Source organism: Vespula vulgaris, chromosome 22 (genome assembly GCF_905475345.1).
Source record: "Vespula vulgaris chromosome 22, iyVesVulg1.1, whole genome shotgun sequence".
NCBI classification, from domain to species: Eukaryota; Metazoa; Arthropoda; class Insecta; order Hymenoptera; family Vespidae; genus Vespula; species Vespula vulgaris.
Window position 1 is genome coordinate 902,823 of NC_066607.1, and position 110,710 is coordinate 1,013,532.

The 110,710-nt window shown below is 34.4% G+C and overlaps 13 protein-coding genes across 32 annotated transcripts; 6 read left to right on the forward strand and 7 right to left on the reverse strand.

The window, feature by feature from the left end:
- The first annotated feature begins 1,072 nt into the window (after window positions 1-1,072).
- Window positions 1,073-5,316, forward strand: LOC127071620 (integrator complex subunit 15). Of its 2 annotated transcripts, XM_051011124.1 has the most exons (5): window positions 1,073-3,791; window positions 3,878-3,961; window positions 4,088-4,499; window positions 4,570-4,868; window positions 4,955-5,316. In XM_051011124.1, exons 1-5 carry the CDS (start codon window positions 3,713-3,715, stop codon window positions 5,041-5,043), a joined length of 963 nt encoding a protein of 320 aa, XP_050867081.1. In that variant the 5' UTR covers window positions 1,073-3,712; the 3' UTR covers window positions 5,044-5,316. The 2 variants fall into 2 exon arrangements, with proteins under 2 accessions (XP_050867081.1, XP_050867080.1); XM_051011123.1 differs by having other exon boundaries at window positions 3,878-4,499.
- On the reverse strand, window positions 5,239-6,861 carry LOC127071624 (ribosomal RNA-processing protein 7 homolog A). Of its 2 annotated transcripts, none has more exons than XM_051011129.1 (4): window positions 6,273-6,861; window positions 5,845-6,177; window positions 5,451-5,750; window positions 5,239-5,386 (listed from the first exon to the last, which is right to left on the reverse strand). In XM_051011129.1, exons 1-4 carry the CDS (start codon window positions 6,334-6,336, stop codon window positions 5,301-5,303), a joined length of 783 nt encoding a protein of 260 aa, XP_050867086.1. In that variant the 5' UTR covers window positions 6,337-6,861; the 3' UTR covers window positions 5,239-5,300. The 2 variants fall into 2 exon arrangements, with proteins under 2 accessions (XP_050867086.1, XP_050867088.1); XM_051011131.1 differs by having other exon boundaries at window positions 5,451-5,664; window positions 5,831-6,177.
- A 5-nt stretch (window positions 6,862-6,866) lies between these two features.
- LOC127071623 (syntaxin-12) lies at window positions 6,867-9,620 on the forward strand. 2 transcript variants are annotated; one of them, XM_051011127.1, is made up of 6 exons: window positions 6,867-7,011; window positions 7,733-7,850; window positions 7,924-7,993; window positions 8,077-8,242; window positions 8,340-8,552; window positions 8,672-9,620. In XM_051011127.1, exons 2-6 carry the CDS (start codon window positions 7,742-7,744, stop codon window positions 8,918-8,920), a joined length of 807 nt encoding a protein of 268 aa, XP_050867084.1. In that variant the 5' UTR covers window positions 6,867-7,011; window positions 7,733-7,741; the 3' UTR covers window positions 8,921-9,620. The 2 variants fall into 2 exon arrangements, with proteins under 2 accessions (XP_050867084.1, XP_050867085.1); XM_051011128.1 differs by lacking the exon at window positions 6,867-7,011 and adding an exon at window positions 7,313-7,544.
- A 467-nt stretch (window positions 9,621-10,087) lies between these two features.
- On the forward strand, window positions 10,088-11,649 carry LOC127071627 (uncharacterized protein CG1161). The gene is made up of 5 exons (XM_051011137.1): window positions 10,088-10,311; window positions 10,510-10,628; window positions 10,815-10,929; window positions 11,062-11,202; window positions 11,317-11,649. Exons 1-5 carry the CDS (start codon window positions 10,252-10,254, stop codon window positions 11,464-11,466), a joined length of 585 nt encoding a protein of 194 aa, XP_050867094.1. The 5' UTR covers window positions 10,088-10,251; the 3' UTR covers window positions 11,467-11,649.
- Window positions 11,650-11,890: 241 nt separating this feature from the next.
- Window positions 11,891-13,408, reverse strand: LOC127071622 (ADP/ATP translocase 3-like). The gene is made up of 4 exons (XM_051011126.1): window positions 13,033-13,408; window positions 12,673-12,931; window positions 12,368-12,599; window positions 11,891-12,247 (listed from the first exon to the last, which is right to left on the reverse strand). The coding sequence occupies exons 1-4, from the start codon at window positions 13,184-13,186 to the stop codon at window positions 11,978-11,980; spliced, it is 915 nt and encodes a 304-aa protein (XP_050867083.1). The 5' UTR covers window positions 13,187-13,408; the 3' UTR covers window positions 11,891-11,977.
- Window positions 13,409-13,508: 100 nt separating this feature from the next.
- LOC127071617 (flotillin-1) lies at window positions 13,509-17,607 on the reverse strand. The gene is made up of 10 exons (XM_051011119.1): window positions 17,416-17,607; window positions 17,022-17,097; window positions 16,747-16,837; window positions 16,370-16,513; window positions 16,150-16,269; window positions 15,362-15,577; window positions 15,078-15,265; window positions 14,795-15,005; window positions 14,557-14,721; window positions 13,509-14,468 (listed from the first exon to the last, which is right to left on the reverse strand). Exons 1-10 carry the CDS (start codon window positions 17,465-17,467, stop codon window positions 14,451-14,453), a joined length of 1,281 nt encoding a protein of 426 aa, XP_050867076.1. The 5' UTR covers window positions 17,468-17,607; the 3' UTR covers window positions 13,509-14,450.
- Window positions 17,608-17,871: 264 nt separating this feature from the next.
- LOC127071628 (protein singles bar) lies at window positions 17,872-25,440 on the forward strand. 3 transcript variants are annotated; one of them, XM_051011140.1, is made up of 6 exons: window positions 17,872-18,433; window positions 19,010-19,045; window positions 22,635-23,390; window positions 23,774-23,956; window positions 24,245-24,385; window positions 24,469-25,440. In XM_051011140.1, exons 3-6 carry the CDS (start codon window positions 23,238-23,240, stop codon window positions 24,544-24,546), a joined length of 555 nt encoding a protein of 184 aa, XP_050867097.1. In that variant the 5' UTR covers window positions 17,872-18,433; window positions 19,010-19,045; window positions 22,635-23,237; the 3' UTR covers window positions 24,547-25,440. The 3 variants fall into 3 exon arrangements, 2 of the variants coding, with proteins under 2 accessions (XP_050867097.1, XP_050867095.1); XM_051011138.1 differs by lacking the exons at window positions 17,872-18,433; window positions 19,010-19,045 and adding an exon at window positions 20,563-21,560; XR_007785156.1 differs by lacking the exons at window positions 22,635-23,390; window positions 23,774-23,956; window positions 24,245-24,385; window positions 24,469-25,440 and having other exon boundaries at window positions 17,872-18,913; window positions 19,010-20,284.
- Window positions 25,441-26,372: 932 nt separating this feature from the next.
- Window positions 26,373-32,062, forward strand: LOC127071630 (uncharacterized). The gene is made up of 3 exons (XM_051011142.1): window positions 26,373-26,697; window positions 30,754-30,895; window positions 30,974-32,062. The coding sequence occupies exons 1-3, from the start codon at window positions 26,643-26,645 to the stop codon at window positions 31,131-31,133; spliced, it is 357 nt and encodes a 118-aa protein (XP_050867099.1). The 5' UTR covers window positions 26,373-26,642; the 3' UTR covers window positions 31,134-32,062.
- A 254-nt stretch (window positions 32,063-32,316) lies between these two features.
- LOC127071604 (CAD protein) lies at window positions 32,317-53,601 on the reverse strand. Its single transcript, XM_051011077.1, has 25 exons — window positions 53,376-53,601; window positions 52,402-52,540; window positions 51,841-52,126; window positions 51,412-51,728; window positions 50,712-51,279; window positions 50,401-50,634; window positions 49,670-50,314; window positions 48,997-49,549; window positions 48,123-48,925; window positions 47,849-48,047; window positions 47,613-47,764; window positions 47,427-47,531; window positions 40,793-41,041; window positions 39,977-40,228; window positions 39,018-39,182; window positions 38,426-38,587; window positions 38,152-38,323; window positions 37,955-38,070; window positions 36,143-36,539; window positions 35,720-36,042; window positions 35,498-35,639; window positions 35,355-35,425; window positions 35,096-35,274; window positions 34,579-34,783; window positions 32,317-34,018 (listed from the first exon to the last, which is right to left on the reverse strand). The coding sequence occupies exons 1-25, from the start codon at window positions 53,491-53,493 to the stop codon at window positions 33,821-33,823; spliced, it is 6,750 nt and encodes a 2,249-aa protein (XP_050867034.1). The 5' UTR covers window positions 53,494-53,601; the 3' UTR covers window positions 32,317-33,820.
- On the forward strand, window positions 42,044-47,075 carry LOC127071608 (uncharacterized). Its single transcript, XM_051011095.1, has 4 exons — window positions 42,044-42,582; window positions 43,544-43,839; window positions 43,917-45,784; window positions 45,874-47,075. Exons 1-4 carry the CDS (start codon window positions 42,371-42,373, stop codon window positions 46,678-46,680), a joined length of 3,183 nt encoding a protein of 1,060 aa, XP_050867052.1. The 5' UTR covers window positions 42,044-42,370; the 3' UTR covers window positions 46,681-47,075.
- A 3,353-nt stretch (window positions 53,602-56,954) lies between the features above and the next one.
- On the reverse strand, window positions 56,955-59,176 carry LOC127071625 (pyridoxine/pyridoxamine 5'-phosphate oxidase-like). 2 transcript variants are annotated; one of them, XM_051011133.1, is made up of 6 exons: window positions 59,034-59,176; window positions 57,888-58,036; window positions 57,723-57,822; window positions 57,560-57,634; window positions 57,250-57,452; window positions 56,955-57,178 (listed from the first exon to the last, which is right to left on the reverse strand). In XM_051011133.1, exons 1-6 carry the CDS (start codon window positions 59,034-59,036, stop codon window positions 57,049-57,051), a joined length of 660 nt encoding a protein of 219 aa, XP_050867090.1. In that variant the 5' UTR covers window positions 59,037-59,176; the 3' UTR covers window positions 56,955-57,048. The 2 variants fall into 2 exon arrangements, with proteins under 2 accessions (XP_050867090.1, XP_050867089.1); XM_051011132.1 differs by having other exon boundaries at window positions 57,888-58,120.
- Window positions 59,177-59,308: 132 nt separating this feature from the next.
- On the reverse strand, window positions 59,309-85,350 carry LOC127071612 (atrial natriuretic peptide-converting enzyme-like). 5 transcript variants are annotated; one of them, XM_051011113.1, is made up of 15 exons: window positions 84,361-85,350; window positions 82,481-82,839; window positions 82,201-82,416; window positions 78,788-79,187; window positions 70,589-70,772; window positions 64,299-64,512; window positions 62,541-62,912; window positions 62,236-62,468; window positions 61,930-62,136; window positions 61,636-61,849; window positions 61,417-61,562; window positions 61,170-61,338; window positions 60,838-61,088; window positions 60,249-60,367; window positions 59,309-60,189 (listed from the first exon to the last, which is right to left on the reverse strand). In XM_051011113.1, the coding sequence occupies exons 4-15, from the start codon at window positions 78,833-78,835 to the stop codon at window positions 60,016-60,018; spliced, it is 2,331 nt and encodes a 776-aa protein (XP_050867070.1). In that variant the 5' UTR covers window positions 78,836-79,187; window positions 82,201-82,416; window positions 82,481-82,839; window positions 84,361-85,350; the 3' UTR covers window positions 59,309-60,015. The 5 variants fall into 5 exon arrangements, with proteins under 5 accessions (XP_050867070.1, XP_050867065.1, XP_050867067.1 ...); XM_051011108.1 differs by having other exon boundaries at window positions 70,589-70,805; XM_051011110.1 differs by lacking the exons at window positions 82,201-82,416; window positions 82,481-82,839; window positions 84,361-85,350 and adding an exon at window positions 80,214-80,772 and having other exon boundaries at window positions 70,589-70,805.
- Window positions 85,351-85,501: 151 nt separating this feature from the next.
- On the reverse strand, window positions 85,502-94,818 carry LOC127071611 (armadillo segment polarity protein). Of its 10 annotated transcripts, none has more exons than XR_007785155.1 (11): window positions 94,562-94,818; window positions 92,971-93,031; window positions 92,610-92,840; window positions 91,746-92,540; window positions 91,397-91,665; window positions 90,940-91,281; window positions 90,684-90,857; window positions 90,314-90,616; window positions 88,972-89,068; window positions 88,450-88,508; window positions 87,100-87,248 (listed from the first exon to the last, which is right to left on the reverse strand). XR_007785155.1 is itself a non-coding variant. In XM_051011106.1 (10 exons), the coding sequence occupies exons 2-10, from the start codon at window positions 93,005-93,007 to the stop codon at window positions 87,064-87,066; spliced, it is 2,397 nt and encodes a 798-aa protein (XP_050867063.1). In that variant the 5' UTR covers window positions 93,008-93,031; window positions 94,562-94,818; the 3' UTR covers window positions 85,502-87,063. The 10 variants fall into 10 exon arrangements, 8 of the variants coding, with proteins under 8 accessions (XP_050867063.1, XP_050867056.1, XP_050867062.1 ...); XR_007785154.1 differs by having other exon boundaries at window positions 88,450-88,511; XM_051011106.1 differs by lacking the exon at window positions 88,450-88,508 and having other exon boundaries at window positions 85,502-87,248; window positions 90,684-90,821.
- Between the last annotated feature and the right edge of the window lie 15,892 nt (window positions 94,819-110,710).

Here is a 110,710-nt window from a genome sequence, read left to right on the forward strand (position 1 = left end):
GGAAACTTCTCGTGATACGACGTAAAGATTAATGTCTGAAATTGTGTAGGAAATGGTAACGATTACTCGTCTTAATGGAGAACTTAATCAAAGTAGTATTCTTTGTATTACTGTAGTTGCAGATCATAAGACGGATCATGAGTAGGATCATGAATCAAAAGATTATACAAATGTATAATTTGTTAACGAACGTCGCCACAATCGGTCTATTTTGTGATCAAAAGAATTTTATATATTGGAGTATACAATAAATGTTATTTTTTTTATGATCGACTAAACATTTGTGATCGTACACAACAACCTTGCGATCATTAATGTTTACAAATTCTTCAAAAATTTTAATGGATCGACGACTCGAATAAAATCAAACGCAATAATAAAATTTTCATTGTAACGTTGAAATGCATGGTTTAAAAATATATTAAATTGATCAGGGATGAACATAGAAGCATACATCGGAAGTTCATAAATGCATTGCTTACACTTCACAATTTCTAATTTCAAAAATAGATATATTTTTGTGACTAAATCTAATACATTTGTGAATTACTTTTACTTTTAGCAATTAAATATTATAACGAGTAGAAAGATCAATCTCTCTATTGCAGTGTGAAAGAATTGTTAAAAGATATTCCTAATGAATTGTACTGTTTTTCGTCATCTTGCAAAATGTGAAGATAGCAGGTATTATTATAATGATAAAGTAAAACTTGATGAGACGAGACGCGTATCATCAATATTTTTCACGATATTGAATTAGAGATACATCGTAATACTATACCAATTTGATATTGAATATAAAGAATAATGTAATCTTATTATATATGTAGTAAAATTTATCTATGGCAAAAGAGTTAATTTTGCCTTGCATGACAAAATTATCAAACTCGACACAAAAATGCGGCATGATTAAATTAATGAAAAATTGTCTAGTAAAAGTATGAGCAACTTTACTTTACAATACATAAATAAATAAAATTGAGTTCGTGATTCATGAAAAGAACAAATCTTCAACGCCCCGTGAATAAATTTCAATATAATATTCGTACTATTGATGGTGATTATGGACCAAATACAGCTTATCTTTAGGCATTCGAATTATTCTAAGAATCTAATGTATGTTAAAGAACAATTTTTAGATTTGTTGAAAAATGAAGAGTGCTTGAAAATCGAGCCTGAAATTCATAGACAAATTACGTCGTTTGAATAAATCGAGGGACGTCGAAAACAACTATATATAATTGCTTTAATGTTGAAATAATATGTAAAAAACAGATAGAGTGCATAAAAATTAGTAGAATTAATTTGGTACCTTTAAGAAAGATAATACCAAATGAAGAATTGAAAAAAAAAGAACATTTGCAATTAGAAAACTTTCTACCAACTACTCGATATAGAAGATAATAATTGCTAAAAAACAATCGTTCTTTGCTGTTTTTTTTTGCGATATTAATTGAAGTCGATACTCTCATCAAAGTTTGTCCAGCTTCAATGAAGAATAACACATCAATGGAGTTTTATTAATGTAAAGAGATTAGTTTTATGTGTCTCCAAAATTAAAAACGTAGTATTTTATAAATTGATCAAAAGTAGTAGTACAGGATGTTATTTTATTAGGATACCAAAAGGAAAGGTTGTCGATAAAATCGAAAGAAAACTTTTGATCAACAAAAAATTGAAAAAGCTTATACTTTCTTTTTATTACAAGAGCTTTCTGCTCAAAATTATTGATTCTCAAGAGCCGTAATATTCTGATTCAAATATCGACGTATATTTTTAAAAGCATGATATACTTATAATTTACTCTACGTTTTCAAAAAGTGATGTCGCTATTAATTGTACTGTTATAGTTTAAAATGTACATAATGTATATAATATTTAAATATGTTTTTATAGTTGTTATTATTATTAATAGTAGCAGTAATAATAGTAGTAGTGACATTAGTAGAGTGGACTAGTTCTACAGAGGTAGTTTAAAACATACATAATGTACATAATATTTAAGTATGTTTTTATTATTGTTATTATTATTAATAGAAGCAGTAATAATGATAATAGTGACACTAGTAGAGTGGAGTAGTTCTACAGGGGAAACCACTTAAAAAAAAAAGCACTGGGAGTTCTACCTCGTAGGTAGTGTGGAAACGAACTCGTATTTTAATTTTTATTAAAATAATATATGATTTATTAATAATCATTAATTATTATTTTTTTATAAAATAATCAATAAAATTTTCTTTTTCTTTTTTGTGAATCTGTATATTAGTTATATGTATCAATTATATTAGTTATTATTTATATGCGTTTGTCGTCAACCAAAATTTTACCGGCACTGTGTTTAGCATGGATCACTGCGAGATGCATGTTAACAATAAACAATATAAATATGTGAAACTAAACAAATGTGATGTTTACTAGACTAAGCTAAGACTAACTTATACTATACGATTGTTACGTTACACGTCAAATGAATATAGGTTGATACAGGATATGTCCCATTTAAAATTTTTATATATCCATAAGTGATTTATTTTGTTTTATTGAAAATATATATACTGTTAATTATCAACGCAGTGAAATCGATTGCCTATTTGGAAATAAATATTTAAAAGAAAAGTTATCTCTATATTTAAATGAAAATTCAATTAATTTTTATTACGCAGAAGATTATGAACCATGATATCAATTATTCTCAATTTCATTGTTAGAAATTCGCCAGAAAAAAAAAAAACGTTACGTATCCAAATGTTTTTATTACGATACGATGTAAAACAATGATATATCATGTTTTTTTAAAAATTTATTAAAGTTGTAGAAGTATATGTTGAATAAAGATAAATTTTGCCATTAAAGTATAAATTCGTGAATTATTAAATATTTTTAATAAGTAATATTATAAGCAGGGTTTCAATATTTATGAAATTCTTGGTCTTTTTACGAATATACCACAGAATTGAATTTCACAATTATTTAACAATGTTTTATTAAAATACAACAAAATATCTATATAGAACACACAGAACAAATGAAACACATTTGATACGTGTGATAAAATAATAACGAAGTTCATTGATATAAACGTTATTCTACTATGAAGTCTAAACAATTCATAATTTTGTCAACTCGGCTTGTACCTTGAAAATCGACTCAATATTTCTTCAACAAATCCTAAACAAACGATTATAAAAACTACGTAAACACAATGTTTCTTCTTCCCGGTATTTTATAATGTTTTCTCATATTTATACTGATATTATTTTACTTGCATATATTCGTTGAAAGCGACGAAATTTTCAAATTTTACTACCAGGTGGTGCTTCGATCATCACGGATTTCGATTGGAAATCTTGTTTCTTCTTAACCAATCATCGTTCAATTTTTGTTACTAAAATATTAAACAGGACTTATGAACGTTTAACGTAAAAATAATGTGAATTCATTTGCGAATGAAAAAAAAGTAAAAGTAAATTAAGAATAAATAAAAAAAATTCAGTTAAAGAATTCATATTTTGATATTTATTAACGCATAGTTGGTATACACATTCATTCTTCTCAAGAGTATCATCTGTGTTGCTTGTATAATACTATTTGTATTGTCGAGTAGTTAAAAATAATTGAAAAGTAAATCTTCATAAATCGATCGATTTCATAAATGCATATGTGCATATATATATGTATATATATGTTCGGATAAAAAATATTTTTCTTATTAATGGCTGCGAATGACATTAAACAAACTCTTAGAAAATTAGATTTTCCTTATTGTGCTAAAGAGGCATTAGCCAGAATCGGTAAGACAAATGTTTTTAGGTTACCGGTCAATGCAATAAACAATCAATTTCAAATTTATTTTTTCTGTTATCTGCGCACATTTTAGAAATATTATGCAGCAGACCCGGAAAACAAATGGATCTTCAAGGGGATCTAATGACAGAATTTATTTTTGGAGAGATAGAAAGACGTAAGAAACGTAATATGACCGTTGCTATGCAGGAGTTGCAACTTATCGAAGTTTTAAGTGACTTTTTTCAAAGTCCGGGTGGTAGTCCCGCAGTACGAAATGCTGTTTTTCTGTCATTGTTTCCAGCGGAAAGTCCAAGATATAAAATTTTAGGCAATTTGGTATCTCTAGCAATTGCTACTCAAAATAAAGCAATTCTTAATGCAACTGGAATCTGGATGCAGCAATTGGGTTCCACTTCATCTCAAAGCGTAGGACTGGCAAGGCATGTACTCAATGACTATTTTGTCCTTACACCAAAATCTATTGACAAGCTAAAGCAGCTTCCTGTCCTTGCCTCCCATTTCACCGCAAACTTACTGACGGCAATAGGTGAAGTTTATGAAGATAAAGATCCACCTACGGAATTGCTCAAATTAGTAGGAGAATGGATAGATGAAAATCCAAGTTTGCTATTAACACCTTTGATGGACAACCCTGCATTGCCAAGCGGTGGTATACCTATGACACCAATAACACCTATAGCTGGTCTTTTCAGGTAAGCGATGTTATATGCTTGGAATAACTAAAAATTTATATAAAATTAATACTATTTTCTTGCTTTTCAGATGGTGCATTTTAAGTCCTTTACGCTTTGATATTACAGTCAATGGGGAACAGGAAGATCGGAAAAAGAGTTATTCCAAAATTCAACAGTTACTTATGGACTCTGTACTGAGGTTAAAGAGCAGTGGGACTAACAAACATGCTATATCTGCACAACATTTAGCAGCTACTGTCCGGGTATTAACCACTACTTTACAGACTTGTACAAATATAAATTCTGCATTACGTGATTTAGCAATGGAGAGATTAGCTCAAGCCGTGAGCGCAGCAATGTCCGCAAATTGTATTTATGGTAATAAACGTAAGTATATTGCTAATACTTAAATTAAATTAATATAAACTTAAAAGGACAAGCTAAATGTAATCATAAATATTTTAATTTTATAGAAGAATTACTAGCATTGTTACAACCACTGTCATATCAACATTTTTTAATTGAATGGACTCTACAGACGTATACTTCCAAAACTGCTTAATAAGTATTCCTTATAATTAATTTTAATAAAAGTATATTATTTAAGTTGATCAGGATGATGGATAATGGCTAATTTAGTGCCTAAATAAATTACGATTATTGTATTTCTATATAAATATTATTATTTGTCAATTATAAGTAATTATTATCTTTAATTGATATATTGACATGAATTAATATAAAAATTAAATTTTCATACCAGATATTATTTAATATTTATGTGTAACTTAACTGTAAGCAGATTGTATATATATTAATTCAAAATGGTTTAAAAGTTCGTTTCTTTTTAAGTTCCTGCAATCTTTTCTTATCTAATTCAAACTTCTTTCGTAATTCTGCCAAATCTGGAATAAAATTTTAATAAAAGTATAATACATGTAACAACATAAAACCCAAAAAGATACATACGTTGTTTTTTCGATTCACGAATTTGGAATGTATAAAAATTAAGTAATTGTTTCTTCTGGTTCTTTTGTTCTTCTTTATTTTGTATCTTGCTTATAGTAGATTCCTTTCTACTGGGTGCAAATTGACCTCTTTTCTTCCTGCTTGTAATTGTCACCCATCCATCTTGTTCCATGTCTTTCGCAGCTTTCTCTTTTGCAATACGATCTGCAATTTGCTGATCATACGTAGACATATATTTATTTATTTCTTTTTTTATATCGTTTTCAGATTGTATAGAATCATTGTATTCACTACACCATTCTATAAAAACAAATATTTGATTGAAATAAATATCTACGTATAGATATAAATTTAATATAATAGAGTAAATATATACGAACATAATTAAACATACTTGCTAAACCTGTTAAATATGTTTCTTGTTCTGTGCTTAAACATATCACATAGTCATTTGGTAATTTCAGTGCTTTTTCTAAACTGGATTCATTATTAAATACTATATAAGCTGTTTTAAATCCTACTAGTGTTGTAAATACGATGGATGTTACTTCACCACAAAGTCTTGAAAATGCATTCTTTAATGAGTCTGTTGTAGCATACGGTGGTATATTTAAAACAAATAATGTTTTGCCTCTTGGATAATCAGATTCTTGCTTTTTTACCCAATGCTTTTTGAAAAATAATTGATGTCTATCTAAGTTCTCATGATTGAAATGAACCCATAGAGCTAAGAAAATAGTAAATTTATATATATTTATATATTTATTTAAATATATATGTATCACACATATTTGTCTTATATATTTTAATAATTGTACTTACATTTGAAACCCTTGAGATTATTTTTGTCAGTTTCAGTCATCATATATGTGGTATACTTTTTCATAATATTTTAAAAATATAACCTATTACTCAGTCACGTTTCAACTTGCTTTCATGTTACACACGTAAACACTTTGTCACTCGATAAATTTACACGCATGCGCGAAGTAATAATATTTATATATATATATTTTTATTTTGTATAGTTAAAAATCAAATAATATTAAAACTATTTTTATAAAATTTAATCTTATTGTTCTTCACTAGAAAACTTTTTATATTAAATTCAATTCATGCTTAAAAAATAGCACATGATTCTAAACCTAATTTAAAGACAAACGTACGAACAGCATATATATATATACATATATTTTAGATTAATATAACACTATATTAAATAATGTTAAATATATAACTATATTTATATATAAAAATAAATTTAATTAACCATAAATAATTAATTTGACGATAGTAATATGTATTATTATGATTGAAACTCGGTGTTAATTTTGCATAGAGAGCGCTGAAGTATCTCAATCCAAATTTTTCACTATCGATAATTCAGTTTCGTGATTACATTTCGTCGGTAAAATCAATCTTAAAACGAAAAATATAAGATCTGCCAAAATTGTTATATTCGCCTATAGAAAATTTTGTTTGTCTTTCAAATTCTAATAAAACTATTGAAAACAAAGGAAGCGAGTAACAGTAAACTTTCATACAACGGTGATTACTAGTGGTATGACAATAAATTAATGATAATTTATATTTTTTAATAAATTCTATTGTTTTACTTTGAGATATTTAGTCTTGATGTATATTGAGAAAGAAATTAACTTTGAATTCGTTTATTTATATGTTGTGGAGAACATGAGTTAATATTTGTTCAAGATTTGTGATAGGCTTTTATCGATTCGCTAGAAGTTGTAGAGCTTCCTACAGTGAACTTGGGGAAATGACATAAAGGTCCGTGAAAACAGCACATTTGATTCGATTAACATCCTTTCAACTTATGAGATGGATACTTATGAGTCACTGCATATGGCATACAGTGTCGACCTACTAATTTGTTGACAGGAGAAGTATGATTAACGGACAGCGGTACCTTTTGTCATTTTTGTAGTCCGACTACCAGCTTATTGTTGATTTTCACAATTTTTAATCAAATTTATAAATCTTGATTTTGTTTGCACGAACTATTGTCATTCGTTTTTAATCATTCTAAAATAAAACGGAATAGAATAAAACATATATAACAGTAATTTATTTCACGTAAGTTAAATTTTATATAGACAAATTCCCTTGACAATTTTTATAGTATTCATAGAAAATTATAAAAAACATAATATATTACATATAATTATTTAATATAAAAGTTGAATACATAATCATTGTTGAAGTAAGATATATTTGACATATTATACAAGTATATATAATTTTATCTTGATTTTATTATAAAGCAAGTCAAAATGGATATTGGATTTTCTTCTTATCATAACGGTGGTCCTGCAAGAGAACAAGACTTCAGCAGATTGTCTCAAACTATAGGTACTTCTATATTGAAGATATCACAAAATGGTGAGTTATTAAAATATTTTAATAAAAATACCTTCTAAATACAATAATATAATATATATATCTTTGATTTTAGTATCTTCAATGCAAAAAATGGTTAATCAATTGGGTAGTTCTACAGATTCGCAAGAACTTAGAAATAAATTGTACGTTAAAAATTTATATGAAATTAGTCTTTAATTTAGTCTTTAATTTTATGTAGTTTTATTATATCACATATTTTTTCTAGGCACCAGATACAACATTATACACAACAACTTGCGAAAGATACTAGTGGTCATCTACGTGATTTAGCTAATAATTCTGGCTCTAGTAGCCCGGGAGAACAGAGACAACGTAAAATGCAACGTGAGCGACTTCAAGATGAATTTACCACAGCATTAAACTCTTTCCAAGTAATAATCTAAATGTATATGTGTTTGCGTGTGCGAGTGTATAAATATATAATTTTTTTAATGATGTATATTTTATATTAACAAATATACTTTTCAGGCTGTGCAAAGACTTGCTGCCACGAAAGAAAAAGAAATGGTCAGGAAAGCTAAAGCTAATGCAGGTATTGCTCCATTTGGAGAAAAAAAACAGGAAACTTTAATCGAATTGCAAGATAGTAGAACACAAAAGCAAATACAACAACAACAATTAAAAGAAGAACAAAATTTACGAATGTTAGAAGAGCAAGAAGCAAGTATAAGACAATTAGAGGTAAGATATTTGAATACACGTTATAGAATCATTAAATATATATAAAGATTATCACAATCATTATGACTAAATGAATGATATAATTAAAATAAACGATACAAGATAGTTGTTTTTTACAGAGTAATATCAGCGATATTAATCAAATTTTTAAAGATCTTGGTGCTCTAGTATATGATCAAGGAGAAGTTATTGATTCTATAGAAGCTTCAGTAGAAAGAACAGAAGTATCAGTCAATGAAGCAACTTCGCATGTAAGACAAGCAAGTGTTTATCAAACTAAGTTGCGTAAGAAAAAATGTATTCTTGTTTTAATCGGAGTAATTGTATTGTCTATTTTGATTGGGATTATAGTTTGGCGAAGTTCTTAAACTTGTTAATTAATGAACTTTAATTTAATATTAGTAACACGATGATGAATAGGCGTCCTGTAATTACAAATTACGACATTAAAAATGTTGTTAGAATATCTTACAGAAGTTACACTTTAACATTACTAAACAAAGTGAAGTGCTCTTCTGAAGAAAAAATATATAAGTAAATTATATTTTACTTTTATTTGTAATAATAATTGGTATCACATATAATTTATGTATAAGACTAATGACGTGTCTATGACTGTCCAATACATTTGTATCTTTCATTACTTAATATATTGTATTATTATAGATACATTATACATACATATGTGTGTATATAAAATAATATATATTAAGTATATATTCATAATAATCATTTATATAATTTTAATGATATATACTTAAAAATATATGAGCTTGTTACAAAATAATCACACAAAGCATTATTAAATATGTTTATATGTAATAATCAAATGAATTTGTATAGATTGCTTATTATTATATTGCACTATGTACATGAATTCAGAATCTATTCATTCCTGAAAAGGCACGAAAGTAAGTTCTAGAGTATCATATGGTGTATGATGTTAATATAAGTTAATGTATTATATTATTATAAGAATGTTGATCTATTTTAATCAAAATGTAATAAACATTATAATGATCTTAGTCATTTCCATAATATAAAAATATACGCACATCCTTTTATAAATTTATGTTTTTTTTATTTATGTATTTATTGAAATTATTCTCAAAAAAGTAGTTTAATAAATACTAGAAGTTGACAAGAATCTAAGAATACTTTCTATAAAGTTATATTTCATGTTTAAATTTATAGTTAATTTTCAATAGATATTCACAAAATTTTCTTTAGGATCAAACGCGTATTACGTTGCATATGTGTGTAAATTGTACATAACTTTTTTACTTAATTTGTATGAATAAAAAAAATTAAAGTAAAAAAAAAATAAATAAATAAAATAAAAAGAAAAAAGCATAAAAATAAAGACTATTTAATGAAAATATTAATTTCATTTAAAATTCAAATAGTTGTTAAACTTTAATTCGTTGAACACATATCCGAGTTAATCAATAAATTTATATAAATATTGCTATTGAAGACATATATATTCAAAAGTTTGTATGTTGGCAAAGGAATTTGCGTTTCTTTATTTGACAGCACTGAACAACGTTTGACAGTAAGAGGTTGGTTTAAGAACGATTTACTATTGATTGTTCGTTCATTTTATTTAAAAGTAAAAATAATATATTATTCTTAAAAACAAATATTTATAAATAGTTGTGTGTGTGTGTGTGTGCTCGATGAGCGTCCATACTGTATAATGTGGAAATACACTTTAATTCCAGCGACGATTATTTTAGTGTGTCTGTCAAAATGTGAGGTTAGAATTATATATAAGCAGAAATAATATATGAAAAATTCATAGTTCTTACAAAAAAACAAGAAAGTTTAAATATTTTTTAACGGCTGTTGTCTAATTTTATAGCATTTAAATCTGAATTATGAATTTATAATCCATATTTATGAATGTATAATCCATATTTATAGAACGTTTGATTAATTAAATGTATAATTACAGGCACAATATGATGATAAAAGATGCAAATGTATTTGTCCAAGTCTTTCTTCTGTGATAAATACCACACAACCTTCATTAGACCGATTAATTTTTATCATTAATGTCCCACCATCACAATGGTAATATTATTTTTATGATAAATTATAGATTGTAATACAATATTAATATACTTCACAATAATTTATTTATACATAATCTATATACAGTAATTAGAATTATAAATCTATAGATATTGATTTTCATGTTCATTAAAATAGTAATTATAATTTTATCAATGATTTATATACATACTTTATAATTTCCAGTAAATGTGAAGATGTTGTTTTACCAAAACTAGGGGATCAAATAAAGACTAAAGAAGAAATTTTTTGTCCTAGATGTGATTGCAAATATGAAAATAGAAACACAACTATTATTAAAGTATGATTTTTTAATATATATTTTAAAAAGTTATTTTTTACTTTAAATACATCATTATAAAAGTTATTTATATATTTTATATTTAAGATTCACTCAGAACTTTCTTAAAAAGAAATATACTTTACGTTACAGATTGTCGTTATAATTGTTATTTGGGTTATATCATTGTTAGTAATTTATATGTTATTCTTAATTTGCTTGGATCCATTATTGAATAAAAGAATACATAAAAACACAACTAACATTGGTTATCATGAACATAATAATGAAGAGGTAAAATCTTTCTATTGTATTTTAAATCATTTATTTCACACTTGATGTAATTAAGTTATAGATACATAAAATATATGGGTGAAAACGTTTCTATAATTTTATTGTTTTTAATAGGATGATGCATCAGTAGCACCTGGGTCTTCTCATCCGATGGGAGAAAGGGGAAATGTTCTAAATCGTGTAGGGCATCAACAAGATAAATGGAAGAGACAAGTTCGAGAACAGAGACGTAATATTTATGACCGACATACTATGCTTAATTGAAATGTACAGTTGATTATGACAAAATACTAAATATCATCAATAGTGTATTACACATCTCTAAATATAAATATGATAAATAAGAAAATCTTTACAATCTACATATTTTTAATGCAGCAAATATATAAAAAACTGCTTAATGCTGCTATTATGTTAAATATATTATAAAAATTATTATGAACATGATACTCTTTTAGTATTCTGATTTGTTTATCTTTATTCTAATTGAACAAAGATACTACAATATGTAATATAATACATATGATTCATTATTAAATCAAGATTTAAGTCATTATAAAAACATAACAAGTTTACAAAAATTTCATTTCATTTTTATTTTTAAAATAAAAGAAGATATAGAGAATTATCTATAAATATCTTAAGAAATAAACCAAAATAAATCATAAGATATGTATTAATGATTTAAATGGTTTAGATGTTAAAATATATCTCATGTAAAAACAATATAACACATAATATTTTTATTGAATTTATAAGTATACAAAATAAATTGCTATGTTGAATCTTTAAATATTATATTTGAAATTTTATTTTTAATAGGAGCATACATTGTTAAAACAAGAGCAGCACCTGTTCCTCGAAGAATATTTGAAAATGCTCCCTTGAAAAAAGCTGCTGGTCCTTCATTAATTAATATTTTCTTCCAACAATCTAAAGTATTCTTGTACATTACTTCTTCTTTTTTGAGTCCTGATTGCATCATCATTCTTCTTCTGACCGTATCTAAAGGATATGATAGAAGTCCTGATAGTGCTGTTACAGTCTGAAAAATAAATAAGAGTTATATGTTTTATATATACACACACATACACATACATACTTTTAATTTTTTAATACGACTTATAAAAGAAATTATTTTTTTTAAGACAATATAAAAACTTACTTCAGCAATTATGAAGTTAACATATATTGGAGTAGCTTTTGGATCTTTAAAAAAAGCTTGAGCTGTATCATAAAATCCAAAATATGCTGCACGATACATTATAATTCCTTGGACACTCACACTGAATCCTCGATATAAACCAAACAAGCCATCCGACTTAAAAATTTTTAATATACAATCTTTCATTCCAGAAAATTCTCTGTGAGCACCTTTTCCAACATCTGCAGCTAATCTGTTACATAATTGTAAATAATGATACTCATTTCTATTAACTTCCTTATATGGTTATATTTTATTTATGATACCTAGTACGAGCAAAATCAAGTGGATATACAAATAACAATGATGTTGCACCGGCAGCACCACCAGAAGCTAAATTTCCTACAAAATTTCTCCAAAATTTTTCTTTTGGAACACCTCCGAGAAATATAGTTTTATATTTGTCTTTAAAGGCAAAATTTAAAGCTTGAGTTGGAAAATATCGTATAACGTTTGCTAGATTACCTCTCCACAAACTAAGAATACCAGTTTCTTGTGGTACACGTATAAACACATCTAGAATTCCTAAAATAATTATGAAATTCGTTGTAGTAATAAATTAATCTGCCAAAGTATTTCGTACTTGTGGAATTATATATAATTGAAATTTAATAAAATATTAACACCTTTATATCTTTTATCAGCTGCTATTTGTTTTGATGAATGTTGCACTTGAAGTATTAATTTCACACGTTCTATAGGTGCTACTGCAGTTTTTGCAACTGCTGCAGATATACCACCTGCCAAAAAATCTAGTAAAAAAGATTTATATGCTTCCATGTGGTATATTCTAAAAGAGAATAAACCTTATTAAGAATATAGTATAATTATCAAAGAATGATATTTGTAAGATACTGCGAAATTGTTGTAGATATAATACTATTCTGATATACTGATTATAATGAGATACTTTAATTGGAACATACTTGAAATTTATATGAAATCTCTCAAATAATCATTACTACGCGTAAGCGTAATATATTAATATATTTAAATAAATTGTATAAACTGCAATGTTCATCAAGCTACAGTCTTTTGTTTATAAGATCAATAAGATGTAAAATAAATAAAAACAATATTAGATAATAAGTAAAGTTTCAGATTATTTCGTTTTCATTGAATTTATTTAATAATTTACAATTTTTTTTACGATTATACAAATTTAACGGTTAAGTGTTGATCGTACAATATAAACTATGACTACTTTTTTTATGATGTGGTCGTATATATTAATTATATATTTATGTGTATATTAATAATACGGAAAAATATATTAATTTATAGAATTATATAATTGAACTTACATATTTAGGAGACTAGACTGGTTAAGTAACATCAACCATTCTACAAGATGTAAACGCATTGTAAAATTATGTTTATTTTAGAGTAAAGACATAAAACGTGTACTGGATGTATGCAATGTAAGAGCATGGTGCTTTACACTCTTATAGCAAGAATAATATTCGGCACATAGTGGTATAAAATTATCTATACGTAAATAAGTATTATAATTAATAGAGATTCCAAAGATATTTTTTCTTCCAATTATTATTCAACTGAAACTAACATCTATAAAATCGATAGTAAATTTAAAAATTAATCAATACATGAAAACAGAACACAAATATACAAAATAGCATATATTAAAATAATAATTTTCTACGATAACTTATTGCATGAGTTTTCAATAAATTGAAATATTGTGCGCTAATTATTATGGAATATACGTACATTAAATATTTGGTATATTAATTTCATTACATGGAATGAAAATTGTAATTAAAATTCGATATGTCAATTTTTTTTTTTGTTACTTTACATATTAAAATGTAAAAAATTGACAAAATTGGAAGTGTTAGTAATAATCATTGGTAACGAATATTTAAATCTTTAAATAATAAAAGTTTAAAGATTCAAACGTGCATAACTTCTCTTGTACAAGAGGTAAATATATAAACGAAGTAATTATATATACTTCTTATAATTATATAAGAAAGTAATTCTTGGCACATTACTTTCAAATGCTGTCAATTATTTCATCTTTTTATGCTGCATGTACTGACTGAAAAATAAAATTTATAAATTTTTAATATATAGATATATAAAATATCATTTAATATAAAAATTAAATATTGTATTTAGGATAATACCTTTGTAATATCAACACCTGTTAAATTCTTGACAAGATCGGGAACACGTGTAACGATGTTAAAAACTTCCTCTGTTAATTTTTCTGCACCAATTGTTCCATTACCACTAGATACCATCGTTATCTTTTTTGCTTGTGAAAGAGGAGCAGCTACCTCAGCAGCAACCTAATAAACGTACAAGTATATTAATATATATTCTTTAACAAATAATAGCTTATAGAAAGGAAGAAACAAATACTTTTGGAAGTGTGTCCAACATCATGTCTATCATAGCTGCACTCTTATATTCGTTCCACGCTGCTGCCTTCTTTGCCATTTGTTCTGCCTCCGCTTTAGCCTTTGCCTCAATAGCAAAAGCTTCTGCTTCTCCACGAATTTTAATAGCTTCCGCTTCTGCTTCAGCTTCCATCATAAGTCGTAATTTGTTTGCTTCTGCCATTTTTTCCAATCTGCAAAAATATTTTTAATAATAGTACATACAAGCCCATGTAGTATATACTTTTTAATTTACATAAATTTACCTGTATTTTTCAGCATCAGCTGGACGTCTTACAGTAGCATCTAACTCTCTTTCGCGTCTCAGCATTTCCTGTTCCTGTACTGCTATTTCTTGTCCACGTTCTACTACTTTCACTTGCATTTGCTCTTCCATAATTCTTTGTTTTGTTTTAGCTGCTTGCAATTCAAATGCCATTTCAGCTTCAGCTTTCTAAACAACCATCAGTAATTTAATTATCAATAATAATGGCTGATACGAATTAGGATTTATTAGATGTTTAAGATATTTTAACATATATAATCATACCTTTGTTTGTACTTCAACGTCATATGCAGCTTTTTTTAATTCAAAATCTCGTTGTGCTTTAGCAATTTCAGTGTCATTCAAAAAACGAGCAGCCATACGCTGTTCCTCAGCAATTGCTTCTCTGATTTGCGCATCTCTGCGAGCTTCTGCTTCACCAATTCTCGCATCTCGTTTTACTTCAGCTGTTCTTGCCATACCAAGAGCTTTTAAGTATCCCTACAAATAATTAGATCGCTTTTAGTAATATATTAAAAGATGTTCTACATTTACAATAAAAGGCAGAGATAACGATATTAGCTTGGCTCTGATTAAGCCCCAATAATGTAAATGCATACATTAATTACAAGAGTTTAATCACAAAATAAGTTTGAGCATATGTGCACAGACAATTTGTGCATAATTAAAGCAAGCATTCTAAATACACCATAGATTGCATTTGTCTGATGTCTTAATATTTTGTGCTATTATCAGATGATATAGCCAAGTGCTTGTATTACAGATAGCAGATAAAACAAAATTGAACATACCTTTGCCCCCTGCAAGTAGCAAAACAAAAATTTATTCAATATTTGCAACATATAACGAAGTACTACATTAACTCTTATTTATAGCAATCACTAATAGATCATATAATATTTTTAAGGGGGACTTTGTTTTGTTCTTTTAGCATTGCGAAAAGTTTGAATGTATATTGTTGTTATGATTAAAATCTTTAATTTTATTAATTTCATAATTGTTTGTTAAATTTTTATACCTATTCAATATATTACAATTACAAACAAACTTACTTCTTCATCTCGAATATCCTTTAATGTATATGATACGACTGTAATGCCCATATTAACTAGATCACTGCTTGCGACTTCAAATACTTCTTTGCTAAATTTTTTTCTATCCTTATAAATTTCCTAAAAATAATTTAATATATATGTATATATATTTAAACGTGTAAATGTTTTATATTTATTTCTATAAAATAGTATTTAAAATTTAATTAATTTTACATACTTCTACGGTCATACTCCCCATTATTGCACGTTGATGACCTTCTAAAGTAACTAATGCTATATTATGAATTTCTTCTTCAGTTTTACCAAGAAATTGTTCACATGCAGTAGATAACATTTCTTCATTTTGTCCTTGTATTTTCACCTATTACATTATAAACATTTTATAAATTTCACTAATACATAAATGAAAAAATAATATTAATTAACAATAATGCAATTGTTGTCCTAAATAATTTTTAAATAAATTATTTAATACAGAATAAAATAAAGAATGTTCAAAATTGAATATAACTATAAAATTTTGAAATAATTATTCATGATTATTATAAACAAATTTATCTATAAACTTTTATTAAATTATTTATAGATGAATACCTGTGCAATTCCTGTAACAGATATTGGTACACCTTGTGATGTATAAACAGTAGGACTTTCAACTTGTAAAGTCATTGTATTTAAAGATATTCTGTAAAAATAATATTATAAAAATATCATAACTATGTATATCTTTAGTTGTAGTTTGAAATGAAGGAACAATATTTAACTTATTCATAAGTAGCATGTCTTTTAATTTATATTCAATTATTTAAACGTAAAGGAAATGATGCATAACATTTGAAGTCTTAAATAATATAAAGTTAAATACATACTTTTGAACTTGCTGCACAAGAGGCCATACAAATACCCTGCCACCAGGAACTAGAAGTGGTTTGCTGTAGCAGCATCCTAAAGACGAATAAATTAAATTATATATTTATCTGCATTTATATAACTTAATAATTAAAGAACGTATATTTACACAAACATTGTCATATCATATCTCAATAAATTAAAAAATATAATTTAAAAGTATCTTAAGATAAACATTTATTAAATATAATTCAATTTTTTGGATCAAATATAATTCAATTCTATTTATTTAATTTGATCAATCGTTTCATAACGACAAATACGCTTTCAATTCTTCTTAAAGCAAATTATTGATGAAACTCATAATAATGAAAACTTATTTAAATGACATAAATTTAATTTTCGTATTATTACCTGAAACAACTAAAGCTTCGTTTGGTCCACAAGTAACAAATCCATAACTCATGTTTGACACTGTGATTATGAGTTACTGTAACTTTAAAAAGAAGTAACTGAAAGTAATGGATATTATATATTGACGACTATACGCTCCTTTAGCTAATATACAGAATGGATGACGTCATACATGAAAATTGAAGTTTTACAGGACTTAGCCGAACAGTGATCAAAGAACGCTATCTAGTAGTAGATTTCAAAAGTTTTCTTATTTACAATGTATTTATTATATTTTATAATAAAACAGGGATATGACAATTTTTGATCAGAGGAGAAATGATTTTCTTATTATTTATATGATTGCTCATATTTGATTATGTTTATTTCTATAGCGCTTTTCTATATATATACATATATATATATATATATATATATATATATATATATATATATATACACACTGGAGATTGTTGGTATAATGGGAGCGAGAAATTGAAGGGTGTGGCGGGCAATTTTGAAGTGCTGTCACTACACAAGCAATATAAATTAATACATAAATCAATATAAATCAAAATGCTCTATAATTTAATAACAAGAGGTTATATCTAAATTAGCATTATGGATGTATTTTATTTCATATTGGGCGAAGATAATAATACATTAGAATCAATTTCGTTAACGAGAGGATAAAAAAACTTGTATGTACGTATGTGTGCTTAATAGCATTCACACATTGATATTTTTCTTTATACGATAGAAATGAAGGTTATACGAAACGAGGAGAGGAGAAAGGGAACATGGCAAAGTATATAATGATACTCCGATCGTACACTATACTCCGAATGTATATACGTACGCATAAATATATCGGTGTGTAGTAAACAAGGGCTTCTTCTGACGTCACGAAAAGCAATTGGAGCACGAGGAGAGTAAACGTGTTCACGTGGCTCTGGCGGACGATAAATACGTTTATATAAGCAGAAATGATCTGGCAGATGAACATTGTGACGGAAATTCTCCGACCGCCTAATAAGACGTAATTTAAATTAAACCGATATCTATCTTTGAAAGGAGTTCACAATTTCTATTTTGTTGATTGAACGTTTCTGAGCTTAATATAGGCCCTACTATAAATATATAGGTCATGTATTTTGTCCCTCGGTCATATAACTTATTCATAAATACATTATTCTATTAATTGCCTAACAATATGTTTAATTGAAGTGAAGATCTATACATATGTAAGAATTTGCCGAATACTCTTTTAACTTGTATGTCACGCTGGAAGTGATTATGAAATTTTAAAATTAATCTGTTATAAAGTTCGTACGTCATCATCTGAGATAGCAATAAATATTTATCATTTACTATTGTGGAATAGTACTCGGAGTTATTTTTATTTGTTAGTTTAGTATTATTATATCAATACAACAAATAATTATTTGTTCGTTTCTCTTTCATACACCTAACCTAGATGTAACAACATTGGGAATAAAATTGAGTTCAAAGCATATATGTAATATTTCAGATTATTATTTCATCTTATGATATTTAAGTTTCGTCGTTTCGCTTATCGGTACTTTTCGGAATTATAGTCTCTGTTTTCTTTCAGATCTACGTTCTTTCTTCCCTTTCTTGGAAATAGAAGGTACAGTGTAATAGCTGATTCTTTTTTAAATGAACATTTTATTTTCATCATTAATTTTTTTTAATCAATTTCTGACTACCGACCAACCATTATTTCTTGGTAGATATAATAAGTCATTTGTTTTTTATTGAAACAAAGAATTAAATATATCTTGTTCCTAATTTTTGTCAGTTTAGTTCAGCATTTAAGATAAATATACATTTTATCTTAGATGTCCGTATTTGGCAATATCATTAAATATATATTTAAATATATGACTATAATTAGATATTTATTTCATTCTCTCTTCCTCTTTTATCTATCTTACGTTATTTCTGAAGCTTATATTCATGTACCAAATGTTCTACATACTTTGTAACATATAGTAAGTAGATGATTATTTCGACTATTGAGAGAAACATGGTTTTCAATTTGTTATCATTATAGTAATACTATTATTATCATTATAGTAATATATTATTATTGTGTAGTAACAATAACATGTAAAACAAAAGCAATGCGAGTATTTGTGTGGGTTGAAAACTACATCATATGTGAAACAGAAATTATACTTGAATTATTTTTGTTTAGATATAATTTTTGTAAATAGAATAATATTCGATATACATTGTATTTTATAATTGTTTATTATGTTTTTATACTTACATTATATCGCATTTAGATTGTCATAATAAAAATTAATATATATCTTACATATATGGAGAATGTTTACTTTTTAATGAATAACAATTTTTTGAAATTATTGTATAAAATACAAATATATTTTATATTTATCAAAAACAGATAGTACTGGCACTGAGCACTTTTGTTATATGAACCAAAACTTATTAGATTAATATAAAAATAATCTATAATCCACTAATAATATTACGTAAATTTAAATTATATATATATATATATATATGTTTATTGTCCATTAAATATTTAGAATATGATGTTACTTTACATTTTAAGAAAAAGAAAATTCTAAAATTTTTCATTTCTTTTCAATTCGATTACAATTTTTTACAAAACATATTATTGTTTGAAATAATAATATAAAATGAAACAATAATTAAAGTTTTTTCTATATAAATTAACGTTATTTGAACATAAAGTAACCTTAATACAGAAATAAAGAATTACAATGTAAGAACAAGTGAATATGAAAACAAATGCAGATCAAAAGTATGCTAAATATTATGAACAATCTGTATCAAATAATTAATAAATATAGAAAAAAAGACTGATAAATATAAAGGAAAATGGAAAGTATAAAGAAAATATATATGGAAAATGTTAAGTACAGAGAATGATAATATTTAATGTAATGGTAAAAAATATAATTATATAAACGTAGAAGTATAGGAATGGAAAGAATTAAAAAAATTAGACGCAATACAAGGGTGACTAAAATGGAAAGTATAAGTATAGAAACACTATAATAATACTTAAATTTTAAGAAAAGATGAAAAGTATGATGAACAAAACTAAAAGTGTAGAAAAAATATTTAGAAAAAAGAATAAAATTAAATAAGATAAAATAAGAATGAAAAAAACAATGATCGAAACTGGTAGTAATTATAAAAAATAGAAGGTATAGGAAAAACCAAAATATTTAATACGGAAAAGGAAAAAAAAAATGGAAAAATTTTAATGCTGGAATAAGTAGAATGCAAGTACGGAGAAGAGAAGAAAAATGAAAAGGTCAGATTATGCAAGAAAAAAAAAAGGATCATAGTAATATAAAAGAGAAATATGAAGAAAACAAAGAAAGCAGTAGATCAGAGATAGAATTAATAAATGAAATCAGAAAATTGAGTTGAATGCAAAAGATAATGAAAAAAAGAGAAAGATAATAATAAAGATTAGAAGTAAATACAAAGCAATTAGAAATTAGGAAGAGAAGATTATAACTAAATAAAAAATAAAATGTAAATAATGTTAATATTGGATTCATCATCCTAAGAAGGAAACGATTATTTAAAAAAATAATTAAAAAAATATGATACAAACTGGTATATTGAAGATATCAAATATATAAGTAGTTTTAAAACGTGATATATACGCGCATTTATGCTTCCAAAATCATGTTGTGGGGTTATACACGGCGACGAAATAATAAATATTCGGAATAACGTAAAATTCACAAACATATGGTATGAATATATGGTATAAACATATGGTAATAACACAAAAATATGTTATTTACAATAATACATTAAGTATTCTTCTTTATTATGTACACTGTGTATAAGAAAAAACTAAACTATACGATCCAAAATCCGAAATGGAAGTAAAAAAAGTCGATTCTTTTCTTCCTCGATCATGAGCGTCTTTGTAGGATCACGTGAGTAAATTGAGCAACAGGATTGGTAGAGAGCACGTTGCATCTGATTAATTCAGTGTTGCCAACAGCGGGATATTAAAACGCTTACACAATTTCATTTGCTGAAGTTCGACAAAAAGTGAAACTTACTTGAAAATGTATTAAAGAAAATTTACGAAAAAATTAGGAGCGTAGCTTTTACCGACTGTGAGTATAGTCGAATATGCTATTATCGGACAAACTGTACTAAATATATATATGTATTATATGATGCATTTATTGTATGTATACATCATACATACATCATGCATACATCATACATACATGCATCATACATCATATATCATATACGTCATATACTATATACATCATACATCACATATATCATACATCACATACACACACACACACCAAATACTCAAATAAAAGTCACAAAAAGAAATATTTGATTGTAATTTAAGCTAAATGATTTATTTTACGAATTACAAATCTTCAATGAAAAGATTTCGTAATAGATATACACGACGGTAGGTCCAGTAAATTTCTACCTTATCCCAAGATGTACATTTTAAATACAATCGATGAAAAAGATTGAAGTTCTTTTTTGATTTTATATGACACTTATTCTGATATGACTATATCTGAAAAATACATTAATATAAAGAATAATTAATATAAGAATAATATTTCTTATTTATCCAAATATTTCAAAATAATAATAAGATCTTTATATATATATATATATATATATATATATATATATATATATATATATGTATATATATACTGAATTACCTAGAGTATTAATATAATTAAATTAAGCAAGAAACAGAACTCCACAGTAGTAGCATTTCTCTCACGAAAATTAAACTTCTTCCTGGTGCCATTAGCAGGATGTACATCTGCACGTAGTCTTCATGTGAGAGTAGTTTTAATAAAGTTAGACAAAGAGAGAATGAGATACAACAATGCGAATGCATATGGTATTTCGCAAATGCATTGTGTATGCGCATATATCGTAAATCTCGAGCCATATTTGCATATACTTTGTCGGTAACAATTATTAATATTACACATTATCATAGCAATCATAGATATCGTTCATTATAGTACCTATAAAATCAATTCCTTTAAAAATAATTCAATCGTGTACAATCATTGAAAATCGTTAATTCCAGAATTAAAAAAAAAAAAAAACAAAAAAAGATATTAACAAAATATGCGTTTTCTAAGATTATCGATGATTTTTTATAAATTTCTTTTATGTTTCCTTTTTGAAAGCTGCATAGTCAGTCGATTCTACATCCTGGCATCGTGGCACGTGCCAGAAATAGACGACGGTTTCCCGTGTTAAATACGACGCAGGGGGTGCAACGACATTCGAAGATTGTGAACGAACTCGTGAAACATCCTCAGTTCGTCCAAAGTATCTCGTAGTCACGGTTCTGCTCCCTTTTCGCAGGAAACTTTTATCCTTTAACTTGTATTATTCAAATAAAATTATCAAATTACAAAACAATCGCGATTCTCTTTGATACCAATGAAACCCGTGAAGATTGACAGAGATTGCTCGGGTAGTTTCGATCAAGAGGATCAATGAACTACGCTTATAATCTACCCTTTGATTACGTGAATTAATCGCTATTTAACCAATTAGAGGAGAATCAAATTCGCGAGGGTTATCGAATGAAAGCTGTAAGAGATTTTAAACGATTCCAATGTCCGCCGAGCAACACGTAAATAAATCGATCAATTAAATCGTTGGGAAGTAATTAAATCAGACAGCAATTCTTCCGGAAGTTATAAACAGAATCGATCGATCGAAAGAGAGGAAAGAAGAAGTTTTTAGAGTACGTAATTTTACTTCAATTTCCAAGAAGGATCATGGGTAAAAACGCTACTGGACCGATAATCAGGATGTCATCTTCCGGAACTCACGGAGCCGGAGGTATCGAATGTTGCTGTTGTAGATGTTGCACCTGCATACATATCGAGTTTCTTAAAACTTCTCCGGGAATCGTAAAAGTCTGTGAAACGGTAAGCTACCATCGGAAACTTTATACGATTTGATTAATGACAAGAGGGTAAATCGATTTTTTCGACGTTCCTACGGTTAATTAAGGAAATCGTTCTTTTTCTTTTTTATCTTATTTACATATATACGAAGTACTAAACAAGATATTGTGTCAATTTTAAGAATGATTAAGGAAATCTTTTTTAAAGGAAGACAACCGCTGCGACTGTTATCGTAAACTCGTTAACTCGTGTATAAATGGAAATCGGTTATCGTCAGTTAGTCTAGTCCAAGAGTCGACTTAACATACTTTGAAAAGGTTTTGAAAAAAATCGTTTGAAATCGTATCGACGATTAATTCAACGTTTAATTATTATTATTCGCTATGTATTTTCATTATTCGCAGATAATTAGCGGAATCATTCAGAGTTTATTAGTCAATTATGGTCTAAGGTATAGCACGTCCATTGGATCTGCCTTTGAGGGATCTTTGACGACGTCTTCGGCCTGCTTTTTGATATCCACCGTTTTATTGGTCTGCTATGTAGTCTCAGAAAAATCTTACAGACTTATCCGTTCATCGCTTTTCGTATGTATTACATTATTTTTAATCGATTATTTTTAATCGACAAAAAATCGTACGAGTACTCTTGTTAATATGTTTTTATAAAGAGATACTTTGTTTCTAAATAATAGAATGACACTGGAGGAATGTTCTTTTATATTTTTCCTTGGCTAAAAATAAAATATCATGAAGAGCTCGAGTTCGGATCTTCTCGAATTTTATTTCAACGTACTCGTATATATTTCAAACTGCATATCTATGTATTTAGCATTTTTCAAATTTATACGAAACGATTGTACTTGCTTGTTGCAGGAAATGATGTTTAACGCATTGGCAAGCTTTTTATATCTGAGTTCTGCCTCCTACCTCGCCTTTTCCACAAAGATATTTCTCTTACCTGAATATTATCTAAAGCCAGGATTTGATGTTTATCCGGCTATGACAGCAGCTTATGTGAGTGAACATCTTCTTCCTTTGTTCTTCTCATTTAATTCATATTTAATTGCAAGAGAAAATAATTCGTCTTTTATTTACAGATTCTAAGCGCAGTCGTTGGAATATTACACGGATTTGATTCATATTTTTCCTTTATTTATTATAAAACAGGCAGATAGATTTAAATGTCAATAGGCTTGAATTTGATAATACCACAGATCAGAACATTTCAATGCTGCACCTAAACGTATTGATTCGAACTCGTCCATAGACATTCTAGTTATAAATAACATCAAAACATTTAGGCGTTATTATTAAAATATTTCACTAGGTATAAGTAGAGTATACGAAACGGGTCCCTTCGCCAGAGACGACTATTGAAAATGGTGATCGCTTAAAGAATCAGGAAAAATTTCACAATTCCGACGAATTTTCGTATCGTCTCGTCGGTGGAAGAGGGCCGGTTTCGTTGTCGCAGGAAATTGATCGTAAAGTGGTACGAACAGTTTATTTCAGAGCTATTGAAAGTGAAATAAATTGTTTAAGTGCTCGGCTCGGTGTCTCGAAGCGAGAGAAGGCAGGCGCGAACGTGCTGGCCTGTCTAGCTAGCCATCTAGACGTTCTCTTTGCTTATTCATTGCTCACGGCTCACGAAAACGGTGAAATTTCGCGCGCACGTGAAAGGAAAAGAGGGAATGAGGGAGACAGGTAGAGACAGAGAGGGAGAGAGAGAGAGAGAGAGAGAGAGAGAGAGAGAGAGAGTGTTAATTGTTCGTGAAAAAGAGACGGAGGACAACTCGAGTGATCTTATTCTATTTCTCGAGTCAAACGTAAGATAAGCAGTTAATTAATTATCGCACAGATGGTACATAAAAATGCCTTTCCAATGAAGTTTCATCCCGATAAGATAAATTCCTAATGCGGAACAATAAAATAAGAATAATCTCAATGAAAGCTACTTACACAATTTGTTTCGCGCATGTTTATTCTAATAGTATTGGTACTAATAGTGTACCACTAATAGTGTACCATATGCCCGAACTTGATACAATAAAAGAGTATTACTTTGAATGAATTTTGTTAAATAATTTTCTCCCATCTTCTGGAAAGATCTTCTCGAAATATTCAAAATGATCTTATTAAATATATATTTTTATATTTTGTAGTTCATTACTATTACTTTACTGTTATCGAATATTTGCTTTTTATATAAAGACGACTTCACGTACGCAGTGATTGACGTCAATGTCTCCGACGTTATCATCAAGATCGGTTTATTTTGCCGATTTCATAGGAAGCAATTTGGGAATGTTTTAATGAATTTCGTTTGAAATTGTAAAGAAAAGGAAGTAGCAGCGACCACAATAATATTTTTCTTGAGACGCAGAAAAAAGAATATACTTCCGTGTACTTCGTGTAGATACGAGTACGATAAAAATATATTGACTCATATTCAAGTTTCAAGGAATTCAATCAAATGAATACGTGTTCCATCAATCACAAACGTGAAAAGGTAACTACGTAAATACTTCATTTCGTTCATTATTTTCGACGAGGACTGTACGAAAAGCGTGGCTGCAGGTCATTTCAATGCGTACCAGGTTATACCTGTGTCCTGGATGGTGAATGGGAGTTATACACGTCGATCCTCACGGACCTCACCGTGAGGTTTCTCCTTTCCTCTCTCTCTCTCTCTCTCTCTCTCTTTCTCATTTTCTCTTTTCTTCCTCTTTCTCTTCGTATCTTTCTCTCCCACTCTTAAGTCCTATTCTCTCTCTCTCTCTCTCTCTTTCTCTCTTTCTCTCTTTCTCTCTTTCTCTCTTTCTCTCTTTCATTTTCTCTTTTCTTCCTCTTGCTCTTCGTATCTTTCTCTCCCACTCTTGAGTCCTATTCTCTTTCTCTCTCTCTCTCTTCCTCTTTCTCCTTCACTATTTCCCTCTCTCTCAATCTCCGTCTCCATCCTTCTTTTCTCTGGCTACCGTCTCCGTCCTTCCAGAGTAAGCTTCGACGAGAGGCATATCGTGTGCTAGTCGAGGCATGTGCTCGCCAGTTTACCTCAGGATCTCGAACCGGTCGCGACGCTACGTTCGGAAGATTCCAAATATTCGAGTTATACGAGTCGTACGAGGTCAAAGCTTGAGAAGCTAATCCTTAGCCAATAGATTCGAAAATTTCTATTATTTTTCTTATTCCTCCCTCTTATCCTTTTCACTTTTCTTATTAAATTTTTCTCGAAAAAAGTGAAGATTCCTTTGGAGGATTTGATTTTCAAAAAATGGGAACGCAAATGCGAAGCGTCGTCACCGGTGAACTTGCCACGTCCACCAAAGGTAAAGGTTCTTTTGTAATTGGAAAAGTTGATTTTCCAGATCAAACTTGTTGATTTCTCGGAAAGGAAATTACGAGGAATAGTTATGGAATTTCTTCTCACTACACGTGCATTATCGTGTCCAGTGATCGATGAGTCTTTCTTTCTTTTCAAATGTTTTTGTTTTCTTTTATAAAAGTCCAGCGTTATAATTCCCATCGGAATTATTTCGTTATATCGTGATTGTAAAATTTTACTACGCTGTTATTAGCGTCTTTCGATTCTTACGTTATTTCTCTTTTCAATTGTTTCACATTCTCGAAGATTTTATAAAAAGTAGGCGTAAATCATTCCAAGGCATTGATTTATTGGTTTTTTATATTATCTCGATTGAAACGCGCGATAATGAACGCGACTTTGAAACTGATCGACGTATATTAGATCTGCTCGTGAATTTTTAATGTGAGGAATTTCGTGATGAAAGGTCAATAGAGTATTTGGATGTTACGTTTAAATTATTAAACAATGTGCCGTGAAAAACTTCGACGAACAAAATCCGTACTTCTCCGCTGATTTCGGAGTTCCATTACGGAGAATGTTCTCTTGAAAATATAAAATCCTTCGATCTTGTGCCAAGATTGAAACATTTTTTCTTTCTTTCTTCTTTTTTTTTTTTTTTAATCTAGAAACGGGAGCAACGTACTCGAAGGCCTCAATTCAATAAAATATTTATTGTAAAGTATTTGTTTGATCTTTGAAAGCGCTTAGTTTGCGATGGTCTTGTTACGTCGATGATTTCGAAGGTGCTTGCCAAATTAAATTGTCGAACGAGTAGAAGTATTTTCTTATTTACTTCGGTGAGAGCATATCGACAAAATATCGATCTTTATCGTATATAAGATTCACGAGAAATAATGCAGTCTTACGAAACGATGTACAACTGGATGCTTTCTCGAATATCGAATACAACTTCATTGCCACTTTCAGGAGAAACTGGAACGTGCGATTTTTCATAGAAAACTCGTTTTAGTTGTCCTTCATCGTATATCGTGAAATACATAGTTAAGTCCCGTTTTCATCGGACTTTTTGTCACGAAGCTGCACGGAAAGAATCAACAGGTGCCGAAGTTTTGAGTTCCGACCCAAGCGAATCTCCGATCATTTTTCGATATAGAATACTAAATTCTCACGGAAAGTCTTGTTGAAACGACAAAACAACAATACAATTCTGAATAATAATCGCTCCAATAATAATGAGAAGATAATGTCTATTTATTGTTTTTATTTTATTTCCTTGTGTACAAAATAATACTCTGTTATTTGCAATTTTCGGGCTGTTAAATATTCATTATTAAATCTTGATTTATCGTTTATCCAGGTAAATAAATTTAGACCACTTCAATAATAAAATTCTTACAAAATTCAAGATAGTTTCAGACATCGTTAATTACTTTGCAAATTTCAATTTGAAATGGTTACGTTCGAAAGTGAAAAACGGTCCAAGGCATTGATCGCTAAACGATCTAACTCTTCTGGAAAAATATGCTCGAAGAGTTTAATTGAAAACGTCCAACCAACCTAACTTATAATGTGTGCTTTTCAGAAAAAAATGTTAGCATTTAAGCGACGATCCTTAAAAGCTTGTCGAAGGAATAAACGTTTCTTATCAAACTTTACCAGACTTACTTTATAGACTCGTTCTTTTTTTTCTATTTTGCGTTTGGAAGAACGAGAATATAAATGGTTGCTATCATAAAAATACGAATGACGCGAAGTTATTTTCATTGAATAATAAAAAGAGCTCGATGATGCGATAAATCTGTCACGGAGGGTCCTAAAACTCTTTCGTTTCGTTTCTAAACATCATTATTGGAAAAAAATATCTACGAAATAAATATATAAAGAAAAAACAGCAACAATGCATTTATAAAAGTTGTTAGAAGCTAATAAGTGTAAATAATTAATGAAAAAAAAAAAAAAAAAGAAAAAAGAAAGGTCATTGATTAAAATTTCAAAAGAAAAAAAATTGTCCCGTTGTTTTACGACGATTATTTAATTTATTCATATTAGAAAGTAAATTATTGAATGCGAGATTCCAGTAACCTTTTGCTATGAGCGTGAGTGGAAAACGCCTGTCGTGTCGAATTGCGATTATCTTGGCCTATCAGAATGAGGGGGAACATTTCTCTAGGGGATAGGCTCCTTTCGGACCTCATAAACATTACTATAGAGATAGAGTCGTATATTATCCTCTGCTTTCCTTCTTTCTCTTTCTCTTTTTTTTTTTGGATTTTCGTTAAGACCGTTGACGTACGCTACGACCGTAGATATTCGTATTTCACGAGTGAAAACTTGTCGAAATCATTCTCCGTAAGATTTCAGTAAATGTATAAAAACCACATTTGTACATACATAAATTAAAAAGAATATCGATTCACAAAGTTCGTACATTAAAGAAACTCGTTATCTTCGACAAATGGCCATTATTGGCGATTAGAATGTTTGGTTTATCGTAAACTATAATATTTAGCTTTTAGATAAACTTAATAAAAATTGGTAAGAACGATGTAAGAAATATCATTTTTCCAAGTCCATTCATCTAGTTTAATGCACGCGGTCTTACGATCCTTGAAAGTTCGTGCCGGTCGTTCGATTCTGCTATTGTATGAGCATTTTATTGATAATGGTATATGTTACATAGTTATACACGAACAAGCAACTCGCTGTCTCGTTATTCGAAAAATGCAGAACGGCCTTAGCCGTCAGGAATAACTTTCACACTAGCAGGTACCGACTGGTATCGCGGTGTACGCTCGTTTTCCTTTTCCTTGCATGAATGTGAATGTGCGTCTACACGTGCGTGTATCTACGTAAATACTTATGTACGTTACACAGATACGTACATACATGTATGCGAAGATGCGGACGAGTAGGTATAGCGAACTCTGGCAAGTAACGTAATCGCAGGTGTATGGTTGTACAATGTGAAGGAGAAAGAGACGTTAGATCGTTAACGCTCCTAGAATTACGTTCGTCCATTATTTTTCTTTTACTTTTTCTCCCATGATGACAAAGATAAAAATCTAGAAATTAAAAGGAGAGAAATTTATAACATATGTATCGAGAACCTGCTATGTAAATTCTACTACGGTGTGCCTGACCCGCCCAACTAGAAATAGTTCTTGTGAAATTTTAGATGGCACTTTCCGCTTTTCACTTTGGCACCTATACGTCATCCTGATGGTCTACGTGCGGTTCGGCACAACGAGCCATCTAAAAGCTCAAACTTCGACGTCGTTGCTGTTTATCTTAAAAGGGCCTCTGACGTTCAAAGTGACGTCAATCGGAACGTCAAAGTCTAATTCTTTTGTCTGCATTTTTAGTATGAATGCTCAGGTTACTTACCTTTGCTTTTGCGAAAGTGACGTAACGCGATCTCCATGCGCGAATATTAGAATGCCGATCGTTGATGATCTGCTTCTAAGATTTCTTCGACATGCTCGTGAAAGAATGTTTATTTAGTATTTATTGACCGTCAACATTCCATTAAACTAAATACAGATCTAATTCGACTAAACAATGACGCATCCTAAAATAATCTTATCATCGAGTTCCATTTCCATCGTTGCGTTAGAAACCAGAGGTTATCTTTGAGCACGTAGTAGACAAATTATATGTATACTTCAGCGAAGTTTCAAATTCTAGCTTGTTTATACCATGTAATGTATTAATTACATAGGTACCTACGTAACGATGAAATGTCATACGGATATGACTTTTCCTTGTTGGAAATTTGATTTGGAAAACCAATCAGCATTCCCGCGGGATTAGAATGCAATTCTAAATTAAAAAAAAATAGTTTTTTTTTTATTTATTGGATCATACGTTTTTTAGGCTGGCAATAAAACTGTTGTATAATCAAACGTTCTTAATGTACATTTTCTATCTCGCAGCTCGAATGTTTGATTTTATTTAATTTTATTTAATGATTTTGCTATTTTAATTAGTGATATATATACACATGTACATATATGTTCATATATATATATATAAATAATTGTATTATATACGTTTTCAGATATATCTTGGTCGACCACGGAAACACCTCTCACACCGGAAGAGGAGGATGCGATCGTAACTTTGGTTGTCGTAGTAATTGGTGTAATCGTCACTATTGTTATTTTATTTTCAATGGGAATTTTTATCGATTGTAAACATCAGTAAGTAACTCTTCCTTTTCTTCCATTTTTTCTGAAAATCGTTGTAATTTTATATAAAAATAAACGACGTTATTACAGGAAAAAGGAAACATTCAAGAAGAGAAAACCGAGACTAAAAATGCCACAGATTGCGCGTGTTCGAAGAACACAACCTGATGACGTTAAGTCCTTTGCCTCTGATATGTGTCCGAACGATATAACCGATTCAGCGTTTTCAACGAGAGATGCCATAGTTTGATTTTTTGCGATTAAACGATTCTCTTTTCGTGTTGACTAATATAAGTGCACGAGTTTCGTTCGAAACAGTCGAACGTACTGAAACAATTAATGAGTTTCTTCTACGAACTTACGAGAAAATTTCACAAACAACGTTTATAGGATATTGTATATCTACTACTACTACTACTACTACTACTACTACTACTACTACGAAGTCGAACGACATAGTGTTTTATCGCTGTGATTTATGCAATCTTCTCTTACGTAACTCTTCTTTATCGTGCTTTTTTTCCATTGAAAAGCAAGAAAAAGTAGGTACCGATTTGTTAAAACTAACGAACTATCGATCATTGATCGATGGATGTCTTTCGTCAGTTGTTCTATACGGTTCTATACGCTGGGTTACGTCTCGATTATCGATTTTCAGATATAAATCGAATAGAGAATACACATTCAACAAGTTTAGAACTATCGTAACCAACGACCGGCTTACCGAAAAGGTTAAACAAATAGAGAAAGTATATTGTTGAAAATATTTGATACATGTCTCTCAACAAGCTATCATTAATATTTCTCTAGAAATGTTCTAACTTTTATATATATATTTATATTTATATTTATATTTATATATATAAAAGAAAACAAATTATTACCAATGAAAATCTTTTCTCTTACGATCTTTGATAAATGACCATGACTTCGTAAGAAGGGGTCTTGGCCTTGCGTTCGTTTGCTCCATTTCTCATCGGAGATACCGAAGTGAAGCAAGAGAAAAAATTTGGTCGTGACCTTGTTTAATCTGAATCGGAAAAGACATATGAGTGTATGAGATATAGAGAGAAAGAGAGAGAAAGAGAGAGAGAGAGAGAGAGAGAGAGAGAGAGAGAGAGAGAGAGAGTGAGAGATAGAGAGATATGAAATGCTGCGCGTGTTGTTTGACTACTTAAACTTACGAATCACGTATGGTGGATTACGAGAATGCGTGACTGTATCTATTTATGATTGTCTCTATACTTGAAGAAATGTTCTTGTGTGCCTTGTGATTATTATAATTATTAATTGTTGTAGTCATGTCGGTAAGCTCTCGAATTACACTTTAGTATTATTTACGCGTAAATTTTATTTTATATAAGTAATCAGAGAAATTTTGCAATTGTTTTAAAACATCGTGGGTTTTTAACGTAATAAGTAATAAAAGACGGTTAACGTCGCAAATTTTATTGCATCGATGACGATATCGATAGATAAAGCACGATACATAAAATCTGTCCTTTTAAACGACAACAAACCCTACATGTTTAATTGTTAAAGCGATAGATGTTCTTCGTGTGAACATTTTTTTTTTTATAATAATCTTATGCCAAAAGTATTTGTAAATTATTGTGCATTATCTTTACCTATTATAGATTAATGCCTATTTATATATGATGTGTGTATATATATATATATTATATATATATATACTTATATAAGTATATATAATATATAAGTACATATATATATATATATATTTATATGTGTCCGTATATACATATATATTTAAATGTGCGAACAGTGTACATAAGTATTATCATTATTATTAAAGAAAGCGAAAAGATTTACTAGTAAAGGTATTTACTTCGTTTCAATCCGATCCTATTCTTATAATTTTATTAAATTTCAAAATAATTGAAACAATTGAAACAATTGAAGTAAACAAATATTCTATGATGTTGATAAAATGAAGTTACATGTTTAAGGAGAATAAAGATGTTAAAATAAAAAAATATGGAACAAAGGTACGAAGATAATGAAATAACCTTCGTGACGATCCGAGATAACGTTATATCGGATAAATATTATACTCTTTATCCTTGCCTCATAAGATTGAGATTTTCTGACGTTCCTAACGTAGCGTTGAAGAAAATCATGGACAGTATCTGACGCAATAAGATATTGAACAGTGAATCAAAATAATACACGAAGCATGAGATGGCATGAGTCACGATTAACTATCTCTTCGTGTTTAACAAAGAATGACGGTAAGTTTTTCGAAGAATTATTTTTATATATATTTAATTAGGATTATCATATTATTAATTAAAATAATTTCATTTAATGACGACAAATTTCTCTTCTATTCCTTGTTTATTTTGCTTGTTAAATTGATATGAACGTCGTATAATCAATATAGAAATTTGAAACGTACATTTAACTGGAATGATTATATACATAATCTATGATTATTCTCTAGAAAAATATGATAAAATATCTATGATATAGAAGTATAACGATATATCTTTTTGAATAATATTGTCATGATTTTGGAACAGTTTCAGCTGAAGCGTTCTAATTTTGTTGATTGCAAGATAATATTACATTGTATGTAATACATATACATATACATATACATATACATATACATATACATATACATATACATATATATATACATATACATATACATATACATATACATATACATATACATATACATATACATATACATATACATATACATATACATATACATATACATATATATATATATATATAAATCAGTAATGTGTAAATTAGGACAATTCGTTGTAACGCGCTATCTTTATCACAGTCTAATTGGAATTTCAGGTGGGTGATTTCCTATGGCCTTCTCTTTGAGGAAATTTTTTGACGTTTTGACCTTGACCCACAAGCTGGTCTATGAAAACGGACAGTGACCTCGATGAATCAGAAACGACCAAGAACCATGGCAAGGAGAGCCATGCGAACGTAAACGCCATTCTCGGCTTGCCTAAAATACGCAGCTCGAGGATCCATGTCGAATTCTGTACTAATCTCGAAGACACGTGGAAGGGGATGCATGACTACCATTTTCCTCTTGGCACGCGACATCAATTGCGGTGTCACTATGAAATGACCACAAACCTGGGAAAAAATTTACAACATTTTTATTACAATTCGTTATCACGTTTCATCGACAGAGTTCATTTGACAAATTCAGAACTACAGCGAGTTTTTTAATTGATGGTAGAGATGCTTGAACATGAAAAGTTCAAGTAGAAAATATAAAATAACATTTTTTCGTACGATCTTTGTTTTACATGGAGATCGATCTTTCTTGGATGATGCGAAGTACATATTTCTTTTTTTTATTTATAATCATCGGTTGTCTGGTTCCATACCATCAATTATGGAATGATACTGTATTTAAAAGACAATCAAACGATCGAATAATTCTGAAAGATTAATTCTTAAAGTCTGAAATATATATCTACGTTTTAAATACATTCATAAGTTTATCCGTTTGTTTTTTAAAAAATCCAATCAGTCTGACTCGTAATCAACTGGTTGTTATATATTGCATGCACAGCAATCAATAAAGATACGCGCACGCTTAGGGTGGTTAATGCTTGGTATCAGATTCATTAATATCTCTTATATTTCATACACGAGTAATATACGTCAGTACAAAAGTATTTCTGTACCTGTCGATATTCTTCCTGGGTTGCGAAACGTTCGCGTTGTATACGTGTCATATAAAGTACGTCCGTATCTGGCAATGCCTCTTCAAGAGTTTGAAACATTTCCTGGGAGACGCCACGCTTTGACACATAATTCATTACGTGCTCGGGCATTTCAAGTCCAGGTGGAGAAACGTATCGTAATTCTACGTTATACAAGGTCAGTAACCTGGAATGGAATTAATACGATAAATATTAATCGACAAATTGACGGATTATTGGAAGGTTTTTTAATTGGAAATGGATAGGAAACGAAAATTATATAAATCAACAAATTTTTATAAAAAAACGATCAACGATATAGATTACAAATATTGATTGTTCGACGATAAAAATATGAAAATGATATCTAAAAGAGATTAGAAAGATGCTTATTGTACCGAAATATATAGAATAAAAGGTGATAACTTTGTAACACAGATTTGTATATCCGATAATTTAGGATCGATGTAGATAGAGAATTAGATTTGATTGCATTAACCTGGCGAGAGAATGAACGGTTCTTCCATGTTTCAAATCGCCGACCATCGTAATCGTCATGCCGTTCACGGTACCAATTTCATCACGAATCGTGAAGATATCCAATAAGGCTTGAGTGGGATGTTCACCAACACCATCGCCAGCATTTATTAGGGGCTTTCTGCAGTGTTGAGATGCTCTCTATAAAATAGATAATATGTAGGATAGTTTATTCGTCACTAAGTATCTACTTATGTAATATTTCGAATATATGTGCTTACTGAAACTGCACCAGGTTCTGGATGTCGAACAACAACAACGTCTGCGTAACCAGCCATTACGGCTACAGAATCTATGACGAAAAAAGAATCATCGATTAGAACACTGTTATTAAAAAATAAAAAAGGAAAAGAGAGTAACGAACCTTCCAGAGTTTCTCCCTTTTTCACCGATGACGTAGTACCATCCATGTATATTACCTTCCCACCAAGTCGTTCCATCGCAGCTGCGAAACTACAGGAAGTTCTTGTACTGGCTTCGTAGAAAATAGAGGCCATAATTTTACCCTAGAGAAAATACTAAAACTTTAAAGACTCATAACTACTTTTGTGATAATACTTCGACATCACGATAGCAATAATTTTACTCTCAAGATGTGATCCAACATTCGTTCCTTTCGAATCGCGTTACGAAAGGTTTCGGCGAGATGGAAAACCTCTTTCAATTCGTCCTTATTGAAGATATCCGCCGAAAGAATGTGATGTCCGGTTAAGTTGCAGCTAACGTGACTCGATGCTGCTGATTGTACATGGAGATTCAAATTACTATCGCTTTTGTGACGTATGGAACTACTAAAAGACAATGGTGAAATTGTTCGTTGAACTCCGAATAGTTTCGGATGGTCAACGTCCGATGCGAAATGAACGTTCGATTTGTGACTGACTGGTTGTAATAACTGATTATAGCGTTCTGAGGAAAAATAAAATAAGTGGGTAAAGTAAAATCTGTAATATTATCGATTGTAATAGAAATTATTATCGATCAGATAATAATAGTCACGTTTTCTTACCTAACTGTTCTTCTTCCAATTCACCACTACGATCTTGCATATTAGGGGATAAAAGATTATCTAAACCTGATCCAGGTCTACTAACGTTCACATCGATCGTTGGTGCATAAACGATTGACGGATGTTTCATCTTCGTTTGAATCTCTCTGATATCCTGACCGAATCCTGGGTTAACCAAAACTTGTCCTTCAACGTAAGCCACTTCCCCTCTAAGAACAACTCTATGAACCGATCCACGGATTTTCATTCCTGCAAAGGGTGTCCATTGAGCTTTGCTAAAAGGCATAGCATCTGGTATGATCCATTCGTCATCGAGATCGACTTCAACATAAGTGTTCGGCTGATCTGGTATATTGAAGATCTTTTTTGGATTTCTATAAAACTTGTCGACCAGTGCCTGCAATATATATGTTCGTCTTTTTTATGTTACATTTAGATATTAAACAGAGAATATAAAATATAGCTTACATTTCATCCTAAACTTATTAATAAGATAATTGTAATGTCATGTGATAATATTAAGTATATAAATAAGTTCGGAGCTTTTACATATGATCAATTGTAATTTTATTTTACATTACTATTTTTTCTTGCTGCTTTGGAACGTTGAAGATCGACTTTACTCTTTTAAACGCATCATATAACTTTACCCTGCTTAAAAGGTAATTTAAAAAAAAAAAAAAAGAAAAAAAGAATATTAATTTTAAAATACTTAGAGTTACGAAACGAGCATATTAGTTCTTCATTTGGGAGTTTTCTTTTCGCGTTTCAGTTAAAGAAAAATATTACTGGGATTGCCGACATGATTTCTTTCGTTTTCGTTAAATATGTTGTGATCCATAAAACGTGCAAACAATGGTTTCAATAGTTTTTTCAGTTGCAATTTTGATTTTATTGATATAGAATGCAGTGGAATAGCGAAAAAAAATGAAAAATGTTGAATTTGATGGGATTTCAAAGGTATTCTTTTACATTTCAAACCGTTTTACATTTCAAAGGTATTTTTTACATTACTTTTGAGCGTTATTAACGATAAATAATTAATTTGAACGACGCGATTGAACGCAAAAGATCTTTTACCTGCAGTGAAACCAGACAAATGATTTTGTTGCACGACAATTCTTCTTTGGTCTGGGAAATTTTCTCTTATGCGGATTATTCCCCAGATCTTGCCCCCTCGAATTATCACCTTTTCCGATTTCTGCAACATCATCTGATTGATTCTTACTTCAAATCTCTCGAGGAAGTCAAAAAAATCATCATTGATTTTATTGGATCAAGACCACCATCTTTTTATCAAAATGGGATTTGCCATTTCTGTTCGAAAAGTGTGTGGGAAATAATGAGGACATGTTAATTAGAAAATTAACATGTTTTTTGTGATTTTGTAAATAACTAAAATCATATTAAATATCAAAATCGTACTAAAAACGCTCCGAACTTATTTGTAGACCAAATAAGATTATGACAGAGATACAATCGCAAAGATAATTAATGGAAAACAAAAAAAACAAAAAAAAAATATTGAGAAAATAGGTATATAAAAACATTACGGCTTTCGCGCTCCTTGCCAATGATACCTAATCGGATAAAGTTTCCTGGCTTATCGCAAAGAGAAAAGATATCGAAATAAAGCTTGTCGTTAGAAATACGATAAATATAACACGATAATTCACTCTTATAATAAGTTAGGAAATCTATATAGAACTTCTTGTTCTTTTTTGTTTTGCGTATATTCAAGCGCAAAAAATTTTCGATGGAAGGTTTCTACCATTTTTTCTAATCGTGGCAAATGATTTTTTGAACACTCACTTCCATTGTAAGTTTGCCTTCGTGTACGGCATTCAGTAACAATGGTAAAATTGTTTCCAAGCCTGGGAAACCTGGAGGTGCATTTTCGCTCGTTTTTTCTTGTACAGTATGAGGAGCTAAAACAAAAATCCAATCGTTATTCTTTTGTAAATCGAAAATTCAAATCAGACATAAAATCTTTGCATTTTTTTGTTTACCATGATCTGTTGCGAAGCAATCAATCGCATCTAAATTGTCCCATAATGCTTGTTGATCCTCTTTTGATACCAGAGAAGGGCGTACTTGACCCTTCTTTTCGCCTATACGTTTAAGATCGTCTTTACAGAGGAAAAGATGATGCGGACATACTTCGCAAGTAACTGCAAGACCCTGGACGAATATTTAAAGAAATATTACATTCTCTGTTTGATCGAACAAAGAAAATATGTAATATATGTATTTTTGAAGTACATATTATGTAAAAGTATAAACCTTCTCCTTGGCGGCAGCTATGATTTGAATTTCTTCTTTTCGAGCGACGTGACAAATATGAATTGGTCTATTGTGTAAATTGGCCAAAAGAAGAATGGCTGCCGTTGTTTGTCCCTCGGCGTGAACACATAAAGGATATTTCTTCGGCCAGCTTTGGAAATGCTATAAGCGAACGTGTGATATTAAACGTGACGTTAAAAGTGATGTTAATCCTTTTCGAGTTTAATTTAATATTTCTTATCCTTTTATATCTCGTTAGAGAATCAATGCGAAGTTAGATAAGAATGTTTTGAACGGTTGCAATCTTTGCTAATGATTTTTTCTTTTCTCTCTCTTGAATGTCCGGATTATAACATCGCAGCGACGGTATGATTAAAACGGGTTAACATTCTAAGTTACATGCTGTAACGGAATGTATTGTGCGATACGATAGATGCATGATAACGATAGATGTATTCGATCATGTACATAAGCGTTATCTGCAATGAGGAAAGTACTCACGTTTTTCCCCGTATGGGAGATTAGGACAAATGGATTAGAAGAGATGAGTAATCAACGAGTGTACTTATAGAATTGAAGGTCTCGACTTTACCTTTATCCAAACGGTTAGATCAATCAGACGAAGTGTCGTGAAGGTTTCGTTGAGGTACATCTTAAGACCTGCAGCGAGGGGAGCGATTTCTGGTGTTATAATATAGTTGTCCGCCGAGGCACCCACGAAAAGAGCATAATCGCATCGTGCACCGGCTATGGCACGCTGAATTGAAAAAATTAGAATTGAAATTAAAATAGAAATTATTAACTATCTCAAGAAGAAGTAGTATAATTTTATTGATTATATTATCGAAGTGCTTATCTTTGATGCAATTCTGGACAACTTCCGCTTTTATCGATTATATCGCGTGCCTTTCGATAACACACACGTTTTTAAAAGTGTGCAAATAAATTTGGCAAAGAGAAAGAACGTTTTATCAAAGGATAAGATGCAAATATTTACATTTTTTCGAACATATAAACGAGATCCGAGTATGCTACTGGTATTTCTTCTTCGTAGATTGATACATAACAAACGTTGTCACTTGTCTAACTCTTTTCAAATGGAGTTATATTAGATGATGTAAGGAGACGTAGTTTCAAACTTCATTCGCAAGGCCGAACGAAGTCCGCGAATCTTTCTTTGATTTTATTTTTAGCGCAGTAATACAAATGTGTATATTAATAATTTTTACATATCATTTATTATTTCAATACGCGTTATTTATCAAACAAACGCAGATACGCGGTGTGAGTTATGAATGCTTTTTTTTTTTTCGAACACCGGAAATATATACTTATATAAGAAAAAAAAAAAAAAAAAAAAAAAAACAATATGTACTTAGATCTGATAAAGAAGCTCCGTATATCGACAATTTTTTTCCTGTTTTCTTGCAGAAGTTTATTTGAGAGGAGTATAAGAGTAAGCTAAGAATATAAATAATATATCGTGACGATAACAATGAAATCGATTATGTAAAGGTCGCAAAGCGTTAATAAGATATAACAATCTCTTACTTCTTTTGCCAAGGCGAAGGTCTGATGATCGACGACAGCTGGATTGGTGTTGGGCATCGCTAATATCATAGTGATACCTCCAGCCAAAGCGGCGGCTGTACAAGAAGCGAAATCTTCTTTATGATTTGCACCAGGATCACGAGTGTGCACGTGCACGTCAATGAAACCGGGTAGCTTTATCATCCTTCGAGAGGACATGCAATCTGTGTGTGTCTTCATACGCGGTGCACGGCCACCCAATATTCTCATCGCCTGTTATAAAAATAGAGAGGGGTTAGCGTATCAAAACGCTATTCCGATCAGTATGTTCGCCGTTGACCTTGAGTCGCGTAGTACGATTCCATGCGACTGCATAACAAAGTCTCATGAGCTTTAAAAAATCGTAGGAATTTTGTTTATTTCAACGAGCCCTCGTTGCTATTTTCATCGTAAAATAGAAAGCGATTAGATATTGATAGAATTATGATACGCAATACATCATTAGTACGTACGACGTGCATCGTACTCCCATACTCGTACCATCATTTTTATCTCGCGAGATAACACAAAAGGCTAAAGAATGATTTAATATCGATTTTAAGAAATTTCTGCGAAAGTAGAGATCGACGTGTAATCGCTGAACTATGCGATTGGACTTTGATCGTTCGATACCTATATTTTGTAACGTTTGGATTATAATGACATATTACTTATACTCGGGTACTTATTTAAGTACTTCATAGATTAATTTTTAGTACGTGAGTCACCGTTCAACGTCGAACTTTTCGAAAATTTTGATTTAGATTTTATATGACGTAATTATTTCAACGTTCTTACCTCGACGAGAAGTTTAGCACATTTTACGTCCGTGACAAGAGGAACGGAGTAATCTACCGCTAATCTTCTAGTACGGTAGCCGTGTGTCATGAAGTTCGAGACACGCCTAGCGCCCCCGTTTCTCATTGGTAAATTAATAACGAGATCGAATTGCTTCTTCGAAAGGAAATCAGCGAGGTGTCGCAATTCGCTTGGACTCGAGTCTTCGTTAACGCCGATATTTTCGAAAGTCCATTGCACTGGTTCTATCTATAAAAGAGAATGTTAAAACGTTAAAATCATTAATTTTATATATGCCATAATAAATAAGATTCTAATATATTTTATTATTTTTATTCTATTATTCTAGATCGCTTAATCGTACGAGATAGATAGACGTGGGTAATAAGATTGGCCTTATCGAAAAGATAATCGCTATAAATAATATATATATATATATATATATATATATATATAAAACGATAAGTAAAAGAAAAATTGAACTAATGGTTAATACTTAATATATTTTAATGTCAATTGCTTAAATAATTTATTAGTTTGCCTTCTCGAATAAGTTCATTTTTCATTTCTTTAATCTCTTCAATAAAGATCCATATCATATGGATATATTTATTATACCAGTGGAATGCAAAATACTTATTAGTCTAATCCAAAAATTAATATAGATATAATCACATTTTGATAAGGGTTAAGGGAAAGATTAGATAATATTATTATTTTTATCTGTTGTAACTGGTAGGTATACCTGCACGTGACGTCAGGAAGCCTGTCAAGCCTTTAATCGTCAAACAGAGATATTTTAACTAATTATTGATCCTGTTATCCTGAGCCTTTTCTTTTATCATCGAACGTAAAATCTGTCTGATAAACTTTTAATTGATAAAAAGATAAACATGATAATGATTTCAGATAGAAATGGGTATACGTTTTCGATAGATGAATTTTTGATTTAATTTCAAACTAAAGATACTACGCTACTCCTCTTATCGACTTAATTTACGACGATGAGTATCATTTTATAATATCGAAAGAAATTTATAAATCTTATGAATTCACTCTTTAGCTATTGCTAATAAACCCTACTACAATGGCAACGTATTTAAACTTTTCATAAGAGGATCAATGTTATATGTCACGTCGCCACGACAGAGGAAACGTAAGGTAGGCGACATTTTTTACATTCTACGTGTTTGTCGATAACTGATAGTGAAGAGTCGATTAAAAACGTTCTCCTGGGTTGCTCGATAACGAGATAGCTATTTATCGGCGGGCGGCTGTCGCGGGGAGACTACTGTCTCACAGATCTTTGCGGAGTATCGAGTACAGATACCTTTCGCGTACGCGTACAATGATCGGTTTCAATGGCTGACATCGTTAAAGCTTACCTTGTATGGGTAATGCTGAAAATAAAAAAAACGACGGGAGTTATTTATCAAAAATAAAGGACACCACGAGTGCGATCGCGAAAAATAATCCTATCGTTGATCATACTTGTCGATCTTCTCCCTCCTTCCTCGAAGAAAATTATCGTTCAAGTAAAGCTATCGTCATCAGAAGGAGTTCGTTTGAGAAGAGACAATGGGTAACATCAAGTCAAGAAGATCGAGAAAAGATAAGAACAAGAAAGTAAAGGGTGACTACGATAGAAATCAATCTTCCGATATAGATGACTATGACGAGGATGAGGATAATGAAATGAAATGGTTGAGAAGAACTATAAGGAACGATCCACAATATTTTGTACTGAATAATCTTATGATGTGCGTGCAATTCTTTGAGAATTACGAAAAGTAAGCCAAATAGACATTTTTTTTCTTTTGTTTCTTCCTTGGAAGAGAGAAAGCGAAAGGTGTTTCACGATATCGTGATTTCTCGATTTTTTTTTTAAATGTTTTTTTTCGCACAGTGAATGGTATTTGAACTACGTAGAGATCGATAATGACAACGCAGAAAAAAGAAAATATTGAATTTTTTCATTTCGATCCGATTTCATCATTCTTAATCATCTATATACGATTCTACTTTAATTTTGTTATCGAAGAATATTTTTTTCGAAGCACTGTCGTCATCTTTGAAGGATTTTTAAGATTTATGGTCTTACGATAGTATTCGAAGTATATATATATTTTTTTTTTTGATAAAATGTACTAATATTAAAAGATATTCCGATAATACCTTAAGAAAGAACAGTATTAACAATTCATATGGATGATTAAATCGTTCCGTAGAAATGTATAAGATATAGACTTTGATCGCGCTTGTGTTACCCTCATCTTTATAAAACGGTCAAGTATTAATAGGTTTATCTATTATCGTATAATTTCGATATCTCAAATACTGATACGATAATTTGGGCCATAGAAGGTTATTGATGTACTCTTTATCGATCGTAATTCTTTCTTGACTATGTCATCTATATATTCCAAATCAAAGTCCTTGGCTATAATATAAAAATTAAATCAAGTGATATATCAAGTGATAATTAAATATCAATATCGAGAAATGTGATTTGTCTGCTCTCTCTTTTTTTCTTTTTTTTTTTTTTTTTTTCTATATCGACTTTGTTCTTTGGAAGAAAGAAAAAAACACGAATGAACGAGTTCCACGAATCATATTGATACGAATTGTTCTGGCTTGGATTAATCTAATCGACGATCAGTACGACGTATAAACAATACGGTCGTGATATTGCGATAGTTCGCGTAAAATTGTTCAGTTTAAATATCTTTTATAGCAAATAATTACTTTTAGGGATATCGCACGCATTAGGAAGGGTTTGGTGTCGTCTCGCGAGCCGGACATAAACGAACAACTGGCTCCTCATAAGCATGTCTTATTACCAGACGTTCTTCAGGAAGAAGTAGCAAGGAACGTTGGCTTTACTTCGTCGAGACAAACATTACGTCCAACCGTAGAACCGCTACAACCCGTTCGAATTTACGTTGTTCACGACAACATCGAGGTTATCGAGGAAGATGATCCAACTTATAGCCCTATGAACGATACTTCCATTTATAGTATGGTATTGAAACGAACCGAACATCGAGGTTGGTACAAGAAAGTTAATTTCGTTATTTTGCAATGTGAATTTACAAATTACTTATACGATATACTTGTCTGTTAGGATATGTAAAATTACAACTGCAGGAGGATACACCCCTATTGAAAAAAGTGATAGCGGAAGAAGAATCAAATGCGATGAAAAACGACGATGGTTTTTATAGTGACGGAGATAGCATGTACGGTCCAAAATATGCACGAAATACAGGCGTAGTTCTAGATAGACAATCCAAAAATTCCCGGTCTTCGAAATACAGTCATAATAATTCCTTGCCTAATCTTTACGACGAAGATACTATGTACGAAAAACGAGAAAGACTTTCTCAAGAGAACATCTACGGATCGGGCTGTTCTCACAATCGAACCAAAGTCGATTCGGATAATTACAAGGTAGATTCTTTGATCGAGGAAAGATCCTATCGAGTTCCCGAACCACCTCCGAGAAACGGTTATTCGAATCGTGGTGGTCATCATTCGAGAACCAGACCTTATAATAAAACGAAACTTTATTCGAATTTTAGTCGAGCCAGTAGCATCAGTTCTGGTTACAAATCCGGGAATTATGTAGTCGACAGCGACAGCGATTGTAGCTGTAATCATACTTGTAACCTCTCACGGAGTTGCGACGATTTATACAGTAGCGCCGATGCATCGAAGAATATGGAAACCGTATATTTTCAAGAAGATTCCGATATAAGTCAAATACCACGGAAGTGTTTCAAAAAGATCACGTACACCAGCGAGGGAAAGATATACGATCCCCTCGAAGAAAGAAAATATCCGATGAACAACAAGCAGAAAAGAATACGACAGGTTCTTAGACGTTACAATTACAACGTCTTTTATGTCAGCAGTCTTTACTTTATGAGGCACTTTTTCGGAGTCTTCGTTCATCAGCTAATCGACGTTTTTGGCTTCGATCACGAAGCGGTGGAAGATATGAAACCGGAGGGTTGTATTATTTATTATGACAAGGTCATAATCTCTCACGCAGCGAAACTCACCATGGTGGAACCTTACGAGATCATACCAAGTATTTGGTCGCAATGGCCCGATGATGCTAAAGAATGGTTGATTCGTCCTCGTAGCACCTGGCCCAACGACGACGATCTTGGGAAAATAAGAGATTTGGGATGTTACATAGTACCGGAAGGATTTTCACCGAAGAAGGGTATAAATACTTATCAAAATATTGAGTGGCTATTGACGTTTCCTGCTGCTGAACGATATTTGGAGACTTGTATGACATCCGCTCAAATACATGTGTATTTGATGGCACTGATGCTGCACAAAACTTTTATAAGGCCGGTATTCGATTCTATGTTCGGCCTTACGACAGCTCACATCAGGAATAGACTTTTCTGGATGATAGAAGAGAATGACAGACCCAGCAAGTGGCCAAATAATCGGACTGGCGAGTGCCTCGTTAAATTTTTGGAATCCATGTATTTTTACATCAGTCAGAACGATCCGACTCTATCGGATTATTTTATCAGAGACAGGAATCTCTTTCAAAAAATACCCAGCGAACATCTCTTACACACGCAGAAGCAGATCAAACGAATTCTTGAGAATCCAATAATGTACGTTTTCCATGCGATGGAGAACGTGAAATACACTCACCAATTCTTTCCTAAGATTAATTTTGAGGTACTTTTAAACATTCTTACTGCCAATGCTTTGACGTTGATCAACCCGGCCCTTGCCGGATATGTTCATAAACCTATGTCCAAGTCAAACGAGGACGAGTATAATACGTCAAAGAGCAGTAAACATATATACACGGATACCCGACCTGGTGGTTTTTGGGTTAACGCCAGAAACGTGAGCCGGAACGAGGATGAACAGAAAATCTATGCAAATAGACCGACGGTGACTAACAAAACCTTGATAAATCCGCGTAAAGCAACGGATTCGGTTATCGAAATTTCGGTAGGCATTTTTCTACAGTGTGAATATTTTTCTTTATCGTTCGCTATTTATTATTTTCTAACAAAACACATTTCATTGACTTTTCTCAGGTACGATGTGGCGATTTGGATGGCATAAGGCTCTGCGCATTATTGGACTTCTTTATCAGTCACTTCATTAAAATGGGCGAACGTTTTCATCAATACCGTGCTATCCAACAAAAGATGATGTATTTAGATCAGGCAGATCGACTCTCTATTCTTCTTAGCGAATATCCAAGGTACAAGGAGGATGCTAAAGCGTATCGCGATAAAATTAAGACTCTTAGAAAGCGGCAAGATTACAAACCGGGCGAAAATGTCCCACAACAAAAGCCGATGAAAAATATCGAAGAACCAATTTTTACCATGCCGTTGAAAAATCGTTTTAACAAAGAATCTCTAGACACATTATCACCCATTGCGAACGAAACGATGCAGTCGGACAACAAAGATCATACATATGATTCAGCGTCCGTGACGAAAGCAATGATTGAGGAGAGACCGCGGACTCCTCCTTCAGCCAGAATAAATAGAGCAGTGACACCGACTCCTCCAATACCTGTACCAACGGAGCAAATATCCAGTCCGACAAGACGAGTACCTAATCCAATAGACCAAATATCCAATCCGACTAAGCGAGTAGCTAGTCCAATAGACAAAGTGTCCAGTCCGACTAGTCGAGTACCTAGTCCAGTAAACAAAATAGCCAGTCCAACTAGAGAAGTATCTTCTTCGACAAAGAAAGCTCAAAATGATCGGGAAAGTTTAAACTCGTCGATGACATTAAGGGATAAAAAAGAAACATCGACGCCTAGAGTCGTATCGCTTGTAGAAAATGAAAACGATTCGTTCTTGTCCGAGACAACTTATATCTAAACTAGTTTGAATTCTCTTTAAAACAGTGTTCCTACATATATGTATACCTAGTGTTAAATAGTTAAAGGACTAAAGAAAAGTAAACGAAAACGAAAACGTATTTGAAATTGATGCGAGCTCTTATTTGATATTTATTGTTTTTAGATTATTTTATAAAATACGTGCGTTTCAACGAAGGACAAATACTCGACGTACTTTTCGATATTTGAGATAACAGTTACGATAAAGCAGATTCGGTGCAGCATTAATTGTATAAAGTATCATTTTAATTCGGATGTAATAGAAGTAAGACAACTTGCTGTAATTAATTCTGTATTATTTTAATAATCAAAGAAGTAAAAATAGAAAGTAATAACTTGAATTTTTAATAAAAAGATTGTTTCGATAAGAAGTAATGATTTAGTGATAAAATATGAAGACCTTCACGTGTATGATTGAGTATTCGTAACAATTATCACGAAATGAAATACGTTTATAAAACTTCTACATACATCAGAATTAAAAAAGCAATCTTTGTTATGACCACGATCAGAATTTATATATATATACACACACACACGATATATATATTTGTATGTATGTATGTATATATATATAGTAGTATGTGTATATATATATACATACATATATATAAGTATATATATACGATATATATATACAAGATGTAAATAAATATTTTTCATTTATTATTAAAGGATAAGATTAATCATAAACACTAATATAATATAAATTTTTTATCTACATACCTCGACCCCGTGTTCAGTATAAAAGTCAGCTGTGCCCATGCTAGCGTACAACTTGTAACCCATTTTGTGAAGACTTCTAATAGCAGGTAATAATTCCATTTTATGCTGCAATAATTCGTTTACTATCAGTCATACTTTTTTTTTTATATTTCTCTATGCAAGATATACGAAATATTATAAACTTACTTTAAAACTTCCTATTGACAGTAAGATTCCTTTCTGCGGGATATGGAAACCAGTACTCATCATTCCTTTAAGATAAGCCTCATAACGATTCTCTCCGAAGCAAGCAACTTCTCCTGTTGATACCATTTCAACACCCAACATAACATCGGCACCTATGGACCGCATAAAATAAAGAAAAAATATAAGCATATCGTAATTCATTCTGATTAAAAATACTTCTTGGCGTCAATATTGACCTGCGAGACGTGAGAATGAAAACTGTGGAACTTTTACACCGACTTTTCCGCATCCAGCTAAAACGTCAACAGGATCGATTGATTCACCGATTATTAATCGCGTAGCCATAGCGACAAAATCGTGATCCAAGGTTTTTGAAACGAAAGGAAACGATCTTGAGACTCGTACGTTGCATTCTATAACTTTCAACTCATTGTCCTAATGAAAAATAAACGAGTTTTTAATGAATAATATTAAAAAGGATATACAGACTACATATTACAATTTGATTACCTTAGCGATTAATTGCATGTTAAAGGGACCAGTTACTCCCAAAGACGCAGCAATGGCTTTGGAGATGGATTTGATTTTCGTCAGAGTTTCTGAATTGATATCTTGTGGTGGAGTTACGAGAGTGGCATCACCTGAATGTACACCAGCGTTTTCGACGTGTTCGGAAACAGCCATGCAAAGAATCACGCCATCGTAAGCAACAGCATCGACATCGATCTCCTTTGCTTCCAGAATGAACTTGGATATCACAACAGGATGTTCTTTACTGACCTCGCTGGCACTTTTTAAATAAGATTCGAGATCTTGATTGGAGTGTGCAACGTTCATAGCAGCCCCGCTTAAAACGTAAGATGGCCGTACCAGACAAGGATAACCAACTTCTTCGCAAAATTCAATGGCAGATTTAAGATTAGTTAACTCCTTCCATCTTGGTTGTGAAATTCCTATTCCATCCAACATACGAGAAAATTTGAAACGATTTTCTGCACCGTCCACGGATTCCGGTGATGTTCCAAGTATTCTAGCTTGTTGTCTGTGAAGATTCATAGCTATATTATTTGGCAATTGTCCACCCATGGACAAAATGATTCCTTCTGGACACTCGTAATCGTATATGTCCATTACTACTTCAAACGAGATCTCTTCGAAATATAGACGATCACTCATGTCATAATCTGTACTTACTGTCTCCGGATTATAATTTACCATAATAGTTTTACGATCCAAATTTCGAAGTTCGCGCAGACAACTTACAGCGCACCAATCGAATTCTACGGAACTACCGATTCTATATACTCCAGATCCTAGAAAAATTCATGTAATCAATAAAATTGATAAGTAAAGGAAAAATAATAATTTATAAATATATTCTTACCTATAACCATTGTATAACCACCAGGAAATTCTACATCATGCGTAGTACCATTGTACGTCAAATAAAGATAATTCGTAGTCGCTGGCCATTCCGCAGCAACCGTATCTATCTGTTTAACCATAGGTCTGATATTACTCTCTTGTCTTTGTATGCGTACAGCTAATTCAGAGCTCTTCACTACGGTGGCTATTTGTTTATCGGAAAATCCAATTTGCTTTGCACGTAATAACACATCGTGTGACAATTTCGTATGATCGATACTCTCCAAAACTGAATAGTAATCGATAATGTTCTTCATTTTTTGAAGGAACCAACGATCTATCTTGGTGAGTTCGTAAAGCCGATCTAAAGAGTACCCAGCTTTTATAGATGCAGCCAGAACAAACATTCTCTTGTCCGTTGGTTTTTCTAATTCTTCGTCGTTGACAAATTTGATGTACGGATCGAAACCGTTCACATTTTCGTCGACCATTCTCAAAGCCTTTTGGAAGGCTTCCTCGAACTTGCGACCAATCGCCATTACTTCTCCCACGCTTTTCATTGAACTACCGATCTAAAAGGAAACAACCAAACATATTATGATATAATATGATATTTTGATGGTTTATACAAAAAGAAAAAAAAAAGAATTCAATAATATACAAGACAAGTAAAGAATGATGAGAAAACGAACCTTCGTACTGACTCTGTGGAATTTACTGAGATCCCACCTCGGTATTTTCACAACGCAATAATCCAAACTAGGCTCAAAACAAGCGGTTGTTTGTCCAGTGACCGAATTGCGAATATCTGGCAAAGGAATACCCAGTGCCAACTTGGCAGCTACATAAGCAAGAGGATAACCGGTTGCTTTACTAGCCAAAGCAGAACTTCTCGATAGCCTAGCGTTCACTTCAATGATGTAATACTCCTCGGTGTTCGGATTCAAAGCATATTGAATATTACATTCTCCTACGATTCCAAAATGTCTTATCACGTTGATAGCCGTGGTTCGAAGCATGTTGTATTCTCGATTCGATAGGGTTTGACTTGGTGCCACAACGATGGATTCTCCCGTGTGAATTCCAAGAGGATCGACGTTTTCCATATTACAAACAGTGATACAATTGTCGTAAGCGTCTCGTACAACTTCATACTCGACTTCTTTCCAACCCTTCAAAGATTTGTCTATGATCAATTGATTGGAATGAGCAAGAGCCTGTTGAGCTAGAGTTTTTAATTCTTCTTTTGTATTTGCGAATCCTGAGCCAAGGCCACCGAGAGAAAATGCCGCTCTTGCCATGACAGGGTAACCGAGTTTCTCCGCCGCTTCTAAAGCCTTGTTTAAAAACATACATATTCAACGAATCAGTTTTCTTATTAAAAATTATATGCGATCAAATATTGTTTATTATATAAATTTACCTCTTGAATGGAATATACTGCCGCACTTGGTGCGACTTTTTCGTGTATCTCACCGATACGTTCTGCGAATATCTTTCTGTCTTCCGTCTGTATGATAGATTCGATTGGTGTGCCTAAAATTTTAATATTGTACTTCTCGAAGACGCCGGATTTTTCTAATTCTACGCCACAGTTGAGTGCAGTTTGTCCGCCAAAAGTTAAGAGTACACCGTCCGGTCTTTCTGAACGTATTACCTATAAATAATAAATGATCCCTTTAACGAATTAATAACAAACACACAAGATTTAAGGATAAACGTATTTTCACTCACTTGTTCAACGTATTCTGGAATAATCGGTAAGAAGTAAACCTTATCGGCCATCCCTTTGGTAGTTTGCACAGTTGCAATATTAGGATTGATGAGAAGCGTTTGAATGCATTCTTCTTGCAATGCTTTAATCGCTTGAGATCCAGAATAATCGAATTCACCAGCTTGACCGATGCTAAGGCCTCCAGATCCCAAAATAAGTACTTTCTTTGGACGAAATTCGCCGATCGATTTAGACGGCTCAAATTTCAATTTCTGAATAAGTCTATCTTTCACAGCTATTTGGGGATGACCGTTCATGTTCTCTATTACCGCCTCCAAAAAGATATCGAAAAGACATTCTAAATCTTGTGGACCGGCATTATGTTCCGGATGGAATTGTACCGAAAAATATGGTAACGTCGAATGAACGATACCTTCGTTGCTTTTATCATTTGTATTTGTGAAAAGTGCTTCCCAATCGTTAGGTAATTGACTCGCGTCTACAGCAAATCCATGATTTTGCGAAGTCATATAGCAACGTCCTGTTCCATGATGCGTTGCAGGTTGATTATGTCCTCGATTACCATAACTACGGGTATATGCAAATGATAACATGGTGTTAAAAAGAAAATCACAGTTCATTGTAAATGTATTTTACGTTGGATCGTGACAACCTTTAACTTTATAAAACGTTACGACGCAACAGGTGGATTCAACATACCTCATTTTATAAGTTGTACAACCAGCGGCGATCGAAAGCAATTGGTGACCCAAACATATACCAAAAATTGGTCTTTTTTTCGTATTCGTTAGGACCGATGAAAGATTCTCGATGGTAGTTTTGCACATACTTGGATCACCGGGTCCATTGCTTAAGAACAGACCGTCGTATTCGGCCGTTTTCAAGTCGTAATTCCATGGGACAACGTCCACTCGGGCACCTCGATTTAATAAACGTCTCAATTGATTGTATTTTAATCCACAATCGACGACGCATATACGAGGCGATCCATTAGGATTGTACGTCCTTGGTGATACCTAAAGTATAATCGTATATCAGGGACTTTATTTAAAAAAAAAAAAAAAAAAAAAAAAAAAAAAAAAAAAAAAAAAAAAACAATTGAAAAATGAGAAAGATTCGAACACTTACACGAGAAACCTCTGCAACGAGATTTCTTTTATTGGGATCTGTCAATGGTGATTGAAGAGGCGAAATACTGGAAAAAGGGGGCTGTCCTAAGACAATTCTACCCAATATAGAGCCCTTCTCACGAATAATCTTTGTAAGGGCTCTAGTATCGATTTCGTATATACCTGGAACAATTTGTTCTTCCAACCATTGCGAAAGATTTTTTGTTTGACCCCAATGACTCGGTGTCTCGCAAATTTCTCCGACTATGAGACCGGCCGCCCAAATTCGATCTGATTCGAACCAACTATAATTGAATAGAATTCTTATTAGATATATCTATAACGATCGATCGATGATTACGAAATGTTATCATTGAAAAGGATTTGACAATTCTACTTCTAGCGCGGTTCTTTACGTAAAAATACGATAAGAACATAAACGTAAGCGAGTAGAATATAAGTTTAAAAATAGTGTCACTGATAACGATGTAACTAAGCAATATCAATAATATGATGACGATGGAATAATATTTATTTATTTTTTTGAATGACATGCATGAAAACACGCACTCACACTTACTATGGTATACCGTATTCGTCCTTTTCATCTCCGAAGATACCATAATTACCCACAAGAGGATAAGTAAGTACCAGAATTTGAGCATGGTAAGAAGGGTCAGTTAACGACTCAGGATAACCCACCATACCGGTCTGAAATACTAAAAAGCGTATTCGTTAAATATACATGAGTTACATGAGAATTTCTAGTTCGCTTCACAACTCACAGAACAATTGTCTTTCTAAAGTGTTTTTAAAGTGAAAACAATTTGGAATTAATGGTAGAGTGATAGAATCGATCCATTTATGGTTATCGATCTATCATCGAAAAATTAAATATACATTAACTTAATAAATAGCCATTACTCGATCGATTTCATAGGGTTCAATGTTAGTTCGAATTTTTATCGGCAAGAAACCCTCGTAATTACGTTATCGTGGATGTTGTGAAAGAAGATACAAAAAAAAAAGAAAGAAAGAAAAACAAAACAAAGCAAAAAAAAAAAAACAAAAATAAAAAAAGAGGTAAAGTACGAATTTTACTGTGTTGAACTGTGTACGTTCTATTTTTTCTCTCTCTCCGAATGATATTCATCGTTAAAAGTTATTTCCAATGATTCCAAAGGCAATTATCAAGACGATTAGTTTGATCGCACCAACGAAGACAAAGCTACGAAGTCCACGTGCTCTTGTTCTTTATTCATTTCGAATAGGCGCTTTATTCACATTGCCGGCTATGAAAGAGTCTCGTCGGAATCGATAACAAACATTATCGAGTCGTGGTTACAAAGCACGAACGACATTGAATTTTTCGCAAATCAAAGTTCTCAAAGAGATGAGGATGAAAGAGAGAAAAAAAGAAAAAGAAAAAAAGAAATCCAAATTATTTCGAGAAAGCGGATATAAGCGATGTTTTTACGTTGTCGCGGAAAAAGCGTTTGAATTTATTCGTAGAAATAAAGAAAATCAGAAAAGGCACGTGTCAGAAAAACTCACCGATTTCACCGTCGACGGATATATCGGCACCAAAGCGTCTTCCTGGGAACACAGTGCCATCCTCTAACAAGAGATAAGCATTGAAATTCTCTGAAATCTTTGACGCGTGTTTGGACATTTTGTTAAAGCGCAGAAAAAAAAAACGTATACACGTGTATCACTATTGGACGCACGTTCACGTACCGCGGTAGAATGCTCTCTTCGAGCTACGAGAATATACTTAAGCAAGTTACCGGCAAATACGTACCGGAAACACTGTGGACGTGTTAGAAACGAACGCGAGCGCCATCTTATTCTGGCCACGAATCATCATCCATGTGACCAAATCATTCGAAAGATTCCGATTACGCGTGCGTCCTACGAGACAAGGATCTACGAGGGAGTTTTGAACCGGATTCCTCGATTTCAATCGATACTATGAACGTTATAATAATAATATGATGCGGCCGAGCATTCATTTAACTTAAATAGACATTCCTCCGTTCTATTGAGTTAATCTAAAAGTCTGGACGGCTTAATGGTACAAATTAGTTAGAATCTTCGACTGAACTCTAAGGACCGGTTAACTTTCTCTCTTTTCTACGGTATTGATTCTTTTTTTTTTCCTTTGAATATTGAAAGGCATATTTTACTGGAGTAACGATCAATCTTTTATTAAATGTATTGGGAAATGTATAATGATAAATAACTTTAATCGTCCGGATTATTTATTAAAATAATATTTTTCCGAACAAATATTAATCCGTTCTATATTTCTAACTGTCCTAAAGTTTCTTTTTTAACATAAACAATAGTAATTATCGTAGAACGTAGAGATTGAACGCAGAGATAAAAAAAAAACATGTTTGTTAGCGTAAAAATAAAATGTCCTTAGGAAAATGATATATTTCCATTTTCAAACGAAAGATTAATCGAACAATTAATTGAAACAATCTTCGAAACGTTCATCGAATAATGCTCTTTTGAAAAAATAATGCTATGTTTGTGTTAAAAACAAACAAAGAAAATTAATTAAGAACAAAAAATCTACTGTTGTTTCAAAGCCTTGCATTGATTCACGAATTCGTTGTCGTCGAGATATTTAAATGTTCCGATTTAAAAATGTCACCCTATATATTATTGCGCGCCGCACGCCCATGAGAGCAAGTATTTGATCGCACTATCAGAACTCAAAGGCTCTAATAAAAATAACAATTTATTCTAAGGTTAACGTTCGCACGTTCAAAGTCGTCCAATGCCCGACGTTGTCTCCCTCCTCTATTTCTTGTACATAGAGACCACGCTTTTCTATTTCTAGATGCTATTCTTTTCGTTTCTCCTGTTAATATACCGGGTGATACCGAATCTTATAACAATATATGTATACAGGGTGTGTCCCAGTTTCTTTTTCTCCACGTAAAACTTTGCTAACATATTCTATAAGTAAAAGAAAGAAAAAGAAAAAACAATTATATACACATAGACACTTAAATGGTTCATTAAATAGGTATTACATATTCTGACATTATACTGCAAATTATACTGACAATTGAATTTATTTTTTTCTATTGTTTTAATAGAGCTTTTGATATCATTTAATTGATTTTGTCGTTAATCTAATGCTTGAAGAATATTATTTTTAAACTGTTCTATTATATTTGTAATATTGATAAGGATTGATATATTTTTTGTAAGAAAGGATAAAGAATTGCTTTTTTCCTCGATATCACATAGGAATAGATTTACATTATAATTCGATTTCAAAATGTTCGTTATCATGAATACAGATCTGACATTTATATCTACATTGTTCATTTTTCTTAATTGGAACTAATCCTAGAACGTATTAAGTATTATTAGTTTCAACACGAGTTAATGACTAAATCGACGATCACAGCAAGTAAATATCAGAGTTTATAATATATTAAATATATATCAAATAGATATCGATAATATGTTCTTATGGTCTATTGACGAAACATTAAACATTGTTATTTCATATTTTTGTTATAATTTTTTAATGAAACATTTAAGAACTTATCTGTGCGTATACATCATATATAAATATTATACAATGCCTGAGTTTTTATCAACATAGTCTATAAAAAAAAATTACTAATATGTATATAGAATATGTTGATAAAAACTGACATTCTGTATAATTCACATAATACTCAAATCTTCATTATATCACAAACAAATAATAACATTTTATTTATAAATACCGATACAAAAACAACAAAGATAAAAATATATCATCGCTTATCAATATTATAAATATAATAAAACCGTTTAAAAATAATATTCTTCAAGCATTATATTAACAACAAAACTAGTTAAATGTTATCAAAAGCTCTATTAAAATAGACGAAAAAAAGAATAGATTCAATTTTCAATATAATTGATAGTCTAACGTTACAAAACACAGCACACATTTAATAGATCAACATTTATCGCGAAGTAACATTGAAAACATATCTTTAAAAATATTGATAATTATAGCAATTAACGTCAATTCTCTAATTACAAACCAAGAAAGATATGACCTCCTTAGCTTATTTAAAGAAGAAAACAAACATAGTACTGACGATTCCTCGTAATGATTCATAAAGTTTCATTTAAAATTTATGATACGCAATTCTAAATTTGAACGAAGAATTTGTGTATATCATACAAAAATACAAAAAATAAAAAACCTTAACTCAAAGAGACTTGAAAGACAACCGTAGAAGAAAATATTTAAAAAATTCATCAAAATATAATCTGATGGATGTAATTACTCTTAGCGAAATACGTTGTATACGTGCAAATAATGTTACTCTTACTTTCTCTTTTCAATGCACTCTCCCAATCACTTTCTCTCCCACTCCCAAGGAAAATATAAAATGTAAAAAGAAAAATTTTAATTAAAAAAAATCGTCTACTTATTATTTATTACACCATTTTTTCTGAATTGTATTAAATATGTTTGAGATATTAGAAATTAATGTTTCAATATAAAAATTTTAATATATATTTTAATAAATTTGTATAAACATTTTAATACATATTAAAATAAATTTTAATATCATTAATCTCGTAATTCTGTATGTATGAATAAAACAAAAAAGTTATCCGTAAATAATATTTTATGATTGCGTTATGCTCATAAATACTTCATTTATTCTCATAAAAGAAATTATGTAAAAGTGATCTCTCGTTTATTAACTTTTTCACGATGATAGAATTGGCTATCAGTATGTTACAGTTGAATGAGACGTTATGCCATATACGCGTAGACACAGTGTCTCGCAAGGTCACGTGAAGATCATAGTATTTAGGTCGTTGGATTCCTCTTGATTTCAGTTATCATTTCACAATGATAAAGATACGTCGTTCCGTTAAAAAAAAAAAAAAGAAGAAAAAGGAAAATACAGATGATCTTGAAATCTTGGAAGATATGACCTTGAAAAAGAATTATTTGTTGTCACAACAATGTTTGTAACTTCAAAGAAAACACTTTTTTTTTATACATTCTTTTGTGGCATTACAATTAATAAAGATATTTTACATCCTACGTTTAAGTATAGGATCTATATATATTTAAATTCTTCGACTGAATCAATATAGAAATTTGTTTTATTTTTAATAAAATTAACATTAGGAGGATACTGTGTAGGAAATAAATAGTCGAACACGTTTGTAATTTTTAATATTAAGCGGCCAATCTTCTGTGTTGCCATCCTTCGGTCGAATCGTTTTTGTTGTATTGCACTCTATCACCGATAAGATCGTCCCTCGCGTAATAAAATTCTATCATCGTCGGTAACAATTTATATCCGATGCTGAAAGAAATGATACCTAAAATTTAATCGTACAACTTAATTATGTACCATTTTAAAAGTAATTAACATACAAATGATTCGGCATTGGCAGAGTATTTTCGCCTCTCTGATACTCCTTTAAAATTTCATCGTGTCGCCGTTTCAAATTGTCCCAATCAACTAATCGATCTTGATAACACAAATGAGATCGAATTTTGCAGTAAAGTGGCTCTCTGTCGTAAAGATGTTTAAAGTCTATCGATTCTAATTTTTTTATTGCACCCTCAACTCGTACCTTTATCGTATTCATATAAAGATAAAAATTTCTTCTTAACGAACTAATAAACTTTTATGATATAACATGATTACATTTTTTTTTTTTTTTATAAGATAAACTCTCACCTGTCTAGCAATGTTTTGTCCTTTATTATCTATGTAACACCATACAAAACACATGGCAGCTCGTGGTACACTATCCTATGAATATAAATATGTATTTATTAAAATGTATTTTATCGAAATAGATTTCATTTATAAAATTTCCTTCGCAATTAAATTTTCTTACCAACTCTGACGCTTTTCTACTACGTTGATCAGTTACTATTACGAAACCATCGTTATCAAATTCTCTAAGCACTACATTTCTTGCCGCAATTTTATTGTCTCTAATAATAAAGATAATTTCTTTTTAATTTCGAAATTCATAATCGATCGATCGTAATATACTTACATCGAGGTTGTCGCCAGGCAACAAATGTCCGGCATTTTTTGTAAATACTTTCTTGATTCTTCATGCCATGATCTGAAAAGATCCACAGGATCATCGACGACACCATCGATCCTTGCTAAATCCGAAAATTCTTCACTGATCTTCGTTTCCTTCGTAAAACGATATGCTGCTATATGAATTGATTCTTTTGTTCTCCCAAAATAATTTATTGTTCTTACGCACACCCTTAGAAGCTAATAATTAAATTGATCATATTTAAGATCGAACAGATAAGCGAGAAGAAAAATACAGCTGATAGATAATTGGATATTATGTTAATATTCCTTCGATAATTATAATGGTAATAAAACATTATATAATTTGAGTTTATGTTAATCATAGCCTCGTTATATAGAAAGCTTATATGTTCAAGTATAATCTGTTGTACATATTGAAGTAGAACCTGATGTTACATATTGAATCGTATATATTTTTTAACTAAGAAAGATATTTATAGATATAAAAATATGGCACTTATGCGAGTCCTCGAACGTACGTATTTGTTAAAAAAATAATCGGAAAAAGATCTGTGGTTTATGTGGTCAAGGAATGTAAGCATTAAATGTACTTTTATTTCTTTTTGTAGGAAGATTGTAAATTTTATAAAAAATAGAAAAAACTTCTAAATAAATTTTACAGCCAATCTTTTTTTTTATTCGTATTATTTTCAATGTTTCGATGATATACATTAACTAATTATTCATTTTCCAATTATATTCGATGATTTATATTTATTTTAAATTATTCATTTAATAACTCTTGTTATTAAATTCATATTTTATGTATTAAATATATGTTAGAAATCATATTTCGTTATTCAATTAATTATTCATTTAATAACTTTTGTAATTTTTTAAGGAAAAGGTATTTTCAGTTTACTATGTATACATCAAAATGCTTACAATAAAACATTTTGCTTGATTGTATATAGAATCACTATAATTCTTGTTACCCTCTATACGTATAAATAAATAAATGCAAGAGAAATACGATGACACTTGTTGAAAAATCCAGTCAATAAAAATATTATATAATGAATTGTGTGTACCAACAACTATTGAAAAAATGATTTTAGAACGTTATACTTCGTATCGTAAATAATCTTACCATGCTTATTGTACCAAACAAAATTGTAATGTTAGTGGGCTTCGTTTGTTTCACTATATAGCAGCGACACAGATCGGTTCTCGACAGACGACTGAGCAAATAGCAGTGAACTCCTTAAATATCAGCTGCTTTTAACCTCCCACCATTTTACACATGCGCGAACTCCTCTTTAAACCTGGCAAGAAAAGCTAGAGACTTTACTTTTCCATAATTTACACAATCTAGTTTTCATTTAGTCAATCTATTTTTTTATTTACATTAAGAAAATACATTCCAAAGATATAAGAACATATATTCGAGAAACGATTGAATAGAATATAATTATATTTAACGAAAATAACAATTTAGCGAATACTGTTCCTCCATAGACAACCATGTGTATGTTTAAATTATTATGGTGAAAAAAAAGGATGATGTTTGGAATTCGTTGAATTTAGTCAGAATTCCATTTGGTTTGAGAACGTAACTTAATCTGTCAACGTCGGTCTGGCACCGACATTGTATTTACTTATTACAAATATAGTGAATACAATTTTCTTTGATAAAATAAACTAAGATTAATTATGCCGCGTTAAACGAGAATCATTTGTGAAGATTTATTTGAAAAGACAATATAATACCGTAGTTTTATTTACAATCGTACGGAGTATGTTTAATTTGCAATAGCTTTTACTAAAGGAGGAATAACACTAAATAATATCACTACGTATATCACTATGTACGTTTAGGAAGTTATGATCTAATGGCAATAGCGATGTTTGCTCGATCGATGACGATACGAAAAAAGAATGACGAATGAAAAGTAAAAACGTTCGAATTATGCAAAAGAAAATAATATACATACGATCGTCGTTGATTGTAAGTATTTATCACAATTTTCATTTCAGTACACGTTCGTTAATTTAAAATGACTTTTCTTTCTGTCAAAAATATATCGAATAGGATATCGATGTTTTTTTTTCTCTCGAACGATTGCGAATATTTAACTAATCGTCGATTTTATCCAAGCGATATTGGAGGATATTTGATCGTACAATCTAGGTCTTTCAATGCCTGCTTTAGAACAAGCTATTCGCCAACTACCAACTCCAGTTAATGCCCATGTTTGACCGCCAGCTTGAAGACAAAGCATCGGACTACCAGCGACTTCTTCCTCCTAGAAAAATCAATGTTGAAAATATTAACGTTATATGCCTTAAGTAAATTATAACTTACGTTGCAATCATCCACCGAATATGCTGGCTCGGTACAAACACCGTTGACCGACGCGATGCTTATATTTTCGCATCTTTCCATCGCACTATGCCTCAGTTGTACTCTTTGCAGCATGTCGCCTAAAATAGAAAATATTTGATCTAAAAATACGGAGAATAAATATTCTTCTTTTTTTATTTTTTCACAAAGTTGGATAGCAATCGTGATTATTACATTGTGGCTTTATTGCATTGTTAAACAGAGAACGTTTCTATACGAAAGTATGCACATTCACTTATGTTAGTTATATAAGTATACCAGTTTATTTCATTTTATACTTTTCTCAATGTAAAGTGTTTATCTAACATGTTTTATAAATGCACGTTGTCATGACGTGTCCTTGTATCGTTAATTTAAAAAATATTATGTATTATACAATCATCGTGTATTATATATTCGTTTTAACGTTTATTATACAAATATTCATAGGATGAGGAAAAAAGAACTTTCTACCAGCTGACTATATAACTCCTCGTTGTTCTTTTCGATCTTAATCTGAATAATATTAGACTTTCAATATGTCGAAAGAAATAAAAAAATGATTACGTACGATTTCTGGCCCAACCCAAAGTATTGCATTGAGATGCATTGGTCGATGGTGGATCTTGAGCAGAAGGCAAACAAACTGGCCTAACAAAATCCGAATAAGTCGTAACAGGACGGTCTAATTTTAATAGAACAGTCGTACTTCCCTCTACAGGGGATTTTATCATTCCTACGATTCTACGTTCCTGCTGCCACGGTGACGTACTCGAAAGACGTACTGTGCCTAATCTAGCAGACCATTCTGCCTTTGGTTGTCTAAATCAAAAAATAAATCAATATCTTCTGAACGATGATCGTTATAGAAATCTATAACGAATATGTTTTATTTTTCATTACCCTTGGAAACAAGAAGCAGTCGTGAGTAACCAACTTTCAGCAATCAACGTAGCATCGCAAACATGAACCTCTTCTTTAAAAAGTGCTGCATGCCAAGGCCAATCGCCAGGTTCTGCCATTTTACTAAGACCCTGTTTACCTTTATTTCGTAAAGGCTGTACGCCGCATTCTAAAATATTAAGTATACAAATATTTGTATTTATACGATATACGGATTAAAAGCAACTGGATGATTTGAATTTCGTACCAAGTTCAGAACAGCGAATATACATAACGTCTTTGCTTGGACAAGGTGCTCTTACAAACGTGATCTCTGTAGCCGATGGATCTTCCATATGAACGTATTGAACATCTTCCTCTTCATCGATCCTCACTTCGACAGATTTAACACCTCTACGAAAACAAATGACGAAATTAAATCTTACATTTCAAGATTAGAACTCTATCGAAAAAGCATCCTACTCACGTATAAGTTAATAAAGTGCAAAGAGAATTCGCTACAGTCTGAAGAACGGTTTCCATTTCCGTGGCCGGCATAGTAGCATTCAAATTCTCGGTACAGAGTTTACCGATTGTACCTTTCTCGTTAAAAACAACGTAACCCTCGCTGTTGTACTTCGCGGCATGTGGCGTGTCCCATGGCTGAGATTTAACAGCTCTTACACTTTGCGCTAATGATACTGTCAAACGAAAAAAGATTGATTCGATTTGATTCATTTTCAAAAACAACAATCGAAACGAACGATTTCGTTCTACTCACGACAATCCTTCTCGTCGCTTCCATTTGGACAATCTATTTTTCCATCGCATCGTTTGATATACGGAATGCAAGTTCTTCCAACTCCGCAATGCATATATCCGTCGCGACAGTAGGCACAATTTTTTTCATCAGCTAGATCCGGACAATCAATTATACCGTCACAAATCCTTGGCGACAAGGCCTTCGATTGAAGCGTCTGTACGCATCCTATGATAAAAATAACAATGTTCGTCATTCTATAGCTATTATTAATTATATTTAATTTTGTTACGCTTCCATTGAAATTAGAACAACGATAAGATTTACCTGGCTTTGGTCTGCAACTACCAACATCCGCGTATTCCGGGAAATTGGAACAATCCAAAGCTCGTTTGATCCTATCCGAAAGTCTATTTCCGCAGCCGTTCCAAAATTCTCTGCAAAAACTCCTACAGGGTAATTGCAATAGATCTTCGGGTTCGCCGGACAAACAGGCTGGTTGTAAAACTTGACAGACGAAATCGTATGCCGAACGATAACATTCGGCATCTACCAATTCCCTGATAGAAAATCGAAGATATAAATCATCGTAAAAATCATTATTACGGACGTAATGATTAACGAAAAATTACCTAAATGCAATAACGTCTTCTTCCACGTCGATCAATGAACGATGTCCCAACATATTCGGATAGGAAGTGACATTGTATGGAAGATGTTTGCAATAAGATAATTCGAGAAGACTGCATCTTCTTGGGGGTGGTGCAGTCGTTGTAGGTGGAATAGTCGAGATTGTTGTTTGTAAGCTGACTTGTGCATTTAAAGCCGTTAAACTTTCTTGAACCTCGAGACTCTTGGCGTCTATCGTTAGATTCGACAAGTATTTCGAGCTAGTCGGATCGATCTCGCGCGATAGAATATCAACGATGTCGCTGGTAGTGATGGTTTGATATCGTGGATCAAATCTGACGTCGAAATGAACCACCAAGTCACGACCTTCCACACTGCAATAGAGAGAAAAGAAGAAAGAGAAACAAAAGTTAGCTATAACAGTGACGATATTAATTCTATCTGATATTCCTAGGTGATAATCTTTTAAACAACGATATAACATATCGCAAGAGAATACGCGTAAATAGTATTCTAAACTCTCTAAGTTAGGAATATTTAAAGAGATTACAAATAAATAGCGACTGTATTCGTTTGATGTGAAACACGAGCATACATTATTGATGAACGTGGCATTCAATGCTTGTTCTTCCCTAGTGCACACATCAGAACTTGTCGCGTTTGCTTATGTATGAACCGTAAGAAAGCAATCGAGAGAATCGCGAGATGGTTTCCTCTCTTTCGTACCGAGTCGAGATAAATATTGGAAAGAACATCGCTCGACTTTCAATTATTCCATCGTAAGAAACTCAACGTAACCGATTTATTCGATTTACACGCAACTTCTACGACCATTCGCTTTTCATCGATACAAACAAAAATCACTATTAGCAGAATATTAGACGAATACGGGTGACGTAAACGACGGTGATCGATCTTCCCACAGAAATATTATCGTACATCGATTCGAATACCATTACAATGAACAACAAATTATTCGAGCTATTAGAATTTTAATTCGGTAAGAAGACGGGAAGAGCATTGCACAATTCTCAATTATTCGATGTACTCGATGTATCCAATTTACATGTAATTTTTACAGTCATTCGCTTTTCATCGATACAAACAAGCATCACTATTAGTAGAATATTAGACGAAAATGAATAACGTAAACGACGGTGATTGATCTTCTCGTACATCGATTCGAACACCGTTTCAATGAACGACAAATTATTATAACTATTAGAATCTTAATTCGATAAAAAAAATTTAATTCTAGCGAAAAGAATCAGTCGACTTTCAATCATTGCATCGCAAAAAACTCGATGTACTCGATTTATTCGATTTATTCGATTTACATATAATTTTTACATTCATCCGATTTTTATCCTCAAGAATCAAGATAACGTAAATGATATTGATCGATCTTTCGACAGAATCATCGTACATCGATTCGAACACCATTTCAATAAACGACAAATTATTATAACTATTAGAATCTTAATACGATAAAAAAAATTTAATTCTAGCGAAAAAAATCAGTCGACTTACAATCATTGCATCGCAAGAAACTCGATGTACTCGATTTATTCGATTTATTCGATTTACATATAATTTTTACATTCATCCGATTTTTATCCTCAAGAATCAAGATAACGTAAATGATATTGATCGATCTTTCGACAGAATCATCGTACATCGATTCGAACACTATTTTAACGATGAACAAATTATTCGAGCTATTAAAATTTGAATCGATTGATCCAAGATGACTGACTTACCCGTCGAGTGCTAAGACGTCCGAAGCGAGAAAGGAAAGTTTGAGCCAACTACGTCGGAAAATAAGATTGATCCGATCGCGATATTCTCGTGATCGTATGCGAAAGGCCTCGGTAGAGGGATCTGCGAGTTCCGATGCAAAGTAATCTCCCTCGGTAACACGAAATGTCGCCAAGAATATTTGATCTCCCGGTGAGTCCGATGTTAGGAACGTGTCTGAAAAAAATCATACACAACGTTCTTAATTAGTTATTTTCAAACGACGTTATTATAGGTTCCCGAGAGGATCATTCTTACGTTCTAACTAATTACCATAATTAGTTAGTTTCATGATTAAGGAAACGAGCGCGTATATAAACGAGATGAAGTCATGTTCTTCGACGTTTACCTGCTTTCAGACGGCGCTATAATTATTTCTTCTTTCATATTTCTTTTTCATAAATTATTGATGATAATAAATAAATAAATAAATAAATAAATTTAACGCAATATCGTCATGAATAAATACGTTCGTAATATCATAGTAGAAATTTCTTCTATAACGATTTGTCATCTATGTCCCCTAAACAGAAAGTTAATTTCCTTTGGAGTATTGCCATCGAGATGAGTGACTGCAGGGAGAAAGAATCGAGGACAAACAGGTGCCCGCAGCGACAGTGTCCAAGAGACTCACCTTTCACCGCAAACTTCGGTCAGCAATTTTTCCTCATCTCTTAAGAGAGACTTCTTTTTCGAAGGAGCGAGTCCTTATCCTGCAATCAATTTTCCCAGAGGCATAGAACGTACAACGATATCATGCGGTTACAAGATGCTCGATATTCGAGATAGTAAAGTCGACCAAAGATTTTTTCGACCTGACACGTCGACGACATATAAATTGCGTGCGAACGTAAACTGGACGAACATGTTCTCAATGAGAGAGAGAGAAAGAGAGAGAGAGAGAGAGAGAGAGAGAGAGAGAGAGAGAGAGAGAGAGAGAGAGAGAGAGAGAGAGAGAGAGAGAGAGAGAGAGAGAAAGAGAACAATCGTTAAAGACAAACGTTTTATTTTATTTATTTTTTCTCTTTTTTTCTTATGACGTATAACGAAAAAAAGAAAAAAGAAAAAGAAAGAAAGAAAGAGAAATGTAAATAATTCGTCGAATTTAAAAAAGAAGAAGAAGAAGAAGAAGAACAAAAGGAATCCTCGAAGTATGACGAAGCATTATAGTATGACGAGTTCCGGTATTGAAAGTCAGTCTCAGTCTCCTCCTTGTGACCCTCTTACTCTCACCATCATCCTGACTACACTGCGTACTCGTACTGGGAATCTCTCTGTACGGGTATCAAAATGTTTCAAGGACACGAATCCCCACTTTAAGGTCGAGCCACGAAGCGGTCATAGGCGTGCGTCACTTCGATAACTCGGTCATACCGTTACCTTTTACTACTTCGAAGGCCTCACTGGACCAAGATGATTCTCGTCGGTTCGTGTTTCTTGTTAGCCACGCGCGAGATATTCTCATTGATCGTAAAACTCATGCATCGTTGTTCTCTTTACTTGTTTACTTTAACGATCCTTTATATCGATCGAAATACTACGTAATATTTTTTTCATACTCTCGCCTTATCATATGTTAACATCCTTATATAAACGAGAACAGTACTCCTATCACGTTTACAAACGTAAATAATCTTATCAGAAAGAAAAAAGAAAGAAAGAAAGAAAGAAAGGAAGGAAGGAAGGAAGAAAAAAAAAGAAAAGAAAAATAACAAATATTATACCTCGAGTATTTCTCACTTGGTTATCGACCTATAAATTCTTTATTATCGTAAACAAGTGTAGAAAAATTTATTTATTTTTTCATCTTTAATTTCTACTTTACACAAGAGCCAATTATTGTATAACGATCTTCCTGCGTTTTTTCTTTTCCTTTTTTTTTTCTTTTCTTTTCTTTTTCCGATAACCGAGAAAATTTTTCCATGAATCAAATGTCGATTTCAAAGGAACCATCGTGCTTGCGTAATTTATAGGAAAATAATTCTACAAAGTTAGTTCTAGAAAGGAAATTCTCGTCGATATAAAGTCGTAAGAAGAGAAAGAAAAGGAAAAAGCAGTCCCGATAAAACGTACGACTAGTCAGGACTTCCTCGAAGACTCGGTAACTCGGTCAGACCGTTATGTTTGCGTGCTGAAAGACCTCAATGGGCTTTGGCCGCATCACCTTCTTTTGCTTTTGCTTCTGCTTCTTCTTCTTCTTTTAGTTCGCACGCGCGTATGCACTCGTCACAATACATTTATCGACCTCCTCATATTTCTCCTTCAGCACGCTCGAGTCATTAATAACTTCTTATTATCTACTCCTTCCGAGTTCTAACGATATTTGATAGATCCGACACGTTCCTTCGACTCGTTTTCGTTTCTACGAATTAATTTACGAGACTTTTACATCGAGCGATTTGTGATCTTTTTCAAGATTTATAATGTATGAAACGTATAAAAAAAAAAATAAAAAACAAAAAAATAGTGATTTTATGTAATCTACAAAAAATATGAATAACTTTTTTATGTATAATAAATAAAATAGTATATAAAAAAAATAGTATATAAATAAAGATAAAAAAAGGAACAATTTGTAAGACGTAGTATGATTCATTTTTATTAGATTTATGTAGATTGTTATATTTTTCCTTTAAGGGGATAGATCATCCTGATGGTTCAAAGAAAATTGATTTTTTTTTTGTTTAATTATTTAACTTTCTCAAAGCTTCAATTATACAAAACATTATGTCTAAGGGAGTTTTCAAAATTTTGAGCATTTATCGAAATTAAAACAAAGTATAGAGAGACGGATTATATCGTAATAGAAGATACCTTAAAATTTCTTTTATCCTTTTCTCAAAACTATTAGTTTTTTAGTTAAAAAATTTTCATTTTTACATGTTAAAATTAATCGATTCAAAATTGATTTTGTATAAAATATTCTATATAAAGTATTCTACAATGTAGCGTACGAATTTTTCTCAATTATTTAATTTTTTATAAATATTTGAGGTTTATTCTTTTTTCAGATAAAAAAAGGATTTCTCACAACGAATTTTTATAATAATTGAAAATTTGGAAATTTTATAATCTATATTTTAGACAATATATTTCTGTTGTTAAATCAACCGGAATTTTTCACTTCAGATGTTCCAGTGCTTTGGCAATAACGGCGGTCGACAATCTATGTTTCAGGAAGTGAGATTTCGAAACGAACGAATAATTCCGCTATTATGTAAAGTAAAGCCGCAAGTTATATTTTTATAAAATTAGAATTATTAGAAAAAAAAAGAAACAATTCTTTAAAAGATAAAAATTTCTCATTCAATAATCATCTCTAAAAAATCTTTAGGAACTTTACTTATTTTTATATGCTCGGGTTGACATCCACCCTTAAAACATATTAATCCGTATCAATTCTCGGAAAATAATTATATAAATTCGTTTTATATAAATTTGCAAAAAAAGTCATGCAATCTTAATATACACGAGAAAAAATTTGTTCGTGTATGTAAGCACATAATTGTTACTGGCTTGAAAATAAGCTAAAATATCGATCATATTAATTTCTTAAAAAACGTTGAGTGATCTCTCTTATTTTTTTTTTACAGCGATAGCTCATATGTATACACTCGAGAAATAGATCAAATTCTTTCTATTACTTACGAGAATATACGAGACATTTTCTATTACATGCAAGACAAATCGATTAATTCCATTTTTATAAATTTTTCGATCATGCGATTATCATTACTCTGTTGGAACATTATATCAATGTTGCACGGCAAAAAAGTATAAATTTAATTTTGTTCAAAAGAAGATAAGTACGCTAATATATTCTATGTTGCTGACTTTTCATTATAATTCTAATATTATAAATCAATTTCATTTTTTTTCACTTTATTACTTGAGATTCTAATAGAATCTATATATTTGAAGAAAATTATGTATAACAACAAGAGAAAACAATATAAATTGAGTTACACTATTTAGTATTTACTTTTAAAATTTGGTTATATAGTAAAAGTACATTTATATTGTTTAAAGGTTGATTCACACATTTCAGTTCAAACACAGTTAAATCTCTGTTCTGTCTCCGTAATTTATATTCAAGGAATTGTGTATGACAGATCGGTGATTGAACTTAGACTGAACGAAAATGTAAATTACATTACATACATAATATATAGATTTAAATTATATTACATACAATAAACAAATAGATTTACATATACAATGTATAGATTTAAATTACATTGCATACAATAAATTTAAATTACATACAATAATGTTAAAATTACTGTGGCCGATCAATTGAAACAGAGATTGAATTAAAATATATAAATCAACTTTAAACTGTTAAGCATTTTATGACTTACATTATTATTAAAAAAAAAGAAAAAAAAATCGAATATGATGTATATTTTGAGACATTTTTTATCAACTTTTACATAAAAAATTTAACATAATATTATATCGCATTTTGAGTATTATTAGTTTTGCTAATAAGTATTATCAAGTATATTAGCTATTAGATATTAGATATATTAGCTTTCAGATATTAAGTATATTAGCTTTTTAATAATTCCAATTTATACTTTTTTGTCCGTACATCAAAGATATATCCCCTCTAATTTTTATTATTTCTTTTTTACACCACTTTTTCATTATCGTTAGATTCTGACAGACTCGACGTGATCGCGACGATAAAAGCGATGACAAACGCGACAAATCGCTTTACTCTCGCTCATAATTCGTTCGAATAGGATATCTCGCAAATTTGTAAAGCACGAATCACGTTTTAACTCGTCACACACCATTTACTTACAGCGTTAAACGTTATTACCAAAGAGTGATAAATCGGGTTTATCACAACGGATAATTGAAAAACGATTATCGATGCTAACTTTTTTCATTTTTGTACTGTTAACTTTCTTTTTCTCTTTTTTTCTTTTTTACTTTCGTTACATTTCCAACAATCAATTATATACGCATTCGTTTGTACTCTTTCTCTTCTATATATAACAGGAACATCGAGAAATGTGATTCCCATGAATTTACCGTTCACCTTAAGACAATAATTTTCTACGGCCGATGATTCTTTTCCGATGGTTACGAGACCCGTTGGAAATTGAAATGACTTTGATCGATCATGTAGTTATTATATTTTAATATCCCGATTGAATTACATAAAGTACTTTACTGTTACTTCTTATTAATACGTATTGTAATTAACGACACGTGAGAAACATTATCAATCGTCCAATTTCAATTCGAGTAATTTTGATTTTTATTACGAGACAAGACGAACATTAATCCATGATATCAAAGCGAAAGATTCTCTTATAAATAATTTAAACCTCGTTATGACACGCGTATCGTTACGAGGAAGGAATGCTATCATTTCTCAAGGTGAAGTGCGCGTAAATGTTGGAAGTATACAAGGAAAATGTTGGTTGTTTTCGTCAAAAGGAAACGTCGATCAGAGTTCGCGGTTCGTAAGACGTTCAGACACCGTGAATACCAACCTCATCGAGAGGGGCTTCTCGCTCGAGGAACGCGACGAGTTTCTTTGACGTCTATGTAATTTCATGGCTCCTAAACCGCATCGGCAGCATAACCGACAAGATTGCAGATTTTCGTTCGACTACGATGCTTTATTCCCAACTTCGAATTTCATGGTGAAAGTGGTGAAACGAACGCGTTTCTTCACTTCTTTTCATTTCGCGAAGATCTTCGAGGATTAAATCGATGCTGGAATTTGAACCTCGTGTCTGTTCGTCTTCGGATCGAAGTCGTCGGATCACTATGAAGTTAGTTTCTACCGATCGAAATATACGATGGTACAAAGTTTCTCAACCTTACCGCTTCTAAAAATCTTTTACGAATCGATTACTTTTCTCGTTTCGACGTAAATTAGTAGATACTATATTATATCGATCCATTACAAATTTTAACGCGAGCGGTAGGTTGAGAACCTCTGCAATAAGACATAGATAGTTAACTTCTTTTCAGCCGTAGGTCACACAGTCCCTACCATCAAACAATTCGTTCATCCGTTACTAAAGTTCACTAACTATCGCTTCATGGTTATAAACAAAAGCCGTACACTTCGCAAGACACGATGGTGTTAAATAATGATGCTTGTTTTCTTTCATCTTACCGGACTAAATAAGTAGGGACAACGGCTATGTATGTCCCACGGGCCGACAGTTTTCCATTTATACGATAAAAGATAACGAGGTGAAGGAAGATAAAAAGATATACTTACAGCCGAGATATATGGAAACGCCGGAAAAAAGAAGGAAGAGTAAAAAGGCGGCCAGGACGCAGCAACCGCATCGATATTGACCACCGAGCTTCCTGGTGAACCTGATGTCGCTGTCCGAGGATAGGATCGAGCTTGGCGTACCAGCGCGACTGAATCTTCTCGTGCTTACTGTGCTCACCGAGATCTGCGGATGATCGTGAAGAACGCTGTGAAATTTCTTCAAAGGACACTTCGTTATATTATTATGATCTTTCTAAAGCGAGTATGTAGATATATATTTACATAAGTACGTACGCATATATATATATAATGTATAATTTTTATATATTATATATAAATATATTATATAAATATTTTATATATGTATAATACACACATACATACACATATTGTATCAAACGCAACATTTTTATGGGGATACTTAAATATCTTTATTATTTATGTTTTTATGGAAAAAATGTTTAGAATAAAGTTACACTATTTCTAATTGGGCACATTTGACGGTGGAAAGAATTTTTTTTCATGAAACCTCAAGGTCATCAATATTTCTTTTATCTTACGATTTTTCTTTTCTTTTTTTTTTTTTTTTTTTTATAAATTGACTCCTCGTACCATTCTGTTTTAAAAATTAGATTATAATATGTATAAATGATTTGTACGAGAAATGTTTTTGAAAAATGTTTCGTTATTCATGCAATTGTAACAAACCATATTTTTTTTTTATTGAAAAAGAAGTTAAAAGAAACAAATGAATGTTTCAAGGTGAACCGCATATTCATGTTCATATTTTTTTTTTGTAAATGCAATAATGCATATGCACGTGCATGTATTTTTTTTCTAATTTTAACTACAAAAGAAAAAATCTAACTTGTTACAGTTGGATGAATAAGCAAATATTTTTTCAAAATATCTCAAAAATTAATCATTTAACGACATTGTACTTTAATCTTTTTTTATTCAGAATGGTGAAATCGATTTATAGACAAAAAATTAAGTTCTATTGAAAGAAATACCGGTGACCTTGAAATTTAAGAAAGAAAAAAAATTTTTTCCACCGTTAATCCTGTCCTTTGAAATAATGGAATTATCTTGAAAATTTTTCCCATAAAATAACCATAAATAACGAAGGTACTTAGATTTTCCTATTTACATGCTTCACCCAGTTTATACGTACATCGTATAGATCATATTACACACGTATTTCATGGTTGCAAAAAGTAATAAATTACGATGCAACGTAACATAAATTTACGACCGAACCTATGAAATGTGGAACGTTCACTATGATTTTCCTCTTAAATCACTCGCTCGAGATATACCCATAACGAAATTTTTCATTACGAAACGAAGCGCAATGAAAGACATCGAAGGAGCGAGTGGGCGCATGACGAAACTATCTTCTTCGTTCTACTTTCTTCGTTTAATAATTTCCACAGCTTCCAAAGTGTAGACACGACTTGTATTAAACGATCGTTTTTTTCTTCTTGCTCTTGAGAATTATAAATCATCGCGTTTAATAATATAGAATATCGATTAACAGGAAGAATCAAATCAAGAGGAACGAAGAAAAAAAAAGTTTAATTGGACCCTAAAGTACGAAATTCCGTGATCTTTGAAATAAAAAAAATCCTCAAAATAAAACAACTTCCAAAATTCTATTATCTTTTATTCGTACCTTGATAATCTTTATACTATTCTCAAAATTACCCTCCTCCTTAAAAAAAAAAAAAAATTCAACGTCGTTTCGATGATAAATATATTATACATCGTATCAGAAAAATTTTTCTAAAGATTTCTCTTTAAAAATCTTTCTTTAAAAATTAGGACAGTTTATTCTTATACCATTGAATTAAACAATTTTTCTCACTTGTGTTTGACAATAATCAACGAATCACGAAAGCAGGAAACACCTCGCAGCGGACACGAATGTCGTGGCCTGTAATTATGCGATTAGCCGTGTAATTGTCCGAATAGCGGCTTATGCAAGCGCATATCCGCGATCGACTCGATCGAGACTGCCTTGTGTCATGACATGCAAAGCTCGCGTATGTGTTTATTGTAAAATAACTGTGTGTACTTGTATAATATACATTCGCGTGTAGGTATATATATATATATATATATATATATATATATACACATATATATATGTATTCATGTTCCACACGTGTATTCTTTGCGGCTAAGTAGATACACGGTAATGTATTTACCCCTTCCCCATTTTCTCTTTCTCTCTTCCTTTCTTTCTTTCTATTTCTCTCTAACTTACAAATCTATGAGAGTAAGCGTCCGTGTAATCGTCCTCGCGCGAACGCGCATGCACGTTCGCCACTCGCGATGCATCTTTCTCTTTCTCTTTCTATTGCCCTCTCTGTCTTGCCCACGCGACGAATAGACGAACAAACACTGAGGGCGTAGGCCTTCCCCGTTCAAATGTTACGCTTGGCTCACGGTCTATGGTGCGGTAACAACCGAAGGAATCACACCTTTTAACGAATGATGATGATGATGATGATGATGATGATGATGATGATGATGATGAGAGTGGGCTAGTTCGAAAGTTCTTCTTTTTATTATCCTTTTGTTCTCCTCGCTTATTAACGAGACGAAATGTCACGGTTTAACATCGATCCATTTTTTGGCTCGGTCGATGGGAAAAAACATTCTCTTCCTTCGTGGAAATCTAATAGCGACGATTCGAAGGACGATACTATTCTCCGAGAGACCTTTTACTCGACCGCGATTACGAATGACATTTCTACTAGGTTGATAACCTACATGAATTTTTGACCCGTTGGAAAAAAATTCTTCTACACGATTATCGGATAAACGTTTTGAATATATTTGTATTTACGTTATAAAATTTTGTTGATTTTTTACGATTATCTCTGATAGTTAGTTATTTTCGCATTTAAAAGGTCACACCTCGGTTATTCGTCTCTTCTAAGGAATAATCTTGGAAATCGTTAAGTTGGAAATAGATTGGATCGCTAAAGTAAAAGTGAATAGATAGATACGAATAATGTTCGTGAGAGGCGAGCCAATTTTCTCACGGCACTCGATACGCCATTGCGAGAATAGGAAATAAACGTATTCGATAATTTTTTCTTTTTTCCTTTTTCTCATTGCCTTCTCTATACTTCGTTGGAAATTATGTTAATCTATATTCTAGATCATTTCCGTACTTTCAACGCTATTTATCAAATGTCCGTTCATTACCTAAATTCCTGATGATAACAACGTGGTTTATTGAATCGATTAAATATAGGATTTTTTCTACTTAGGTGATTTGAACTTCGTAGCGAGAACTTGATCGATATTTGCATATTCCAATCGTCGACGCGGAAATTAGAAAATTATATTTGCATATCGAGAAAGGGTCATTAACGTTACCGTTTAATTTAACGATTCGAACACGCAATGGAGCAAGAATCGTGTCACGATTTCGATCATACAATGAATATTTTTCGAGCGAAAAATTAACATTAACATATCTGCAACGTTTTATCGGAAAAATCCAAACCTGAAAGTCCACATTACTAGACTCTAACACGAAATGCAATATTGGTTTCTATTCGTATCTTTGACTCGATTCTGTTCTCTCATTTAAGATATCGAGAGCATGAACTTTATGACCGGTCTACCTTTTCCGCATAGATGGCAGATATATATATATATATATATATATATATATATATATATATAAAATTTTAATTAGAGCTTGGAACGCTACTGATCGAATACGCCGATCGAGAAATTGCCAGTCGACTTTGTCTAAGTCTTATGTAAGTTGAGAACGATCCGAGGAGGGTATTTTGCCTAACACAATAGTGCACATATTACGAAAGTCGAATGAAAGTTCGAGCACGAAACCTTTTGCATTGTAGTAAGTCGATTCAAAGATACCATTCGCTCACAGTTAGTTCTTTATCAAAACATTGCGTCGGTTAAAATAAACAAGAATGCAAGTCATTGAATACTACTATAATCTGTGTCAAACGATTGAATCTATTAATCGTTAAAGCGTTTATTAAATAAATCGATGACAAAAATAACATTTGTACTTTTTTTATACAAAGTAATATCGTACGTACGAAAGATCGGATTTTACGAGAATATATTTCATAAAAATCATGATATTTTATAAGTTATCTTTACAACGAGAATCACGAGATACCTCGTGATTCTCATAATAGAACTAAAAGGTCATGAGAGCTGATCCTTTTGAAAAAGAAAGGAATCTTCGTGACGAAATACATCAACGAACAAAGAAGAGGGTTAACACGATTAAGAGCATCGTACGTGGGTAATCGATTTAGAATAGCTTCGATGATGTTTAGAAACTAACTGCGGCGGAAGGATGCGGCTTAATGTATTAGACGAAGAAATTTCCAGATCGGAAAGGAAAGCTTGGCAAAAACGTTTGCCAATCGTAAATCAAATAAGCAATTACAATTCGAAATAATCATCGACTTTCGAGCGTTAATACGATGAACGAGGATCGTGAAGGGGGCTCGTTTCGAAAGTAGATTTCAATGTCAGTAAGTGGAGAATCGAGTAGCGATGGTAGAAAGAGATTAAGTGCCGGACTAAACGTGCTGAGAGATACGCGTATGCTTCCGCTAATGGACACGGTCAACGACTTCAAGGCCGAGAAAAAAAAAGAAAAATAAAGTAAAAAAAAAAAAAAAAATGGAAAAGAAAAATTTATGGAATCGTGATAGAAGTTATTTTCTTCTCGATGACTTTCGTGAAAGTACGTAGAATCGATACAGCTTCAAAACGAACGAAGAGATTTCTTTCCTTCTTTTTAGTTCGAAGATTTTGTTGATATATTATAGTTATACGAGAATATCCGGCTGGTGGACGATGGACAAGAATGGCCCCGGTGGAAAAGACTTCTGACCGGCGTAAAACGACGCACCCTACGGAAGTTGTGTAGTTTATCATCGTCATCTCGACGCACTCGACGTCATCCTCTTTGAATTTTACGACTCGAGAGACTCACGAATAACGATGCAAGCCGCGTCGTCCTCGTCTCGAACCATCATAGTTTCCCGGAAACCATAGATTTAAAATACATACTAATCATTTTCCTAATTTCAACGTAGTAACTTCGAGGAAAGAACGATTAGTCGAGGAATTTTTGTGTACTTATGCGTAGGCATGCATCTATTTCTGTACGTACGTATGTATGTATGTAGCAGTTATTCGAAGTAATCTTCGTTCACAATGGAAAACGCTCGGCAAAGTATCGAACTCGTTAGAAATTTATGTCACAGAGTCATGAAAATAAAAAAGAAAGAGAGAGAATGGGAAAGAAAAAAAAAAAGAAAAAGAGAAAAAGAATCTAACGTGTCCCATTGGCTCGCCAGAGTCCCCCTTGACTGTTGTTACTACCGTTACTCCAAACACCAGGCTACCTTTCGAAAAGAACAAGAATCTAGGAACAAGTTTTGCTCGCCTTAAATTACATTCTGCCCGCTTCCATTCGCCTCCCTCTGTATGCATGTAACGAGCGTCCGACACTCGTAAACCCGTAGCCTTCTCGGTCCAGTGCTTCTATTCTAGTAAACACGATAATGCTTTCTTCAACCAAAAAGAATGATCATGCCAATATGTCCAGTTAAAAATCATTAGGCAACGTAAACATCGAGGTACGTACTTTCCAACTTCCTGGAAAAACTTCTCTCCCATCGCAAAATCTAATCCATTACTTACATACGATTGATTAAAAATTCTTCAAGTAAGTATGCCGTCGATACTAATGAGAAAACAATTAAGATAAGATCTGATACTTCTTAAAAGAAGAACAAAAAATAAAACAAAAATAAAAGAACTGTTCTAGAACTGCTCTACCGCGATGAAAAATGTTGATTGGATACTCTACTTTTTCTTAGATCGAATCCAAAACTGTCATAAACTTTCTTTAATACGTAACGATTTCCGCATACAGAAGAATAAATTGTAAAGTGAAAGATTTTAATGAATTTCTGTTAGAACAGGATCTACTAAATAATTTGTGTCGATTTGTGTTCTGGAAAAAAGAGAAGGGAGACAAACGAGTGACAATTCGCATCGCACGTTCGGAATGTCAATCGACTTCATCGAGTGTCGGTAGGAGAGTAACGGTAAATCGTGAAGAGAACAGATGACAGCCCAACCCAGCCGACCCAGCCCAACGTTAACGCATCGTTCTCTATTCCGGTCAGCCTAGTTCTTCGTTTCAGCTCCTGCGGCGAGTGCGTAAGTATTCGACACATACGGCGACTCAGGGTCAATGGAGAACAAGGTCGATCGGAGAGAAGGTTTCGAAGACCGTTTTAAAAGGTTTCTAAGAAAAGAGAAGCGAGATTCGAATTTCTTTAGAATACCTTTGTCCAACGACAAAATGGTGTACGAGAATATGTGGATACTATGTAGATATGTAGGTATATGTTAACAATCATTTATTGGATTAGTATTTTAAATAAATGATTAATATTTATAATAAAATATTAGTATCTACTATATATATATATATATTTATAATAAATATCAGTAATATAAATGATGCCACTTTCAGACTTAATTATTATTTGTACCGATTCAAATATATAAATATAAATATAAATATAAATAAATATATATAAATATATATATAACTGACCATTTATTTTAATCCAAATATCCATCATTAATTAATCCAGATACCAATCAAATAAATAGAAATCTATACTAAATATATTCTTCGTTTTCTAAATATTTTGATCGACTTGTATTCTGTTCGTAAATATATTTTGAAGTCGAAATGTATTCTTCTATGATTTGGCACGATCGTTTACATTTTTAACTTTTCAAATATTTGATTAAATTCGAATATAATGGAGTACAAGGTCGATACACTTGTAGATCGGAATACAAGGAACGACTGGACTATTATCTCCTTTAAACAATTTACATCCAACCGTGATCTTGCTACTCGTTGTTGTAATTATCTATGGAAGTTAAGAGTACGCGCACGGACGCGGACGCGCGTTCACGTTGAAAATTCACCATTTACGTAATTCAGAGTTCGGTCGAAGTTTATTACGAGGCGTATATCTAATTCTGCGAGTCCAAACCGCGAGACCGCAGAAATAATTCAAAGAATATGCGCCCGGGGATGAGTTCTCTTCGAACATCGAGATACAGAAAGTATTAACCCGTTGTACGTAGTAGGTATCGTACCAAATTGTTTCAGAATTTTTTTTTTTCGAAGTCGCTATGCCAACGTCGTGAGAACGACGTTTTCTCCTTTAAAAATATTTCCAAGAAACGACCGTTTTGGTAGTCGCAAATAAGTGTAGGTATGTACGTCGAAAATAAGTAAGATTTACAACAGCGTTGATCTTTGTTCTTGACATCTCCCTGCGAAATACGAAGGCACGAATTGTGCAAAAGATTAGTTGAAGGTCAGACGCGAGTGGTAACGTTTACGCAAATAAATATAGTTTTTATGTCCGTCAAAGGGAGTCTCCGACGACTACAACTATATTGAAATTCTTCACGGTTCTTACGAAGCGACATTTTCCTTCATTACTCGGGATGTCTTAATAACAAAATAAAGACGACGTCGAATGGATTATGAAGCCCTCACGAAACTAATTAACTGATATTCGCTAATAAGAAAATCGAGGAACGTCGACTAGCTCGAAAATAATTAAAAATCATTTAACCTTATTAATTTCTCAATTTTCAAAGTCGTACTGAATCGTTTCTTGAAGGCAAAATATAAAGATAAACGTCATTGAATCTACGAAATTACAAAATGCCACGATATTATCTTTCCCACCCATCCTTTCGAGTTCCACGAAAGGCAATGGATAATATAAAAACGATCGTAAGAAAATTGCTAGCGTAAAATTCAATAATAACGCTTCCGCGGCTTCGCTTTTACGTCTTTCACGAGAAGAACAATGCGCATTTCCGAGGATGATTTCGCAGACGACTCTGCCAGGGATATTTTCGCCGGGTGTGCGTCTTTCGCACGAGGTCCGAGCATCTAATTAACGTTGAGAGCATCGTCGAGAGAAATAAGAGAGCCAGAGAGAGAGAGAGAGAGAGAGAGAGAGAGAGAGAGAAAGAGAGAGAGAAAGAACTAAAATACACGTAAACACACATAGACAATAAGAGAAGCAACTGAAAGAGCGTAGAAAGTGTGCCAGATTCAAGTCTCACCTTTGAATCCCACGAGCTCTTCCTCTTGTGCTCCATCGTGACGGTCATCTTTGAAAATCGTTCACTTCTTCTTATCCTTCTCTTGATTCGTTCGATTTGTCAACGTTCCCCTGAAACGGCGTTGTTTTCCGCGCCCAAAACCATAAACGTCATCGCGTCGAATTTTATTCCTTTATTTCCTTTTTCTTCGATCACCTCACTTAAGCATACGATTTTTAATCCGATTCGCACTGCACCAAAAACACCTTATTCTCCTTTTCGTTCTTCCTCTTTATTTCCTCTCGTCGAAATAAAGAAATCCTTTTGGTAACAGATCGAATCGATGCCGTTGCGTTTTGACTCTTCTCAAGATCCCATTTCTCTTATTGGTTTATGGAAAGGAATGCGGCCGAGATTCGTACTGTAAATTATAATTATGAAATTTCAATTATAATGTGAATTTGAGAAAAAGAGAAAAAAGGAAAAGGAAAAAGAAAAATCAAAGAAAAACCGAGAAGAACGTCGAGCTTGCGATCGGTAAGATTGTGCAAAAGCACGAGACACGCGAGAAACGAGAGAATAATGTCATTCGGTATTTCGTTGCACCTTCGTGACCAACTTGATGTATCTTCTCTTCGAGGTAAACGTACACACACGGTAACACGATATCGCGGAACTTTCGATCCGTGCAGGTTCTTGACACTGTTGAACGCAATCGAGACGATTTAACGCGTCTTAACGTCTCCTTATTTAAATAACGCAAATAGTAAAATGAACGAAAATGGGTTACAGTAATTTTCAATTCAATTAAACACAAATCTTTTTAAACGAGAAAGGGAAAGGAAAAAACGGAAAAGGAAAGAAAAAAAAAGGAAAAAGAAAAGAAAAAGGATTTGAAACGAGATTGAAAAAAAAGGAAGGAAGGAAGTAGAAAAGAAAACGTTGAAAGAAAGTTTTCACTCACTGAGAGATCCGTAGCACTGTGATAATCCGTCCAAAGATATAAGTACACAAAGATAGATAGATAGACGCGCGAAAAGCGCGAAAGACGTCGAAACTCGTTCGAGGAAAAAGCGTCCCAGAATCACGGCACTTTCGAGTACTTGACCCAATTTTTAACTACAGTAGCGAAAGAGAGAGAAAGAGAGAGAGAGAGAGATGGTCCATTAAAAATCACTGGCCCGTGCGAAAGTCCATTAAGATCGGACCGGTTGGTATGAACGACGCAGGTGCACGAATAGATAGAGGGACACTGTTGGCAGCTGCTAGACGTAACAACCGATGCGCGTTGTTCTCGAGGTTTGACCACGTAACTCGATGAAGAAGAAAAGAAAAAAAATAATAATAAGTAGAAAATAATAAGGAACAAAGTGAGAGGATGGAACGTTTAAAGAAAGAGAGAGAGAGAGAGAGAGAGAGGGAGAAAGAGGGAAAGAAAGAGACCTACTATCCGTGTTGGACCGTTCGAAAAGAATGTTCTTTCGTGCTCGAGGAACGGCCAATTTCTCTCGAGCCGATGAAATCGGAGTCTGGTGCCACGAGCCGGGAGATTGTCCCGAACGCGAAGAGAGAACGGAGGGTCTGCTCTTGCCGTTCGCTCGTTCGCTCGTGGATGCACTTTCACGTCATTACCGGTTCTCCACGGCGCGGCGGCTCGTACGTACTCCCTCTTAAAGCTGAGGGCACGCTTATGAAGCTGTCTAGAGCAAGGACGACGACGACTACGACGACTACGACGACTACGACGACGACGAAGGATCGATTTGTCACGTTTCATATTTATATCGTACGTTATGTGTACGTGAAAATTCATATGAATCGAAATGACTTTTTTCCTCTTCTTTTTCTCTTATATTTCTACGGCACGGATTATGTGAATAGTTCGAGAGAAATGGCGGCATATGTTTATGAGAGAAAATAATAATCGATTATCGCGAATGATAATGCAAAGTTTTACGCGTTTATCGTGGTGCTTTGCTTTTTTTCTTTTTTTTCTAATATCTATCCGATATGTATCTATATTATATATATGTATGTATGTGTGTGTGTATGTATGTATATATGTATACATGTATATGCATAAGAAAGAAGAATGAAATAAGAAAGATATGATAGTAAGTAGCTCAGCGTTGAGTTCTCTAGTAGACCGTAAAACCAATCTGTTATGGCGAAAGTGTGTCTATGTGTCATATCGTTAAATCTTCTTACTTTTTAATAAATAGACCGAGTCTTATGATTACAAACAATAACTCTTTCTGATTCGATATAATCGATTTTGTTCATTTTAACGTGATCTTTTGTAATTAATAAATTTTACGCTTTTAAATCGTCGAATAGGATACGCATGCATACGTATGTATGTAAGTATATCGTTCGAGCCTCTACCGGGAGAGAGAGTAGACAAGCTAAGATGCAGGTGCAATTACATCGTATTCTCCCGTCACGGAATCAATGAAGCTCTCAAAGAGAAGTTTCGCACGCAATCTCGCAATAAGATCGGAAGTTCGTGCGCTCTCAACGAGTTTACAAACGTTTTACTCCCACGAACAATCGAGGAGACAGAATTGTTCCGCGTTGTCTATGTACTTTCACGTTATTGTGTCTTCTTTCGTTCGCGCGCAAATATAAACAAGGAAACGATTCGATATTTCGTAGATAAAAATCCATAAATCCTCTGTATTACATGTTCTCCATTCGCGCTTGCATTATTATAACTTCTTATTTATTTTTCATTCAATTTTCTCTTCCCTCTCTTTTCCTCTTTGTTTTTGCATCGTCCTAACACAAGTAATGTAATATAAATTCAATGAAATTCAATGAAAGTATAAGTCTGTTATTTTTCCTTCTCGATCTATAAAAAAAAAAAAGAAAAAAAAAAAAAGAAAAAGAAACATATGTGCAACGATTCGAACGAAACGCAGTGTTGTTTCAAGGGTAACATGTGAATGGAATATAACACTTTTGTATCTTCTCTTATTACAAATATACACGGACAATTCATTGATTATACTAATCGTTTCGATAAGGATCGCTAAAAGGAAAATAGTTCATTTCAAAATAGAAACATTTATGAAAGGATATTCTACGAAGTTGCGTATGGAAGATATTGTCGTCATAACGGAGTACGATGTCCTATCCTTGAATCTTTACGGATTCGATTGAAATAAAAAAAAAAAGACACGTATATAGATACACACAGAGAGATACACGAACAAAAAAGAAAGATAAAATTTGCATGAGGACGGAGGAGAATGTTAAACACCTATCGTGCATCCAGCATCGTAATCTAAAAACACGCACGACCGGTAAAGAATGTGAAAAAACAGGGTTGAAAGAACGCTATAAAATTCAGATGAAAGGTACAAGTACAAGAGACACATATAACACATACATACACACATACATATATATAACGTATTTCTGACCGGACCCACCTTAATTTTATTTTGTTTTCTTTTCACCGTTTTCCTCGAGGACGTCCTTTCCTTTTCTTCGTCAGGGCCGTTCGTCGAAAAATTCTTCCTTTATTTACTTTCCTATTCTCTTCTTATTAATATCACTATCTCGTAAATATTAAGCCGGAATTAGCACGTGGACTATGAGTTAGATAGATCGAACTTCTTCGTTTCGTTTCGTTTCATTTCGTTGCACTGAAAAGATAGAGAATAAAAATGCCACGAAATTCTCTGGATAAGAATAAATGAAAAAACGCACGTTACGACAAAGAAAACAGATGTTCGCTTTGGGCATAGACCGGAAACGTTTATATCTTTCCCTTTTAAAGTCAGCACCGACACTGGAAGAAGCCTCGTCGAGTATACCAAGGCGAGCCTCTTTCTCTCGTGTCGCATGGAAAGAAACAACCGTTAATGCTAAACGCGAAGTATCGTGGCGCGTGGTACACGCACGAATGTGTACATACATACACGCGGTTGCTGCTGTTGCTGCTGCTGCTGCTGCTGCTGCTACTACTGTTGCTGCTGCTCTGTTGCTGCTGCTACTCGATTAATGACCCGGCAAACGCTTTCCTCCGTCTCTCTAACATCAACGCGATCAATGACATCGAGCGTGCGCTAATTAATCGAACAAAATTATTTATTAATTTCGATCGACTAAGAATAATTTTTATCGATCCTAACTACATATATATGTAGATGTATGTGTATAGGATGTTCAGAAAGGTTGGGACCAAACTTATGTAATTAATTATATGTAAATAATTAAACTAACTTTAACGTATTACTGAGATCAAATAGATGAAAAAATGTCATATAAACTTATATCCGAAAATACTTTATTAAAAAGATATATGCTGTTAAAGATATTTATGATTTATTATGGTAATTATAAGAAATGCTTGAAAATTCCTCCCTCTGAAAGAGAGCAGGTTTCCATTCGTTGAATTAATGATCACCGAACTCTTTCAAATATTATTTCAACTGTATTGGAATAGTATTTTGAAAACATTCTCAAAGTTCATTTTCTGTAAACAATAACTGTCGTTGAGAATTGTAATACGTATACAAAATAAGAAAAGAGTGTTCGGTAATTACTAATTCGAACATCTCTTATATTCGTTTATATCTTACGATAAATCACAAGTATCTTTAAAAGCATATATCTTTTGAATAAAGCATTTTTAGACGTAAGTTTATATGAACTTTTTCCATCTATTCGATCTCACTAATATATGGCATTAGTTTGGTCTCCACCTTTTTAAATATCCTGTATATACATATGTATATATATGCGCATAAACGAAACTTTATTTTTTAACTCGTTAATCTGTTAGATGTATACGTAGATATTCCTTACGAAGTAATAACAATATTGTTTTGTATTATAAAGAGTATACTCCTCAGGCGAAAAGAAGTAATTACTCATCATGCTATTTAAATAGATATTAAATAGCATAAAAATAGAATAATTTCGCATGACTAATATACTCGTCATACACATATAAGCTAGGTTAAATTAAAATTCATTTTATTGCGATTTGATCGTAGAAAAATTCAATTTCTCTACTATTCGACAGTGAGAAAAAATGTATTTTTAATTTTCTTCGTACCCACGCTTCCCAATGGATCTCTCGGATAAACAAATATATGTATATGTATGAATCTATATACGTAGAATGGCGCGAAAGTATAGTTTCTTTCGTGAAAACGTTCGCACCTCGTTTACGAGATATAAGTTTTCTCCGAACTTTTTTCTTTTCATTTTTTTTTCAAAGATTTCATTCCGAGATCTACAGGTGTAGAAAAAAGATATTTCTCAATAGGAGAGAGAGAAATTTTGTCTCCTGGAAAGGAACGAAACGATACGGTCTCGTTCGAAATCGTGAGGTAAGCGCGTTCCCTTCCGATCGTTAACAACAAAAACTTATCTCTCCGCGAATCGAGAGAGAGAGAATGGAACGTTGGTGAGCAAGTGCATTCTATACTATACAGAGTTAACAGAGACTATCACTGTAGATATATACACGTTAGACTATTAAAATAGAACCGTTCGTATTCGCGTATCATTAGTCTATACGTTTACCGTATAGGATTCGCAGTAACCCGTTAAACAAGTGCTCTCTAAAGAGTACTTACGTTCGTTTACAAAGTATCCTGATCTTCGACGAAACAGCTTTCTATATGCCATGTTAAGAAGCGTATAGAAATCGTCGCTGGTATCGTCGTAATCGTCTTCGTCTTCTTCTTCTTCGTCTTCTTCGTCTTCGTCGTTTTCGTTTTCGTTGTCATCGTCGTAACAGTCGTAGAGTAGTAGTCGAGATGCGAGCGAATTTCTCCGAGTTTCGACGTATACGGCACGCTCGATGTTACAGATGTGCGTGTGAGATCAGCACCGGTATGATCGACGACCCGGTCGTAAGTTCAATTTCCAAGAAAGCTCGCACGCTCGCGCGCTCCGGCCGTTAAAACAGTGCCACGCGTACATTCCTTTCACGTTTTTAACGCATATTTCGAAACAGTCGAGAGTTTGAGCTAACGGTGCTCCCATATAACTGAGACTACGAGACGAAGTATGAAAAGTCGAACGACGATACGTGTCAAACGTTCGATAGATAAACGAGTTTCTTTCTCTTTTTTTTTTTTTTCTTTTTATATTTTTATACGAGCTTTCGTTTTGATCGAACGTTTTATCGTACTATTACTATGTATGCAACTCGAACGAAAAAATGTACGTAGCTAAAAAGAATTTCACGTATATGATTGCGATAAAAGTATCGATTTTTCTTCGTCCAAATGATTTGTCCTTTTAATAACGAACTTTCTATATAAATCGTGACTTAACTGACAATATAATATACCGTTTAGCGTTCCATGTTCCACGCTTATGTTCTATTTATAAATTATATTATTACATCTGGAAGAGTCGATTCTTAGGACCGACCAAGTACAAGTAGCGCCTATATTCTTAGCGCATGGTTGTTGAACCGAGTCTTGCGAGTTTTGCAACGAACGGACTGCGTAACGGCATCGTAGTCAATGTCTTACGATTGCATCATTGAAGCTTGACGCGACACCGATAGGAAAAATGCTTTTGACAATGGCTGCCTGACATTTCGCGTAGCCTGTTTATTCGATCGATGAATTAATCGGAGACGATCGATACGTCGAATTTTAAGAGAGAACCTCTCTCTCTCTCTTTCTTTCTTTCGAAGGTACCTGAAATAAGTGAATTTTATCGATTATTTCGATCACGTCGTATACAATCACGAAAATAAGATTCGAGTACTTAATCGTTCAGTTTATTCGTATGGACAATTAAACGATACATATACATGATGTGTACGAATTACGTGTCTCGCTCTCTCTCTCTCTTTCTTTCTCTCTCTCTCTCTCTCTCTCCCTCTCGCTCTCTTTCTCTCTTTCTCTTTTATTTTTTTTTCTTCTTTTTCTTTTTCTTAAATCTAATACATCGACAGCTATCGGAAGAGCTTACAGGACATCGGCAAACCGATGTCCAGTATAGTTCCGTTCCGATTGCTCATCTACTTTAATGATAATAATAAAAATTAAGTATAACTACCCTGTAAAATACGAGATTGACACTACCATTTCGGGGATAGCGGTATAAATAGGTCATTATTTTGCAGTTTGGTTACAAATCACAACTTTCGAAAGAAGTACATGATACAGTGAATATTCGGGGGATTAATAAGTATTAGGCAATACAGTTCTTTCTTTTTTTTTCTTTTCTTTTCTTTCTTTCTTTTTCTTTCCGGTCGAATTTCTGAAACACTTATGCACGTGATACGAGAACAATGAATTAAATAAAATACTGTGACAGATATATAAATGCGTTAACGTCTTCGCGCGCCTTCCTTTTTAACTTTCCTCCTCATCTTTCTTTCCTTCTTCAAAAAAGCCTTTCTCACCCTGTTTTCTGTCCGTTTGTCTTTCTTCCTTTCTTTCTTTCTTTCTTTCTTTCTTTTTTCTAAACGTTAGTGCGCGTCGTTCTATCGAACGCATTAACAATAACTTTTTAGACTTACGTAAAAAAAAAGAAAGAGAAAAAAAGAAGAAAAAGAAGAAAGGAAACAGAAGAAAACCAAAAAAAAGAAAAAGGAAAAAAAGAAAACGGAAGGTACAATATCGACGATGCTTTTAGAAGTGATAATCCACGAGAGTAATCGCGGCGGGATATGTCATCATACTGCTTCTCCTCCCCCTTTATGCATTTTCTCAGGTCGTGTGAGTTGCGATCGACTTGTGGCAACAATGACGAATCACGACGACATAACATTCGAGCGTCACACTTTTACGCATATTCGTTATAAATATCTAAGGTACGACACATCGGTGTTGTGTAAGTGTTATGTATATATGTATATAGTATAACCCATCTCGTATTACTAAATAGAAGTCGATACACCGTGTCCTGACCATGAGGAATCGTGGACAACGAAAAGAGAACACAGTTTTTTTTTGTCCCGTGGCCTTATCTCATAAAAACAATTGTAAAATTCGCTCACTTTTTTTGTTTTCTTTTTGCGTACTCCTCGTTAATTTACCCGGTTGTGATGATGTAGCACGCACACTTTCTTTCTTTCTTTTTCTTTCTTTTTTTTTCCCTTTATTTTCGTATACACCACCGCGCGTGAACGAGGATCCCTCGCGGGATCGTTCGTTTATACGATCATTTTCGTTTATACGATACAGGGTGAGAATAAAATGTGAGACGATGCTCGCGTCTGTATTAAAATCCTCGGTTTCCATATTTGTTCCTTTGAAAATTCTCACGAAATCGTTGCCCTCGCGAGCGAGAGATCGGCGATGACACGTGATTCAAAGATCAGTGTCATACCAAGCTGCAACCTGGTTATTATCCTGGGGCGGCGCCGGAAGCTCTTCCAAATGATCGAAACTAAGGTCACCTTCGTGCGCCACATCCATAGTGTCCATTGCACCGTATGTCGATCCTCCGCCTATTTCTAATCCTTGCATGGAATCTATTGGTATCTGGTCATAACCTGTCGTGCGAAAAAACATTTCGTAGAGAGCAACGATTATCCATTTATCCAGCAAAAGAGACTTAGATTCGAGTTCATCATAATCAATATAATACTTTACAAAGAACGTATACGTATGTCTATGTATAAGATTAAATAAAGTTCACTCGGTAGAATACAATTTTTATTATAAGATACTCGAAAGCCATCTCTCTTTTTCTATCAGTTTTGTTTCTTCCTTTTTTATCTCTCTCTCTCTCTCTCTTTTTTCTCTCCTTTTGTAATCAAAAACTCGTGACATCTTTCCACCGGTAGGCAACCGGAAAATATCTCTTTGATCCGCGATAGAGGACATCGCGATTCGCGTTTCTACGTTCCGAATAATACGCGTTAAATATATATTTTTTTTTAAAGTTCGAAAAAAAGTTTATATATGTATATGTGTGTACACATATATGTATCTCTTTCGGAGCAATATATAAGAAATAATATCGAATGCGAGGATAATCTACCTCGTATCTAGAGAATTTTAAAAGATCTCCGAGGAGAAATGCGCACTTAAATACGGACGACTATTGATTTTTTAGACTTCAATAAACAGAGGGGGAAAGATGAAAGCCAGGACAAATTACAATCCGACGTTGAAACCGCTTGATTGCATGCTTTTGTACGATCGATTAATCAACTGGAATATTCTTGGTCGTAGTTTTACGTTAGAAATATAAAAACGCATAGCTCGAATATCTTGTGAAAGGCAAAGTTAGAAGAAAAGAGAGACTCGTCTACCGATCGTCTTTAAAAAGAAAACTCACTATACCTGAGAGTACCATACACGCCGTTCTTTCTTCCAAAAAGCACATAGGATTACGTAAGAGATGACGTAAGAGAAGATATAAAACATGCACGGAAATCCGTTAACATGAAACACTAAATATTGCTTGTCGCTTACATCAACGATGAAATAGATTTTTATGAGACAACAAAGAGCATTCACAAAACATGCATGAAGCATATCGATATATATATATGTATAAAAATAAAAAAAAAATAAAAAGCAATGTGTAAGATAAGCGTACGGTATTAATGACACAAGCACGGAAAAAAGCAGAAAAAAAAGAAGAAAAAAAATGAAAAATAAAAGAAAAAATTAAGAAAAGAAAGCGAACGATGAGACAACGATCAATAATACAGTAAAGAACAGTACGTAAGAGCTGAATGTCACCTATGTTACTGCGAGATACGGTTGATAGCCTGTATTTTAATTTAACTCCGTGGGTTAAGCTGCTGTTAAAATAACAATTAAATGCATTACGTTTAATCGAAAATGATTTTCGACGAGTAGAAGAAATAAGTAGATTCGTTAATATTAGTTGTCCATAGAACGCTATTGGGATGCAAAAATAGAGATTACCGTAATAGAAAAGTGAAAGTTCACCCATACCATAACGTTCTTAAAAGCAATTTTCCGATATATCCGATAAAGAGATTTTTAGACCCGTAGCTTTCACAATATTATGTATATGTACTCGTATTAAAATTGACATACAAATTGCAAATCTTCGATATTACGCTCAAAGTAGAAATTTTCAAGACTTTTTTTTGTATAATAATAAGAAGTTTATATATATATATATATATATATATATATATATATTTATATATAAAACTCCATCTACCAATTGGATGAATTATAAATACTTTAAAGCATTCGATGGGCAGAATGATTCGATTACACGTAACTTACCTTGTGGTTGATAACCACGACCGCCATGGCTGCTGTGTACGCTAGGAGGTCCTTGTCCATACATACCATCATAGCCATGATCAGGGCCAAGCATGTCCTGAAGATTAGGTAGCTTAGGTCAACACAAAAACATATCTTCTAATCGGGGACTATTTCTTAGTACCCCGAGGAAAAAAAAAATAGGGACGGCAAAATACTCGCCTAGTACCGGTAAATCGCGTCTTTTTTATCGAACGTTTAAGATCAAAAATAATCTCTCTCCGAAGAATAAAAGTTTATACTCGAGGTCTTCGAAAGTATCTCGCATCCATTTCTGCGATATTCTTTCCAGCCCAGACGAAACACGAGGGGTGTTAGGAAGGGGGAGGGAAAGAGGATAAAACGCATTCCCATGCATATTATAATATCTTCCAAACTGGATGTCGAACATCGAGTTCGTTTCTATACAAATATTCGTGTGTTCCATTGTTCCATTAAGCACAACATTATTGTCTTCTGCTATAGGTAATATCATATATATGTTTTTTATCTTGACCGAAGTCGATATAGTAGTGTGATAATAGATAAAACTTACAAAATGCCATTTGAAGATGAGTAATGCGAACTCATAAGCTAAAGCATCGAGCTTATCGTTATTATTATTAACTTGAAAATAAATTATTTAGCGACTCAAATTTTCTCTTTTTAGCGATTAATAAAAGGAATTAGAAGTGATGAAAAGCAATGTGCAGTTAATAATAATAATACCAAAATGACGAGTAAAAAACAAATATTAATAAAAGACATTTTCTTGCAAGAAAAAAATAAATAAATAAATAAATAAATTTGCTCGATAAATATGATTTTACGAATAAATCCTCCTCCTGTCGGGTTATTATACAATTTAACTTCAGTTATGCGAATTGGATAATGGCCAATTGTGATACAATCGTAAACTACCTGTCTATGCTAACACGAATACAAGCTAATGAGAGCAAGCATCTGGTATACTATTTAAATCTGTTTATAAAGTTTAGCGTTTTTATGAAACACCGAGAATAATCTATAACGTGGCTTAATTTACTTAATACAATGTATCTATTATCTCTATATAAAAATTTGTTTATGTTGACTATGCAATTCTTTATCCGCATCTTTCACCCTATGTAATAACGAGCTGATATAAAAATATCTAGCTATCCTACGCTGGCAATAGCGTTTTTTTTTTTTCAGCAGTGCACGCTGCTAAGATACCAAAATAAACGAGTGCCTTATATATATACTGCACATTGTTTATAAGTAAATAAATTCAGCCACGGCATAAGCAATTCATGCATCGATATTACTATTTTATTCACATTACCTGTAGATCTGGGCCCATGCCGAAATCAGCATTGTTCCATAAATTCGTATCCTCGCGTAACAATGAATTCGTTAGTTCCATGGAAAGCCGCTTCTTGTACTCCTGAGGTTTGTCCTCGCTCATACGGAATAATACGGCCGCTGCATACGTTGCTACGCCTTCGTTTCTGGAGTGTAATAATTCCGTAAGTGCAGCCGTGGCACCTTCGTGTTCGATCATTTCTGCACCTTCTTTATCGGCTGCTAATTCGCAAAGTACGCCGGCTGCTACACGTTGAATATTTTCTATCTCATTGAATAACAGCTGTAAATAATAAGAAAGGATTCCGATTAACTATAGTATCGTAACGATCGAACGATTTTGAACGTACCTGCACGAATATCGGAATTACGTTCTGCGATCGGATAATGACCCTATTGTGCGATTCTCTTGCAAGAATGTGAAGAGCTCCAACAGTGCCTTCGACTATTTCCTCCATACGCACTCCATCCGCATACGTCGCTGGTGCCTGTTGATTACCAGTAATGGCCACTGACGTTCGCTGCTGTATATAGATATATAAAATGCACGTATACTCGCCACTAACGCAGAGAAAATTCTGCGACCTATTCCCTTCAAACACTCACCCGTTGCGTTGTCTGGTAAGCACGCATCAAAAGCCTAACCAGATGATGAATCGCTCCGTGATCCCGAAGTGGCCCGTGATTTGCAGGACAAAGCGCAAGATTACGTATCAAACCAATCACCGCTTTCGCAAGTGGCCAGCGTGAAGGAGGATTTAGCAATTTTACTATTATTTGAATTCCGTAATTCAAACGGACAGAGTTCTGTGCCATTTCTGCTTCGCCATGGCGTGAAGTTAAATGACGCAAAGCACAAACCGCTGGTTCTGTTATTTCTTCGCGATCACCGGCATTAATAATTGTGCGTACAAGAGCATCGACGCCTCCTACTTGACATACCGTAACCTGAAAGAAAAAGAAATAAATAAATGAATGAAAAGGAAGTTACACGTGGTCGTCGATGTAATAACATTGCAACGAATTAAACGGACGTTTAGTAATCACGTTTCAAATAGCTTACTTTGTTCCGTTGATTGTTACAAGTAAGATTGGATAAAATTCCTGCTGCACACGTAACAACGTTAACATCCGTAGAACCAAGAACTTGTACGAGACTTTGAAGTAAACCTTCGAGTCCGTCGACTTTGGTACCGGCGTCCGATAAATTTCGTAATGTCCATAAGCAGTTTTGTACGAATCTTTGACTCGGATTACCGAGATGCATCGCTAAAGCTTGCATACCACCTGCTTCCACGATCGCTGGCTTATTACTAGGACATACGGATAACACTGTACGAACAAACACAATCGTTAGTTTGTTCGTTAAAATGAGAATAAGTAAGAATAAGGAGTTATACGAAATATTTTACCTTTTAAAATTCTAGACGTTGTCCATAATAATTTCTCATAATCGTAGGAACGCATTATGCGCACTAATTCTATGGGTCCTTGAGAAGCAAGTATAATCAATTTGCTCTCTTGATTGCCATATGCAAGTATTTGAAGACAGTCGGTCACTATAGCTAAAAATTTTACATTGTTTCTTTGAAGTAGCGCCACCATTTTTTGTAAACCACCAGCAAGACGTACAGCCATCTTTGAGCCATCTTGATGTAAAAGTAAATTGTGTAATGTTGTAATAGCGTAAAATAGCACGGATTCCATTGGAGAACTCAAGAGCTTTACAAGTGCAGGAATACCACCACTTTTGAATATGGCTAGAAGACCTTGCCTGTGATGCGACAAATTGTGCAACGTTCCAACAGCTGCTTTCGTCGATTCCAAATCATCGCTGTTGGAAATCGCACGCACCAAAGCAGCCACCATTTGAGAGCTATTCATAATAGCATGACGCGAGGCTTCCTTTTTAGAGAGTTGATGGACCATCATGGCCGCTTGAGAAACCACAACTTGATCCTCGTCGTTTAAGAGTTTAATTAATTCTGGTATTGCACGTGTAGCTAGATCCGCGTCGTCTTGATAATTTATTAAATTAACCACAGCATGTTTCAACATTTGACTTGGTTCCGCCAACCGTTGTACCGCAGTAGGTTGTGCCGGGTCAAATTGAGTAGAAGGTATTTCTATACCTTCCTCCAATGTTTCCGGGAACATGGCAGCACGGACTCTCTGAGATCGAGTATGACTCAATTGTTGATTCATTTCTGAAAACACAATAATAGAGTTTGCGTTCTACTTGCACGCTTGTCGTTCTTTTACCGATGAACGCTTACCATCAACTTGATCCTGAGTAAATCCTTGAGCAAAACCTTGATCCAAGTCGAACATCAATGGATCTCCTTCCATTTCGTCGTCTTCCTTACCAGACAGAGACGGTGCTTGTGTGACTGTCCCCGAATGTATACCCGAGTCAGCTATGTAAGAGTTTTGTTGCCATAGCAATGTTTGTTCTTTGGCCGACCCCATAGGTAGATCACCCGGTCCCTGATAATTTCCGTGGGACACTACAAGCCGAAAACAATACTCATTAATCTTTACTACGATACTTTAATAAAGAATAATTTAATATAAGTTTTATTAATTAATAACTTCAACAATAGTTTAATCATTTCTGTAGAAGAACTATATACTTACTCGGTCTGGATTGGTTAGATGACATTTGATAACTCATTCTGGCAGGTGAGTCTATCCACACCTGAGAAGAAAAGAAACAAAACTATGACCTACAATTGATCGTTCTATCGATACTGTTAAAAGAAGAATAAAGAACGCGTTAGAGGAGAAAGTATACGAATGACGCGGTGACGTTACGGCACGTTTCTATGTAACCCTTGAATTTTCAAAGTACGTAATGACAACGAATCGAATAACATTATTACTAGGAAGTTTCTTTTCTTGTTCTTACAAGGAAAAAAATCAAAGGAATTCGAGGAAAGAAAAGAAAGAATGATACAGAGAAAAAGAGAAAGAGGACGAAAGAAAAAGAGGCTGAGAGAGAAAGAGAGAGAGAGAAAGAAGAAAAGAAAAGAAAAGAAAGGAAAAGATAATACGAGAGCAAACGTAGGAACGTGTAAGTATTTCGAAGCAAACTATCATTACGTTCGTTCCTTTTGTTTTCGGAAGAGGTGCGTTTCGAAGAAGACGAAGAGGACGCGCGTAAGGTCAGTGCACCGCGTCGCGACGCAAAGACGACGATGAGTATGAGGAGTAAGAGGAGGTAAAAGAAGAAGATGGAGAGATGCTTCCGCAACGGAATGTGAAAACGATCGAAAGATTGCCTCCTCCGAAGTGTCTCCTCGCACGCAGCTTCCGCTTCTATCTTCGAACGTGCGTTTCTATCTGTATCTCTATCTCTATCTCTATTTCTATTTCTCTTTCTCTTTCTCTTTCTGTTCTTTCTCACTCACTCACTGTCTACATAAACTATTATGGACGACAAGCTTTTTCTTTTCTTTTCTTTTTCTCCTTTTTGTTCACGATCGAACACCGCACACACTACGTGCCGTTGCACCGTTACGGAATCGCCTACTACGGACGCCCGTGCACGCGCGAGGCGAAGAGGGCTGGGAGGAAGAGGAGAGCAGTGAAGCGCAAGGGAGATGGAGAAAGATAGATAGATAGATATAGAGAGAGAGAGAAAGAGAGAGGGATATATAGAGAGATAGAGAGGGGTACAGAGAAAGAGGGAGAGAGAGAGAGAAATAAAATAAGAGAAGGAAGGAAAAGAGGCTCGATCCTTCGTAGTACGTACGATGAAACGAGAACTAGTGCGCGTGGGTGTGCGACACAACAAAGGCTCCGAGAATGCAATGCATCACCATTTTCTAACAATCCACTGTGGTAGAGAGTGGGATGATGAAGGAGTAAGCGGGGTGAAGAGTGGAAGGTTCACCGGAGGGGGAACCGATACGGGCGGAAGACCGAGTGTGAGAGAGAGAGAGAGAGAGAGACCGACATAGAACGAAGAATTGATACAGAAAGAGAGACAGAGAGAGAGAGAGAGAGAGAGAGAGGGAGAGAAAGGAGAGCGAAAGGGAGAGGGGGAAAACACTTTGACACACCCAGCGTAAACACAACGAGAGTCTCGTTATGGAAATATGAATCGAACTTGATTATCCGACGAATAGAAAAAGAATGAGAGAGAGAGAGAGAGAGAGAGAGAGAGAGAGAGAGAACGGAGGAACGCTAAACGATTAGCGTTCGACACGACGAGCGATGCACTTACCGTACTGCAAGGTTCGGCGGAGCACAATTCCGTAAAACTTTGCGATACGAGCCGGCGATGTAACGGCTGACTCACTCGGTGCTTCGGGCTCTCCTCGCCTGACTTCCCACAAGTCACTCCTCTCCTCTCTAGTCGGTACCTTTTGCTCCCAGCGCTACAAATCTACCTATCTATTTCTCTTTCACCGCTACGGAGCAGCCACGGATCCGACAACTAAAGATGGCGGAAAGCGACGCGCAGTACCGAACGATCGCAGCGCCGCCCCACGGCCGTTCCTCGTGTCACCACGGGCGCAGTGACGCTACGAGCGCGTCGCACGCACGCTCTACCCCCACTACATTTTTATTACATATCCTATCTACCCTCACTCTCTTTCTCTTACTTGTTCCCTCTCTCTCTCTCTCTCTCTCTTGCTCATTCCCTCTCTTTTTCTCTCTCTCTCTTTCTCTCTCTATCAGCAAAGATCTGTCCGAAAGAAACCATTTACTTTTGCGCCAGCCACGAAATTCCTTCGGGATCAACCCGGCGATGCGCAATGTCTAAAAAAAAAAAAAAACAGAAAATAAAAAAAATAAAGAATGTTCAGAAGCAATGATCGAATGTGAAAGGAATTCGTGAATATTTTTAATATTGACCGTATGCATGTTCTTACGTTTCTCGAAGGTATGGTAAGTCGAAGCACGTAAGACATAAACGAACGTATAAAGGGAGATACCGATGAGGATGAATATGAGATAATCTTTTCGAATAAATTGAGAAAATGGCGAACTGACGGAAAACGGGGAAAAGTCGGTCGGTTTGCAAACACGATTTACTAATACGTCGAAGGACGCGCCATACCGATTTGCATACAAAAGTAAACGCGCTTTAAATATTTATGCGACGTGGATGATAACGCGTTCGCGCGCACCCGCAGCCGTACTTAAGATCGCTTTGATCTTCGAAATGCGGCGCGGTGGCGGCGGCGCCTGAGGGAACTGCAACCCGTCTATCGCACTGGCAACTCGGAGAAAGGAACATCAGGCGCCGCGAAATGGAACGCGCGAGACGAGCCGTGTCGCGAGTCGCGTCGACATTATCTCCTCGTTTGTAATTTCCTCTGCGGAAGGAATCGATCGAAGGACGATTACTTTTGAGTAGCAGCGATTTTTTTTGTTAACGAACTTTAAAGATTACTCGCCCTTTCTTTCGACGGATTTCAAGCGATGAAAAGCAAAAAAAAAAGAAAGGAAAAAAGAAAAACTAAAATACAATATATGATTCGTCAATGATGAAAGTATTTTATAGCTTGGAAATTATTCGAATCGATTTTTATTTCTCTTACCAACACAGATATTATGATTCTTCCGATGAAGGACAATGCTCGATTCCGATCGTAATCGGTTTTATTTCAGAATTCTCTTAATTTTTAACAACATGATATAACATAAATCATAAGGTTAGGAAGAGATCGCGAAGGTCAACGATGCGTCTCACAATAGACGAATCGTATTAATATTCATCGAAAAGGCAGACTCGCGATGGTGGTGCAAGATATCCCGAGCTAGTCACACGAATGCGCTATACGGTTATATCGTTCTCGCGCAAAACAAATCTTTTCCGGCAGTAAGACCGACTGTAGTTAGTGGTGTACCGCGTATATTTACTCGAGTGAAAAAATATTTGATCGGTACGAGTCTTTGCACGCCCGTAATTATATGCCTGTTAACGAATGAAATATCATCGGATCGCTAGGAAAGACGATCTCTGATTTATGAACGGGCTCCTATTTGAGAGAGGATAGTCCTGCGTGCGCCACCCTGATAAGTGTCGTCGATAATATGCTAATAATGATTTGTGATGACGGAGACTTCCGCGTTAATCCACGTAAATGCTAACGAAAGTCGATCCGCGCGACCAGAATTTAGAGACAAAAAGAGAAAGAAGAGGACCTTGTTCATCTACATTAAACGGACCAATGAAAATATTTCCTTTTAGGATCGTAGCGAAGCATCGACGTTTGATAGAACAGAGTCAATTAAAAACAGTTTGAACGAAATTGCCTAGAATCGATAATACTTTAAACGTCGGCGAATTAACTATGCATTTTAAATTTCTATTTTAAGAGGATTCGATGCTGTAACATATATAATATATAATGTGAATATATATATATATGTATATATATATACACATACATATAATATGTAATATGTTGCAAAGAAAGATATCAGAAAAAGGATAATAGAGTACGAATGTTTCATTCTAGCATCTAGGACGTTTCTAAGTGTATGCACGCCAAACGCGAGCATACACATACATACGCTCACACATGACTAGTCACGTTTGACAATGAGACCCAAGTGCTGTTACTTTCATCTCGCGGTCCAGTCGGTATAAATGTTGCGAGCAGGCGGACACTTTTACGATGATTCATGACAACGGAAAGGAACGGAAAAAAAGACAGAGAGAAAGAGAGAAAGAGAAACTGTATTTTTTCTCTCGCTTGATGCGTACCTTTTCTTTCTTCTTCCTTCTCTTTTTTTCCTATATCCACCTATTTATCTAAATGTGAGTCAGAGGTGATATCTTCACGTAGGTTACATATATTTACGAGTCTAAGCGAGGACCATCTAGCCCACGCCTCGCTATATTCAGAACGTTGCTCTCTTTTGCCGGATTGTTAAAGGTGGACGTTTCAAATTTAAAATTTCATACGTCGAAGGCGAAGTAGAGTTTCTACGATATCGTATTCCCTTTGATATTTTTTTATTTTTCTCTTTCGTACATATGCAAGAGAAACGGCCAAAATAATTTTCGTTTCTCGTGGAACGTTTGCTACGAGGAAGCGGTGATTTAAAAGACATGCGCATTCCCCTTTACCTCCGTGAAATCGATCGAGCTCGCTCTGTGTATCGATCGAAGGAAATTTAATCTCGATTGATCGTACGTATTCCGAATTACGATGCTCGTCGTGTTCTCTTGTGTTGTGTATTTCTGGGTTGTGTTGCGTTGTCCTCGCGAAATCGAGGAAACGAGCTCGAATTTCAGCGTAAGTAAGAACGAAAGCGATGAGTTTCGCGAAAATTTTGTAAGATACTCGCGAATCGAAGTCGTCCGGTTAGTTAAAAGAGTAGTGAGACAGAAAGAGAGAGAAAGAGAAAGAGAAAGAAAGAAAGAGAGAGAGAGAGTAAATAGGGTGGAGAGGGGTTGAGTTTTGGGCGAGGTAAAGTTAGGGTGAGAGGTAGGAGGTGAGGAGGGGTGGTAGGACATCTCGAGGCAGGGGTGAGGGTGATAGATGCCTGCCTCAACGTTGTGTCTCCCCACCTACGCGTAGCGCCGCTGACACGAGCGTTTATGTCTGCATAAATTCTCATTTGAGGCTCGATAATAAAGTAAGCGCACGAGGGGTACGGACACACGTTGCCCGGTTCGGCGGGCACAAGCCGATACATAGATCACCGTGGAACGTAGGGCAAGAAAAGGTGGAGAAACGACGGGAGGCGAACGGGGATGAGAGAAGGTGGTCGAGGGTGAGCGAGAGTGAAAGAGAGAGAAAAGAGAGAGAGAGAGAGAGAGAGAGAGTAAGAAAGAGGGGAAAGGAGAGGGAAGGAGACGAAGAAGAGGACCGACGATGGCTAGGCATATATTTACCCGTATCTATATAAGGCACACACGAGCGTCGCTATCTTTCGAACGAGTCGCTACACAAAGGCTACCTCGTTCGTTTTTACCTGTGTATGTGTGTTTCTCTGCGAGCACGCGCGCATACATACCAGCAAGAGATTCAGCGTGCTTAATTATATGCATTCTCAGAATCTGCGCGGATCTGCCTCCGCCTAATGCCCGTGTATTCTACAACGCTTCGTGTTTACGCCACGAAGAAGGAGGAACAGAGAGAGAAAGAGAGAGAGAGAGAGAGAAGGAAAGAAAGAGAAAGATAGATAGATGGATAGATAGAGAGAGAGAGAGGGAAAGGAGGAAGGTACCTTATTTACTGCCCCTCGTCGCATAATACTAGGGTATCGGACCCTCTCGTTCACGTTCTCACTACTGGCCCTCCCTCGTCCTCTCTAGAGTTATTGGACACGTCGGTGGATCGATCGCTGACATTAAAACGTCAGAGCCTGGCTCGTTCGGCTTTTAAGTATTCCCTTTCGATTAAAATATCGTCTCGTTGTGCGTTCTCTCTTTCTCTTTCTCACTCTTTTTCTTTCTTTCTTCCTTTCTTTCTTTCTTTCTTTCTTTCTTTCTTTCTTTTTTCTTTCCTTCCTTTCACTACTCTCTCGGAAGGGTTACCACGGGGAAGGTAGACACGCGTTACGTTTAAAAAGATGGTGGTTCCTTTGTCCATCGACTCCATTTCCAAATCGCTCTCGAATGTGAACGCGTTCGATCTCCATCTGTCTTCTCTCTTTCCTCCATTCTGTTTTTTCTTCTTTTTTGTTTTTCTTTCTTTTTCCGTTTTCTTTTTCCTTATATCTCGAACCGTATAGTTTTTCCTGCCTCGGAAAACTTTATAAACGACGAGAGGACAAGAAAACATTTCTGCGTTACTACTCTCGCGAATGTGGAATTGCATGTTGAAAATGTAAGGGTAGTACGTGGAATATTTTGGAAAAGTCCGAGGTGTGTAAAGGACGTTTTCTCTTGTCCCAAGGGAGATAAGAAAGAGAGAGAGAGAGGTGGGAGGGAGGGGAGAGAAGGCAGAAGCACGGACCGTGTACAATAGTCTGGTTGCCGTTGATGGAGTGGTCTCGTGGCTAATGTCGGGGTAGGGTAAATATGAGCCGCGACATGGACAATGAAAGTACGTCCGATTCGTCATTCCAAATATTTCTTTCAGTAAACAAACGAATCAACGGAACGTGCAAAATCGTCGAATGTGACAAAAGAAACGTTAGCAATTTTAGAAAGTATCGTATATCTACGAAGTTTCGATTGAATTAGAAAAAAAAAGAAAAGAAAAAAAAAAACAAAGAAAATGGATTCGAATTCCCCGTAGGAGAAGATTAGAAAGAAGAGGAATATTGGTATAGGTATATAGCGTCGAATTTATTCGACGATATCGCTTCGTGCTTATAATCAAGACAGAGAGAGAGAGAGAGAGAGGGAGAGAGAGAGAGAGAGAGAGAGAGAGAGAGAGAGGCCACGTAGGGATTAGGTCTAGGAGTCTCCTCGAGGTGTATTCTCGATATCTCGCGGAGGATATCCTCCGCGTGTCGGAGGCGTGCCGCGAAGAATCGAGACCCTCGGCGAAGGTCATCGAGATCAGCGCACTCGGCACGTCGATCAGACGATTTTGTGCAGCACACCTGCGTTCGCGCTCGCTAGCTCTTCCAGTGGTATAGCGTGTGTGGGTGGGGGCGGGTGGGAGCTGCTATCGGAATGACTCCGGATAGGTTATTGGAGGTCCTCAAATGGTATCGAACAAGGTCCTATGGTGCAATGTGTGCGCGGGAAGGGTGATAAGAGGGAGCGGTTTCTCTCTCTAAGTAAGTATCGCGAAAGTCACGCACAGACAGAGACACGCACACGTAAACACTTTTACACATAGATAAATATGTGTGTGGTAGGTATAGGTCGATTCGCGAAGTAAGACGGTGTGCGTGTGCCGCTGAGATTGGCCGGTCCGTAGCTTCGGTTCCGAGGGAAAAGATACTGCTGGACGTGGCCATCGCTGATGAGCCAACCCACACCGTGCGACAGCGACAAACAGGACAGCGTCGGGGACAGGACAGTACCGTCTCGCTCGGTATCAGGACTGTAAATCCGGGATTTTATTCGCCCGGTATCGAGGTTTATAGTGTCCTCAGTGTATCGCACCGGTGTGCGTTCGTCCAGGCTCGTACATGTGCCTGAGTTATGTTCGACCGTCCAGCGCCGAGACGTTTGCATATCTCCGCTCCTCCGCTCTACCGCCGAACGTTTCGAGCCCGAAGAAGAAGGTGGAGGAGGTACCGGAGCTCTAAGGACTCGCCCTCTTCTTTTCTCGGTTCGTCATCCTCCGTTCGGCATCCTGTCCGAAATATCCATGACTTTCTCTAGTCGAGTATCTTTGAACAAAATTCGTTTTACTTGTCGTTCGGAGGATTCGTAGCACCGTAACAGGATCCAGTCGATTTATTTTCTTAAATAAAATGATATTTCTCGTAAAATAGTCGTCAAATTATCATACAACTCCTCGGATGATATCTCAATTGATTTCGCTGAACGTCATGATACTATCAGGGAGAATGAAATAAGTTCATTATTGACGCTATCAAATCGTGGAATAGAATCTGGACTGCATCATTTTCATCCTAATAATATACATACTGGCTTCAAATAAGTCCTTATCGTTTTTATCGAAGGTACGATTACGACTTCCGCGAGATAACTATACACCTTCGATAGATGAACTTAAGATAGAGAGATAAAAATTCACGTGAGAAAAGATTTTAACGATCGCATCGTATTAAGGACGCGGAACATATTCTGGAATTTGACGAGATTCTTGGGAGTCCGATAAAGGAGGATTAAATCGAATGGTGATATGATTAAAAGACTCCTTCCCATCCCATTGAGACGCCCATTGCTTGAGATAAGTTCATCTCGACCTTAACGAGATCTATCGAGAGCGAATCGAATCGTCGAAAATCTCTCTCTCTCTCTCTCTCTCTCTCTCTCTCTCTCGATATTTAGATATAGATAGATACATATTTTTTATTTTCGACCATACCTACATATCCATCACTAAAAAGTCGAAGAATATTTTTGTTTCAAATCGTACAATGCATCCCCTTTCAATCGATCGAGTTAAAATGGAAGTAAGTCAATCGATCGTAAAGATCGATCCGTTATCGATCGGCACGATCAAAAGGATATCCTCGCGATCTCTAGAGGACGTACGCCAAGTAGGTAGAGGACGAACTTGAACGACGACGATGCGGTCTCTCGATGATTTTACGATCGGCAATGGAATAATCGTTCGTGTCCGTGCTACCGGGCGATTTTAATAAGACGAGACGATAAACTCGGACGCCTTTCGGGTCGACGAAATTGTCGAGACGCATTACGCGGCAATCAGGGAACGATAATTTTTGCGTTACGTGACAACGATTCGACCGTTTTTGTGCCGGCGAGTTCTTCCCTCTTTCCATGTCTTCACGATGTACCTAAGTACCTCGAAAGAGAAAGAAAGAGAGAGAGAGAAAGAAAAAGGGGAGAAACAGAAAGAAAGAAAAGGACTCAGGACGGTAATCAGAAGCGATGGCAGCGGTATTAAAATTATGGACGTTCGTCCCGTGCCGATTCCTTTGATCGTTCCTGAAACCTGATACTCTTCCACCGATCTTCTCATCCTCTTCTTTCATTTTCTCTCTCTCTCTCTTTCTCTTTTGGACTCAGAGTCGCGTCAGCTACCGAGGATTCGAGAATCGATAACGGTTCATAGTATCCCGGACAGATGTGTGCACCGTTCTCGTATGAGAGTCTGATACGAAATGAGGGAGAAAGAGAGAGTGAGAGAGAGAGAGAGAGAGAGAGAGAGAGAGAGAGAAAGAGAGAGGAGAAAGAGGTCCATCGGGAGTCGGTAGTAACGATGCTAATAACGACGTCGATAGTGAAACTTAGTTTCGTCGTTCTGGATTTAAAATGCCTCTGGGCTCGGTTCGTTTGCGGACTTCTTTTGGATAGCAATCCGGGGGCTGAGAGGGATAAGGCTACGATGATTATTCCTTTAATCGTGTACGACGACGTTTTAACTTTGCGACGGGTTTTTATTTTTCCTTTTTTGTTTTTTCTTTTTCTTTCTTCTTTCCTTCTTTTTTTCCTTCTTCTTCCTTTTTTTTTTGTTTTTTCTTCAGGAGAAAACGACGTGGATATTGCGAATTTCAAACGAAGATGTTTCGTGTTTACGATGTTGATGCATTACGTTATGTAAGGTAAAAGGCAAATATTTTTTGTATTTTTCGATCCATCGAAAGGTACGACGAAGAGATATCGAAAAAAAATGTTTATTCTTGTTATATCTTTCTCTTTCTTTTTTATTTATATTACGTGTTTCTCGTTTAACGAATGCTAGAGCGATAAATACCAAGGCAGATACTTGATGGTAAAATAAAATCTGACGTTCTTTTCGATGCTAGCTTTTTTTTGCTTCTCTCTTTTCGAATATGGTTGAATATTATATAGGTATAGTAGATAGGTTACTCTTCGATCGATCGATATCTATTTCTTTGCTAACCTTTGCTGTCTGCTTGGCTGGCGCATGATTTGAAAGGTAATAGCGCGACAATATCGGTAAAGGGACTTTAATATACGGAGAACCGGAATACGCTTCGAGAGTTGCTTTCCCTTCCCTCTTCCAACCCCCTTGAGGTATTCTTTGTGGCTGCGAAAAGTAATACGAAAGAAGGGGGAAACCGTGAGCAGTCGTCTCTATTCGTCCGTGTGAACCATTACCATCTTATCGTACCGTCAATCTATGAAAAATTCATGGGAGATTTATTTTTAAGTATATCACTTTCGAGGAATTAGAAAAAAAAGAAAAAGAAAAAGAAAGAAAAAAAAATTCTTTTGGAAAGAACGGATCTCTTCGAGGAGAACGCTCGCGTTGTATAACGTAGGAACAAACTACTGGAAAATGGAGTCGCGTATATTACCAACGTCGAAAGTACCATTCGATTTCTACGGGGCGTCTAACCATCCTAGTCTATGAAGTTCGATGAGCGATAAAACGTTAGAAATTACGGCCGAGGCTTGGCTCGATTTCGATTTCGATAAACGAAGATTCCCGGGTTGCTATCGCAAATAAGAGCCGCAGAACACGGGCCCTTTATCGCGAGTGCGGGTGCGGGTGCGCGCGCGAACGCTCGTGCGAGCCCGAACCCGAGCCCAAGCGAGAAGGCCAAGCCCGAGCCCGAGACCGAGCGTTCTCGATCACTGTGATAAAGTGGCCATCGCCGAGAGGCGAAGTAAAATCGGTAAATATCGGGAGCGCGAACAAACGGGCGAAATTATCGGGCGAGAAAGCGCTTAGGGAAAGCGCTTCCGACGACGATAAAACGCGTCGTATGGGATGTCGAGGCTGCTAATTATAAATTATCGCGATAACGTCGATAATTGATTACGTGGCGCGTAGATTATCGGTATACCTCTGAATACCAACGATAACTCATTGAAGATTAGCATTAGTCCTATTGCTTCTGCTCGTTCCCGGATTCCATCGCGTTGGTACAACATGGAAATCTGTCTTGGAGATTGATGACTGGTCTCACCTATACATATATGTACATATATAGAGAATGTTCATCTCATAATGAAGGTTTTTGGATATAGGATACATCTACTTATCTGAATTCATTTCTATTATAACAAAATTTTTCTATTCTCATGGTACATCGTGTATAATATCGGAAAATTTAGACATGTGCGAGTATTCTTTTTGTTCTTCTTCGTATAATTTCTTAAATCTTAGATATTAAAGATAAAACGGAATGATTCACAATGGACGAGATTGTTTGGATAATATATACACATATTTTGTTTCTTTTCTTCTAAACAATCCTTGTAAAGTTTTTGTAGGAAAAAAGAAAAGAAAAAAAAACAGAAATCGATGCAGACTCGGGAAGGTTCAAACAAAGGATACTTCCAAACGTTGGCCGATAGAAGATCTCCCTATTTCCTCCCTACCGTTGATATAATCGCGATAAGGGAAGGAACGGCAACGACAAGAAGCTAGCACGAGTTGACTCGCGGTGAGCGCCATCGCAAAACGTTCGAGGGAGCCGCTACGATGCTACGTTTGTTCTCTCCTCAGCAATCCGCGCTAGCAACCCCATAGCATGCGACATATACCGACGGGAGCTGAATGATCGGCTGAGGTTAGCAGCGCTCGAATAGAGAGAGAGAGAGAGAGAGAGAGAGAAGAGAGAAAACGAGACTTATAGAAATAAATTCAATTGCAAGAATAATTATCGCCGCTTATCCGCGTATAAAGTGGGATATCCTACGGCAGGATTCGTGACAGGTACCAATTACCTTCATAAATGAGAAGCATTCAATTCAATTTTCATAAATAAAAGCTATTCAAATGAGCGGGTGGTGGGGGACAAGGAGGAGGAGGAGGGAGGGGGAGGACGCGTCGAGAAATCAGTAGAACCAAGAAGGAGAAGGACGAAGGACGAAACGGCGAAGGTTGAAGGCGTCGGTCGAAGGAGTCGAAGGAAAGTGGGAGAGGATCGTCGAAGAAGGTGGAGAAAGAGCGAGCGAAAGAGAGAAAGAGAAAAAGAGAGAAAGAGAGAAAGAGAGAAAGAGAGAGAGGGAAAGGGAAAAAGGGTTAGGAGGTGGAGAACGAAGGGGGCGTGCTGGCAGCGAGTTTTGGTGGCGGGGAAGTGATCTAAGCGATGCGACAGCGGGGAGTAAGCTGGATATATTGCCGCCTAAGAGCGCGCTGTTTTCAACCAATTATTTCTACTTGTGGTTGCATGACGGCTACGGGCATGGCCGTCTCTCTCCCGGCGGGGTGGGTCGGGGGCGGCAGCGTACGAGAAAGAGGCGAGTTAATGCCATAAATACATCAGCGTTATGGATGCCAGCAATTATATGAGCCCGGACGAGGTAGAGCGTCTCTCGCTGGGTGTATATACATACACGTATATATATATGTGTATGTATGTATGTACACTATAACTACGTATAAGAGTTCTTTGAGTTTGCGTGTGTATCCGTTACTATGTATCCGTGTATCGTGTGCTACCACGGTGTATCGTCTATATGTATATATATGACACGATGATCTTACGGCCCCCCCCCCTTACCTCTTCCTTCCCCCTTCGATACACCTCGACCTCACCTTGCCAACGACTGGTCCGGTTCTCACGTTAAATCGAGACCGTGCTGCCAATCGAATTATTTTCAACTGTCCTCTGACATTACGGATATCCGACTACGTTCCATTTCGTTTGGAATCTTAAAGTCCTCCTTGCAACACGGAAAATCCTCAATTCTTAACTCGGTAATCGAGAAGGACGACTTTGACTTTGGAGGAAGTGACTTCACGTTGCAACGATTCGTTTATGCAACAAAAGAATATGTTGAACGGCCCTTTAACGCGATATTCTTGAATACCCTTTACCAAAGATATCTAACTTCGTGGCTCGTAAATTTCGCGATACGGATAACGGCAAGAGGGTTAGAGTTATCTGAAAAGCTTCGTAGTCCTTTGGAATTTGTCTGACAATTATTTTCGAGATAATCGACGGTGCGTTTCGCTTTTATAAAAAAATATTAGTACTTGAATTGTCTCGTATCCCTGATTCCACGGGTATAATCCCAAAGACGTAACAACGTTTACGTTTACGCTTTAATGCAGAATCGATACGAGGCGCCAACAGAGTGAATCGAAGTCATCGTAGGCGGTGAGAGTTCTCGAGAACTTTTGACGCAAAGCCTGTCATCGTCGTCGTCGTCGTTGAACGAATCCGTGCTACTACAACTTTTCCTCCATTTTTTTTCCTCCGAGAAAGGTTCTCGCGAGAAGATAAGGTAGACTAAGGGATAGGGGCTGGGTGTGGATCGAGTTAGGGGGGAGATAGATGGAGGAAAAGAGAAGGAGGGTCGGTGGACGAGCGGAGGACACGCCGACGAAAATGAATCGAGCGATTTTATTCGCGGCACAAATCAAGAGATTATTTCCTCCTCGCTGGACTCTCCGCCTGGTTTTGCTTATACGCGCACCGTGGCTCCGGCGCGCGGTCTTGTGAAATTGAATCGTTGCGTTCGTAGTCTTAAATTATACGTCGTCGCTCGACACCCACGCATACCTACCTACTACCCCAAGATATTTGCGCGCGCGACCAACCGCGGCCGATAGAAGGACAGAGAGATAGAGAAAAGAAAAGAGACGACTGTCTGTCTGTGAACGTGTGCGTGAGTAAGAAAGAGAGAGAAAGAGAGAGGGAGAGAGGTACCTTCGAGAGTCCCTCGTGTTTTCTGGATTAAAACGTTTGTTTCGACGGGATTGCCTCAGCTCGACTCTCTCGCACCTACCTCCCATCACACCCTCCCCCGCTTTTATTACTTTACCTTGGTGACTTTGCATTTTGTTCTCGAGGATATTATATACCTACCTACCTACCTACCTACCTACCTACCTGCAGAGAGAACGTTCTCTCTATCCGGCGTACTATCTTTAATTTTCCTCCGAACGACTGTGATTCTCGAATAATAATTTCCACTGCGTATCTTCACTCATTCTTTTTCATTGGGAGTCTTGTTGGAGGTGGACGCTCTAACAACGACGTCTAATTCGATCGATATATGTCGGAAAATATTCCCGCGATATCGATTCGGTTCGCTCGTAAAATCTTTCTTTATATTACGTTATTATAGCAGTTTGTCCGGTTATAAAGAAAAAGAGAGAGAAAGAGAGAAAGAGAAGACTAGAAATCGTATCGACGTCGAGAAGATAGAAGATCTGTCGTAGGAGGCAAACTGGCGACTCGATCTTCGCGGAAGTGTAAGGCTCTCGGAGGATATAAATTTGCTTCGCGCGCGAAACTCATGGCGAGTTCGCGATTCTCGTGCGAGGAGATCATAATTCTGGTACGTCCATCGTGCCAGGCCTCCATCCGCCAGGTTGCCGTGGCCAGGCGATTGGCCGCAGCCGCGGGTGTTCCCTCGTTGGGGCTTTCTGAACCTCACCCGTCCCTTCTCCTACTTGCGAGATCTCTCTTTTAATCCTCCTGAAGAAAATAAAAAAACCAAGATAGAGAGAAAGAAAGAAAGAAAGAAAGAAAGAAAGAGAGAGGGGGAAGTAGAATGGTGTGCTCAATTAAATCAGGACCGAGTCTTACGTTTCCACACGCTTATCTGCATTATCTGGGTAGGCGTCGTTGCGCTTTTCATGGATCTTTCGATCGTTCGGTTGCAGCTAAACCGCCCCGTGCTAGATCCACGATTCCGTGGAAACGATTCTGTGCCCTCCTCGATAAGTGCTCTCCAATTAGTGCGAAAATGTTTCTCCGCTGTTTTTTGCCGCGAGTGCACGACTCGAAGAGAGAGAGGTACCGATACCGATCTCGAGGAACGAGGATTCCGTGACCTCCGCTAGCTCTCGTGACCCTCCCACTCTTTCTCTTCTTCCTTCTCTTCTTCCTGCTTCTTCTTCTTCTTCTCCTCCTCCTCCTCCTTCTTCTTCTTCTTCTTCTTCTTCTCCGTCTCCTTCTTCTCCATTTTCTCTACTATATCTTCTGCCATCTTTTCGATCTTCGGTATATTTGTTGAAGAGCGTAAGTCGATAGTGAACTGTCGAAATTCTGTGGAGATTTGAAAATACACCATCTTCAAGACTACTCGATGGTTCTAGTAACTTTTATATGGATCTCTTGGATCAGGTCAGAGTAGACCACCTTGTCCCAAGTAAACTTTACTTAAATGGTGTTGGAACATCGTCGCAAATTCTTTGCAGTAGTAAGTAAAGAATGAAATTTGTCGACATTAACATCATGGATTATTAGCTATGGTCGTAACACTTTTGTAATACTGTTTTCTCAAATGATTTTCTTTGGATTGAGAAAAAGCAAATAGAGGTATCATCGACGAACATGCTAGCAGGTACCATGTCGTAGCGTAAATCCCAAAAGGTAGTGGGTTGTCCGAGAGGCCGAGAAAGGAGCCGACTATTAGGACCATCACCGGGATGCTAAATGACATCGGCGGAGAGTGCTTAGTCCGGCTAAGGACGACATAAAGTTGCGTGTACGAAAATGAATGTTTGCTGGAATTTATTATTGCCGGTCCCTGCTCGTAATTCAAAGGAGGACTGGCGTTATCTTCATCAGTGGCTGTGCACCGGCTCGACGGCTCACCGGTCCGCTGGCACCGCGTGAGCTCTTGCGAAGACCGAACCACGTCTTTCGTATTAGAATCTTTCTTTCGTCCTTTGATGCGTATAAAAATTCTCGTACGAAAGAAATTAATCGGTCTATATGTCGGTCTATACGATGCTTCCTATAGAGCTAAAAAAAAAAGACGCAACGAGGAAATTTAATGTTGTTCGATCGATCGCCATTAAAGAAAAGAAAAGAAAAGAAAAAAAGAAAAAGAAAAAGAAAGGAAACGACTTGGTCGTTACGATGATCTTAAGTTAAAAATAAATCTCTCGTAGAATAAAGACACGGTTGCTCTGTACTTACGATCAACATAAAAAAAAAAAAGATCTAAAAATAAAATATGAATGAGAGTTTAGGATAAATCTTATTAATCGGACGTGTCCTTGTAAGTTAGACGGTTACGAACGAATCGAGGTCCCATCTGTTAGATATTTAAAATTTTATCTCCGTTACTTGATTCGAAGGATGCTTTCCTGCGGATAGTACGAATCTGTCGATAAGAGGAAAGATGCGAATGGGTTTGGCAGCTATTTCGTGGAAATGCTCAATATTTTCGTCGGCGTTCGATCACCCGTCAGAAGCAGGTAAGGATCGTCGAAAATAAGAGCAGCGGAAGGCAAACCGACGTGTGGGAGTTACCCACGGTGGACGAGGGGCGGACATCAAACGAGTAAGCCACGGTTAGCTCGTTTGAAAGAGTTTCTGTGAGATGGCGCCAAGAGTACTCTGGAATCCTGCCGGAATTCCAGCTTTCTTTAATTCGCAAACTTTCGTATCTTTTTCAAAATTAAATCCAAAAGTTAAATCTTTATTAAAAATTATTTTGTTTCTTCGCGTATCCTTCGATTCCATCAAAAATCTTTTCCAAATTTTTCTCGAATATCAATGAATTTTAAAGGATATAACGTAGACAAATGCGAGAAAAAGATATTACCCATCTTTTCTAATTCGTCGAGACGAATGAATGAATGAGAAACAAAAAAAAATAAATAAATAAACAAATAAATAAAGAAAGAAAGAGAGAAAAAGAAAAGTGTTAACACGGATATAATTGAATAAACATAAATGAAAACACGACGAAACATTTTTCGATCATCGATCGGATCGTGAAAATAAAACGAAAGAAAGACAATTATTCCATCCATTAAAGGATTCGGTTCCTTTTCCGTTGTCTCGTGTGTCCGTAAGAAGGTATTCCAGAGTCAAAACAAAAGGCCTAACGTAAGAATAAAGAATAGATAGCGTCGACGAGGGCAGGGGCAACAAAATAGGCGCGAGACAGGAGAACGCAGGAGAAGAGGCTCGTCGATCTGAAAGCGTAAACGAACAATGGGAAGTTCCATATCGAAGCGGCAACAGCAGCCAACAGCAGCAGCACGATACCAGAACGAATAACAGGATGCGAAGAGACAGAGAAAGAGAAAGAGAAAGAGAAAGAGAAAGAGAAAGAGAGAGAGAGAGAGAGAGAGAGAAGGAAAAGGGGTTGAGGGTGAAGGAGGAAGAAGAGAAGGTAGGGAGAAAAGAGAAGAAGAAGTAGAAAAGGAAGAAGAAGAGGGATAAAGAAAAGAGGAAGGAGGGTGATCGCGCGATCGAAAGACGAAGAGATGGAGAGTAAAGAGAAGGAAGAAGAAGAAGGCGAGAGAGCAAGGCACGGCAGGACAGCAGGTGCTTTGTCACCGCGCGAGTAAATCCGGCCGGGTCCTGCGATGCTCCTTCCACCTTGACTCGCGTTCTCCTCGCCATCCTCCGCACGCATGCTTTTGTACCGATGACGTCATTGAAATATGGTTGCCCTTTTTCTTCGCTCTCGCTCCGGCGAAGAGCCGGAGGAGGGCTGCTCGCGCGTACTACGAGGAACAAGTAAGAGAAAGAGAGAAAGAGAACAAGAGAAAGAGAGAGAGAGAGAGAGAACGTTCGTAAGTTCGCAACGAGGATCGTAGGGCCCGCTGAACGAGGATACGGGCCTGCCCAACCGGGCCAGCGCCAGAAGAGAAGGAACGTTTTTGTTTCTTGGTGACATTTATTTGGGCGTGAGGGGACGTGGGTCCTTGCTTTGCATAAGTCAGGTGTACCGGTGTGTGAGTAAAGGCACCATGTTATAAATCCTGGCGCGAGGAGACTGCCCAGTGGCTACCTCTCACTCTCCCTCCTTCTTCTCTCTTTCTCTTTCTACTGCTCTCGAGCGTCGTTTTCTCCTTTTCTACGTCCGTACACTCGAAGCGCACTATGGTGTACCCTATTCTGCATATAATGCACTCAAACCAACGTTTCGCCCTTCCACCATTGTAGCTCT

What these genes read in the sequence shown, in the direction of transcription:
- LOC127071608 (XM_051011095.1), top strand. Translation starts at nt 42,371, where the DNA reads ATGGGTAACATCAAGTCAAGAAGATCGAGAAAAGATAAGAACAAGAAA. An exon ending in GAAACGAACCGAACATCGAG is followed by an intron (nt 43,840 to 43,916) that starts GTTGGTACAAGA and finishes CTTGTCTGTTAG; the next exon opens with GATATGTAAAATTACAACTG. An exon ending in ATTCGGTTATCGAAATTTCG is followed by an intron (nt 45,785 to 45,873) that starts GTAGGCATTTTT and finishes GACTTTTCTCAG; the next exon opens with GTACGATGTGGCGATTTGGA.
- LOC127071628 (XM_051011140.1), top strand. Translation starts at nt 23,238, where the DNA reads ATGGGTAAAAACGCTACTGGACCGATAATCAGGATGTCATCTTCCGGA. An exon ending in TTATCCGTTCATCGCTTTTC is followed by an intron (nt 23,957 to 24,244) that starts GTATGTATTACA and finishes TGCTTGTTGCAG; the next exon opens with GAAATGATGTTTAACGCATT. An exon ending in CGGCTATGACAGCAGCTTAT is followed by an intron (nt 24,386 to 24,468) that starts GTGAGTGAACAT and finishes TTTTATTTACAG; the next exon opens with ATTCTAAGCGCAGTCGTTGG.
- LOC127071604 (XM_051011077.1), bottom strand. Translation starts at nt 53,493, where the DNA reads ATGTCCAAACACGCGTCAAAGATTTCAGAGAATTTCAATGCTTATCTC. An exon ending in GACGAATACGGTATACCATA is followed by an intron (nt 52,127 to 52,401) that starts GTAAGTGTGAGT and finishes ATTCAATTATAG; the next exon opens with TTGGTTCGAATCAGATCGAA. An exon ending in ATCTAACCGTTTGGATAAAG is followed by an intron (nt 38,588 to 39,017) that starts GTAAAGTCGAGA and finishes GTTCGCTTATAG; the next exon opens with CATTTCCAAAGCTGGCCGAA.
- LOC127071612 (XM_051011108.1), bottom strand. Translation starts at nt 78,835, where the DNA reads ATGACCGTCACGATGGAGCACAAGAGGAAGAGCTCGTGGGATTCAAAG. An exon ending in CGTTTCCATATATCTCGGCT is followed by an intron (nt 64,513 to 70,588) that starts GTAAGTATATCT and finishes GATTTTTTTCAG; the next exon opens with ACACGTTCCTAACATCGGAC. An exon ending in TTTGGGTTGGGCCAGAAATC is followed by an intron (nt 60,368 to 60,837) that starts GTACGTAATCAT and finishes TTTCTATTTTAG; the next exon opens with GCGACATGCTGCAAAGAGTA.
- LOC127071611 (XM_051011099.1), bottom strand. Translation starts at nt 93,007, where the DNA reads ATGAGTTATCAAATGTCATCTAACCAATCCAGACCGA. An exon ending in AACGTCTAGAATTTTAAAAG is followed by an intron (nt 91,666 to 91,745) that starts GTAAAATATTTC and finishes TTGTTCGTACAG; the next exon opens with TGTTATCCGTATGTCCTAGT. An exon ending in GTAACAATCAACGGAACAAA is followed by an intron (nt 91,282 to 91,396) that starts GTAAGCTATTTG and finishes TTTTTCTTTCAG; the next exon opens with GTTACGGTATGTCAAGTAGG.
- LOC127071624 (XM_051011129.1), bottom strand. Translation starts at nt 6,336, where the DNA reads ATGAAAAAGTATACCACATATATGATGACTGAAACTGACAAAAATAAT. An exon ending in TAATCTCAAGGGTTTCAAAT is followed by an intron (nt 6,178 to 6,272) that starts GTAAGTACAATT and finishes CTATTTTCTTAG; the next exon opens with CTCTATGGGTTCATTTCAAT. An exon ending in TCGTGAATCGAAAAAACAAC is followed by an intron (nt 5,387 to 5,450) that starts GTATGTATCTTT and finishes ATTTTATTCCAG; the next exon opens with ATTTGGCAGAATTACGAAAG.
- LOC127071623 (XM_051011127.1), top strand. Translation starts at nt 7,742, where the DNA reads ATGGATATTGGATTTTCTTCTTATCATAACGGTGGTCCTGCAAGAGAA. An exon ending in ATTGAAGATATCACAAAATG is followed by an intron (nt 7,851 to 7,923) that starts GTGAGTTATTAA and finishes CTTTGATTTTAG; the next exon opens with TATCTTCAATGCAAAAAATG. An exon ending in CAGCATTAAACTCTTTCCAA is followed by an intron (nt 8,243 to 8,339) that starts GTAATAATCTAA and finishes TATACTTTTCAG; the next exon opens with GCTGTGCAAAGACTTGCTGC.
- LOC127071620 (XM_051011123.1), top strand. Translation starts at nt 3,713, where the DNA reads ATGGCTGCGAATGACATTAAACAAACTCTTAGAAAATTAGATTTTCCT. An exon ending in AGAGGCATTAGCCAGAATCG is followed by an intron (nt 3,792 to 3,877) that starts GTAAGACAAATG and finishes CGCACATTTTAG; the next exon opens with AAATATTATGCAGCAGACCC. An exon ending in CCTATAGCTGGTCTTTTCAG is followed by an intron (nt 4,500 to 4,569) that starts GTAAGCGATGTT and finishes CTTGCTTTTCAG; the next exon opens with ATGGTGCATTTTAAGTCCTT.
- LOC127071622 (XM_051011126.1), bottom strand. Translation starts at nt 13,186, where the DNA reads ATGGAAGCATATAAATCTTTTTTACTAGATTTTTTGGCAGGTGGTATA. An exon ending in AGCTGATAAAAGATATAAAG is followed by an intron (nt 12,932 to 13,032) that starts GTGTTAATATTT and finishes TAATTATTTTAG; the next exon opens with GAATTCTAGATGTGTTTATA. An exon ending in CTTGATTTTGCTCGTACTAG is followed by an intron (nt 12,600 to 12,672) that starts GTATCATAAATA and finishes ATTATGTAACAG; the next exon opens with ATTAGCTGCAGATGTTGGAA.
- LOC127071625 (XM_051011132.1), bottom strand. An exon ending in GTAGAAAAGCGTCAGAGTTG is followed by an intron (nt 57,635 to 57,722) that starts GTAAGAAAATTT and finishes TTATATTCATAG; the next exon opens with GATAGTGTACCACGAGCTGC. An exon ending in GACAAAACATTGCTAGACAG is followed by an intron (nt 57,453 to 57,559) that starts GTGAGAGTTTAT and finishes AATACGATAAAG; the next exon opens with GTACGAGTTGAGGGTGCAAT.
- LOC127071617 (XM_051011119.1), bottom strand. Translation starts at nt 17,467, where the DNA reads ATGAGTTATGGATTTGTTACTTGTGGACCAAACGAAGCTTTAGTTGTT. An exon ending in CTTGTGCAGCAAGTTCAAAA is followed by an intron (nt 16,838 to 17,021) that starts GTATGTATTTAA and finishes TTATTTTTACAG; the next exon opens with AATATCTTTAAATACAATGA. An exon ending in CTGTTACAGGAATTGCACAG is followed by an intron (nt 16,514 to 16,746) that starts GTATTCATCTAT and finishes ATAATGTAATAG; the next exon opens with GTGAAAATACAAGGACAAAA.
- LOC127071627 (XM_051011137.1), top strand. Translation starts at nt 10,252, where the DNA reads ATGTGGAAATACACTTTAATTCCAGCGACGATTATTTTAGTGTGTCTG. An exon ending in AATGTCCCACCATCACAATG is followed by an intron (nt 10,629 to 10,814) that starts GTAATATTATTT and finishes TATAATTTCCAG; the next exon opens with TAAATGTGAAGATGTTGTTT. An exon ending in GAAACACAACTATTATTAAA is followed by an intron (nt 10,930 to 11,061) that starts GTATGATTTTTT and finishes TTTACGTTACAG; the next exon opens with ATTGTCGTTATAATTGTTAT.
- LOC127071630 (XM_051011142.1), top strand. Translation starts at nt 26,643, where the DNA reads ATGGGAACGCAAATGCGAAGCGTCGTCACCGGTGAACTTGCCACGTCC. An exon ending in ACTTGCCACGTCCACCAAAG is followed by an intron (nt 26,698 to 30,753) that starts GTAAAGGTTCTT and finishes ATACGTTTTCAG; the next exon opens with ATATATCTTGGTCGACCACG. An exon ending in TTTATCGATTGTAAACATCA is followed by an intron (nt 30,896 to 30,973) that starts GTAAGTAACTCT and finishes ACGTTATTACAG; the next exon opens with GAAAAAGGAAACATTCAAGA.